General features: G+C 43.6%; 1 protein-coding gene across 1 annotated transcript; it reads left to right on the plus strand.

Moving 5' to 3' along the window:
• The first annotated feature begins 5,201 nt into the window (after positions 1 to 5,201).
• On the plus strand, positions 5,202 to 93,674 carry LOC138565897 (putative leucine-rich repeat-containing protein DDB_G0290503). Its single transcript, XM_069643033.1, has 3 exons — positions 5,202 to 5,305; positions 33,249 to 34,503; positions 91,565 to 93,674. Exons 2-3 carry the CDS (start codon positions 33,973 to 33,975, stop codon positions 92,003 to 92,005), a joined length of 972 nt encoding a protein of 323 aa, XP_069499134.1. The 5' UTR covers positions 5,202 to 5,305; positions 33,249 to 33,972; the 3' UTR covers positions 92,006 to 93,674.
• The last annotated feature ends 50,505 nt before the right edge of the window (positions 93,675 to 144,179 follow it).

A 144,179-nucleotide genomic window follows, 5' to 3' on the forward strand; every position in this document is an offset into this window, starting at 1 on the left:
ATCGATTTCAGTAGTGGTAAAGGAGGTGTACATAGACAAATGACATGTTGATCTAATAGGGTTTCCGGAAAAAACGGTAGGGAGACTCCGCCAGGGGAACGGGACAATGCGTCTGCCTTTCCATGGGACAAGCCCGACCTATGTTTGATCTGGAAGTCGAAGGCCCCAAAGAATAGATGCCACCGCACCCGCCGGCTATTGATACACTTGAGTGAAGCTAAGTCCTGGATATTACGGTGGTCTGTGAATACCGTGATTGGATGTTTTGCTCCTAATAGATGATGTCGCCAAACTTGAAAGGCATCCTTGATGGCTAATAATTCTTTTTCCGTAACAGTGTAATGTCTTTCGGTAGGGGAAAACTTTCGAGAATGAAAAGCCACTGGATGTAATTGACCTGAATAAGGGCAATGCTGGGATAACATTGTGCCAAGGGCAAATGAGAATGCGTCTGCTTCCACTATGAAAGGGAGTTCTGGATCGGGATGTTTCAAAACGGGGGCAGTGGTAAACGCTGTCTTTAATGTGTCAAAAGCTGTTTGGTGTTCTTCTAACCACACAAAAGGCACCTTTGGATTGGTTAATGCAGTAAGGGGTGTTACAATGGAGGAAAAATCCTGAATAAAACGCCTGTAGTAATTTGAGAAGCCCAGAAATGATTGTAATGCCTTAAGGTAACTGGGCTTCGGCCAATCCAACACAGCACGAACTTTGGAATGATTCATGGATAGACCCCCAGGCGTAATATGGAACCCCAGGAATTCCACACTGTCAGTATGAAACTGACACTTCTCAGGTTTAGCGAAGAGTGAATTTTGGCGAAGACGGGACAAAACCTTGCGGACGTGTGTCATATGTTCTTTTAAGTTTTGTGAAAAAATGAGAATATCATCAAGATATATCGCCACACATACATCCAGCAAGTCATGGAATACCTCGTTCATGAAGCATGGAAATGTGGCTGGGGCATTACAAAGCCCTAAGGGCATAACCACATATTCAAACAGCCCATACCGAGTACAAAAAGCAGTTTTCCACTCGTCTCCGGGACGAATTCTAAGCAAGTTATATGCTCCACGGAGATTGAGTTTCGTAAAGACAGTGGCGTGACTTAATCTATCCAACAATGGAGTGAACAAAGGGATAGGATACCGATTTTTTATAGTAATGGAATTCAAGCGGCGGTAATCCACACAGGGACGTAAGTCGCCCTCTTTTTTGGGAACAAAAAAAATAGGGCTGGCCGCCGGAGAGGTAGAAGGGCGTATGTGACCAATTTTTAGGGCCTTTTGGATGTAATCCTTGAGAGATCGTTCCTCTGAGGGAGACAGTGAATAAATGCATCCCGAAGGAATGATGGAATCAGAAATTATGTCAAAAGGACAATCATAAGGGCGATGTGGAGGAAGGATTTCAGAAGAGCCCTTATCGAAAACCTCCTGAAAATCTTGGTATTCTGAAGGAATGCCAGTTGCAACCGCCCCCACCAAGTGTTGCAACGGCCCCCACCAAGTGTGACTCTGATGAATTAGGAAGGTCATCGTTCAATGTAAGCTTTGTGATGGCCCCCAAAGCACGTGGGGTGAATCAATACCTTCGGGTGCGGTGAGGCAATCATTTGACATATTTCCGACTCAAAATAAACACGCCCAGACTTCCAGTCAATCAATGGATTATGTTGTTTCAACCATGGGATACCCAATGTAAACTCAAACTGTGGCATCAAGATTAGATCAAAGGAAATCACTTCCTAATGGGTGTTTTGTATATTCATGGTGATTGGGGCAGTTTGTTGTCTGATTGGACCGGAAATCAATGCCGTGCCTTCAACTGCATGTACAGGTTTTGGGTGTTGTTTGGTAACCAGGGGTAGAGTCAATGACTTGGCCAACATTATATCGACATAATTGCCTGTGGCACCTGAATCAATAACAGTAGAAACTGTGTGAATGACATCTGATGTGGGTTTCAAAGTAGCTTGTACCACCACTGGCCTAACCCTCCCAAAAGCAGGTACCATTTGCGAGGGAGTGGATGAACTACTCGATCCGGCCCTCGAATCTAGGGTCGAGCAGTCTGAAAAACTGAATTTTTAATCTTGGGACGCCGAGGACAGGTCTTTACAAAATGACCGTTTAAGCCACAATAATAACAGGCGTTGTCCGTTCTACGGCGTTCTCGCCCGATTTGGGAAATCGTACTGCGGATTCCGCCTATTTGCATGGGTTCCCCACCTGTATCTGTGGAAGGGGAGGTCTGAACTGTATTAGGAAACCCTGCTTCGGATTTACGTTCAGAACGCTGTGCGTCTATCTGTAGGGCGAGGTCAACTAATTCAACAAGTTGTGTGGCAGAGAAGGAATGACGGCCATAGCGTCCTTCATGGAGTTGCTGAGTCCTCTATAAAACACCACTGCCTTCTTTGTTTCGGGCCAAGAGGTCTCAGCGGCCAATTGATTGAATCGGGCAATGTATTCTATGAGTGAATCCTTTCCTTGAAATAGTTCCAATAACTCAAGATCCCGGGACTGGGCCTTGTGGCGTGTGTCAAATACCTGAGACATTTCTGTGACTAGTAAGTCAAAATCATAAAGAACGGGACTGTTGTTTTCCAGTAACGGGTTTGCCCAAGCGGCAGCTGTACCAACTAGATGGGATAAGGTAAATGCCGCCTTTGTGGTGGAATCAGGAAAAGCTTGAGGTCTACAGAGAAAATGCAATTTGCATTGGTTTATGAATGTACGAAACTTTCTGGGATCCCAATGAAATCTTTCTGGAGCAGCCAAAGGAAAGGGCGTGGGCACCAGTATGGGAACTTGAGGTGCCGCCGTGGGAATGACAGGTGGCGCTACTTGTGGTTGGTCTGCCAAATCACCAAACTCTGCATCAGCGGGTAAGGGATTGTGAGCACTTTGAATGAGATCTAACCGCTGATGTATAGCGGTATTGGCTGCTGTCATATCCGCCCTCAACACTGTGATTGCCTGTACCAATGCAGCTACGGAGTCGTCGGCTGCGGCCTCCATATTCAACACAACCCGCGGCTTCACAGTCTGTCTTGACTTGACTCGTCGTGAAGAATATATGGGCCTCTGTCCCCAAGTTCCACACAGAAAGAAAGAAAAACTACTCCCTGTGCGACCCTTGAGGCCACAGGTGGTTGTTGTTTCGCAGGACCAGATGCCACCGAGGACCCTAGAGCTGTGGAATGAATTAGGTATTAGTACAAACAAACACAGTACTGTCAACAATGTAACTGTTATTGAAAAAGGACTTACCCAAGGGTGATTTTACAACTGCCAGGAACTCTGAGGCTGTGGTGCAGGGAAGCGTCAGCAATCCTTAAAGCCAGACACCAAAAAACTGAGCGCTGGCTACCACCTGATGATTCTTGGATGTATTCTTAATGCTGTGGTAACGTAGCAGTTCAAGGAACCCTGAAGACCGTAGAACACTTGACAAGGCAGAGAAGGGTGATCCAAAACAATCTGTTAAATGTTAGCCAAAGTCCAAAAGTCTGTAAATCCAAGCAGAAACCAAACACCAAATCCAAGGAGCAAGAATAACCAGTCCGTAATCTGTAAACTTGAGGTCTGTATTCAGATTAATCCAACGTGAATCGAAAACGCCAAACAGTGTTGGGAAACAGCTGTGACGCGGCGAGTTGTTCAAAGTGCGCCACTTTTATCCCTGCCGACTCCTAATCATGTGAGTGGAGCTCAGGGCACGTGACCGGGAATTCGGCACGGAACCAGGAAGTGGTTGCCGCCGACTGCTCCTGCTCCAGCCCTCTCGCAATCTCCATGGCAGTTGCCACTGGAAACGAGGGAACAAATAATATCGCCCTCTGACAGAGCCTGGAAGCTGGTGACGCTTCCCTCGCACCACAGGTAGCGTGACCATGTGAAGGGCTGACTGTGATTTGGAGAGTCTCGCTGTGTTATGTGTCAGGGAGTCCCGGGGGGTGTGAGTGTTCTGTAAGGTGGTGTCCCTGACCTTCCTACTGCGCATGACAGTTTGATCCCTCTCGTGTCCTATGTTCTCAATTTCTCTTAGCAGTTCCTCAACCACCTTGTGCCCAGTCACGGTTCTGCTGCTTTTCATTGCTTTCCCCATACAATTGGAACTCTCTTCTGCTCTCTCTTCGCTCTATTAATTCTTATTCTTTATTTCGCACTTCTCTTAAAAACGACTTTCTCCAGTGTTAAGTTGAAATTTTGTTTAGTCTGTTATCTGTCTTTGATCGTACTGTTTTTGTTCAGCACTTCGAAGTAAAGCGCTAAATAAATTACTAATACAATACAAATACATTAGCCTTGCACTGTGTGCATCACTCAGATATTGCATGTACGCAGAATGCTAGCTAGCTCCTCTCCTCACTTACACCAAAAACGGTGTGTCCCAAATTTCAAAGGCACGCACTCGGATTCCCTGTTCTAGCCCTTTTGCACAATTATGCAAATAAGGGGGAGTTTCCAAACATTTGAAAGCACATACCGAATCCACAAATGTGATGCGCATTCAAATGTTTTAACAGGTGCAGGAGAAAGCGCACTTCACAGAGAGTGCTTTCTGAGCCTTCCATGAATATTTGTTTAGGTGGAGCAGCATGGGTATTTTATTTTTCACACATTTCACAGCGATCAGAACTTCAAGGGCATGTCGCTTTGGGTGCCAGGGGGCCTTTCTTCCATTAGCGTCAGTTGTGCTGCCTCAATACTAATGTATTTAAGGGGCTGGCAAGTGCATCATTTCTGCTGCCGCCCAGCCCCCTAGAAATTAACCAGCAACCTTTGTGAATAATTTGACCTGCACATTTCACAAAGCACCGCCAATAAAAAAGAAACTGCACCCTCTACACATTTTTTATTTGCATTTCTTTTTTAGAATGTGGCACATGATGTGGGTAATGTCAGTACTTATTGTCAGTTCTTGAACACAAGCAGTATACGTGCTGAGCTCTCGCGAGTACAGCTAAATAGCAAATGCAGCACCACGAACCGCCGGCTGATATCTGGAAAATTGATTGTGTAACCTGACAAGCTCCTGCGAACACAAGAGCAAAGACATCTGCTGGGTGCAGCTTCCTGAATTCAGCGGAGCACGAGTAACTTGAACCCTCTCTTCAGGGATTGTTGTCATCAGAACACAGAGTCAGGCAGCACCCTTCGAAACCACAACAGAGCAAAATGTAGGGGGCACAGGAGACCCTGCGAGCCTGATGCCAAGCAAGGAAAAACAGTTGCGGATGTGCGCCCGCAGCTCAACAAGTGGAGAGAATGGCAAAGAAAGAGCTCACCTGCAGGTAAATAACTCAAATTATGTGTGCTTCTGAAAGTGAGCAGTGCAGGCAGATTCCATACAAACTGGTTGCACGACTGTCTTTTCTACTCACATCTAGAAAACATATCGTTCGGAATGAAATGACTCACAATTAATTAAATACAGATCCGAATCCATTGGCTCAGCAGCTCTGACAGTATGGGGATACATACATGACTAGGACTCATTCATTAGGCACCAGTTATCTTCATAATTAGGAATGTTTTGATCACAGCTAAGGAGGGTCCAGGGAAGCAGCCTGATAATGTGCTGAATAGTTCCTTCCCGGCAGCTTCCAATGGAAACATAAAGATAGAGCGGTGCATTTTCTTAAGCCTTGAATGTACAGGTTTTTGGCTTCCTCACTTTTCTTTTGTCGCCATTCCATTGTCTTTTGTGCATCCCGTGTGTACCTCCAGACAAAGCACCCACACAACATCAGTTCATAAAGCACAACATTCTATTAACATTGACACTATTGGCATTTCTGAGGGAAGTATTCATAATAATAGAAAAAGAGGGTGAAACAATATTTGGAAGTTCAAAATATTTTAAGATTGTGCTTTTCTTTTTCTCTTTTCTGTTTTTTTCTTCTTTAAATGATAATGAAGGGGGCGTTGTCCCCTGAGAAGATGAGGTATCATTTCATTGTATTTTACTCTTATTAGGATCATGTGGTATATTGGTTTGTGATGTACAGCAATAAGGTTTAATTTTTAAAAACAAATGCTAATAAAAAAATATAAAAAAAATTAACATAACACATTAAAAACAATTAAAAAAAGAGGCTCAGTTAAGGGTTCAGCAATGGTGCTTTTAATGTTGCTTTTATTTGCAATCTGCTTCAGTTTTAATGTTGGTTGTATGTTTAAGGATAGGTTAAACCTTACCAATGGCACGTTTAAAGATTTCAACTTTATATAGCTAGTAACTTTAAGTGAAACTTTTGTTTTCACTGTACATATATATGAATACACCTAAATAGACACAGACACAGAAACACAGACAGACACACGCGTACATGTCGGAATTAACCCAATTGCAACTAGTGAATACATGCACATACTACAAAAGAATGCAGGTCCAAAGCAAGCAATATTATATTCATTTTTATTTCTCTCAAGGCTTAGTTAATTTGTCAGTGCAGCATTCCTTTTTAGTTCTTAAATATTGTGATCCCGCAGGATTTTCATATAAATGCTGTCTTCACCACTGCAGCCTGACTAGCCCAGTCAGTTCTCCTAGTTAACGCTGTAGCTATCAAGGGTCTCTGGGTGCCGGTGACACACAGCCTTAACCCGTTCAGTTCATACCTGGGAACCTCTCTGGCATATTTATTCTAGCCAGGACACACAGGAGAGCTCATTTATATTAATTTGGCAATAGAAGTTTCAAGCTTTCAGGTCCCCCTCCTACCTTGGTATGACCTATCAATCACCTAGGTAGGGTGGTGTGCAGCAATAAAATCGCGGCAAAAAAGTCGCCTGTATAAATGATCGCGGCAAAAATGCTGTAGTTTGACCAGGTAAAGGTGTACCCACTATACCGTTTGATGGGGGCGGAGGATTGCAGGGATGTCCCCTGCACATCTTAAATGGTATAATGGCTGCAGGGGTTGCTGGGGTGTCCCCCGCATCCATCAAATGGATTGCGACGGCAAATCCACAGCCTTTTTGCGTGATTCTTTGCGTAAACAGACACTTTTGCCACGATTTTAACACATTGAAACAGTAGAATTTACCAGCTGTGATGCAAACCTCGGGTGGAGGAATGATGCTTGACTAGTATAGATTCAAAGGCTGTCCAGCTGATCATAGGCACTTATTATGAATGGCGTATGGCGTCTCTCTCTCTCTCTCTCTCTCTCTCTCTCTCTCTCTCTCTCTCTCTCTCTCTCTCTCCATGGCAGTACATATTTAAAGCAGAACAGGGGACTTCTCTCTGCGCTGTCACAGTGCAAATCTGCGCCTGGTCAGTCGCATAGCCAGAGAGTGGACGAGAGAGTGGTCACCCCCCCTTGGGCCCATTCAGTCCCAGTTCTACCCCTGAGTCCCAGTGGGTTGCCACTCGATGGAGCTTCTGAGCTACCGCTTGATGGAGCACTTCTTCTGTAATAAGAAAATATGAATGCAGAAAGTGTGAGACATGCATGTTCTTTTTCTGCGGGGATGGGCACACCATGAACATTAGTTACAATGAGAAAATGGCAGCAAACATTATGTACACAACATAATCAAAGTGATAGGGACCATGCTCTCATACATTGTGAGCAGAAATTCTAGGTGTGAGTGGGCAACGCTATAGGCGGGTTCGTTATTCAAATTGTTTATTGGTTATTCTGGTTAATGTCAAAGTGAGGGGTGCATACCCATTGGAAAATGCCTCTGCACAGGGCATTCAAGATAATGGCACAACTGTGGACCTTGGCTAGTGAAAGCTAGTGGTGTGGGTTGCACACCCTTAGCCTAGCTAAAGAGCCAGAGCAATGTACGTTAATGGTGTCAGTGATCTTGTTGTATTCATAGGTTGAAAAAAGTACATGACTACAGATTCATGTTGAGACAAAACAATGCTGTATTCAATGTGTTGATCACTATACTATGGTCAATGGCAGAAATATACAACGCCTATGCATTACGGACTAGTGGTCCATAGGTGAGTCGAATGAACACCCCCCCCCAGCTTTCACAGCAGTGGAAGCAGTTGGTCACGACATGCACCTTGATTGACTTTTTGCTTTCCTTGGCAATCACACAGCACCGGGTGCGCAGGAAGATGGGCAGTTGATGATTATGACACGTAGGAACACCCTTATCACCATGCGCGTTCTATAAGCCAGCAGTATGCCCTGATGATGGACCACTGGTTCGCAATGCATAGGCGCTGTCGCTTTTTGTCTTTGGCTGCAGTATAGTGGTGCTGTGCTACAATACACGCCAGCATTGCTATTGCAAATCACTTTCATGAAGATACACCCACACTATACAGCAGTGTTGCCACTGTATATCATTTTCATGGAGCTGTGCTCACAATATATGAGGGCAGAACTGTGGACCTTGGAAAGTGACTTACAGTGATAATAATGGCATATCTTGTGTGTGAAGGTTCATAAAAATATGCATTGTCGGTGGAACATCAAAGTGGTTTACAAATATAAAGGTATTACCCAATTTGACCATAGCTGATTTGCTCGTGGAGGATTTGATCGAACATTTGGGTGAACATTTTTGCTGCAAATATATGTGGGGGGGTGTTCAGGGTAATAATTAATATGGGGCTTTGGGGGGTGCTGCGGGGGGTCTCCAACGGCATATATTTGCAGCAAAAACTACCAAAAAAGAAAAACCTTTTTGATAATTTCCACCACAATCAAATTAACTCGAACAAATCACACAGATGCAATATGTATGCTGACATTTTGTGGGTGCGGTATCATACAAGTGATATACATTGGCAATGCCAACACATGCTGGCACATCTTCATGAATCCATCAGGACATCTAATTACGTGCTGGTTACTAGGGACCAGGGGTACGGTACAACTAGGAAGGTTGCCCTGCGTGGGCCCATTGACTCTTGGCTTTGCCTTCCGCCAGCTCCTGTGGCACCATCTATGCCAGTAACAGTGGATATGGAGCCAAACAATAAGAGCCATACACAAAACCATCTTATATCTTATATCTGTACCTTAGGATCCTCCCACTGCAACGTCTGGTCCATTGCAGCGATTGGACGCACCAACGCCTCCATTTCCCGGGCCGAATCCGGCTTTACCATCTATTGCCTGAGACTCTTGCCATAGTGATTGTGGCACTGAACTTCACCTTGAATTGAGGAAATGAGCCCGAAAGCAGAGAGCCCATTCTTAAATAGGTCCTTTCTGTTGGCTTTATGGAGATGGATCCCGGGCCTTGTGGCCATTACTAATGCCAACATACTGTGTGTCGAGCTTCCAAACTGGTCTAGCCCTACAAATTGGGTCTTCATTGAGTTAGCAACACCTTTGGTGGCCACTATATTATATCTGTGCTTATGTATGCTGTATAAGTTGGGCTTTCAGGTAACAGTATGTCACAAACAAACAGCCAAGATCCATGATGAAGTCAGTTTAAGAGACACTATGTATACCTCACTGGTGTCTAATTTCATTGCGGTCCATCCCCTTGAGAGGCTTAGTTTGCTGAGTCTAGGTGTATGTTCCTCTAATGAAGTAAGTAGGACCCGAGAGACTACATCTGGGGCCGTAAACTTTGTGAATTTGAATAACCAATGACATGGCTTCTGGTGTAACACTGACCAATGGTTCTGGGTGTGATTTTAAGTTTGTACAATTATCTTCAGCCTCCTTGCCTAGGCCATTGGAATCAATGCGGGTGATATCATGGAACATAGCAGGCATTCAGAAGTACATGGTGGACCCTGCGTAGCTGGGTCTGGTACATTCTTATGATATAGCCCTGCAAGAGACATGGTCATTGGTGGCCCACGATATCCAGGGCTTTGTATCATTTAACCTACCAGCTTTAAAGGGAAAGAAAGGGTGCCCACGTGGTGGGTTTAAACTGTCGGTTAATATACAAATATTTTCAACAATATGTATGTCTTCCTGGTGATTACATAAAAATTCAAATACGTTTTCTTGATGGGTTTATCTTGTTGTTTATTAACTTCTATAATCACCATGATGCCGCCACAAGTAATCCCCTGCTATAATTTTTGGAAGAAAGAGTGACTAAATGGAGGGAAAGTCACGCTGGTTCGATAAAAAATATTATTTGTGGTGATTTAAATCTCCAATTGGAACCACTTGATATAATGGAAGGGATCATGGACTAGGAGGACTAAAGATGGGGTTTGGGGGACCTGGTGGCAGAACATTCAAAAAGAGTGTATAGACCTGCCAAGGAAATTGTTCTTGCAGCTGGGTCTCAGGGCCTGCAATGGCAGATTCCCAAGCGATTGCCCGGCTAGTATAACATATAGTATGTACCCAAATGTAGTCTGATTGATTACATCCTGGTGAATGTGGAATCTTGGGGTTACCTGCAAGATTTGTGTGGGCTAAAGAGGCCAGAAAGTGACCACAATCCCATTGTACTAGGGAAATTGTTTGGTGCAGGGAGAGAGGCTCATGGGCATAAAACGATTCTAACTGAGCCTAACTGAGCCTAGGGGTAGTGCCAGGTGTCCCATAAAGTGGCACTTACTAGACCAAGAATCGAAATTACCAGGTATATACGCAAGCATCATGCCTCTCCTTGAGCTTTTTTGTAGCATTGCAGTTAACAACGCTGATCAACTCATTCAAGTGCATGAAGGGATTGTGAGTGCTGTAGGGCAATGCATGAGTAGAAGGGCTGTTCGTACCACTTTATGGTGTGACGGTGAGAGCTGCGCCGCTAAAAGGGCATTGATCAAGCAGGCTAAGGGCCGTGGGGAGCTGGTCACTACAAGGGCCCTATACCACAAAACTACTTAAGGTTAAGAAGGTGGCATACTCGGATCAACTCTGGGACAATCTTCTTCAGGCATCTAAGTCTGGCAACTCTAGAAGTTCCTGGCACCTCCTTGAAGTAGGGAAGAGCAGCAGTCGGAATCTACCAGTGGGAAGTATCCCAGAGGCAGTCTGGGTTGACCACTTTGAAAGCCTCTACAAGGCAGCAAGCCAGGCCCCTCTGCTGGACCCTGGTGCAGTCTCTGGAGCGGCTGGGTTGGGGGACACTGCTCCCCACGTGCTGACCATATGTGACATTAAGGTTGCCCTATTATCGCAGAAACTGGGGAAAGTGGTGGGTCCGGATATGGTCCCGGCAGAGTAATATAGACAGGAGGTGACCATATGGCTTCTGTATTTGCACAAGTTCTTTAATGTTTATATTGCAGACAATAGGGTGCCCTACTCATGGACCCAAGCAATCATGGTCCCCATTTTCAAGAAATGGGATAGGGGATGTCCAGCTAACTACAGACCCATCTCCCTCCTGGATGCAGCTGACAAGGTGTTTGCCAGGGCGGTCTTTGGGCCTTTAATGGCATGCAGCATTGAGGTGGGGGCTTTGCATCATCTGCAGGCTGGCTTACAGTGCGGTATCAGCCCAGTAGATCAAGTACTGAGGCTCCAGCTGATTTTGGACAAGTATGTGGCATTAAAAGCAATTAACATATATGCAGTTTTTGTGGATTTGAAGACTGCATTTGATAGTGGACCCAATGCGAGACTGGAGAGCGCTGATTAATAAGGGTCTTCCTAACGGTATTCTAAGAGGCATACAGTCACTTTATAATAATAACGGGGCTATAATGAGGTACTCACCAAATGGCCAGACATCTTCAAGAATTAAAATGGATGTGGGCATCAGACAGGTCTGTGCCCTTGCACTCATCTTGTTTTGCCTCTTTATTAATGTGGTTATTGATCACCTGGTGGGCAAGAAGAACAATGCCCCATCGCTTGCATGCAAGCCAATACCTATTCTCCTATTTGCAGATGAAGCGGTTCTCTTCTCACTGACTCATAGGGGTCTCCAAACACAACTGCCAACCTTTGAAAGTTTTTGCGAGGAAAATGGGCTCACAATAAACATGCAGAAAACACAGTCAATGGTGTTCAGTAATAAGCGGACCAGGATCATCCCCAGGCTCAGTCCGGTCAGTGTAATACTACAGATTTATATGAGCCAGGTACGGGAGGCAGCACTATGGGTCCGAGCACTAGAGCATGTGTAATTTATGCATGCTCCAGGTGGCGGAATTGACATTTATTAAGTCCATATTAGGGTAGGCGGCCAATGCGCCCAATATCCCGTTGTTTGTGGGAATTGGGTTTACAGGGCATTGGCTTTGTCTGTCGAACAAGGCCAGTATCCCTATGGGCTAGTGTATGGTTAAATGGTCATCTGGATCACTATAGAAGTGCTGTTAGGGATGTTCTGACTCATCCGGGAGGGCGTGATCTACCCTGGGTTTGAGCCATAAGAAAAGAGGTGGTTGCCATGGGGATGGAAGGCTACTGGCTGGAGCCCAAATCGGGCCCAACTAATTTCAAAGTGTTATTCAAAAAGGTCAATGTAGTTAGATGGGAGAGAGATTCCAGGGTGAAACCTATACGCTCAGCTAGTTTGGCCCCCTTTCTATCCAGGAAAATTGCCCCTGGCTTTAAAGGTTATCTGGATGGTATGCAGGGGATGTTAATGAAGGCCCTATATGTGAAGTTGCGTATGGGTACATTACCCTTGCTAGTCTAAAGTACATCTGGGACCCAAGTAATCAAGTAGTTTGTCCCTTTTGTCTTAAGGAAGAAGAGAGCACTGTGCACTTTATCCTGTTCTGTCCAGCCTATGTCAACATCAGGAGAAACTTGTTTTGTGGGAGAAAGTGAACTATCACATTTTTGTTGCAGGCTTGGAAAAAGAGATCTTCATTTTTAGCTTTACCATTGAGAGATCCATTGGTACCGGACCCTTAGTAGGGCCTTTTTATAGTTTAATGTTTTAACACATTTTAAATTGTACTGTTTCCTTTTGTGTAGATACAAATGATACATCTCTTATGTCTATGATGTAATTTTTGTATGTGATGTTTATGACCTATTTGGGTTGAAATAAAGGAAATAAAGTAAAGAAAACGAATTATATTGGCATTGCTGGAATATTGTGCAAAGCTTCATAAAAGTGAGTTACAATGGCAATGCTGGCATATATTATGGGTGCAGCTATGTGAATGCAATTTATAGGGGAAATGCTACCGTTAACTGTGGATGTAACATCATGAAAAGGATTTACAGTGACAATCCTGGCATATATTGTGGACACAGGTGTCATGAAAATATTGTAAAATACACCCATGTACTGTGGGTGACTTGCATTTATTGGATTATTTAATGTGTTAGCCTAGAGAACCAATTGCAAACTGTATATCTTTTGACCTCATTTTTCTAAAAATAAATGGGCAGTAAAATGCACAATCTTAACCAATTTTATCAAATATAGTCTTGGGTTCAGAATCAACCCAAATACCTTACATTTCGTATCGCTCCCTATCTATGCTTAGTCACTCACACTCATTTGAGAGGGGAGAAATGTCTCTTAAGTGAACTTAATCACTGGCCACCACTAATCCTGAACTACTTAGAATGCTGGTTCCCACTTCAGAGCCACCTGTTGGCCCAGCAAAAAAAGATGCCTGTGACACTGTGGCCAGCTCACCTGAATGTGTGCTTACCAGGTGAGAGTTCATAGACGAAATGGTGCATGAAAATCCTTTGTCCACTCTGATGGCTGTAACACTCCAAGATGGCAGCTTGCCATACAGGGCCTGCCAAAGAAATAGCCTCTCACTCTCTTTGCTGAGCTCACCCTCTGCTCCATGAGGCCACCCTTCTACCAACTAAGACTGCAATCCACCCACCTATGCTTGCGCTATGTAAATCTAATTCTTCTCTCCCACTACCACTTACTGCCTATTCCTACCCTTGCTCCAAATTTCCTTTCCGCTTTGGTTTCCTTGCTCCTCCACCCCTATTTCCCAGCATGCCCCCACATCCTTTGAATCCGCTACCTTCCACCCCATAATCTCTGATGACCTTCAATGGGCATCCATCCATCTACACCTTCGTAGCTCCCACCGTTATCCCTCATCTGTGCCTTCTATGCCACCCATCCTGAGGCCTCTCCTTTTGTTTGAATCCACCCTCCTGGACCAACTTTGCATCCACCCACATCCACTCATAGTCCTCTTTAGCCATTGGCCCTCCCCTAGCTGAAGACCCTCTGCAACCCACTCTCTCCCTTCTATAAATCTCTCTCCCTGCACTGCATCCCCAGGCTACTAACATGCATGCATGGAGCTTGGGAAAACCTAATTCCTGCAAGAATCCATGGCCTCCAACTCTCATTCAGGGATCCCCACAGCACAACCTATCATACCCAGCATCTTCTTTTTGGGATGCCACTCTCTGGTCACCATGTTTGTTCTGTGATTTTCGTTCCGCCTTAAGCTTCCCGGCAAATATGCCTAATTCTGGCTATTTACACAGGACATTAACTGTGGTTGGATTCCACGTTGCCTACAGCCTCAGATATAATACTGCTATATGTTTTTGATGTAAAGAGGATAGCAGTAGTTAGCTCACCTGCATTTTGCTGATGTACGGTTACCTGCATCATTGATTTGTGAATGTTAAAGGTCACTCTTAAATGTCATGATTGCAGGTGTTCCTCTCAACTTCCTCCAGTACTGATTTCAACCAGGGTGCCCATTCTTTTAGCTCCCCTGACATTGCCTGAAAACACTACCTAATATCTTTCCTTAAAACCACTCATGATGGAAGGGGCCCCTGTTATTAATTCCACTGAGCACTGTGCCTCATACTGCCTGAAATGTATATGTCCTAGATTAGTCCTTAGGCATACTAGCTGTTCTTAATATCCTCTTAAACACCTTACGTGTCCAATAATGAGTTAGATCAGGTGGCCTTCTCCTTTCATTGATAACACAGTTCCTCCTTATAGGGAAATTGATACAACACGTATGATTTCTTGTCTCAATCTATTCTCCTATCATTCTACATTCTTGAGTTGACTTAACCTCGTTGTATTTCTGTTGACGGTTTCTGTCAAATTATAATCTGCTGTAAATCCTGTCCTAAGCGGCTTCCTGAGTGACTGCCTTTGGAATGTGAAAGACTAGTAACACCTTACTAGCTGCTGCGCTCTATCTGCAAATAACCCATGTTCTAGGGATTAGCCCTCTTTAATTGATCAAACACATTACTCTTGACCGTATGGCCCTGTTTATTCTGGCATTAACAGACCCGGTGGGACCAGTTACAGCTGTGTCTCTGTGGTGTGTTCATACTATAGAGAGATACAGGGTTTGACAAGTTTCCATATACAGTAAGCCAGTTCTGTTTTGTATGACCCCATGTACATGCAATCTAAATTAGCGGGCCATTGCTAAATCTCTACTACTTTGTTCTTTTACTCATGTAACCAATCTTCTGCAGCTGCTCTTGCCTGTCCATTATCTATTGTCTACCACTCTGGCCACCCACTCTCCCTCTTCCCCCCTAACCAACCCGATCCTTAACAATCAAGATCGTATTCAGATACCTGTTACCTGTGGCTCTCCTGTTACAACAAAATGTGTACAATGATGGCATCCATCAGTTCATCTTGCCTGGAGGTCAGGATGTAACCCCAGTACATTGTGGCGAAAGAAAGTAAGAAGAAATCCTAGGCCTAAACTTTAAGAGAACATTCTGCAAGCATCCTTGCAGACCGGTACTGACGCTGACGACCGATACTGACACCTTTAAACTGGCGCTATGACAACAGATCTATTATTCTTCACATGCACTGCATTTAAATGACTATTACTCTCCACGGTAGTATTATGCATTGAATCCTCTAACGAGATTAACAGAGGCCTCAAGCATCAAGGGGCCAATGAATGGCCAGCATTGCGCTTTGGACACCGTCAACCCAGGCACTTATGGTTCTGTAGTTTGTATCCGCGTTGGTGTCCCTCCCTCCTTCCAGGGAATGGGGATACAGGGCAGGGTGCCGCAGCCGTCACATGAAATATGGCAAGATGGCAGGGTTATGGGGGGCTATCAAGTCATGGGTGCCTGCCATCTGGAAGGGAATACACAGAGGACCAGTGCCATGCTTTACATATCCCAGTTTGGGAAGCATTCTCCGTCTTCTTGCCGACACACCAAAGAATGATGCGCCTCCCTTTCCGTAAGGGATGGGACTTAAGCCTGTTACAACCAGACGATAACACATCTTAACACATTCTGCTTGGTCTGTTTTTTTTTGTCACTCCTGTAAGGATATTTGGCGTGTTACAGTACAGAGTACAGTAATACTGCACAAGTAGCACATTTTTTTGCAGCACCACCACAAGGGTGCGGTGCATTGCTATATGGGTTGCCAGATTAACAAGGAAAGACAGGCTATTCAGTCAAAAACGATTTTAACATATAAGATGCAAATCTATTTTTACAGTTAAAAGCACACGTGCTCATTTAAAAATGCACACTATTTTTCACCTGAAATGCCTATATTGCTAGAGACACATTTGAAAATTAACAGCTAACCTATTAACAATTAACCTGACTAATAAAACCTTATTTAACATAACCCACTAATAAAATGTGTTCTCCACTGCAGAATTAGGCATACTCTGAAAACCATTTAAATGCGTGTGCAGATTTTTTTTTCTTCTCTTCTCTGCCTGATTCTCTGTGTTTTTGTGCACAGTAACTGCAGGAGAAGGAAGTCAGATTTGCAACAATTGCAAATGTATAAGCGAAGCTATTGTTGAAGAGTAGGAGGATGAGAGATGATGGATTTCATTGGGACACGTCATACAGAGGGCTGAGAGGAAAGTTTTAGTGGGCAGTATCAGGGAAAAAGACAGGCAGACATCTTTCTGCACTACTGGGGAGAAGACCTGGCTGTGGGGTCCTGACTGAATGCAGATTCCTGTGTCCTGCTGCAGTCGAGATTGGGGGGAGCTGAAAGAAAAACCTTTCCACTGGCTGAGGCATTCCTAGCTGAAAAAGCTGAGAATTCCAGGCAATGACCCCGGCTTGAGAAGGCAAGCGTTCCTTTTTGTTGGAGTTAATCCAAGAGAGCCACATTCACAAAGAGAACAACTAAAAAGATAAGGTAATGAGAAGTGTGGGAGCTGAGTGTGTACGGTAATATGCAGTCAGTGTAGGATTCCTGTGCGTGTCTTAATCAAATACCAATGTTGCAATTTGAGTTCTGTTCTCCGCCACGCTCTTTGCAGTGTGTCATAGACAATGCTTTGACTGTACCATTTTATTTATTTCTGTAAAGAATGAGATCGTGTCTAAATGCAGCTTTTATAATACAGAAAATATTTGAAAACAGACGGGTGTTTTATTTTCTATTTACCATTACAATGCCGATGATGTGGGGAGATTTTTAAACAGTGCAATGGTCATTTTAAGACAGATGTGTGCATGTCAGAATCAGTATGAATAATTGTGAGTGACTGTAGCATAGCTTGTTGGAGGTACATGAGCCAACGGGAAGAGAGACTCTCTGAACATAGCTCCCTACCGTATATAAGGTAGTGGAAATTACCACAAGACTACCACATATAGCTCTCTGTCGTAAATAAGTCAGTGAGTTCGCCCATGGTGGCACACCAACACTATCACTGGAAATGTGGTATTCCTAGAATGCAGGTCTGCGGTCTCTCTAGTGATCACACGAAAAATCTAAGCAAAGATAAGGGATTCTGGACATTGGGGCCACAAATAAAACAAGGGAATTAGGCTCACCAAAATACCACCAACCACGTATACCAAATATGCAGGTCTGGGTGCTGAAATAATGCATGTCCATTGTATTATTGTTGCACATGGCCAAATCTGAATACAAAGAGTGATTATTGCTAAGTTATTTTTCGGCGGTAATAAAATACCGTCAGGCCCCAAATCTCCACAAAATACCCTACATATTTATGGTGCGTTGGCCGGGAAAGTGATCATAGAGTACCTACTGGGCGTGGCAAGCGTGTCTCACACTGCCATTTGCACATTAAAGGGAACCCATTTTATAATAGCAGTGTGCCACTAAAAACGAATTTCAGAATGTCACAAAGGGAAACCACATTCTCAGATCTAGTGCAATATTTAGAGGCAAAGTTATTTGCACATGGGAATTGGTCTTCGAATAGCACGTTAGACTGGAGTAACCGCATTCAGGGTGAGGTGCAGAAAGAAAAACTAGACAATATTTTTGCAGAAGGCAGCATAATTCAGGTCTGCCTTACAAGATTATTGAATGCAGCCGATAAAAGTGCAGAGAAAGACTGTTTAATACGGCTATGCGGCAAAATATGGTTTATTTTAAACAAGTCCCTGCGAATGCAAGAGAATGATACTCAGCTAATTAACAGGTTAAAGACTGAATTAGAGGGGGCAAGTAAAAATCAGGAAATGTTGAGAGCAGAATTGGATGTATGCCAAAAAGACATGCAATTAAAATGCAGAGACTTTGATACTCAGTTATCCAAAAGCAAGAAACAATTTGAAGATAGTGAGCAAGAATTGACACACTTAAAAGCCTTAGTGGATCACATTAGGCAGGATAAAGATGAGGTTGTTTCAGAAATGCAGATTTTACAAAAAGAACATTGTGAAAAAGAAGGTGATCTCCAGAGTGCAGAACAAGAAATGATTAAAATGATTCAAGAAAGAGACAAAAGAAATAAAGAGTTCAATGAATGCCAAATGCAAATGTGCGACATGCAGGAGGCGATTAATAAAATGAGCGATGAAAATAATTATTTGCAGAATGAAGCAACTAGACTCCTTAAAAAGTGTAAGGACTTAGAACAGCAAATGTGCATTCCCAGGTCCCAGGAGAGGCGGCAGGGTACCACATTCAATGGAGTGGAGGTGAATTCTAGCTCTGCCCAAAGAGCTAGTGCCCCAGTGACTGGGCCGGTGACTGAACTTGGTTGCAGCGCCCTTGGGGGATTTGATACTCCCATTGGGGGCAGCCACCAATCTCATACACCTGAAAACAGGATTGAATCACAAAATAGTGCAATTCCATGCATTGCAACAAGTAGCCCCATAAAAATAATGAAATCCATTAAAGCCCTGATCAAACCATTTAAAAAGGGAGGTGAATGCTGCATTGAGGATCACTTAGAAGCGGTACATGACATTTTTAAAGCACTCCAGATACCTAAGGAACAGTACAGACAATATTTTCATTTAACTTTAGATGCCCCGACGGCCAGCATCATAAGGGGATTAAATGAACAGCAGAATATGACATGGCTGGAGTTTGAAAAAGAAATTAGGCGTCATTTTTCTCCTTTTCAGTCATTGCAGGAGGCAAAGAAAGTCGCGTACACTATTACTGCTGGACCTAATACATCCCCTCGCCAATTTTTACAAGACTTAAAAAGAGCATTCTCTCGCTTTGATGTATCTTTTGACTCAAATTCCAATGAGTTTAAAACCGCATACTTCTATGGGCTACAGAAAGACATCATATCCCAATTGGTCCGTGAATTTGACCGTGACAAGTCCCTTGAATGGATTGTACATCAAAGCACCAAGCTATATGAGGTACTCTATTGTCAGGGTAGAGAAAGTGATAAAATGAAAGATACTAGACCTAAATCTAAAGAACCCTCAGCCACAGTAATGGAAATCAGGTCAGCCAAAATGTCCCTTGAGTCTGCTCAAAGCCAAGGTAAAAATAATGTGACACCTGAACAAAGGGGTAATCAACAAAGATCGCCATTTCCTGTACCAATGTTCCAAACACATGATCCTAGTAATAGAGAGAGCTACATCAGCCCTAGATATTTAGGGGATAGACCCCGGGTAAGATATCGGCCTGATATGGCAGGTATGAACAATAACCAGAGACAAAATCAAGATCAAAGAAATGATGGTCCCTACCAGTCATTGGGGACACAGAGTAGGTTTGATCCCAACACCATGATATATGGTAATCAGGATAGGCCCCGATATGTGGATCGATTTAATGATAATGGAAATCAACATAGGGGCCAGTACCCACAATCTGAGAGACAGGACATGAGGCAAAACGTGAACTACAATCCACGCCAGTACAATGATTCCCCACCAGGGGACTATAATCAAAGGATGGGTGCAACCCGCTCCCCTCCACAAATGAATCAAGAGTTCAGAAACCATCCCAACCGACGTCAATCACCTGAGAGGTATCAGAATAGATCCAATCAGGGGGAAAACAACCAATATCGACCTAGGCCACAGAAAGAGGATCCTAGAGAGATGGAAAGGTTCCAGTGCCTTGAGGCCCAAGTGAAAATGTTAGCTGAGCAAATAGGAAAGCTCTATACAGCGCAAAAACAACCTTCCAAAGAGGGGGCTGATGGCCATAGCAATGACCGGGGGGCTTCCGAAAAGTGACTAAGTACTCATGATAATCGCAGTGCCAAAATGACAGATTGCTCTGATATAATTTTGCATGACAACTCTGAGGTGACTAATGGATTAAAAATAAAAGTACCAGTAAATGAAATTGTGATAGAAAGTGCAAATACTTCTAAAAAAGAGGTACGGTTTAACTTAGAGCTAAATAAAACAGTAAAGATTTGCACAAATGAAAAAGAAACATTAGGAATTCCAAAAGAACAAAGGGACAGATTTAAGAAAAATGACTCATGCATGGGGAGTACCAGTGAACAGGGAGTAAGTGGGGATGCCATAGCTCCTTCCCTGGGCAATCAAAACAATGACCAAACACAGACAGAAAAAGGAAATACTCACAAGGAGGGTACAAGTCAATCACCTGAAGAATTCTTTGAGCCACATATTTTTGAAGAGGCTGAAAGGGCTGGTATTACACTAAATGATCACAAATGCACAGAATTAAAAAATGACAAATTGCTGAATGATGTTGTTACACATGTTCAGTTGGAAGGTTGTAATGTGGTCTCTGATGTTACCCAGATGGATGGGCGAACAGTGGCCACACTCCAAAAAACTTCTGATCATGGAGAAATGAATAAAATATCTCGCACAGAAATGGGTAAAAAGGAGGGAAAAATGTCTTTTCATTTACCAATGTGCTTAGCCAAAAGTGAAAAAGACCTGAGAAAGGTGAGCCCTGAAATCAGTAAGAATTCACATTTCTTATGTGTATTAGAGGAAGTTGAGGACAGATATTATGCACCCATCACTGTAGAAGAAAAATGCCACACCTTCGCTACGATTGACACTGGCGCACAGGCCACAATTATGTCCAAGGAGCTGGTAAAGAGTATCAATGAAGGGAGGCCTCCACAGAGTCAGATCACAGTGAAGGCAAATCAAGGCCCAGTGCATAACTTTAATGGGGAGGAGGTGCCCATCATAGGTGTAACTGAGGTTGACATAAAAATAGGAAAGCACAGAATGAAACAAGAGGTATTGATCACATCTATTTGTGAAATTCCATTTCTGATGGGGACAGATTGCCTGAAAAGATTGTCTCCTCTCATAGATGGGGTGAATGGAGTGCTGTGGTCCTTAACCAAAAAACCATTGAGGCCTAAGAAACTAAAATCACAAAACAGCAATATAAAAGAATGTCACACCGTTGCCAAAACAAATGATGCTGTGGAGGTATATCTCCAGAATAGCTGCATACCTAGTGTCACTGTTATATTAATGTGTCAAGACAAAGATCAGAGCGACAATGAAAAACTACCTGTACAAATATATTTGGACCCAAGGAAAGATTGGCAGACTGCTATAGATGAGCACACATTACGTTTTTACTTAAAAGAGAATACATGCAAACAGAATATTGTTCCTAAAACAGATTCAGAAAAACACATTACCACTCTGGCAGAAATACACATGGAAGATGAGCAACCATGGGTTCACGTTGGTATAAATGATTATCTTAAAACAATAAAAGCCACTTTAGCGCTTGAACATGAAAGGAGTTTCATTAATGAGAAATTGTTGCAAAAAATTATGGAGAGGGAAGAAATCCCGAAATTTAGGATTAAAAACCAATATGTTTCTGGGTTGGACAGTCCAGACTTTGAAAACCGAATTGCAGGCAGATGCATGCTTAAAATTAGCATTGGGCAGAAAATAATTTACCATAATGTATGGATAGTGAGTGGAGCACAAAATGAATTTTACATGGGCAATGACATCATGCACAGAATGTGTATGGTGTTAGATTTCCTTAATCAAAAAATATGGTCACGCCTAGGTGGGCCGGCACCTGAATTTGAAGACAAAAGAAAGGCTTATCATTGTGCACAACTGGTTCCTTATGCAGTCGAATTACAAATGAGGAAAAATACTATTATTCCTGCATTTACAAAACAGTTTGCAATAACACTGAAATGCAAAAATGGGCAGCAGATGAAAGGCTCTGATGCATTTGTATGCCTGAATGAATCCATAAAACAGCAAGGCCTGGATTATGAATACATTCCATTGGTAGACATTGGTGAGGGATCTGTAAAAATCATGGTAAATAATAAAGGTTGTCAGGATATTCATTTAGAGGAAAACTCCCCATTAGGAATGGCCATACAAAAATCACATTATACGGCAGATTTAAATAACATGGTGATTGGGAATATTCCTGAAAAATATGTAGATGCCAAGGGCGAGTTGCCAGAACACCTGGACTCTCAGCCCAAAGGAATATTTAAAATTCATTCTGTGTATCCTTATGATTCAAATGAGACAGTGTGCTGTCATCAAGAGGATTGCATAATATTTAATTTAAATGAAAATGAAACAGGAAATCAGCCCATTGAAGTGGAAGCTGATATGCCAAAATATTTAAAAGTGGCAGCTCTACAAAAAGACACAGCCACACAGTTAGAGGAAAGCGCTGAGATTCCTTTACCAGAAGAGTTTCCAGAATTTTCCAGAATGGTAGAAGAGCAGATCTCCTTAGCGGATGCATGTGACAGCGATGGGGATCGAAACGACCTGAGGGAAATATTTATGGAGTTTAAGGATGTATTTGCAAAAGATGCTTATGATTGTGGTTTAACTGATTTACATGTGGCCACACTACCAGAAGGTTGTAGCAGAAATCCAGTGTTTGTACGCCAGTATAGACTACCGCTGGCATGTTTAGAATCATTGGCAGAGATTATTAAAAATTTGGAATCACGGGGAATAATTAGGCCCATTCATAGCACATCCAATACGCCTATTTTAGGTGTGTTAAAGCCAAATGGTCAATGGCGGCTGTGTGCAGACTTAAGAGAGTTAAATAAAAGAGTACCAGTATCTAGATGGCCACTACCATTCATTGATCAGGGCCTAGCTCAGATACATGGTTCAAATGTATTTACCACATTAGATCTCACATCTGGATATTGGTGTGTGCCATTGGCAGAGGAGATACAACACCTATTTTCCTTTACATTTGACAGGACTCAATATGCCTGGCTTAGAGCTCCGTTCGGGTACATCAATAGTGGGAGTGAATTTGGCATATTTTTGAGAAAGGCCATGCCAGATGCAGCGGAAAGAGGAACAATAGTTTATGTGGATGATGTCCTGATAAAAAATGAAAACCTTAAAAGTCATTTTGATGAAATAAGACATGTGCTTGGCCAATTGCAGAAAGCAGGCGCCAAAGTATCTTTGCAAAAAGCACAATGGTGCAAGAAAAAAGTGAACTTTCTAGGGCATGAAGTGACTGAACATGGGCTAAATCCACAAAGGAAGAACATAGAGGCCATACAAAGATTAAAAGATCCTAAAAATGTGAAAGGAGTAAAAAGTTTATTAGGGATGACAGGCTATAACAGAAAGTTCATTGAGAATTATGCAGAAATCACTCAACCATTGACTAAACTGCTTAAACTAAATACTCCCTGGAGATGGGAAAGAGAGCAGTCTGATGCAGTGGCTAGATTGAAGGAATGTATTGTAAAGGCACCATGTTTAGCATACCCCATAAAGGACAGGGATTTCTTTATAGAAATAGGCTTTTCTGAACATTGTATGTCAGCAGTGTTATCACAAAAACACGATTTGAATCACAAAACCATTGCATATGCAAGTAAGGCATTTTCCCAAGTTGAAATTAAATTTAATGAATGTGAGAAGGCCCTATTAACCACTGTGTGGGCGCTACAACATTTCCGCCCCATTGTTCAGGGAGAAAAGGTGATTATTGAAACAAATCATCAACCTTTGCAATTTTTAGAGAGTAAAAGAATTAGATCAGGCAATCTAGCGCAATCCAGAATCACTTCATGGACGCTGGCATTACAAGGTTTTCCCGTAGAAGTGAGATATGGACAAAATAAAAAGAGCCCAATTGCTCAAGGGTTAGCTGACTTACATGACTGTGCAGCTGAACAAATACCAAATGAAATGGAAGTGGAAGCTAGTTTACAGGAATTTGAACAATCACTACACAAAGCTTTTGATGAAAAAACATGCAAGGATTTGCCAACTGTATATGTGGATGGTTGTGCTTTTCACATTGAAAATGACAGTAATAAACAATTAGTGGCAGGAATAGGAAATGTCTGGTTGAAATGTGAAGGCGTTCCTAGTATAGGGATGAGGATTGGAGATAGGAGCAGTCAGGTGGCGGAATTGGCAGCCATCTATAAAGCAATTGCTACTGCAGTTGATAAAAAGTTCAGTGAAATTGTCCTGGTGACTGATTCTGACTATGCACGGAATAGCTTTGTGGAGTATTTGCCTGGTTGGAAAGCAAGAGGCATGGTTACATACAACAAAAAGCCACTTAAACATGGAAAAATGATACAAGCCATAGACAAATTGGTGTCAGAAAATAATTTAACAATATACTGGAGAAAAATTCGTGGGCATTTAAAAACACCAGGAGAGGATAAGGAGGGAAATGATAAGGCAGACCATCTGGCTAAGATTGGGGCTGTGATGGGAGAATTGCTACCTATTGATTATTTAATGGGTGAAATACAAATTGATGCAGTCACACGTTCTAAAGCACCAAAGGAGGTAGATCAACCGGTGGTGCAGTGGAGTCATGACACGCCAGACCAAGATTTGATTGAGGCACAAAAGAATGATCAAATTTTGGGAATCTATTATAATCATTTGATAGATCCTGAACAAAATCCTGTAACAGAAAAAGATTGTATGGGAAAAGAAGAGTTGAGGGTGTTATTAAAGAACAAAACACGAATTAGATTACAGGATGGGCTCATGATTAGAGAGTCCATAACAGGGCAAATACAGTGGGTAGTACCCCTTTCATTCAGAGGACTAATGCTACACCATGCACATGATGCCATAACTGCAGGCCATAGAGGTTCACAAAAAACATTAGAAATACTAAAAGATTATGCTTACTGGCCTCATATGTCCCAAGATGTGGAATTATATACTAGAGGATGTCTAGTATGCGCCCAATTTAAACCTGCTTCACCAATGCATAGAGCACCATTGATGAAAAGAGGCCTAACTCTCCCATGGTCAGATTTGCAAATAGACTATGTAGGTCCTTTAAAAAGGTCGAGCAGGGGACACCGTTATATTTTGAGTGTGGTATGTTTGATGTCAAAGTGGATTGAGTGCATTCCTGCACCAGATTGTAGTGCGCAAACAGCAGCCACATTGCTGGTGAACCATGTGTTCTCAAGGTTTGGGTTGCCGCAAAGAATTGAGTCAGACAGAGGAAGTCATTTCACAAGTACTCTAATGAGCAAGGTATGGCAAATACTAGGTGTGAAAAGGAAACTACATATCGCATATCGGGCGGCGTCTTCAGGTACAGTTGAAAGAAGCAATAGGTCTGTTGTGGATATTTTAAAGAAATTTGTGGCAGAAGCAGGTTCCAGCTGGGATTTACGTTTACCGTTGGTTCTGATGGCAATCAGGTCGACTCCTGCCAAAGCAACGGGTGTTAGCCCCCATGAGGTCTTAACAGGTAGGAAAATGGTGATACCACAACACCTACTATACAGAACACATGAGCAAACTCTAGTGAGTGCATCCACAGTTCATGAATATATTGATGAACTGAGGAGGCATTTGCAACATGCATTTGCTTTTGTGCAGAGAAATCTGGAAAGAGCTGCTGACAGTGCTAAGTCATATTATGACAAAAAGACATCAGTAAAGGAATACAATGTAGGGGATCAGGTGTACAAGTTTCATTTTGGAAAAAGTAAACAGAAAAATTCTAAATTTCTAGCAGCCTGGCAGGGGCCATTTCGAATTATAGATAAGGTTTCTCCTGTAGTGTATAAAATTTTGAAAAATGAAGGTGAAACAGCAATAGAGCAGTTTGTCCATGTAAATCAAATCAAACCATGCCATCCCAGACATGAGATCAGGCAGCTTGAGCATGTAGAAACAGATAGAGTCCCTTGAGAAAATAAATGGGTGTAATCAGGAGGCAGTGACAAAGAAGTTAAAAAAAGTTGATTGTTATGATGGCACATAAACACTGTAATATATGTAAAAATATATAATATAAATAAATAAATAAATAAATGCACATATAACGGAAGCTCGTGGTTGGTGTGCAGAGAGAAAGTGTATTAAATATTGAATGCTGTTTTATATATGCTTGTTTTCTTTTAACTTGTATTTGATTTCAGAAAAAAAAAAACAGAAAAAAATATAAACGAAATATTTTTACCAAGCATGTTTTATTTTTGGCAAAAGGTGGAAGTTAGTATTGTGCTATGTACTTAATCTGTTTATTTTCTATTTTGATTTAGACAATTAACATTATTTGGTCGGAGGTTCCGGGATCAGAGGCCACGGGAGACGATGGAGTCCTGGAGTCCCCTGGATGAAGACCAAAAGATGCCTGCCTCCAGGTGGAGGTGAAGACAAAATAACCGGAATGCCAAAAGAGATGACTACTGTGGATTCAAGATTGCCAAGATGAAAGAGTACTCGAATGAACCGAATAACATCGCTGGTCGGGACATACCAAAAGAGACAAAACAAAAGTTCCGGCATATGAAGTTCCACGTATTTATTATTTTAATTATTTATTTTAACTTGTTATATTACTTATTTGTTTTAGTTAGTTGTTTTATTTCATTGTTTTTAATTGACTTGGAAAATTTAAACTTAAAGTAATGCCACTTCCACTGAGAAGGCAAATGTGGAACATTTTATGAACTGATGGACTCAGATGAAATGTTGATTGCAAATTTTCATTGATGCACATGAATATTCATTTTGTTGGATTGCTATATTGTAAAAAAAAATAGAACAAGTTGTTTTTAGGAATTGGCTTGGATTATAGCCAAGTTCTAAAAACAAAAGGAGGGTATATGTAAGGATATTTGGCGTGTTACAGTACAGAGTACAGTAATACTGCACAAGTAGCACATTTTTTTGCAGCACCACCACAAGGGTGCGGTGCATTGCTATATGGGTTGCCAGATTAACAAGGAAAGACAGGCTATTCAGTCAAAAACGATTTTAACATATAAGATGCAAATCTATTTTTACAGTTAAAAGCACACGTGCTCATTTAAAAATGCACACTATTTTTCACCTGAAATGCCTATATTGCTAGAGACACATTTGAAAATTAACAGCTAACCTATTAACAATTAACCTGACTAATAAAACCTTATTTAACATAACCCACTAATAAAATGTGTTCTCCACTGCAGAATTAGGCATACTCTGAAAACCATTTAAATGCGTGTGCAGATTTTTTTTTCTTCTCTTCTCTGCCTGATTCTCTGTGTTTTTGTGCACAGTAACTGCAGGAGAAGGAAGTCAGATTTGCAACAATTGCAAATGTATAAGCGAAGCTATTGTTGAAGAGTAGGAGGATGAGAGATGATGGATTTCATTGGGACACGTCATACAGAGGGCTGAGAGGAAAGTTTTAGTGGGCAGTATCAGGGAAAAAGACAGGCAGACATCTTTCTGCACTACTGGGGAGAAGACCTGGCTGTGGGGTCCTGACTGAATGCAGATTCCTGTGTCCTGCTGCAGTCGAGATTGGGGGGAGCTGAAAGAAAAACCTTTCCACTGGCTGAGGCATTCCTAGCTGAAAAAGCTGAGAATTCCAGGCAATGACCCCGGCTTGAGAAGGCAAGCGTTCCTTTTTGTTGGAGTTAATCCAAGAGAGCCACATTCACAAAGAGAACAACTAAAAAGATAAGGTAATGAGAAGTGTGGGAGCTGAGTGTGTACGGTAATATGCAGTCAGTGTAGGATTCCTGTGCGTGTCTTAATCAAATACCAATGTTGCAATTTGAGTTCTGTTCTCCGCCACGCTCTTTGCAGTGTGTCATAGACAATGCTTTGACTGTACCATTTTATTTATTTCTGTAAAGAATGAGATCGTGTCTAAATGCAGCTTTTATAATACAGAAAATATTTGAAAACAGACGGGTGTTTTATTTTCTATTTACCATTACAATGCCGATGATGTGGGGAGATTTTTAAACAGTGCAATGGTCATTTTAAGACAGATGTGTGCATGTCAGAATCAGTATGAATAATTGTGAGTGACTGTAGCATAGCTTGTTGGAGGTACATGAGCCAACGGGAAGAGAGACTCTCTGAACATAGCTCCCTACCGTATATAAGGTAGTGGAAATTACCACAAGACTACCACATATAGCTCTCTGTCGTAAATAAGTCAGTGAGTTCGCCCATGGTGGCACACCAACACTATCACTGGAAATGTGGTATTCCTAGAATGCAGGTCTGAGGTCTCTCTAGTGATCACACGAAAAATCTAAGCAAAGATAAGGGATTCTGGACATTGGGGCCACAAATAAAACAAGGGAATTAGGCTCACCAAAATACCACCAACCACGTATACCAAATATGCAGGTCTGGGTGCTGAAATAATGCATGTCCATTGTATTATTGTTGCACATGGCCAAATCTGAATACAAAGAGTGATTATTGCTAAGTTATTTTTCGGCGGTAATAAAATACCGTCAGGCCCCAAATCTCCACAAAATACCCTACACTCCCCAGCCAAGGCTGACGCTTGCTCTTTCTTGCTGCCTTACACTGACCATCCTTCCAGCCTGCCTTTTGCCACTTGTCTGCCTACCTTGGCCTGTCCTTTTACCAACTTCCTTCCTGCATTTTTGTCTGAATGTCTTGACCTTCCGGTCAGCCATCTTCTATCTGTTGGTTGCCAGCCCTGCCCTTCCAGCCGCCCTGCCTGTGTTCTTCTGTCTTGCCTGCCTGCCACTTCTCCTAATGCTATCTTCCAGCTATAATCCCTTTGTTTTCCTCATGGATTGGCCTGTGGGTTATCATCCTTAATGCCCACTGTCTCATACTGGCTAAACCATCAACCATTGCATCTCTCCTGTACAGCACATGGGGCTGTCCTTGCACCACGTACATCAGGGGAATCTTACTCCTGATAGTTCCGGAGCGACCTCACATGTGTCTCAAGGAGGGTGCTCTAAGGCCCATTCTGGTACCACCAATATTCCACTCAGCACACCCTGATAGCCAGAAGGAGGAATGCGTCACACTCTCAAGACAAGTTAAGATGCCCACATTCTGACCCTGACATGGATGCCCTACATAAGGTCAGAGATGAAATACAGGCCTTAAGACTAGAAGTGGCCACCTTGAAACAAGAGAACACTATATTAAGGGGTTATGAAAGGAAAAGTGGCTGTCTCCTCAGCCAAGAATACTGTGGACTGTACATCCTCCATAAAATATAACATGAATCTCTGGAATTTCATGGAATCCGTAATCACAGTAACATACAGTTCCATGTCCAAGCCTGCACAGCCCCGTATGTATCAGCCAAATGTCCAATACTGGAATACTTAAGTGACTTTGAGAAAGCCTTTCTGAAGGTATTCCAATCACCTAGGTTGGTTGCTACTGCACAAAATCAGTTCATTGATTGGAAACAAGACCATTCAGAGCATGTGTTGTAGGAGTGTTTATCATTACAGTGTGTGTTCTAAGAGTGAGTGTGGTAAGCGTGTGTCATAAGAGTGTGTGTGATAGAAGCATTTGTGGTAGGAGCATGTGGGGCACATGTCGTAGGTGCATGTGTTATAGGTGCATGTGTCCTAGGTGCATGTAAGAGCACTTGTCATACGTCTACATGTTATGTGTAGTAAGTGCATGTGTATTAGGTGCGAGTGTTGTAGAAGCATGTTATAAGTGTTCATATACACAATGTTAATATCACAATTGTACGATTAGGGTTTTAATGTAAAATGTACCTTCTTTCTGTTCATGATTTGTATGCCTTCTAAAGTGAACATTTTCATATGAAAAGTGTACATTTATTCCATCACTTTTAAACTGACATCAAAGTCACATGTCACTTGCCTTTGAATTAAGTTTTTAGATGTTAAATGTGTAATGTATGAAATGTAAAACTCATACGCTCTGTGTGCAGTTCGCATGAAAAGTGTACATTTATTCCATCACATTAAAATGACATCAAAGTCAACTGAGATTTGCCTTTGATGAGAGTTTTTAGGAGATATTAATTGTGTAATGTACAAACTGTTAATTGTGTATTGTACGAACTGTGTAAATCATAAGCTTTGTGTAGTTTGTATGAAATATGTACATTCAATACCTGTATGCCTCATATATAGATACATTTCTCAAGTTAATATCTAGAAATGGTCCTAATCGATTTAAAACATTTTTTTTCAGTGCACCAATTCCAGATAAAATCTAGGTGTCTGCACAACATTAGGAAATTCACAGTGGCCAATTTTAGATATTTGGACCAATTTTTTTTATTAGATGCTATGGTTTCTATTTTAAACCTTTCATCCTTCCATGTTTGACCAGTGCTTATATTTACATACACAATTTACAGTTATTCAATGTCTTTTAGTACTGAGTTTAAAAAGAGAACAATATAAAAATTTCATTTTTAGTGCCACCTTGAAGAAACTTTGTCCATCAATCTTCAGAATCTAATTGCTTTGTCAAATTCATATACATGTCTCTAATTTGAATCCTTCTGTCTGTCAGAGCTGGACAGGAAATTATAATGTGGTTTCAAGTTCATTTTTTTGCTTGCAGAAACGGCAGATCTCCAGTTCCTTGGGTAAAAGGTTCAGCCGGAATCTCATGAAAGTATCTCTGATCTGATGTTATGGAAAACGTTGCAGATAAAGTGGAGGGCAGTTGATTGGATGATTATCAAATTTACATTCTAGATTGAGTTTGCTTTCATCTCAATTGTCGCAATCCAATCATTTTGCGCAATTCATTTTTTTTTTTTGCTTTTTCAGGACGCTTGCATAGCATTTCTGTCGAGATGTTTGCAGTGATTCCGATATTTTCCATATGTGTTTTCCATGCTTCCAGAGGTGAAGCTTGTACTGTTGTTTTTTTTCCTCAAAATATTTGTAATGCTGGAATTTGAGAGTCTGTGATTATTTTCCTATATAGTTCAAGGGTTTTCCATATATTGAGCGATTTCAGCGATTGAAATGACAATTTGTATCTAAGTCAGACCATTGGGAGTGCAGGAGGCAAGGATAGCACTTTCCTCCAGAAGAGTCCTTCTAGGCGCTGCCGAATCGTACCATCTATATTAATCAAAATGTCAACTCCGTAAAGGAGAATTTCCACAAATTTTTGTCTATTGAATGTTATGATTGGTTGTGTCGAGCATTTCCTGTATTTTCGGTGTAAGTACCGGCCTTGACGTGCTAGCGACATGGCTTTTGCTTGAAGATGCTTGATCCAGTCTTTTTCTGTAGGGGATTGATTCGGCCAGATACCAAGATATTTCACAGTTGTCACTTGTGCTAGTTTTTGATTATACAAGAACATTGCTTTCATGGGGTTGCAGTAAAAAGGTTAAATGGCAATGCTGCCAACTGGCAGCCCTGCTTAAGTCAGTTAAATGTTGGTAGTGACCATACCATCTTTTATAAGTCTAACTCTTATTGTCGTGTTGTTATAGAGTTGCTTTATTGGCTCAATTATGTTATCCGGACAGCCCCATAACCGTAGTTTACTCCATAATCGATTTCTATCCACTAGATCAATTGCAAATTGGAGGTCGATAAATGCTGCATAGATTTGTCTTTTATTTCTAATTGCCTCCTGCTTAAGTAGATTTAGTAGTATTAAGTTAATGTTTGTGCCTATGTGTTTCACAAAGTCTGTATGTCTAGTTGCATATATCTGGTTTTCATTGGCCCAGGTGTTTAGTTTATCTAGCAACAGGGTTGCAAATATCTTCCCCTAAGGCAATTGGCCTATAATTACAAGGATCTTTTGTGTCACTCTGCTTGAAAATAGGAATCAATACTGCTTTTTTCCATGATGATGGAATGGTCTTAGTTTTATCAATAGCTCTAAAGATTTGGATACAGATCTTTGTCCAAATTGCTTTGTTGGCCTTAATTATTTTATTTGAAAGGCTATCCGGGCCAGGAGCCCGTGAAGGGTTCAGTTTGGTAATCACCCTTTCTATGTCCTCGGTTTCACAGATGACTGACCAGTGATTTCGTTGGTTTTCTGTGTGTTGGTTATAATCAGCTTGGCTGGCTTTATACAAGTTGGTAAAGTGTGTTTTCCATCTCTGTTCCTCTACATCTGTTGTCATTTTCTGTGAAGCAGCTGTTTGGGGATTTAGTAATTTCCACAGATCTCTTGTATTACGCTTGTTTAAAGCTTGCAACATTTTTTCGGCATCTGTTTGGCTTTGTAGAGCTCTGCTGCTCTTTATCCAGTTTGCATAGTATTGTCTCAATTTTCTTATTTTTTCGTAGTTTACCGGTGACATTTGTCGCATTTGTTTTATTGCTCATCTCAATTCCTTCTTTTTCTTTACAATGACTATTGAGTACCCATGTATAAAGTTACATTTCTTATGTGGTACTGTTGTTGAAAAAAAGTTTGAAAGGATTTAATAACTTTGGGTAGTTCAAGCGCTGTGCATCTGTCAGAACGGTACTATCAATGAGTCCGGATAGTTTCTCTAGTTCGCACCCAATGTTAAAAGCTATTCAAAATATGATCAAAGTAAAAACATTTTAAACTATGAAGTCGTTAATGTCAAAATCAAAAATGTTGCCGCTGCCTCGAAATATTACTTTGAAATCCAAGTGTTTGAAAGTTATTTAAAAAGAGACATTTTCTGAAGTGCCATATAGACTTCCTGTCACACAAAGGCCTTATGTATGTATATAAATGTATATATAAATGTATGTATATATGTATTGCAAAGGATATATCACTGTCTCAAAATGGCTACATGAAATTGGTTGGTTGAATAATTATATATATAAGGTTATAGATAGCATTAAGATGAATACAAACTATATGACGACATTACATTTTATTGCTCACAGAGGCTTAGAATGTAAGCACATGGTATAGGACGTTTCATGTTATGCATCTTTTAATGTGATTTATTTGATCAGTCTTCTTTTTACACATGCAGGTACCCTTCTTAAAGGGCAACATTAAAATGAGTTTCTGATTCCCACTTCAAAGATTAAAAATAAGACACTCTGTATGTTACACACATGGTCTAATGGATAAAAGGGGCCAAGTTACACAGGAATTCACCTGACACTACAACATGGACAGAATTGTGCAGTAAGCAAATGCATCCCTTCTAAATCAACAATCATTCAAGTGGCTTAAACATGGAGATGGCGCCCGGAGAGTAGAAGGACAAAGAATCCGGGACACCCTCAATGCAAACCTAAGGGCAAAGCCCAACTATATGTACTTCTGAAAGGTCCTACAGAGTTGTTCACACAGGCACTGGACTGAGATTTGACTATGTGTGGGGTAGCGACAGAGGAACTCTTCATAAGGGCCACTCTTCTTATTCAGTGGGATTCTAACTACCTGAAACGGGTGCTGTTCAACCAGCGTTCTGAAATAATCGTAACGTGATGTGTGGTGCCCAGCAAAGCTCCTTACTAAAGGAATATGTCTAAGACAGCAGTTGGGTTCTGAAGTCCAGGAAACAATGAAATTACAATTCTCTACTTGTTCTCATATAACAAGGGAGACTGTTGAGAATAACCTATCCCACATTTCATGGGAAAACAATTAATGAAAGACATATCGCAGGTGATTCACACCAAGAGACTACAAATGTCAAAGGCTTGTCAACCATATCGGAAAATTAAAAGCAAGATATAAAGCGGAGGATGGAAAACATTTCTGAGGGACCCATGACAAGCAAGCAGTGGAATAAGGGAGATGTCACCAACAGAATTGAAATTACTAACACAGAGAAGAATCAAAATATATTTGGCTCACCAACTAATCAGTTACTTTGGTCCCAATGCAAAGGGGTGGAAGAGGACCTGATAGAGGATGTGATAACGCAGGATAATCAACTTTATAAGATCTCAACTGAAACTAATGTTAAACACCATTTTCCAATTAACAAAACATTGGTTAATCTTAAACTGCTCAATCTGAAATTAATGCACTGTAATTACCAAGACAGTGTACTTAACCAAGCCGCTGAGAACTTCAGTGTTTCTGCTGCTGATGATGAGGACAGTGACACCGAGCACCAAGGCGGGGTGAACGAGAGAGCTGTGGTTTCCAGGAAGGAAGCCACGAGTGAACAGGAGCATGACCTGTCTGTAATGAAGCTTCTGGCACAGTGCCACATTAAGCTGGAAGAGCTGGAGGAGCTGAAGCACACCTCAAAGGAACTAGCAAGGAATGTAAGTACTGTTTCCTGTAAATGTACACCTCTGATATATACTACTGGAAATTGAACAATCAGTCATGCTCCCATCCTATTGAACTGTTTTAATTTGTTATTTATTTTTATTCCAAGAGATGTGTGGCTCTTTGGAGGAAAAAGCCTTGCATACTTTGCACTTGCATGCTTTGAAGAAGGTTATGTGTAACCACAAGGTGTCTCCAAGCCCATGGCATTAGGTTTTGAGGATAACTACTGATTACGTGTACAATTCCCATTGAGATTTGTTGGGTCCAGTTCACAAAGCATTGTTTGCAGCGGATCTATGTGCTCATTGCACATTTTCTACTGCGCATCCCAAAATGTTGAATTATCTTTTTTTTATTTCACTGCATATATAATGCATTCATTCCCACACCACTCACATAATGGGGTAATACCTTTGCAGCCGCACAAAAATGCAGAAATTGAAGGTGCTGCAAATCAAGCTGATTCACAAACAGTGCATCAGGGCTTTTGTCACTGGCCACATAAATATGCATGCATGGATGGATATTGCCCTGCACGCGTGGGATGGGCGTGTACCTTCATTAACTCCCACTTTACATATGCAAAATGGATGTGTCTGGAGGAGTGACAATATCCGGGCAATTCAAATAGGGGCCCATCTATACACACAGTGTCCTCCTGTGGCAAACTTTACGAGCTGGCGTAAGCCTGATTTGGGACATTGAGGCATGTGCATGGGCAAATTCCCAGGTACAATTACATTTTTTTTCCTGAAAGTGGTTCACTTTCCCAAGAGTATTATACGATTTATCCTCAGCTAACTTCTTTTTTTCACTCCAGTGCTCTGAGACGATCATCAGAATGCATTGTGAATTACAAGAAACCTAAATGAATAAGTACAAATGAAAAGCGCATGCACTTGAATACATCCATTCTTTAAGCACATCGTTTTAGATTATACATCAATTTTTGTATGGTCAGTTTGCCTTTATTTTGTTCTAGTGTTGGATCCGTAGATCTCTGTTTTCACATTAACTTCAATCTAACGAAGGTGGACGCATAGTCAATAAATGACGTTTCTCGTAAATTATTAAATCTCCACCGGTCCTTGGCATACATTGGATAGAATTAACTTCATCTTGCTAAATTCCTATTTGTTTCCTGACCTGCATACATTTCAATGTGTTTTCAGAGATGGATATTCTGCTGTTATGTTGTAACGACCCAGACCCTAAACATCTCAAGTAGGACACACTTTGCTAAATTCAGTAGCTATCATGATCGTCCATCTGTCCTTGTCCTCTGATTACTTACTTGGTGATAACACTTCGTATGACATTTTGAATGTCAGGTTAGGGCACAGATGCAGAAGAGTTAAGCGGATGCTATTGTAGGGCTTCTTGTATTTGTTTTCCATATTGTGGTAGTACTTGCTCCAGATAGTATTGGAATGAGCTATATTGCTGACAATGGCCCTCATTACGACCTTGGCGGAGAACCATGGTGCTATTAGCACCATGGTCCATGGCGCTAAGTTGCCAACTCCGCCATGGTGGTTGGCGGACTTACCGCCCCATTCCGACCTTGGCGGGGCGGTAAGTCCCCAATCCCCATTTACCCTTCCCCATTCCCATTTTTGCCCCATAGGGCATAATGGGAGTGGGGAAGGCGTTAATTACGCCACCGTAAATTACGGTGGCGTAATTAACAACAAGGTCCCTTAGCGCCATGGATTTTAACACCTGCTAAAAGCAGGTGTTAAATCCGCCATGGCGCTACGGGAACTCGTACTCAGGCGGTAAGGGTCGGCGAAGTTTACGCCGGCGTAAACCCCTTACCGCCTGGGTCGTAATGAGGGCCAATGGGTTTCACATATTTTATTAATGTATGGTGTATATTTTCTGCAGACACACAGTTCCATACAGTTGTGTTATCTTGAACTAGAGCTTAAAATATTGTGAACATGTTCAGAGAAGAGGGCTATTACTAGCTATCAGCCAGATATCATGGTACGTTCAAGAATGTGCTTATTTCTCCCCAGGAGTTGTGATAGTACACTAGTCTTACACCTGTGAAGTGCATTGCATTGATATCCTGGTATATGGCTTATGAGTAGGTATTTCTAGTCAATTTAAGGTGTTGATATTTGAGTAGTCAACATTTTCCAATATGCCGTGAAACTCCATGCTACACATCAATGATGATTCCCAATGAGGCTGAAACATTGCTAGTGGTCTCATGTAGAAGGGCTGTGACCTAGCAGTTTGGACGGCAGTGCCCCTTTTGTGTAATGGTGTGGTAGGCTGAATAATTATTGGCTTGATGGTTGCCCAGACCAATTCTAGACGTTTCAGTTTAACATTTTCCATTAAGGCAGATGAATGTATGTATGTATATATTTTTATATAGTGTTAACCTAGCTGGGAATTAACTGACCTCTGTTGAGTTGTGAAGGTACCAAGTGAATGTTGACAAAGTGGGCTCCACCTGAGGCTCTTGCAGACAAGATAGCTGGTGCTGTAATTGGTTTCTAGAGCTAGCTGAGGAACTGTCTGTTGAGTAAAGTATTCACTTTTTCTTTTAACAGAAGTAGGGTTGGAGCCATGTGGATGCCTAGTGGAATGTTGTTCCATAATTCAGACATGTAGCATTAGAACATCTATTTCTTGATCTTCCCTTTTTCCAATCTGGTGATGGTGTGACTTCTGGAATTGTGCTTACCTCTCGAAATCACAAGCGAATTCACTAGATAAGGTAGTGCTTGTATCAATATTAACATGGATGTTATACATGCCATTTTTAAGATGATCCGGGTTTTTATTAGGAGTCCTTTCAAACATGTTATCCAGTAATTACTTTGAAGGTTTGATAGAACCCATTCTCATTTCAATTTGCTTCCAATTAATGAGAGGGGATCTAACAAAGTAATCTCTGCATTGCTAAAATCCTACTTTTTATCCATGTAATTTTTCCCACTATAATTGCATTTACGCTTTCTCTTGTTTGTAACTCTTACTAAGTTTTAGCATTAGTGCTATAGATTTAGCTTAACAATAGTACTGAATGTTTTATGTGTTTAAATACTTAAGTATCTACATTGATTTGCCACATTTCAAGGTCATTGCAGGTCCACATTATACAATACAGGTCGATGTTTCAGTAAATTTTTTGCCCATATTATTTTGTTTTCTGATAATATCTATTTCGTAAATGTTCCATTCTTGATATAATTTTTGAAAGTATATGTATATTTTAGTAAAAAATAAAATGAAACATTGCTGAATAGGTTTCTCTTATGAATCCCTTTTAATACTATTTTCTGTGTTAGTGACTCAATAACTATGGCAACACGTGCTGAAATGAACAAAATCCTAATCTTTCTATGTAATAGCATGTTTTTGTAAGATCCTATGATCCAGTCACATTTCTTAATTTCAAATTATAAAAATTGTTTTTTATTTTAAATCTTTCAATCCTTCATAGTGAAAACTCATTTTGGGGGAAGATTATTTGCACATGGATGTGTTCTATATACATTATCATGTCGTCTTTATTTTTGACAAATGCATTTTCAAACATTTTGAGAATTTCACCATTAAATGTTGTTGGTTGTATAAATATTTGACTCTGGAGAAGTTATTTTTTGCATTTTAAAAGTGTGTCAATAGAGCCAGTGAATTCAATCTTCAAGTGCTAACTTCTTAGTGTATGTGTCTTTTATGATTACATTGTTTTTCTACAGTCTAATATTGAGTAAATGTGTGCTGCGTGTGTGCCAGAAGTTTAAGATGTTGATGGTGAGATTCCAGTGATTACGCCTGCTTCTTCAATATCTTTGTAAGATTTACTTACTTACATGTGTCGAGGCAAAAAAAATAGGACAATAGCACATAGAAAGAAATACTTCTTCTACTCCCCTATAGAAAACAGCTGTTGTTATTGTGATGAATCAGTATTACCCAAATTGTTCTTTTACAATTGTTCGAATGAACAATTGACCACATTTAAAGGGTCACAATTGACCTTTTCACAATTGACTGCATATATATATATATATATATATATATATATATATATATATATATATATATATATATATATATATATATGTATGGGGTTTTGTGCGGGTTTGGGTTGGGTGCTGGGTTTCGGGGGGTTTCCCCCCGCATATATGTTACAATTGACCTTCACAATTCAGTCAATTGTGAAAAGGTCAATTGTCATTCGAACAGTTGTAATACGAAGAATTTGTATACAACCAATGAATCCTGTGGAGTCAGCACTGATCCCCAGCCTAAAATCTCCTCCCATGTGTCGGGGGACGGCAGCTGTTACCTGATCCAGCGGGTGGTGTTATGAAGGAGGATCACATGGGAGGAGATGGCTGTCGTGGAGATGTGATCAATTCCTCAGGAGGGATGCAGTATTCTTCTCCACAATGTAAGGAAGACACTAAAATACCAAGATCTCTGATGGCCTATTGCTATTATAATTTGTTGTAGGTAACTTTTTTGGGTAAATCACTCTTAGACCTCCGCGACTTAAGATCTATGCACCAAATTCGGTGGTGTCGCAATGGTGTGTGCAGAAAAACCGGAGACAAAGAGTTCCCCCACTCCGATTGTAAAAAAGACTCGGGGACTGCACACATCTCTTAATTGCGCCTGCTCTGGTGTCATCTTCTGATCCAAGTGGTTCTCCTTCCGATACTTCTTCCACATCCGAGCTTGCAGGTGATGTATTAGGTGTACTTTCCTTGGACGATGAGGTAGAAATAGAAAACTTGTTATATTTCTCCTGAAAAGTATATATCCTGTCTTCCTTATAGTCTCTCTCATCCCTGAAAAATTTTCGTAATTTCCGTAATTTAATCTCGTCTTGGTAGTCTTTTAGTACCTCATACATCTTCAAGTAATTTTTTTCCTTAGTTGCCTCCAATGCTTTAGCATCTACAATTTCTTTTTTTATTATGTCTATTTGTTCAATAGCTCTCTTCTGTTCCCGAGTGGCATGTTCCACCAACATCTCCAGCATTCTTGTGGAGCAGGATTCCAAATTCTTTTCCCAATCTTCTGCAAGGTCTTTGTCATCATCTTTGTTAAAGTCAGGGAAGATCAGGATTCTTAAGCCTCGAGGAATTTGTTTCTTGCTTAGGTAATTCTTCAGTGAAATAATTTCCCAGTACTTGTCTATCTCTTTCCGCGAGACCCGTTCCAATTTAATGAATTTGTATCTCAGATCTTCCCGTTTGGGTGTACTTGTCCCAAATGCATGGGCATTGTTCCCTCTTGGTGTGAACAGGTTATTGGCTTCCTCCTCTCGATTTTCTAGGTATTCCGCCATTAGATTCTATGAAATTGGTTCCGTAGTCAGCGTGGTGAGTGATTAATGGAAGTGTAATTTGTTGTAGGGAACTTTTTTGGGTAAATCACTCTTAGACCTCCGCAACTTAAGATCTATGCACCAAATTCGGTGGTGTCGCAATGGTGTGTGCAGAAAAACCGGAGACAAAGAGTTCCCCCACTCCGATTGTAAAAAAGACTCGGGGACTGCACACATCTCTTAATTGCGCCACAATTGAATTTCACAGTTTTGGACACTTGGTCGTAAAATAGAAAAAAAAAATTTTATTTGTTGATGGCCCTTATTGATTACACGTGTTTCGGCACACTCCTAGTGCCTTCCTCAGATCAGGGCAATGTCTATTTACTAGATATTAATGATACAACATAGAATTAGAAATTTAGCAAATAGAAAATTATAAACGTTACAATTACAGAGAAACACAAAACATATTGGATTCATATGTTTCGCAAATTCCCCAAAACAAAAATTAAAAAATAAAAAATAAAGATGCATGACAAATTGAGACATTAATTTATAACCATAAGCAACATTAATTGAATGCACAGACCCATTTGTAAACAAAACCAAAAATAGTTGACACATACCAGTCAGAAGTCGAAAAATCAATTGGAGGAGTGTGGAGGTGGGGGTGAGGGGTAGTTGAAAATATAGGGAAAAAAAGGGAAAAAAAGAAGAAATGAGAGTATTTGAGTCCATGGTCGAAATCACGGAGTTGCATTGATTCACTTATTCGAAAAATCCCAAATGGGTAAATCTCGCTTACCCATCCACTGATTTAACCGCTACAAATAACGTGATTGGTGGCTGAGTCCCATCAGACTCCAAACGATTTCTAAGGGAACCGAAGTGAAACATCCGAGTCACTGCGCTGTATTCATACATTATTATTCTATTCAAACATGCATTCATGTGTACAAATTCCTCTAGTACGTATTTCGCCTAACATTAACATTGGTTTCCCTTCAAGATATCTAAACTGGCTCCCATTCAACGTAGCGTTTCCGCACGGCAGTGCGATCTGAACGGTCTTCATGTTGTTACCCAAGTAATATCACATTTTATCATTGTGTGCATTAACGATAAAGAGCTTATACGGGTGAAAATATCAACCGAAGTTTGGAACGCGGACCCTTTGTTTATTGGTGCGTTATTATGTGGGCTGAGCAGACCCCTAGGGCTTACCTTACAAGTTCAATTTTACTGCATCACGCGTTTCTATTTCTATTTTACGACCAAGTGTCCAAAACTGTGAAATTCAATTGTGGCGCAATTAAGAGATGTGTGCAGTCCCCGAGTCTATTGCTATTATACACATCACGTTAATTGCAAAATCCATAAACCCCTTCTTTTCACATATCCTCAACAGTATATTATTCATACCTTACAAATACCTGAAACACAGCTCAAATATCCTATCATGATGATATTATAATAAGCAAGAATCCGAAACAGAATCTCCTTAAAACCTCTGTTAATACTATGGTATCCAACCCCAATAGTGCCTCAGGCAAGGAAGTATACCAGCTAATCCCTAAAGCCGATGACAAATAAGAGGGACAAGGATTTAATGTATATTGAGAGAAGCCCTAAACACAATGTGCAGTCTAGTTGTTTTAGAAGGAACCAGCTCCGTGGGATATTTAAAGATGACTTCCACTGACAATCAGTGGAAGTTGTGTGTAGAGTCAGAGAGAGAAGACGCAGTCCAGGCGAAGGGAAGGGCAAAGCAGCATGGAATGGCAGACATGCTGGAGCAAATCGCATGGGAGCAGGCAGGTTCTCCTGGGCTGCTGTTCCTCAGCCTGTGGTGCTGGCATAGCAAGAGACTCAGAGGAGCAAGGCAGGTTCCAGGGAGAAGCCACAAGGAAACCAGCAGCAGCAGTGAAGCTGTACTGGCCGAGGTGAAGGCAGGAAGCAGCCATGTTACCCACGAGTGAACGGCAGAGTGGGGAGAATGCTGGAAACAGGTCCGCCAAGTGGGAGAAGCCATTCTCGCCTTGAAACTTTACTGTAGCAGGGTGCAAGAGGTCGGGACGCAAGGAAACATAAGTGAGTTATCCCAAAGACAGTGGGAATCCTGGGGCGTGCCGGCGAGCACACAGATAGTTAAGGGTGCCGTTTGAATACTGACCAAGCATATTTGAAAGACTATATTTGCACAACTCCTCATGCCTGAAATCTCAATATGAGGAAAGCTGGAGCAAATGTAATCATAAGCAAGTGAATGATAACAAAGAAGCTGAAAAGCAAGATTTGCATAAGTGTCCATACATGAAGAATTAATATGGGGAAAGTTGGAGCAAGCATTGTCCTAAGCAAATAAGTGTTGTTGAAGAAGTTGAGAAGTGGAACTTGAACAAGTCTTCATATGTGAGAGGTCCATATGTGGAAGCTTGGGACAAGTAAAACAAAAATGGATACACAAGTTTTCAATGTGAAAGGTCCAAAAGGGGGAGCTTGAGGCAAATGAAATCCAAAGTCAATGAGGTATAGACAGTATAAGAGTGTTACTGTGCTATACTGGAAGATAAAGACAGTGAACATTGTGGAAAGACCTAGTTAGCAAAACACACCAGGCAAACAACTCCGTTTGGAGGAAGATACCTGGCAGGGGAGTATGCCAGATGATCTGCAATAACCAGAAGAGGGGATTCCTGGCAAGGGAGTATACCAGGTAATCCCTAAAGCATATGACAATGAGAGATACAGTGAAAGATACCTGGCAGGAGAGCACACCAGGAGATCTAAAGAGTAAATTGAAGAATTCCTGGCAGGGGAATACACCAGGAAACCATTCTTGGAATAGTAATATGAAAGACACATCTTACCATCCTGTCATTTGTGAAGTAGTTGGGACAAATAGACATTCTTAAATCCTTTAAAGCTGAATAGGCTTCTTTTACCACCTTCCAAACAGTGTCACAGGAAAAGGCATTTCTTCTACTTCTGATGATTCATTGTTTGGAAAAAGACACTGTTTGCCATTTCTTAAGAGACTGCTTTCGTGACAGAAATATCTCAGCCATCCTTTAAACTCAGACTTTAAGAAAGACACTTTGGTTGACTTACCTGATATAATCCAAGGGAAGGGAACCACTCCTAGATTCAAGGATTATATTTTGAACTTTTATCTTGGTTTCTACACCCTTTTCATTAAGTAAAATCAGAACATTTACCTTGCAACTTTTGATTGTTTAAGTGTGAGGATTATATATAGTTTGGACACATGGACTGTTTATTAGTTTTGACAACGAGACATAGACTGATCTTAGTTTTAGTTACCTAGATAGGGAAACTTTGGTTAGGACAGGCACAGATAGGCTTTTATACACACCCTTTTCTTTAATAAAAATGTCTCATGTTGAAAATATTACCTCTTTGTTTCCACCTCTCATTTCTAACCCCTCACATAACTCACACTAAGCTATAACGTACCCAACCTCATTATGTACATCAGTATAACAACCAATGCAGAGACCTTAACATGGAAGTGAAACATAATATCCCATCCTTTACTTAATCTTCAACATGTTAAAAAATCACAGAGAGGATTCAACTCGGAATATTGCCAAACGGCTTGCTGCCACTGTAGCTTAATCATGAACATCAAAACTGAATTTCTCTTCTTTTTAATACTAAGAGATTTAAGGCTACTCATTTCAGGATTTTAGAACATTTTCAAAATCATCCTGATAATTCAAAACAGTTTCACACTTAATGTTTTTTCTATTTATTTTGCTATACAAAAATGCAATAATGCTAAATGCATTCTGCTAGACCTCTTGTGTACATTAAGAAATCCTGTGCTATTACCCACAAGAAGCTTAACTTCACATCTAAAGATAATAAATTCCTCCCTTACTGGAACTCAGCAACCCTTTCATAATTCCAATTCCAAATCATGTATGTACTCCATTGCAAATTCCTTCAATTGTCAATAATAATTATTAAGTGACTACATAATCTATATTGTCTTCTCTCACTGGTACCCAAACAATTAAGAACTTTTGAGACGCCTTTCATAATCAAGCACAATTGAACTTGCTTCAAAATCACCTCCCTATTTTCTTTTCTTTCCTGGAACATACATTATGCAAGCAGTATTGGAGACCATTAGGATAGTTATGGTGAGAAGACATAAATACTGCAGGCTAATTTTAATTCCAGTTATTAATTCCTATAATATTTTGCACACACATAATATGTATTTGTAACTATGTTGCAAATATACACTTTAATATGTATTTGTAAGTATGCTGCAAATATACACTTTGAACAAAAAACTCCACACGGTTGTCTCTAATGTAATTATCCCAAGAGTTACCTGGTATATTAAACACTTTCTTGTTATTCCATATTTCGTTTTCAGTGAACCAAACAATGCAGAATTGCCGCTAATTCTGGTTTCTGGTTTTCAATTTGTTTTTACATTAGTTATAATATCACCAATATTACTAGGTTGCTTCTAGGAAATGTGTGGTCTCCTGCCACATGCTTCTCCTAGGACCTCACAAAGAAAGATTTCTTTTCAACATACTACTGTAGGTGAGGCATGGTATCACAAATATGACATTGACACAAGAGGTACAAGTTTCCAAAACCTTTATTACATTTTCTGGGTTTGGAAAAATGTCTGTTTGCCCTACAGCTATGATGGGAGTAGTCTCTACCATCAAATAATAAAGTAAACACAGTCCTAGTCAGTCTTTGTCAAATCAAAATGGCCTATACTAACAAAACCTTATGCCTGCCCTATCTCTTATACACAAAGTGTGTAATGGAGAATATGTATGCAAAGGAAAATCAGTGTCATAACATAAAGGATCAAGATAGCTGAGTCAGCTCTCCTCCCCACATTGGACAGCACAGAGTAAGGCGGCCCCCATAGACAGGATGCCACACTCTGGCTCCGGTTCTCAAAACAAAGGCAGTTCAAAACGTGGATTGAGGACCGTCTGGCCTTCCACGTTAAAGTCACTTATTCCAGCATTCCAAAAGTAATTTCACAGTTCAACAAAAAGTTCACATAGGTCTCCCTGCATTGGGCCAGACCTCTTAAAGCTTTAGCAGTTTACATAGGTCTCCCTCAGCCGGTCTCGGACCTTATAATCAACAAGTACTTGATTCAACGCAGATCTCCCTCATGCGGTGCTCGGACCTCGCAATCACAGCACTTGCAGGGGTTCCCTTCCCCAAGCTTAATTCACATTTGTTAAGGGGTTCCCTTCCCCTAACCTATTACAATTACAATATCCCTCAGTCAGGCTCTGAACTTTTACTGATGTAGAAGACTTTAGAATGTGCAAGGCTTTTACAGGACCACTTTGACTTTCTCTTCAGCTCACACTCTTATGTTATTTGCCCCAGTGTCGCTTGGTCTTGTTAGTTCAGCACCATAAGCACAAAAGTTCAAAGAAATCTTTCTCTTCAAGCATTCACCTTTTCACTTCCCCTTTTGCCGGTGTTAATCTTGACCATTACGCATTTCAGAGTTTGTTCACTTTGCTGCTTTATAACAAAACATTTCACATTTCTCATAGACTTTCGAGTGGGCTACTTCCTTTCGGTAGACCACTTTGCTACTCTGTATCACTGGCTTCACAGTTATCAGCTTCTTAAAAGTTTGTCACTGGTTAGCTTTCTTTCACGTCTCATCAGCATGTGCGCAACCTTCACTTGTGAGATATACTGTTGCAGCTTCAATCTTTTCTTGACACAAACTGGCCTTCCATGTCTTTCACTAACTCGCCGGTTGTGTGCATTATTTTCTTGTCTCAGCAGCTTTGATTCCCTCACCAAGGTGCTCTTCCCACAATGGTCCACCCCCAGGGTCTGGATCCAAAGGCGATGCCCGTGCCCTGGCCACCTGAGAGAGAGATCCCCCAGTAATAGTAGGCGAGACACTCTTTGGTTTATCACACTACACAATTACCACACAATTTCTGTCTGTCCTGCATAGGTAATTACAAATCTTACCGTGCAGTCATATACACCCCCTGTTTTCTTTGGAAAAGCACACTCTCCCTATTATTCTGTGATACTCTTATTTTCAGCAATGAGATTGCCTTGTTAGAGAAACAAGGAAACAATGGGAAACTGATTACCCCTACGCCTTGATTGCTATTTCTGGTGACCAACCTCAAAAGACCATTTTACTTAGAAGAGGCATTTTTTTGGGATGATTTTTTCAGCATTTGGTAATTTTTTCATGAACCACAACCACGTGATAAAAGAACAACCACCTTCAATATATAGTAAAAATATATAAAGTTTATGTTAGATTTTCACCATTTCTAAAAAACAATCATCACTTGTTCTATTAAACAAACACACAAAACACAAATCAATGCTAATGGTTCAACACAAAATGGGGTGGTAGTATCGCTGTTATGTTGATTGTGCTAATGTACTCTAATCACATTAGCTTCTTAGAAGTGTTCGTATAAAAGTTGATATAAACTTAATTGTTTCAGAGATTATCATGTCTTCAACACATAACAAACAGACTTTTTCCAGAGAGTCGTCACTTAAACTCTGGTCAGGGTGACTGATTTCCACCATTATCAATCACATGGAGAGTCGACATGTTTCGGCCACAGACAATACATTAGATACTATCTCTAGCATCTGTTCACAATTAATAGATGCCTTCTTCAGGACTAAATAATTTCTTGAATTTCTGCGTTAGTCTTGACTACCCCTCTGGTACAAATGCATGATAACACTGGTTGTATCCGATGTGTTATCTATTGGCAAGATTCATCACGGTCCTCAAAACTCTTGGCCGTGTTGGTTAAATAACCGTTCAGATCGAGTACTTAGGCATCTCCTTTAGATGCTATAAAGTTCACTATCTTCTGGGTGCCCCGATCATTTCAAGATGTGCTAACCATTTTTTGTTTATTATTTTTGTCGCCCCTTGTTAACGCACAGGACTGCTACGTGTTTCCCGACTCGTTCAACAATAAGTCTGGATTGCGATGATCCATAGGCCAAACTCGATTGGTATGGCTTCCTGATTAGAGAAACGCCATTAATAGGAATTTGAGCGATACCGTTTTATTCTTCCAAAGATCCTCGTTTATTAAGCAGTTTCTTTTTGCTCTTAACAATTCCCCTATACTCCCTACATTACTAAGGTGTGTGCAGATGCCACGAGAAAATAATTCCCTTTGGTTTGCTTCCTCTACATTTTAGTTACACGTTTATGGTTAACAACCATAATTTGTAAATCCATGAACTCACTCAATCATTTTCAATTGTGTATGGAAAATGTGAGTTATAATAATTTCTATTCAAATATTCCAATTGTTTATGTTTGCCAGGTGCTCATACACTGAGACAAATCCTGAGATTCATCACCCTCCTCAAGGGGGAGCCACCCACTAAGGGACTAGTAGAGAACAGGCAACCCGAAGATAGGGATATTTGTTGCTCCCCCTTATATGAAAAAGATAATAGTTGTATTGGTTATATGGGAATTGAATGTTGTATTGATTCACAACTTCATACGGTTCCATGTGTTAATATCCCTGCAAAAATATCGGCATACAAAAATTTTGCCATATTTTTCCAGTGATATTAAACCATGGAACCTGCCGGGGCACCCCCGCAACCGCATCATTTTTTTCATGGAACTGCCGGGGGCACCCCCGCAACCCCCGCTCCCAATAACCCCATAAATTATCCCCACTAATAATATCGCCTATGGTCTATGGTCCATATCTATGGTGATATTATTGTTGGGGATAATATTACCTGTTACCCTTCATACACAAGTGGCTGACTTGTCTACTGACCCCTTTCAGACACTGTCCGTGCCTGAACTGAGTGAGCGAAGAACAACCCTGCCCCTTTCCTGGGTTGGAAATTAAGACACGGCTCGCATTAGTGAAGGGATAATGAGTCGCCTGTGGACAGACAAAAAGACCTCCACCTGTGAGGTATGTTCAGAGGAGGCAGGCCTACGTCAGGCATGGGGAATATATGCGCGGACAAGCCTGCCGAACGCCATGACATTGACCAAGGAATAACCCAGGAAACACAGGAGGTCTCAAGAGAAGAGACTGGTGGTGGATTGAGGGAGGAGAGCCACCGAGTGTGAAGGGGCAGAGAGAGACAGGCAGCAACGCTAACCATGGCAAGTACGAGAAAAAACACTGAAAGCTGGCGCCACCTATCACACAGCTCCCTGTCTGCCTGAGGCGGACCTCAACAAACAAAAGGTAGGTGGTGGCTCCAGGAGACGTGGGTGGGGAAGGCTAAGAAGACCCCAAGTCAGGATGTGAAAAACCAAACATCAAGGTGGGGTGAGAATGAGTACAGCCCAAGGTGGGGCAGGAGAAGCTGAAGCCCAAAGCAGGCTACGAGCAACCATACCCCAAGTGAGGGTACTATGCAACATACCTCTTGGTGGGGCAAGAGAAGCCATAGCTCGAGGTGGTTATCAGAAATCATATCCCAGAGCAGGGCATCACAAAATAGACCCCAAGGCGGGGTGAGAGCGATCATACCCCACCCCATGGACACAAGAAGCCAGAACCCAAGATGGGTACCAGAAACCAAACCCCTGAGAAAAGCAAACATCATGCCGGGATAGTAGGATAATGAGCATTGTAGGGCCTTCAATAAGATTCCTTGGTGGGGAATCCAGGAAACATACCTTGTATGGACTAACGAATCAGGATGTAAACCAGGCTGGTTCATGAACCAAAAACGGAGACAAACTACCTGATACATATATGGGAGGAAGAGACTCGTCAGAGAATATAATACAAGGGGGAGAAAGATAAAAGAGACTTGTGATACAGAGTGAAACTCTGAAAAGTGCAAGAAGTCCCATTCTGCCTGTGATTAGGAGATATAAAGGCAGGGACTTAAGACATTCACCACCCTACTGTTTGGGGGAGGAAAGCTTATTGGGTTTCTTTTTCGCTTGTGTTCAAAATGGTAGGGAGATAATCCACACTAGATTGGACTTTCTGGATGGCAGACTTCACTTATTTTGTGGGACATCGTGATGAGCACCCTTTTAGTCTTTTATTAGGATAGGGCTCAAAACATTAGGGAGAGATTAGTGTTTGAATAATAATAATTAGGGTTTGAATAATAATAATAAAGAACACTTGAACCAAAATGTCAGAGCATCCGTCCCCTGATTCTGACTTACCACAACACCCAAAGGCTTCAGGACACTGACATTGAAAATGAGGTTTATGCAGAACAAAGATAAGTGTTTACCACCTGTGTGAAACCTGAGAGCGTCCTGACAAATTTCTCCATCCGGATCCTTTGCTCAGGTGGCCAGGGAAGGGCCATCGCTGTTGGATACCGACCCTGGGGGTGGACAAGTGGGGGAGGATCACCTGGGTGGGAGATCCTTGGGAGTGGAAAGAGGATGCCGTCAGGCGAGGCGCGGTATTTCCAACCCCACAGAGAACACCTACACTCCATCTTTGTAGGTTATTGCCATCATGTAGCACCACGGCTCATTCTACCATGCATCATGAGGGATTGTCAACCCAACAGACTAACGTGGGTTTCCCTGGGGTGCTGACCAAGCCAAAAAGAAAAGGCTTGAGAGGGGCAACACAAAGTAAAAAGAGAAATCTAGACTCTTATTGTAAACCATATCCCTGTGAAGTAATAAAAGGTAAAACCGAGACATGCTATCCCCCTTTTCCTAACCTCGACCTCCCATACAACCCCTCCACCTTTCTGGGCTATTGCCAGGAAAACCCATCAAAACCCCTGGAATACCCTTCAATGTTGTAAGGCAGAAAAGGCAAGGAAGGTAAAGATACACTCCCCCTTTAAGATTGAACTCCCTCAGAGCTAAAGGACAGGCATGTCCAGATAATTGGGTAATGGAAGGTCAGGCAGGTTCTACACTGACCACACACCTGGAGTCTGTTAAACTTTGGCAGGTGTGTAAAAGGTGGTGCAGGGAGCAGCAGTTGGAGACACAGCAACAGGGAGACTGTGTGGCTGAGTCCAGCAGGGCATCCCTGACTTGCAAGGAACTGGCGGTCTGGAGTCGAGAAGCAAGGAGGCGGAGAGAAAACGAGCTGAAGGAGACTGATGAGCTGACATGCGACCCTGTGACAGAGCAGAGGCTCTGGAGTGAAGAGGCAAGGGAGCCATGTCTCCATGGAGCCAGTGCTGTTAAAAAGGGAAGGCTGTGGACAGGGCCGACCTCCCCTTATGTAAGCCGGGTGTGCTTGTTCTCCTGCCATGGCCAGGAATGTCTGAGGGGGAGATGGTGAGACCCTGACCTCAGCTGCAGTGCTCTGGAAGCAGCTAGCCCGAAAAGCGAGCAAAATCACTGCCCGTGAGTCTGAAGTACAGGGAGACTCCCAATGTGATGCGCGTGGCTAAAAACTATGTAGCAAGAGTAAACGGAAAGAAAGGAAATCCATTATTACAGTCCTCCATGATTGTGAGACAATCGTGTAATACGGGTTGGGAAAGAAGAAACACAGAGTATTTGAATGAATGCGGGGGAATGGAATGCCCATTGTTCAGGCATTCAGAGTGAAAGTGCTGTATGCGGCAAACAAACAAATATAACCTTATGTGATACAAAGTTACAGAGTGGTCACGTAAGGAAGGTTACGCTGTCGAAACTCTCGGTGAACTGAAAGAAGGAAAGTGACAGCCGAGGGAAGCTGTGTGAGGTGCGAAGTGCGAGCGAAATGGCGCTGGCAATCGGGAAACACAGTGAAAGCTGGCAGAAGGCTGTACACAAGGAAGGAACACTTTTAAAGGGCCAGAACAAGTAACTCCCAGCCAAACCGAGTAAATTAAGTGAACTGACAAGGAAGGGGCAGGGCTAGAAGACCCAGGGTCCGGGTTGCGCGCCTTGTAATGAGTGGATCGTGCAGTCCGACAACTGCACCCAGAATAGGGGCAGCCTGAAAGTGGAACACGAAGTTGGGAATGGAACGCCAGAAGTGTTTGTGAATAACTACAACAGCTACACCTAAGAGCTGAGACTTGGGGAAGGGAACCCCAAGTCTAAAAGGTAGTGTGGACCTTAAGGGAAAAGACAAAGTCTAAGAAACTAGCTGGACATTTGTTGTTTGTGCATCTAAGAAAACCTAACAGGAAGATTGTGAAGATGAGCATAACAAGAACCGTGAGCTGTTAAGGTACTGTGACATTTACTTGAAGTGAATCCTGAAACCTTGTGGAACTTTACTCCCTGAGTGTCTGGAACTCAGTGAAGGGAGTTGCCGGAGAAGCTCCTGAAATACATTGTCATATGATTTTGGGACACTTATTTAGTTTGAAAATTCCAGCACATTGTTAGTATTAGAAGTAAGGGCAAGTCTCGGTTGTGACACAGACCGCATTTTACTTTGGACTTTTAGACACATGCTGGCCTTCGTTGAGGATAGTCCCCTCTTCAAGTTAGGGAAAGTTAGGCGTTACTCACATCCTGAAGTTTAAAAAAAAAAGGTATTCCAATGGCATCTCTTGCCTCTGTGTCTCACTGTTGATACCATGTCTGTCTCACACACCTTCCATAACATAATTTGTTTTTATGTAATCCAAATACGAATTCTTTCACTATACACTGTACACTGTACACTGCCAAGTCACCTTTTTTCCAATGTTATAAGAACAGGCCTGTATAGATCGGGTGAAATTTGCATTGCTGTTCCTTAATCGGATGCAAGTACCCTTCTTTCAACTGGAAATAATTATTGCTTTGGCATCACCCTTTGGCCTAACTACCTGGCAGCATCATCCTTCTGCCGCACATCACACACATCACATGGAGGAGGCAGTCTGCCATTACACTGCTGGACGAAAGGGCCTTTCTTGATGGCCGCCATCCGAAGTGGATTCAACAGCTGATCCTAGCTGCCTCTGCAGGCCCTTTACTGATTGGCTGGCCATTTGTTTTTGTTGTGGAAGCCCCTGGAGCCAGCAGGCGATGACCGCCCCCCTCAAGGGCGGCACTATAAAGAGGTGGGTTAGTGAACCTCTGCTCCTCTTTGGCCTAATAACCTGGCAGCGTCATCCTTCTGCCCCACATCACGGGGAGGAGGCAGTCTGCCATTACACTGCTGGCCGTGACAGCCTTCCATCATGGCCATTGCCTGATTGGCTGGCCATTTATTTTTGGTCAAGAAGCCCAGAGGCTGGTAGGCGATGGCTGGCCCCCTCAAAGGGCCTCATCTATGGGCAAGGTCCGTTCCTGTCTGGGCCTGGAGGAGCCAGAGGATGCCTCACTACGCCACTTAGCTGCAACTACTGGTAAGCACCCTACACCTTTGACTTACTATTGCTGCTCCGGCAGCCTGCTACCCATTATCACTGACATGGGGTCACCTGGCCCTGCCAGAAACATCCCACTACTCGTGTACTTTGTCCACATTCCTGATTTGACTTGTGTGCAGTGCTTCTCTTCACAAATGTGTGCCTCTATTGCAGCCCTCCACCAAGTGGCAAGCATATATGCGGGAGTTGATTGACTGCCTCCTTCCCCCCTCTATGGCGACCACCTGGGCCATGCCACCCCTCATCAGAAGACACCACAGTCAAGCTCTCTTCTAACTTTCCTGCTTTGTCATTTTCCACTGCAACTGTCCTTACATGCTTATTCTATCTGCTATCTATGAGCCACCTTGTATGTCCAGCCAAATGCTGCCTCTCACATGTGGGCTTGTTACTTATATGTAGATGCCTTTCTCTTTCTTTTCATTGCTGATCTGCTGTATTCTCTGTCTCTTAGGTGTGCCTCACATCTGTGCATCCTCCATTTTGTGCTGCTTTTTAGTGCTTTTGCGAATATTCAAATGTGGCTGTGCCTACATCTGTGCATTCTCCACTGTGTGGTGCTTTTTATGTTTTGCAGAAAATTTTAATTTAGGTGTGCCTCCTCCTGCCTCCCTCGGCTGCTAGACGGCCTGGTGAGTTTGCCCGTGCATTGTGCAGCCTCTCCAATCTGTCCCTTCCCTTCCTCCACCTCAATGGCACTCTCAATCCCTCTCATCTATTCTATCACCTATCCCTCCTAAAGAAAGATCTTTTGGCCTCTAATCCTGGCCTACCTATTGCTTACACCTATGTTAGTGCTACTTCCAGACAGACTATCACTGATATCCTCACTTTGTGCCCCAGCCAGACCTATGGACCTCCCAGCAGATCTTTACCCTCTCCCCTTTTTCCTCTTCACCCATTACTGGCAGCACTAAATGGAAAGTACTCTTGGTGCACTTCACATCTTCTAGGTGCATCATTAACATCTAATTTACGACATCGCAGTAGAAGCGAATATTCAAGGAATTCATCTGAGATTCAATGCCAGGATGGTCACTCAAGTAAACCAAAATATAGCTGAAGCTATTAAAAAATCCAACAGTGACAAACCAACAGTGATGGTGTACTACACAAACCTCCTGACTCTCTACCGGACCAAGAAGAATCATAAGCATGGTTCTCAAAAGCCAACATATCCGCATACATTTGACCACATTTTGGCCCAGAAACGTAAGGAAATGCAAAAATCTACAAGATATACAATGACTCATCTGTTCACGTCACAGGATGCAGAAGTTAAACGTATTAAATCGTACCATAGATCCTGGTGCATAAATCATAGAAATGAAATTCTTCAAAAAGATGCTGAAGCTATGATGAATGCCATAAAAGGGAAACGTACAGCTCAGATGTGGTCACTAATAATTGCCCTTAACCGACCTCAACATTGTCTTCAATCCTCGGGGGTGACTGAAACTGCTTGAAGAGCCTTCTATCTAAAGCTATTTGCAGCCCTTAACCAGGACACACCCTACTATGGAGACGACCTTGGCACAATGGCATCTGCCTTATGATCAAGAGGACGTGATTCACATGATAAAATGTCTCAATCCCTCCAAAGCGCCAGGCCCTGATGGGATTTCGAATCAAATGATCAAATATCACCAGGAACATTAGGCCAAGCTTCTGGACACAGTATTTCAGGGCCTCCTCATCAAAAAGTAGACTCTGATGTCTTGGAAGAACGGCCATATAATCCCTATATTTAAACACGGCCAAAAATCTAAGCCTTCAAATTATAGGTCCATAGTCGTCCTCGACATCATGGGCAAACTGTACACCTCACTACTTTTGAAAAGACTGACCAGGTGGCTAGAAATCAACGCCCTCCAGGACAAATTCCAGGACACATTTGAATCAGGATTTGTAAAAGGATTAGGGGTGGCCCCTACGGCCTTTGTAATTTCTCTACTGAAATCCAAAACCATGGCATCAAACAACAAATTACATCTGGCCTTCATGGATTTCACTAAGGCTTTCGATAGCCTTAATCGAAATCGACTCTCGAACCAACTGGCAGAGAAAGACTGTCCCTCGGATCTACTGGAACAAATAAATGGCCTCTACTTGAACACTTCTATCAGAGTTCGACTTAACACGGCAGGCCTTTTGATTGAAGAAATTCAAACTTACAGAGGAGTAAAGCAGGGCTGTGCTTTGACCCCGGCCCTCTATAATTTCTATATTGCAGACCTAGGAGATCAATTGGCTTCAATCCGCTGTTTCCCACCGAGCTTGGGAAGAATGCAAATATCCCATCTATTATTTGCGGATGACCTTGGCCTCTTGGACTTCACTGAAATTGGTCTGCAGCGTCAACTAGAGGGTCTTCAGAGCTACGCTAAGATAAACAACTTAGAAGTTAACATTAAATTAGCAAAAATCTTGGTTCTGAAAAAGGGCTCGGTAGGTAAAAATAAAAATTTCAAATGGGATCTGAACAATGAAGAGATAACAAAGATAACCTTGTTCAGATACCTAGGAATAATAGCATGGTCGAAACAGAAGCAGTGGATTCAATAAAACGCAAGGTCAGGTCATTGGCGAGTCAGGCACTGATCCTTAAAAGGAAATACTGTAAATACTCAATGTTCCCGATCATAGACTTCTATATAACAAAGGTAATCCCAACGCTAACCTATAGATCATAAGTATCTCTGAACATGCCAACAAAATGGTGACCCCTAATAGAAGGCCGATTCTTGAAAAGTGTTTTGGGGCTGCCTCGCTCAACACCCATCCAACTGATAAGGAAGGAACTAGGCCTGAGCTTGCTGCTGATGGTAGTGCAACGGAAAAAACACTTTATGCAAAATGTCAGACCAAACCGACAGCCCCAATGATCAAAGGGATTCACCAAGTACTTTTATATTGAACAAATCCCTTAATCATTGCGTGGGGAAAGGAATCTGTAGCATTACTCGAGACCCTGGAAAGCCAAATGCAAGACATTTTTCTTACTCCAGCCACAATCAAGAAAAGAATAATTCTGAAAGAATGGATAAACACCATGGAGGAAGTGACCCAACTAAAACTCCATCAGGACCTGGCAGCAGAAACAAAAAAAAGGGGCACGACACACCAATACCCAGGGGAGTTGCTAGGTCTGGAAAAGACCCGGGGCTAAGCAGATGTCGGAACTGTTGGGACTGGGGGCTAGGTAGCCTTTTGGCTGTAGCTCCTGAGATTCTATCGGGGGCTACACCCAAAAGATCAGGGGCTATAGCCCCCCTAGCAACGCCCCTGCCAATACCTAAGAAGATGCCCGGACCCAGGAATTTGAGCATCTTTCATGAGAATTTGTTTCTTCGCAATACTGGTGAAATCATTGCAGTCTGTGACTCCACTCATTGTGTGAGTTTCACATGCAGATATTCTAAAAAGGAGGATAGGAAAGAAACTCTCAGACACCTTTTCACGTTGTGCACCTATTTTTAGAGCAAAGGACATGCTCTCTTAATCATTTTTTCATGCAGTATACTACAATAAGGGCTGACGCGTGGTGGACCCATATGCTAAGCAGATCTACAATATCAATAACATTGGCTATGGTCGATTTCTACAGATCGATGTTGGAAAAAGCTCTTGCTACAAAGAATCAGTGAAGACTTATTTGGACCTTGAGGATGATGTGCTGGATGCGATGACCTGGGAAATTCCTCAATAGAATACATGAGAACCGGTCGCTTCCATAACTATGACAATATCCTGGTTTTGCTAATAGTTTAACTGTAAACTATAAAGCAATCTTAATTTTTAAAAAAATTGAAAAATTAACATCTATCATAATGCCACTTTTAATGGCACTTTCATGGCCCAGGGTCCTCAAACCAATCTGTTTCTCTTTGACTGGTGCCTGATAGCCCTCATCAACTTTCCACCTTCTCCTGCTTCTCCTCCTCCCTCTGTCTCTGCACCTCCTTCACCTTAGATGGTTGTACTACCCCCTCGTATCCCTCCTCAGAAAATCTTCAAAGGTGGTGACAAGCTACACTTAGCCACTCTAAACGTTCGAACTGCTGTCGAACATTCTTCTAACATCTGCCTCCTTCTTGAAGACTTTGATGTCTACGTCCTTGCTCTCACCGAGACGTGGTTCAATGCCAGGTCTGTCACTGCTATTGACTCCCTCCTCCCTGATGGCAACAAGATCCTCTCCTAGACTCGGCCCAACCGACCTGGTGTTGGAGTAGCCCTGATCTTCCCTGAGTTGGTCCCTACCTCTCTCATACACACCCAGCACTCCTCCTCCTTTGAAAGTGTTGTCTGCAAGCTTGGTGATTCTCCGACTCTCTCTCTCTCACCCATGCCACTATCTACAGGCCCTTGGGCCCTGTGTCTGTCTTCCTTTCTGAATGGGCAGAAATTACACCCTCTCTTCTGACTTCTGACGTCTCCTCCTTAGAGACTTCAACATCACCCTTGACTCCACTGTTCCTGCCTCTTCACTCTTCTGTGATCTCTGTACCTCTCTCTACCTCACTATTCTCCCTTCCGGCCGTACCCTTTCTGCCGGACACACTCTTGATGCCTTCATCCCTGCTAATCTCCCGCTTTCCAAACCTCTCACTACCCCTCTCTCCTGGTCTGATCACTCTCTCCTCTATTCTCATCTGGGACCTCTCAGCCCCCTGACTGAGCCTCCACCATAACTGCCAGCCTCATTCGCGGTCATTCAACCGATGAAACAAGTGCCAGCTTCTGCATTTGCCTCCACCTTCATCCCTCCTCCTTCCCCTCCCCTTGATTATCCCACTGACTCTGTACTTGCCAATCTTCATTTTGCGGTCACGAACACTCTTGACATTCTTGCCCCTTTCATGAGGATCCGCCTGAAACCTGCCTCCAAGCGTAACAGCTGGTATGTGTGAGAAACCTGAAGGTGTCTCACCCGCTAGTCCCCGGGGATCTGTCATCCAGGTGCCCAGGACACGGTCATCGCTTTTGGATCATGTTCCTGGGGGTGGACCAGTGTGGAAGTATCACCTGGATGAGGGCTCTTCGGGGAGTGGAAGTGGGGCACCGGATGATGAGACGCGGTATCCCCTCCCCTGTAACACTTTTCCCCCATCCTACCAGTTAGGATACCTAGGAACTCAAACCCCCCCCCCTTTCCCGACACAACCACTTTCTCAAGGACAGTTTGCTGTGAGCGATAATGGACTAAAACAAGAGCTGTATACCTGACATGTCCCAATACAATGGTCAGGCAAGGTCAGGCAATTACTGATCATTAAACACACCTGACTTCCATCACACTTCCCCACACGGATAAAAGGTGCAGCACGAAAGCACACTCTGAGCGAGGAAAAGTGCAGGAGGAAAAAGCAGTTCCAAGATGGCAGTAAGTGCTCTTGACCCTTAAAGACTGTTACTTTCGCAAACCATTGATAGTAAGAAGCATAAGACCAGGAACTAAAGCTGAACAAACCTACACTGTGCATTGAAGGTGCCCGGGGCTCTCCTGCGTCAATAACCAAGGCAGAGAGGAGCAATTGCCGCCATGGCACTGTCATTGGCTCATCCAACAAAGCAGCACCAGTAAAGACAGCACAACCGGTGAGTCGAAGAGGCTGATGTCAAACCAGCTTGTGCTTGAATCAAGGTTGCAAGCAGCAACATTGTATGAAGAAATCCAATGAGGACAGGGTGTGAAACGCATGTGATGAGCGATGCAAATATAATTGGAAACCAAAGGAGTGAATTAACGGAGCTCAAGTGAGATACCGCATACAGAGTGGTCTGGCTCCATGTGGGTGCTCATTCAGAGGTCTCTGTTAGGTATCCAACTGAATGGCAACTGTATTGTAAAAGTGTTAGGGAGAATTCTCATAAATGGTTGATTTCCCTTACCTAAAGAGTCCCCCAGAAGCTTTTCTGGATCTCTAGGATTTCTTTTTTCACCTGGTAGGAGTGTGAGCCTTTCTTTCCACTCTTACATGTGTTTTGCTATGTGCATTTCTACTTTCTGTGTGATCTTGGGCACTGGAGCCTCACCTACTCCAGGTGCACCACTTTTTGTGTGTGTTACACAGCACCTTCAGAGCAGTGACACAGGGTTGTCTTTAAGACTTCCCACTGACTCCATTTTTCTGAGGCTGACTACTGTCCCCCAGAAACAGGTAAAGTTGCCAGTAACTTTATATAGTCACTTTAAACCACAGACCCAGTACACCCCATCTTACATGGAGTATTGGAAAGGGTTAACTCTTACCCCTTTTTGTCTGTGCCTCTCGGAGCCTTGTTTCGCTCCGTTAACATTAAGACTTAGCTGGTGGCAGTGGTATCTACTCTAACTTTTCTACCGCGATTATCTTATATAACGTGGTAATGTTTTAGGCTATTATATTAGCCTTGAACATAAACCCGCTTGACCAAATACATTTTATGTTTGTTCCGGCTGGGCTTATTCGCCATTTCTTTTTGTTAAAGTCTTTCTCAGGTTTTTCTCTGCGTGCCAAACCAGGGATGACTCCTTTGCTCGCTATCTTTTCGCGGGCTTCTGCACAGAAGCCCTCCTTAAGGCGCCTGATAGTCTAGGTAGGCAGGAAGTGAAGGAGGGATCTTCGGACCCCTGCCATGGGTTCCCTTGGTAACCCAAGTCGCACTCTTGTCTGATTGGCTAAGTGGACTGGCCTTGCCAGGCCAGCCACCCTGCTGTGTGATTGACAGCCAGGCTGTATGAATGGGGGAAAACTGCATAAAAAGCAGGTCTCTGGGACTGGAAGAGCAGAGTAGCCACTGGAACGAAAGAACCAACGAGGAACTGGAAGAAGAGGACCCCTACAACAACTTAACCGCCCGGTGAAGCCCTGCTGCAGGTCCAAATCTCCAAATCCGACAACAGAGAAAATCCTCCAGGAAACTTCTTCGCTTATGTTGGTGGGACCAACCAGTTCACCCAAACTACAAGCCAGGACCCCTCCTCTGGTGGAATTCGCTGTACAGATCTACAGTGGGCCTGAAAGCCAGGAAGGTCGGACCCTGCTTGGGTTTTAACGAGCGCACCTTTTATTTGTTGTTTGGCGCTGCTGTTGGTTTCTTCCCTGGGTAGTGCATGACCCTCCAGTCTTCCTACTTCTGATCAGTCCGACAGCCGCTTCAGGAACCGTGAGCCTGCAGGAACTACCAGGAACATCTGCCTCAGCTACAGCCCCCTCTCCGTTTTAAGGTACTGTGCAAATCCAGTTGTGCCTTTCGCTCAGCCACAGTGAAAGTGTTTGAAATCTTTCTCCAATCCGAGGGCTTGTCTTTCTCTTCTCTTTGAACTAACTTTTCCACCAAGCAACCTAATCCGTAATCTGTGCCACAAACTTTACCGCAAACTACCCTGAACTGTGTGATCTTGAGCAAAAGACTTTTGGCCAATTGACTTTGGCCCTAAGCCTTTTCTAGCTGATCTCCTCACTGTAGTCTCTCTTGTTCAACTGCTCAGAATACGTACCTGATGGTTTTGCCTACTTTCTAATAACTTTGTCTTTCCCTCCCTTTGAAATTGCTGGAGTGCCATTTTGCTCTCACTTCATTTTGTGAGCTTAACTTGTCTGGAATTTAAGGGAAGTGGTGTGGTGTATTTATGATTGTGATTTTGACCTTGCTTAGAATAGTGAAATGTTATACAACTATTGAGTAAATAAATATATATTCTTTTATTTAGAAACCTTGAGTCAGTGTTTGCCTGAATCATAGTAATTGCTGTCCTTTGTGTAACTATTTGTACTGCTCACTTACTCTTGAGATAAGTCTGGCTTCTCTGCTACTGCTACCACTATAACTGTGTAGTACAGGCTTGTACCAAAGGTGAAATTGTACTGTCACTTGTAGTCTTAATTGTGTGTAGTGTTCCCAAAGGGTACTGCATATAATTCTGCCTAACAAAAACATCTATCACAGTGGCCCTGCAATCGGTCAAGCTAAATCCTCTGCACATTCGAAAGTCTTGATAAACCGAAGTGAACTACAATTGGTCTGAGCCCGGCTGAGGGAGACCAATTGAAAGAGGACGATCTGAGTCCGGCTGAGGGGTGAACCGTGAGCCACCCGAGAAAACAAATATTCTCCGAACCTTGTCAAAAGTAGGATCTGAGCCCAGAAGAGGGAGATCTACAGTAACGATCGTAAAATAACAGTAATCTGAGCCTGGCTGAAGGGGATCCAGGGTAAAGTACCCGTGCTGAATACTTGTAAGAAGAAAAGAACTATGTATCTTATTTTTGTACATCAGGCCCTCTGAATCAAGAGACTTTAATAAGAAAAAAGACTTGGGCACAGAAGGCCCTGTTGCTGGAAATAGAACTGTATCCTTGTGTCAGCATCTGTGCTTTGCTCGAGTGAACGCCTTGACCCGTGCTGCAAACGTGGGGGAGGCCAACGACCCGATCATCCTGACATATCATTTTGTGAACACTTCTTTCTTTTTTTTTAACATTACCCCACAATATTTGTAAATGAACGGTAAGAATGGGCAATAGGTTTTTTAGTATAGGCCCTTTTATTTTAAACTCCACTATGACTGCTGTTAGGCGGAAACCTGTGCAGTTCCCTCTGGGACCACTGCAAAAGATTTAGGACTACAGGTGTTTGGCGGTGAACCCACTTGGTAGCAGTCTGTACCACACAGATTCACTTGGTAGCTGTGGCTGAGCAGTCAGACCTCTCTCAAGAAAAGTTGAGCAGTATGTGGAGTATACAAAATAGGGCAATTCTTCACAGCAAAACAAGCAAACACGCAACGAAGCTTAGTTTAAAGATATTAAGGTATTTATTTATAACAGAACATCTATAGAAAACACTATGGCACTATCACGGCAAACAAATGAAACACAATTACTCTACGAAGCAGAAAACGATCAATCCCCCTAGCAATATTTCGACAACTCTAGGTTCTACTGGTACCACTTATTTTCAGACAGAGGTGTATACCTCAACCTAGATGACACTCTAATATTGGTTAGGACGGGATAGAAAAATAAGCAGGTTACAAAATCAACACAGTTCAATCCTTCGCGGATAAAATGCAAGGCAGGAAGGCAAGAATCACAATAGATCATAAAGTTCAGAGGCCAGGCCCACTCGGAGAGAGGTAAGGCGCGATGTCCCAAAAAGTCTCTAGTGGAGATGCATTCAAGTCTGTGTAGCAAATTGTTATCGGCAGATTGAACCAGTTCAGAACAATAAATGAGAAAAGCTTGAAGGTGACCCAACGGAAAGGAGAGGATTAAGACACCTCACTCGAACCGATCGAAAGGGAAGCCAGGCGGACACGGTACCTTGTTGTGGAGGGCAGCTCCGGCGGGGGCAGTTGTTCCTGGTGGTGGCTGCACGTCGGGTCTTTGCCAAGAGTAGAGAAGATCTCGTCGTCGAAGAAAAGTGAAGTCCGGTGCACCACCAGGGAAGAGACCAGCCGCGGAGTGCTCCGTCACAAGGCACCACCTTTTGGTCGCGGTACAGGGGTAGTGGCTATCCGGTTGCGGAGGTGCTCTGCACGGGCAATTCGACCACTGCGTCCTGAGGCGAATAAAAAAGCAAAGGGGACTGGTTGTTCCCACTAGCCAGGGGAAGAGACTCTCCGGCAGGGAGATCTCCTCTGTCGTCGGGAAGTGGTGAGTCGGTTCCGCAGGGCTCCACCGGAGGTGTCATCGTGCAGGTCGGCTCAGCGTTACCCTCGTCGGATTCTTAGGTCCTGTGGCGACTTCTGAAGATCCAGTCCCAAAAGCCCTGCTTTTATGCAGAAAACCCCCATTCATTCAGCCTAGCTGTCAATCAACACATGCTAAGTGGTGAGTGGGAAGGCTCACCACTTGGGCCAATCACTCCAGAGTGCGACCGGAGTTGGCAAGGCAACTCGGTCCAGGGTGCCTAAACCCCCTCCCACACCCTTGTGGTAACCCAGACAGAATGGCACCACTTTGGAGGGTCTCTGTCCAGAGGCCCGCCAAAAGTGGAACAAAGGGCTCAACCTTTGGTTTAGGAGTCACAGAGACGAACACAGACGCCATTTTAAAAACCGAGTTCTGGCAGAAAATACCATCCGATAAACTTATTTAAGATAAGGAGACCGGTGGTACGTTAGAGATTAACGAGAAAAAGGGTCAATCTCCAACAATGGGACGAATCCCATAGGGTTATGTTCGGGGTCGAACATAACAAGTAGTTTCCACTGCCACCAGCCAAAACTCGACGAGGGGGGACGGGACAGTGCCCCCTCGAGTAACAGACCTAGGAGTAATCGAATTACCCCTACTAGTACGTCCACAATAAGATGGTTTGTACTAGTTCTGTTAATAAATTTAGGTCTAGTAAAGCCAATGGTGACTTTACATGCCCGGGGAGACAGTAGTCAGTCCCCGGGTATGGAGTCTATGGTGGGGGTCTTCTAGGACGCCCCAGTGTTACGGCACGTAGGGTGCGGTGTAACACACATAGAAAAACATATGAGACCCTAGGAGTAAAAGACCCCATAGCCCATCGAACACATTGACATTTCAAAGGAATTACACACATACATGTCCAAGAGTGGGAGAAAAGAGTCTCACTCTTGGCAGGATGGAAAAAAACAAACTCCAGAAATCCAGCAAAGCTGCTGGGGGACTCACTAGGTTAGGAAATTCAGCCTAAACAGAGAATTCTCTCTAACACTCGCCCCCCCCAGACTAAGGGACAGGAGGATTTAATCCACTCCTGGATGAATCTCATACCTCTAGTCGATGACATACATCCTAGAGAGACCATCAGCATTTTGGTGGTGACACCCTGACCTGTGCTCAATGGTGAAATCAAACCCTTGCAGGCAGATCGACCATCTCAATAGTTTTGGGTTTTCACCTTTCATTTGCATTAACCATCTCAAGGGTTGGTGGTCAGTCTGAATGACAAAAGTAGAACCATACAAGTACGGCCTAAACTTCTTCAGAGCCCACACGATAGCAAAGCACTCTCTTTCGATTGTTGCCCACCTTGTTTCAGGATCCTTCAGCTTGCGGCTGATGAAGCAAACGGGGTGCTCCCTACCTTTCCCATCCAGTTGACTGAGTACGGCACCTATTCCTACATTTGAAGCATCTGTCTGCACAATGAAGTGTTGGCGATAATCAGGAGCTCTGAGTACTGGGGCTTGGCAAAGAGCCTTTTTCAGGTTTTCAAAAACCTGATTGCACTCCTCGTTCCATTTAACCTTTTTAGGAAATTTGGGCGAGGAGATGACATTCAGTGGAGAATCTATGGTCCCATAGTTCTCTATGAAATTCCTGTAATACTCAGTGAGGCCTAGGAAGGCTCTCACCTGGGTTTGAGTAGTCGGTGTTGTCCAATTTTGCACAGCTTCAATTTTACTGAGCAAAGGCCTTATTTCTCCACCGCCTACCTCATGCCCAAGATAGACTACCTTACTCTGTCCAATTTGGCATTTGCTCGCCTTTATGGTCAGATTGGCTCGTCCAAGAGCCTGCAAAACATCTCTCAGGTGGGTTACATGTTCTTCCCAGGAATTGCTGAACACTGCGATGTCATCCAAGTATGCCATGCAGAAGTCCTCCATCCCATTCAGAACCTGGTTTACCATTCGTTGAAACGTAGCAGGTGCATTCTTCAATCTGAAAGGCATTACCTTAAACTGGTATAAGCCAACGGGGGTATAAAATGCAGTTTTCTCCTTGGCATGGTCTGTCAGGGCTATTTGCCAATAGCCTGACGTCAAGTCAAATGTGCTGAGGAACTGGGCGGCGCCAAGTTTATCCACCAACTCATCTGTTCTTGGCAAAGGGTGGGCATCAGTCTTGGTGACTGCATTGAGAGCTCTATAATCCACACAGAATCTAAGTTCTTTAGATCTGGCCTTTGGTACTAACACAACTGGGCTAGACCATGGACTAGTAGAGGGCTCTATTACCCCGAGATCAAGCATCTTGCTGACATCACCTTTGATGTGGGTTCGTACGTTTTCTGACATGCGGTATCCTCTGCTTTTGACTGGCAGACAGTCACCAGTGAGTATGTTGTGCTGGCCCCAAGGGGTCAAGCCTGGTGAAAGCGAGAACAGCGAGGCAAACTGATTCAACATAGATTTGCACTCGTCTTGTTGCTCGGGTGTCAGATTGGAGGAGAGATTTACTCCTTCAATTTTTTCGTCTAAAGGTAAGCCTCTGAGGAGATCCGGAAGAGCTTCACTCTCTTCTTCTTCCTCGGATGATGCTAGAAGCAACGCTCCTACATCAGGTCGTGAGACATACGCTTTAAGTCGGTTGGTGTGAAAGACTGTCGGAGCCTCCTTGGGATTGCCCAAGTCCACCAGATAGTTAACCTCTCCGAGTTTACCTACTACTCGGAAGGGTCCCATCCACTTATCTTGCAAGGCCCTCTGCCTTGTTGGGATCATAACGAGAACGAGCTGGTCTTGAGCGAACTCAACCATGTTAGCCTTTTGATCGTGCCAGTGCTTGACCAATGCTTGTCCAGCTTTCAAGTTATCGCTTGCTTCCGTCATCATGTGTGACATTCTCCTCCAGAGACCTATCACGTCGTCAGTCACTCTGACTGGCTTGGGGGAAGGAGCATTCTCCAACCTCTCCTTAATCAGGGCCAATGGACCTCTGACGGGATGACCATAGAGGAGTTCGAAGGGCGAGTAACCTACGCCTTCCTGAGGGACTTCTCTATAAGCAAAGAGAAGGCATGGCAGTAGAAGGTCCCACTTACGCTTAAGGGGTTCCTCTAAAGCACCTATCATGCTCTTCATGGTTCGGTTGAACCGTTCTACCAACCCATTGGTTTGTGGGTGGTAAGCCGTTGAGAACTTGTAAGTAACTCTGCAGGTTTTCCACATGGCTTTCATGTAGTGGGACATAAAGTTTGACCCCCTGTCAGAGATTACTTCCTTAGGAAACCCGACCCTAGTAAAAATACCAAGGGGGGCCTTAGCCACAGCCGTAGCTGTAACAGTCCTCATAGGAATTGCCTCAGGATACCTAGTAGCATGGTCTACTACAACAAGTATAAACCTGTTGCCTGAGGAGGTTGGAGGATCAAGGGGACCAACAATGTCAACCCCTACTCTCTCAAATGGGACTCCCACAACTGGGAGAGGCACTAAAGGTGCCACATTCTTGGAGCCAACCTTACCAGAGATCTGGCAGGTGTGGCAGCTCCTGCAGTGTTTTTCTACTTCGGCCCCCATCTTCGGCCAATAGAAGTAGAGAGAGAGCCTTTCCTTAGTCTTCTTGAAACTCAAGTGACCAGCCAAAGGAATCTCGTGGGCTAACTGCAAGAACTGTGGTCTGTTCTCTTGGGGTACTACGAGTCGTTTGTAGTCTCCAGGTGCAGACTCGGTCGGTTCACTGTAGAAGAGGCCATCTTCCCAGTGCAACCTGTATTTCCCAGGCTCTTGCCCTTCAGCCTGAGCTTCTGCCTGGTGGCGAAGACCTTCCAGAGTTGGACATTCTCTCTGTCCCTTACTGAAGTCTGCCCTGCTGGGTCCACCTTCTGCCTGTAAAGACTGCAGTTCAGGATGGTCAACAGGATCCAGATCTCCAATGAGTTCCTGGCCTTCCATTAGCTCTTCCTCAGAGTCTAATTCTACCACACAGGGTTGTACCTCCCTCTCAGCCTCGGCTGGAGGTGGAGTTACGGGTGTAACTGTGGACAACCGCGGGGAAGTCCGTGTTGGCTGCACTGGAATGCGGGCTGCTGGTTTCGGGATAGAAGTCTTAGGTTTCCCTTTTGCTTCGGATTTCTTGGAGACAGCGGCCGACAATTCCAGTGGAGCAGGAGTGATATCTTTCTTCATCATCTCCTGGAGAGTACCGCGCATGGTCCTCTCTCTTGCAGGTCTGGTTAGCTCCTGTAACCGTTTACTATGAGGTCTGGGAGTATGCGATACAACTCCGAGAGTTTTCAAATCGTTACCCAACAGTACGCGTCCTGGTACCTCACTCTGTATGCTGACAGGTATCTTCACAGTCATGTCGTTACACTGGATGAGAACTGGTAATTGGGGAAGCATCTGCACAGGCCCTCCAGCTAACTTGGTGAGGCGTTTGGGTGCCTTAGCAACATCCTCAGCCTGAAAAAACGATTTATCCACCACAGTTATGCTGGCCCCAGTGTCCCTAATGGCAGGAGTCTCCTGACCATTCACCTGGACACTGTCCTTATAATACTCTTTAGTATTATCGGGGATAGAATTATAGACATCTAAATTCTGTTGTTCCCACAACCCCAGAGATACTAAAGAAACGCTGGCTGAGACTCCAATGGGTTCGTCAGCTAGCAGTAGAAAGTTTCCACTTGCCATTTGGACTTCCTCCTCTGGAGCGAAGGCTAAGGAGACAAGCTGGACCCCTGAAGGTTTACCCTTACATCTGGGATCTCCTTTCACGTGGTCAGTCGAGCCACAAACAAAGCATTTACCGAATGCTTTCTGGAATGGTGGCTTGTTCTGACCTCCTTCCGGTTTGGCACCAGAAGACACACTATTCTGCTGTGGTTTTCCCGGTGGCTTACCCTTCTGGTTTTGCTTGGGGCCCTCTTTGGAATGTGAGTTATTCGAATTCTCTTTTGAGTCTTTTTTAGGCTGTTTTCCCTCATCCTTTTTCTGAGTTGCCCCAGAATCCTTATGAGTAGCCCTGTTGGCAACCCACAAGTCAGCAGCCTTAGCTAGCTCCCTGGAATCCCATTCCTTCGAATCAGCCAAGTGCTGTCTGAGCTCAGGAGAACAGGCATCATAAATAGACTCCAACATAAAAAGATTTCTCATACCCTCATAAGTGTTCACTTTGTAACCCTTAATCCATCCCTCTAAGTTTTTCAACCCTTCACTCACCCAGGTAGCCCAAGGGGTACCATCATGCTTTTTGAGGGTTCTAAACCTCTTAAGATACTGGGAAGGGGTCTTCCCGAATCTAGCTATTAAAGCTAGTTTCACACTTTCGTAATCCGTCTTATCCGCCTCCCCCAACTCCATTACCACATCAGTCGCAACAGGAGGGAGCCTAGAGAACAACCAGGGAAGCAACGCATTCCAGGTGATGTCCTGGAGCCCATGATTGTATTCGAACAGTTTCAACCAATCCAACACATCCAAACTCGGTTCATACATACCCACTAATTCCTTCGGCATCCGGGGTCTTTTGGGACTGGAGCTCCTAGAGGAACCAAAGGAGAGAGAAGCATTTTCCATAGACAACTTTTTCATCTCTAACTCGTGATTAAGTTCTATTTCTCTGAGTCTTAACTCAGCTTGCTTCTGCTCAGCCTGGGCATTCATCCGTCTGAACTCGAGCTCTTGGTTTTGTTCAGATTGAGCCAAGAACCGTTTGTATTCTAGTTCGAGCTTCATTTTTTCAAGTTCAGAATAAGCAGGGTTACTTGTGGGACCTGGTATGGGCCCCGTAGGCACAGCTGGTAAGGCAGGTAGAGGAGCAGGGGAGACAGTTTCGTTAGCCTCTCCGTCCTCGTCAGCCTCTTCATCGCTATCATCAGAATTACGATTCAGATCAACACCGTTACTGTTATCTACATTCGCTGGAGAGATTGGTTCCTCTGAACCAGTACCCAGACTTTGGTTCGCCAGCAATCTCTCTATCAGTTCTAACTTCTTGCCTCTTACAGGAAGATTCTCTTGCCTACAGAGAGCTTGCAGACTCTCAGTATTTTCACCTGACAAGGACTCTTGACTGTAAGTTTCCATCGTAGACATGTTTTTTGAAAGTTGCTTTTTGTGCAAAGTTTTGTGGTTAGTTATCCTACAGTGTCGAAAAGCACTCTAAACTGTATACTCGATACAAATCCCACTGCTGTACACCAGTGTTAGGCGGAAACCTGTGCAGTTCCCTCTGGGACCACTGCAAAAGATTTAGGACTACAGGTGTTTGGCGGTGAACCCACTTGGTAGCAGTCTGTACCACACAGATTCACTTGGTAGCTGTGGCTGAGCAGTCAGACCTCTCTCAAGAAAAGTTGAGCAGTATGTGGAGTATACAAAATAGGGCAATTCTTCACAGCAAGACAAGCAAACACGCAACGAAGCTTAGTGTAAAGATATTAAGGTATTTATTTATAACAGAACATCTATAGAAAACACTATGGCACTATCACGGCAAACAAATCAAACACAATTACTCTACGAAGCAGAAAATGATCAATCCCCCTAGCAATATTTCGACAACTCTAGGTTCTACTGGTACCACTTATTTTCAGATAGAGGTGTATACCTCAACCTAGATGACACTCTAATATTGGTTAGGACGGGAGAGAAAAATAAGCAGGTTATGAAATCAACACAGTCCAATCCTTCGCGGATAAAATGCAAGGCAGGAAGGCAAGAATCACAATAGATCATAAAGTTCAGAGGCCAGGCCCACTCGGAGAGGGGCAAGGCGCGATGTCCCAAAAAGTCTCTAGTGGAGATGCATTCAAGTCTTTGTAGCAAATTGTTATCGGCAGATTGAACCAGTTCAGAACAATAAATGAGAAAAGCTTGAAGGTGACCCAACGGAAAGGAGAGGATTAAGACACCTCACTCAAACCGATCGAAAGGGAAGCCAGGCGGACACGGTACCTTGTTGTGGAGGGCAGCTCCGGCGGGGGCAGTTGTTCCTGGTGGTGGCTGCACGTCGGGTCTTTGCCAAGAGTAGAGATGATCTCGTCGTCGAAGAAAAGTGAAGTCCGGTGCACCACCAGGGAAGAGACCAGCCGCGGAGTGCTCCGTCACAAGGCACCACCTTTTGGTCGCGGTACAGGGGTAGTGGCTATCCGGTTGCCGAGGTGCTCTGCACGGGCAATTTGACCACTGCGTCCTGAGGCGAATAAAAAAGCAAAGGGGACTGGTTGTTCCCACCAGCCAGGGGAAGAGACTCTCCGGCAGGGAGATCTCCTCTGTCGTAGGGAAGTGGTGAGTCGGTTCCGCAGGGCTCCACCGGAGGTGTCGTCGTGCAGGTCGGCTCAGCGTTACCCTCGTCGGATTCTTAGGTCCTGTGGCGACTTCTGAAGATCCAGTCCCAAAAGCCCTGCTTTTATGCAGAAAACCCCCATTCATTCAGCCTAGCTGTCAATCAACACATGCTAAGTGGTGAGCAGGAAGGCTCACCACTTGGGCCAATCACTCCAGAGTGCGACCGGAGTTGGCAAGGCAACTCGGTCCAGGGTGCCTAAACCCCCTCCCACACCCCTGTGGTAACCCAGACGGAATGGCACCACTTTGGAGGGTCTCTGTCCAGAGGCCCGCCAAAAGTGGAACAAAGGGCTCAACCTTTGGTTTAGGAGTCACAGAGACGAACACAGACGCCATTTTAAAAACCGAGTTCTGGCAGAAAATACCATCCGATAAACTTATTTAAGATAAGGAGACCGGTGGTACGTTAGAGATTAACGAAAAAAAGGGTCAATCTCCAACAATGGGACGAATCTCATAGGGTTATGTTCGTGGTCGAACATAACAAGTAGTTTCCACTGCCACCAGCCAAAACTCGACGAGGGGGGATGGGACAGTGCCCCCTCGAATAACAGACCTAGGAGTAATCGAATTACCCCTACTAGTACGTCCACAATAAGATGGTTTGTACTAGTTCTGTTAATAAATTTAGGTCTAGTAAAGCCAATGGTGACTTTACATGCCCGGGGAGACAGTAGTCAGTCCCCGGGTATGGAGTCTATGGTGGGGGTCCGCTAGGATGCCCCAGTGTTACGGCACGTAGGGTGCGGTGTAACACACATAGAAAAACATATGAGACCCTATGGAGTAAAAGACCCCATAGCCCATCGAACACATTGACATTTCAAAGGAATTACACACATACATGTCCAAGAGTGGGAGAAAAGAGTCTCACTCTTGGCAGGATGGAAAAAAACAAACTCCAGAAATCCAGCAAAGCTGCTGGGGGACTCACTAGGTTAGGAAATTCAGCCTAAACAGAGAATTCTCCCTAACAACTGCATTATTATTATTTGATGGTCCTAGCTTGCTCCCATCTGTAGATTTAGGTTTAGGTAGGCGTTTATCACACCCTTGTGAAAGTTCAATAAAAACCCTTGAACTGTGGTCACTTGTGTCTGTTTTACTGTTTATACCATGACTTCCTTATGTATGTCAGGAGTGGGATTTGATTCAACTGATACAAATTGAAAATCCATTCTGATATTGCTGTACCACCAATAGGGGAAAATAGAATAATTGAACTCCTTGACTCTGGCCATGTATCCAGTCTGAAAGAGGTTTTGCCTCTCAACTATGAATCCTGACTGGTCAAAAAGACCTGTTTTTTAAAATTCAAATATTATTAGATACCCTCCCGCTCTCTAATTATAACATCCAACAGTGGGATCGACTAATATTGAAAATCTGATTAGCCTTTACTTTCATTAGACCCCCACATTCATGAACCTTTTTTTTTTTTTGGCACTCAATTACCGTCAGTTGCGGGGCCATCAGGGTTGGAGACCAACCTACCAAAATCATTCCCTCTGGTGGAATCAGACTCACAAGGATTAGACGACTTCGAAACTTTATCTGAAGGAGTCAAAACCTGTTTTGTTCCGATTCAAAATAAAACACTGAAGGGACCCTTACCCCACCAGAGGAAATGGCTGACATAACAGCCTTCGTAGCCCAGTTGGCAGCCCATCAAATGGAGGCCGAAGCTAGGCTTCAAGAAAACTTGGCGAAATTGGTTGAGTTGCAAGCCAGACCCTTACTGCCACAGGGAATACATCAACCGTACCTAGAAGGCGAAGATCTAGGGAATTTCTTTCTGAATTTCAAACGGTTAGCCGAACAGTTAGGATGGGAAGAAAACCTAAAAAGATGCTATTTGGGGCCCCTATTGAAAGGTGGAATTTAGACCGCCATCCAACTACTCAATCTTGCCCAGGGAGCCACCTTTGTATCCATCAAAGAAGGGCTATTGAAGAGAGTGGGTCAAACTTGTAATTTCTATAGGCAAAAATGAAGAACCATTAGATTAAATCCTGGGGAAACCCCACTTGAAATCGGTGAACGTAACAAAAAGACTGTAACCGTTCTGATCAATAACAAATCCCTATAAGAATGAATAAAAATTATTAGATTAGAACAATTCACCAATTGCTTACCCCCTTTTCTGCAAAAAGCTGGATTACAATTAAGTAGACCTACCTTAGCCATGATCACTGAAATGACGCAAAACCACTCCAATGCAGAAAAACACTTCCACTCGGTACATTCAGTAGAGGAACGGAAAGATAATAAACCTACCCACCGACCCCTATCTCAGGGAATAGACAAACAAGGAGGGTCACATAAAAGTAAATGATGGATACCAAAGGAAAGAAAAGAAGTCAAAAGATCTGACCCTAAAAGCAGAGACGAAAGTAGAAGGGAGGAACCTAAAGAAAGCAAACCAACCCCCTTATCTGCTTTTCATGTAGAGAAACTAGGCATTTGGACAGGCACTCTGAGAAAGATTTAAAAGATGATCCTGTGGAAATAGGCTGTTTAAAAGGAGAAGAGGGGGAAGAACTGAAGAAGATCTAGAGACCTTTAGCATATGTTTATGTCAGTCCTCTGCTGACTTTCCATTTGAAAAGGCTTGGGTGAATGGGAAACAAGAGAAAGCGTTAATGGACTCATCTAGCAAGCAAACCGCCATAAGAGCTGACTTGGTCACAACAACAGACCTCGAGAATGCACCCTACTTAGAGTTACTTGTGTACATGGGGACAATGAAGTATACCCCAAAACACCTGTGTAAATTAACCTCAGGGGCGAGTCCTATTTAATATCGTCAGCATTCATTCCTGGACTACCCTAGGAAGTCATTGTGAGCCGGGAGTTCCCTACATTTTCCACTCTTTTGCAGGAACCCCCACCTCCATATAGAGAGTTTTCAACCCAGGACTGCTGGCACTCTAATTACTATTCCCAAAACTCTCCAATATGGGACTGGGAAAAGACGGGATCCCTTGAACCCCCTTCAAGATACAAAGAACCCATAAAACTAGAGTCAAACCCCAGAGACCAGTTTATTGGTTGTTTTCACAAGACAGATAAAACCACCTTGCCTCTACCTATACAGTTAACAAAACAAATAAGTGGAATATGCGAGAGTCCCCGGATATATCTTATCCCTGTTCTTTCCCAGGTCTTAACAATACAAACCTGGACAAAGACCAGTCATATCCACCTCGCATAGGGGAAGGGTATGTGAGAAACCTGAAGGTGTCTCACCCGCTAGTCCCCGGGGATCTGTCATCCAGGTGGCCAGGACAAAGCCATCACTTTTGGATCCAGTTCCTGGGGGTGGACCAGTGTGGGAGCATCACCTGGATGAGTGGTCTTCGGGGAGTGGAAGTTGGGCACCGGATGGTGAGATGTGGTATCCCCTTCCCTGCAACACCTTTTCCCCATCCTACATAAGAACCTTAAGACTAGTAACTAAAGCTGAACAAACCTACACTGTGCACCAAAGGTGTCCGGGGCACTCCTGCATCGATAACCAAGGCGGGAGGAGTGATTGCCGCTGTGGGACTGGCCTCGGCTCCCACAACAAAGCAGTACCAGTAAGGACAGCACAGCCAGTGAGTCAAAGAGACTGATACCAAACCAGCTTGTGTTTGAACCATGGTTCTAACTGGCAACATTGTATGAAGAAATCCAAAGAGGACAGTGTGTGAAACGCATGTGATGAGCGATGCAAATATAATTGGAAACCAAAGGAGTTAATGAAATTTGGGAGCTCAAGTGAGATACTGCATACAGAGTTGTCTGGTGCCACGTGGGTGCTCATTCGAAGCTCTCTGTTAGGTATCCAACTGTATGGCAACTGTATTGTAAAGCAGAGGTTTTGTATCGAAGAGGTCCTGCAACGGGTCAAGCTAAAGCCTGTGCACATTCTTAAGTGTTTGATAAACCAAAGTGAACTATAATTGGTCTGATCCCAGCTGAGGGAGACTAATTGAAAGAGAAAGGATTTGAGCCCGACTGAGGGGGTTCCGGGTTGAACCGTGAGTCACCTGAGAAAACACATATTCTCTGAACTTTGTAAAAAGTAGGACGTGAGCCCGGAAGAGGGAGATCTGCTGTAACGATCGTACAATAACAGCAATCTGAGCCTGGCTGAGTGGCATACAGGGTGAAGTACCTGTGTTGAATGCTCGTGTTGAAGAAGCCAGAGTGTGTGCTTTGCGCGAGTAAGCCACCGAGCTATGTGCTGAAAACATAGAGAAGGGAGGCGAACGGCCCAATAATCCTGACATATAATTTTGTGAACACTTCTTTCTTTTTCATTAACATTACCCCACACTATTTGTAAATTAATAGTAAGTATTGGCACCGGGATTTTTAGTATGGGCCCTTTTATTTTTAGAAGACTCCACTAGGAATGCATTATTATTATTTGATGGCCGTAGCTTGCTCCCATCTGTAGATTTAGGTTTAGATAGGCATTTACCACACCCTTCTGAAACTTCAATAAACACCCTTGAACTGTGGTCACTTGTGCCTGTCTTACTGTTGATACCCTGCCTTTCTTACATATGACTCTGATCTAACTGCTCTGAAACACATGTGCAGAGTTGCTGAATGGAAGTGGCAGACCTTTTGCTCATCCTCTGACAAACTAGCCTGTCGCATACTCAAAGGCAATACTGTCTCTCTATCCATTCCAAAAAGAGGGCCCACATTCAGGCTCATATATGTGGAGCCTCTAACAACACAGCTGAACTCTTCACAATCTGCAAGGAACTAGCCAATCCATCTGCAGTCTCCACCTCGTCTCTTCCTTCCCAGGCCCTATGCACTGCACTGACCACCCATTTCACATCTAAAACTCATGACATTCTGACCTCTCCCCCCTTCCTCCACTCCTCCCCCTGTGCCCCTGCCTCCCATGGCCTCTCTTAAACTCCCACCCACTCTCTACTCCTTCTCACCTATCACAATGGATGAGAGTAGTCCGCTCTATGAAGGCCTCATCCAAACAGGTATCTCCCTGTTCTTCCAGAACCATTAAGGACAACATATCCTCCCTTGCTCCGGCTCTTGATGACTTTCTTCAACCACTCCTTAACATCTGGATCTTTCCCTTCTTCTCTCAAGCACTCCATTGTGCACCCCCTCCTAAAAAAGCCTTCAGCCGACCCCTTGTGTCCTGCCAACTACCACCCTACCTCTACTACACCCTTCCTTGGGAAACTCCTGGAGAAGTTGGTCTTCCCCCAACTGAGCCAACACACTAAGCTTGTTGGTTGTTTAAATCACCATCAATCTGGATTCCGAGCATCCAGAGGCATGGAGACTGCTCTAATGAATACCCATGAAGAATGTATTGCACATCTTGACTCCAACTCTCCAGCTGTTCTCATTCTCTTGACCTCTCTTCTGCCTTTGACACAGTGGTCAACCATTCTATCCTCATAAAGCGGCTCCAAGATCCTTTTGATATCTCAGACCGGGGAATAGATTGGTTGACCTCCTTCCTTACTGACCGCCCTTCCCAGGTGCTCCTGGGCTCCTTCTCCTCCACCACCACTCTCTCTACATGTGGTGTTCCCCAGGGCTATATCCTCTCGCCTAGGCTTTTCAACATCTACCTTGCACCTCTTGCTCACCTGAATCCTGCCTTCTCTCCTCATTTCCAGTGTTATGCAGATGGCACACAACTCTTCTTCAAGCACCCCTCTTCCTCTTCTCCTTCCTCCTCTATCAACCCTGACTGCCTGTCTATTCAGTGTTGGTGCACCTCCAATGGTCTCTTGTCTTAATGCCAGTGAGTACCGAGATTCTTCCTATCGGGACACCTGCTCCCCATTTCCCTCCTGCAGCCTGGCTGCCCTTTATGGGCTCACCACCGTCTCCTTCCACTGAGGCCAGAAACTTTGGGGTTATCTTTGACTCCTCTCTCTCCTTTGCGCCTAACATCTTGGACCTTACCAAGAAGGCCCACTTTCAACTTCATCTCCTTAGAGGCATTCTCCCTTTCCTCACCTTCCCCCAGAAGCTCAACGCCTCTAGAGCTCTGGTCCTCTCCAGGATGGATTACTGTTACAGCCTCATCCTCAACCTGCCTCTTTCTTCACTCCGTCTTCTTCAACTAATCCAGAATAGGGCTGCAAGACTTATCCTTGGCTTCAAGCCCTGGGATCATATCTCTCCAGCTGTAAAATCTCTTCACTGGCTCCCGGTTGCTGCAAGGATAAAACTCAAGACCCTTTGCATCATCCACAACTCTGTCTGCGGACCACACTACCTTCAGCTCTCTCTTACTAAATAGTCTCCTTCCAGATCCCTTCGATCGTCGTGCTCCAACTCTCTGCTGATCAAATGCTTTTCCAAGCAGAGCGCAGGGGGCAGATCTCTCGCCTCAGCTGGCTCCCTCCTATGTAACAGTCTCCCTCTCTACCTCTCTGTCTTGAACCGGATCACCTCAAGTGCCGCAAACAAATCAAGAACTTTCTCTTCTCCTCCAACTTCACTCTCCCCCTCGCATGCGAACCAACACATCTGTTGCTGAGATTGAGTCATGGTCCCTGAAGAGCCCAATAGGGTCCTGGCCTTCTGCACTTACCTGTTGGGTGGTAGACCTTCCTCTTTGACTGGAATGTCTCTGTCCATGCACTTACCTGTCTCCTCCCCAATGGGCATACCTCTGGCACTTCCTCCCCTAGGGAACCCTTATTGCACTTACCTACCCACTCCGACCACTTTTTTCCTTTTTCTATTCACTGCACTTGCACAATTTGAATTTCACAAGGCCTAGAAGGGCCACTATTCCTTTCTATTTATTTACTGTCATTTTCATTGTTTATTTGCTCCTTTGCAAATAAACCTCTCCTCTTGCCTTGTGGCGTTTTGAAACACTGACTTGTTGTATAAGTGCCTTATAAATATCCAATAAATAAATAAATTACTAACACTGAACTCTAACATGGAAATGAACATAGTGTGTTCCACTAAGCAGAAATATTAGACCCTTTGAAATAATGTAGCTGCCTCCAAACTGTACTCATGCCATATGCATGTAAACAGGGAGGACAAATCTGTCCCCAAGTGGAAATCCTCCTCCCATAGAATTACTTTGGTTCACAGTATATTGTGTGTGTTTGACATAGGAGGACCTTCTCTTTACACATGAGGACAAAGGGAAGTCTACACAGCTCAAGTTCTGTTGTAGAGCATATTAATAGCACAATTATTCTCTGCAAGGGCAGTTGTTGTTTGAAATTTCATCAACCCATATAATATTGGAATCACTGCAACTTTGATAATAAGGTGATTACTTGGAAAATACTGCTTTTATATCAACAAAATTGGGGAACAACAAAATCTGTTGGCTCACTTATGCAGACGACATGATCTTGCTAGATCACACCCAAATACGACTGCAAAGATTAATTAATGCCTTTTATGATTTTACTGTTGCTAATGATCTTCTCATAGATACTAAAAAAACAGTAGAATATCGTACATATTTAGAATTCATATTGAGATCATTCCCCCCAAAAAAAGCGCTTACTGGTGACATAGCTTACAAAGTAAAAAGATACATTTGCCAAGTGAGGCAGATTAAACTATGGCAGGTTTTCTACAAAAGTGAAATTATACCAGCTCTTAAGTATAGTCTTGCGATAAATCATCAGATGGAAAAAATGTATTTAAACAAAACTGAAGGCATCATTTGGAGGGGATCGCTAATATTACCTAATTGTGTCCCTATAGCAGTTATTAGTCACACAAACTGGGACTGATTTCTTTGAGAGGTTGGTACTCTATACACAGATAATGGTCCCCTAAAAAATACACTATATGAATATATTCAGATCCGAATGCTAAATGACAAACTGGACCCTTGCAACCCTTAAAAACAGTTTGTGAGAAGATCTTAAAAAACATAGACTCCACCACAAACATGCTTGTTATAACACCAAACAAGGTAAAGAAAAAAATGTTCATAAATGACTGGTGTGAAACCAGAGAAGTGATCTTAAAATATAAAATGTACACCCATTTATCTATGGACATAAGAGGTATTGATGAAATACCAAAATACCTAACAAGATTTCCTGATGCATATTGGCGTGATGAATTTATGCATTTACGATTGTACGTATTCCCTACTGGTGAGAACTGTAGCCTAAGAGGTCAGCATGCAGAAGAAAATGACTTACTGTACAGTAGAAAACGGTGATCTGGTGCTTGGCCTTAAATCAATTAAGATGCACTTTATGTCAGAGCTTCGTACATTCCGAAGAATAGATAACAACTGATTATTTTTGGTATTGTATTGTATCAGAAAAAGAAGTTCCTGTTAAGATTGCCCTGACTAGATTTTTACATAGCATTAATCCATGTAATAAAATGACATCAACTAATTTACAATGTAATAGATAACTGGACAAATTAGTGATATAAACATCTAAACATTGGTAGGAATGGACCAAATTTGTAAGAAGAAGATTTTAAAGATACAGTGAAATAGTTGTATATCTTACTTTATATTGGTGTTTTTCTTTCTTCTTTGTATTTTACATTATGAACTTTTATATGTATTATATGTTTATAACTGTATGCAAATGTATTTGCACTTGTTCTGTGAGTGTGAAAAGCGTATGTAAAACTGAAACACACTATAAAAATAAATACATTAAAAACAGGTACTTCAAGTCATCGTGGTGTAGTGGACATTGTAAGTATCATTCTTCCAAATGTCTGAACAGCTGTTCATTCAGAGTGATAGTGGGATCAAAATCGAACTTTCAATATCTATTAACATTTGGCAACTGTTTGTATCTTCCTTTGAATAGATATGCTACAAAGGATCCTGTGCAACAGTTTTGATTTTTTGTTAGACATTAAATAAATCCTTTCTTTCAGTGCCATTACTCTGAAAGCACCAGACTGTTTACCATTCACCTAGGTAGTGTGGTATTTTATTGTTTTCTCCTCTTTGTTACTCCTTCCAAAGCCAAGAAGTCACTCCATGAGTACAGAAGTCCTCATCAAACAATAATAGAGAAATCAAATGTGTGGCTGACCCAGACTTTATCTTGCCACTAACATACTAGCCTGGATAGCTTTGGGTTATCACAAATGATAAAAAAATACCCACAAATATACTAAGGCATACTCTTAAATTTGTCCTTGTAACAAAGGAGGGAATTACTATTTTGCAAATTCTTCCTGTGATTTGGTTTGACCATTGCTCCATAGGATTTCATCATCTGCTTGAGGCAAGTAACCAACACCCTCAAAATATGTTTAGAAAAGCCATTGTCGCAGGTGAGGTAAGGGTCCACTGTTACCCTACATGCACCCATTTCTATGTCCGTTAACTGTAGATAGTTGTTGACAAAATGTGATGCCCATATGGACACTATGATTCCATGGCTTGTTCTAACCAAAAAAATACTACATTCAGAGAGACTCTGCTTCATTCAAAATATCATAGTTGAAGTATATAAAATAAGAAGTGTGAACGAGTGAGGGAAAATAAGGAAATCTGCAGATCAGATATGACAAAATCTATCTGTTTGATAATGAAACCAGATTTATGTCCCAAAAGATTTCTATCTCCAAAATAGTGAAAGACAAGCTCTATTTCATGATCTAAATATATTTTACAGTGAAACAGTTAAGATGAGGCAGGAAATGTTCAGTGATTGAATAGCAGAAAATCATGTCCAAATTATCCACTGCACCACACCTAATACCCCTTACCACCACCAAATTATACTACTCCACTACCTTCTGAACAGGAAGCAGCGAAGGCTCTGCTCTGTTTCTTCCCAAATACCATACTTCAGCATTGAAAGCTACCCTTCACGCCACCGCCCATCTAATTAAAGGCCACTCTTTAACTGCTTTCTGTAATTTGAGTGCACATGTCTTTATTTAAGATACAATTGAGAAATAAGTAAAGTAATGTTGGTGAGATTGGATACTGTAAGATATGTAATACTGTTTAAATGTATCGAAGTGAAGCATACATTGATATAACAACAATGTTTATAGAGATAGGAAGAAGAGGAAAGATGAAACAGAATCTAATAATGAACAGAAATAATAAATGTATTTTTAGTGTAGTGTGTGGACTAAGGTCAAGGATTCAGAGGGCTCTCTTTAAAAGTTTGACAATAGAAATTCAAGGGATCCATCAGCTTGAAACTTGGTATGGTTTATTTAAAACCACACATTAGTAAATTTGGACAAAAAACATATTGTTTGCACCATGAGTATTTTAAAGTTTTTAAGTTTAGTGTGTAGTGTAGTGTGTACTGTGGTAGGTCAGAATCAGGACTTGGAAAATAAGGAATTGTTAAAGAGTTTTATTTTTCTGTCAAAGTTGAAACTCTTTTCCTAAACCTACACAATTCAAGCCCTATTCTATAAAAGAAGAAAGTCAAAAGGGTGCTCGTCGGGAGGTCTAAATAAATATAATACAGTCCTCTGCCCGGAATTCTACTGTAACCTAACCATTTTCCCTATCAACAAAAAAACAATAACACAAAAAATGGAGGAACTTTGTATTAACTGGTAGGGATGGCTGCTGGCTTCTGACCCTCAACCCTCCCTCCCTTCCAGTGAAGTTTTTTGCCCATAATTCCAGTACAAAATAGCAAGTTCTTGAGGTGCTGGAATGCTATCCAGCTGTTCCAGTCCAGGGCTCTCTCTCTCTTTGGGGAATCTTTCAATCTTTCTACCTCCCTACCCTGGGCTCCTCCTTTCCTCCATCCACAACTCCGGGGTTAACTCTAACTTTCTGCACTATGGGTTCTTTCCTAGATTCCTCCCCTATCTGGAGTTCTCTCAGACTCTCCCCACTCTGGGGCTTTTAACCTCATTGCCCACTCTAAGCCTTTCTTTGTCTCCTAACACTCAGTTTTTTCCTGCTTCTTTGCCACTCTGGGGTTTTCTCACTGTCTAGTGACTGCGGGTTCTTCCCTTTCTCCTCTCCTCCTCAGGGGTATTCTTAGTGTTTCCAAACTCTGGATTCTTTTCCCTCTTTCTCTCAGTTTCGCTGCCTCCCTTTCTACTTGAGCCACCTTGTACCTGACTGCCTTGACCGTAGTTCCTCTGGAGGAGAGTTGAGTCTGGTCAGCTCTCCTGTCATTGCGGAGCTGCTCATGCAAGTTTTCAGCCACGCTCTACGTCTGCCATCCGGGACTCATCTCCTTCGGTCTTGCAACTCGGTCTGTGCAGAGTCGCTTACACAATGTTTCCGCTTGGCTCTGCGTCAGTCTTCTGAGGGTCTTCTCCTTGTGTCTTGAAGTACAGTCTTTAAGGATTTGGTTATGCAATATTTCAGCTAGACTCCGCATTGGCCTTCCTAGAATCTTCTTCTGCATTCTCATGGCTTCTCTGGGCTGCTCCGGCTGTCCGTCAGCTGCGCCTTGCTGCACTCTCCTTGTGTGCATCTCGGGTGTAAATCTCGGTCCTGCCCACCGACACTGGCGTTCTCCCTCTCTCGCTGTGTTGTGACTCACCAGACACAAATCCCCACCAAGAACCTAGACCGATATGTCTAGGTCTCCTCAACAGGAGGGTGTTCTTTCTATCAATGCAACCCTCTGTCAAGTTAAAATTACTAAAAGAGGGGTTTATTTATTGGAAGACCAGTGCGCAAACACAACACAAATGACACCCGCTGTGAATCAGAAAAGAACAGCAATTAGGGACCTCAATATGTGGCATGAATTAGTCCTTTAGATTGAGGAACGTATCCCTTGGAGTGGTGTTTTCATCAGCAAAGGTTTTTTTGGAAGATGGATGTAAACCAAGTGTTTCCTAATGACAGAACAGAATAGGGTAGGTACCAATGATATGCACAATCTAAGGTAACCCTGATTTAATAGAACCTTACCAGTGTTTGGGATGTCGGAAGTCCAGGACAGCAGCAGTAGATCCAAGAAATCTAGTCAAGGAAACGTAAGCGAAAGGAATGAGGGAATGTTAGTGGGACCTCATTCCCAAAGCCATGAGGATGCTCTATCGATCGGGAAGGTGCACAATTAATCAGGAAGTGTCTCTAGTCCGTGCACTGTGTCCACAATGAGCCGCAAAGACGTCCAGTAAACAAAGGTGAGATAGCAGCTGTTGGGGGCTGCTCCGGTCCACCGGGCAGCCCCATACTCGTGTCGGGTAGCGCCCGACACCACACACTGAAGTGCGGCGATCACGCCGCGGGATGAAGGGTGGGGGTTCATCCCACCGGCTCCGGGGACACCGGAGCTCCACACAGGGGGGCAGGTCCACCTGGCCACCTCAGCCCCGGCTCTGGGGGCACCAAGGCCGGGGTCGCATTCCCAACCCGCCTCACATGGTTGGGGACCCACTGGGACGGCGTTGCCCGGCAGGAGCACCGTCCGGACGGCGTTGCCCGGCAGGGGCACCGTCCTCAAGCTGGGCCCCGTCCATGGGCCCAGCACACGTGGCGAGGCGCCATCCTGGCGCCAGCACAACACACACACGCGGAGTCAGGGTCACTCTTGACTGCCGAGCCGGAAGCGGCTCGGACCTTTTATTGGGTTGGTCACATGGGTAACCATGTGACCACACAACCCCGTGGAAAGTACCATGGCCCCTCACAGGGGTGCCATGCAACAGCAGCGTGCGGGCAGTAACGGAATCCAAACAGTTAGAAAAGGCAGTTCCAGGGACATGCAATTGGTCTGTGATTATTGGGCCAAGGAGGTACAAAACGTGAGGCAGAACAAGTCTGTGAGCAAGGCCGGGTCGATCATTGGAAAGGCAGTTGAAGGGCAGGACGGGGAACAAATCCAGAAAGCAGAGCCAGGTCAATAAACAGGAATCCAAGATAACATAGCAAAAAACAAGGAGCAAAAACAGGAACACAACTTAAAGTAGAAGCATTTGGTCCCGGGTAAATGCAGTATTTATTCAAAAGGAAAGGTGGAGCGTGCTACGTGACACGTGACAGCATGAACAGCCATTCCCCTTGGCAACAGCGGACACCGCCGAGCGACGGCTTGAATACAAGGGCTTCTAACATTGCCAAGGCAACCTTCACCGTCAGAGGGACGTGGCAATGTTTCTGTGTGTGAAACGGCTCTTTAAAGCACCTTGAAAGGACACCTTGGGTAGATTATGCCGAACACTTGTGGATTCCTAACACTCTGGCCACATCTCCTTTGGCCTCTTTGACAGGGTTAAACTCCATGGGGCCTGCTGAGAGTCTTTCGGGTGGTTCACTCGTCCTTCCTGCAGGAGATTGGGCACATCTAAGGTCAGAAGACAAGTCAGACATTAGAAAGGGTGTATAGTGTTATTGTAAAACCTAGCCCCAGCAAAGGTATTAGTAACTGGGGGATGAGGGGGGGACGTATCCCTAGGAGGGAGTCACCTATAGGGGGATACCATTTACCCTGTTCCCTAGGGGGTGACTCCCTCTTGGGGAGAGGTGACGATCTCCCTCGAATCATCACAGTACACAAGTAAGTGGTAGTTATGGCAAGTATATAACAGAATAGAGTTTCCCTGTGCGGTATCATGTAGCATTACAGTCAAAACCTAATGGTTGTGTGTGCTAAAACATATCTGATAATTTGTTCTTGTTTGTCAATATGTCATATATTCATCAAATTGAACCATGATTAAAACATTATAAGGTAAGCAAGCCCATTTTTAGGTGATCCAGACATTTAAGAATCACTGTAATATGGATAGCACTAAATTCTACAACAAAAACTATGTTACTGGTTTTAGAGCTGACAAAAAGAAGAATTAGTGGATAATAATGGAAACTGGAGATACAAAATCGCAGTGAAATATAATTTTAAAAAACTGATGTAAGCTAGCATATACTTTAACTAATTAGAAATAAAGTATGTGACAGGATATAATACTAAATATAATTTAAAAAATATTGCAGATAACCAATTGATGGAAGCTTGAAAATAAAGCACACCATTTAACTATTGACATATACAAATTGTGAAATCTCAAATTAGTAAAACCTTCAGGCATTTCACAGCTTATGACTAAAACAAGAACCTGACAATATAAATGGAGTGCATATGAATACGTATACATGATTTTCCATGTACATTTCAATATCACCTCCTCAGTACAATTTTAAATTGTATTTTAAGCAACATTATTAGAATTTTTTAAGACGTGACGTTTTGAGATTAAACACTGTAATTAGAGAATGTAACACAACTCAATAATAAGTGAAATTTCAAAGGAGAAAGATATTTGGGAAAATGAGCATTCAATCAAATGTACAAAACTACACAGTATAATGAAAAAAAGTTGAACACTGGAATAAATGTACATGCTACACAGTGTAATGAGATAGCTTTTTAAGTCTGCCAAAATAAGCCCTGAAAAAGACCTCTTGGATCAAAACGCATGTTGGCTTGGTTCTTTAGTGCTATAGAAAAAGATCTGATCTAATATATTATGGCTTGGATCTTTGCCTAAATAACGACATAGATTTGATTAAACCATGTTCCAAACTAATGATATTTACTTTGTCAAGTTGAATGTTGGGTTCATATGAAAGATGGATTGATTATTTGTTGTAAGATTTATGAAGTATTGATATATGAGAACAAATTATCAGATATTTTTTAGGGTAAGCAAACGTTAGGTTATAACTGTAATACTGCGATAGTGTACAAGTAAACTGTATTCTTTTATTTAAAACCATACCAAAGTAGCCATCTCAACCCAACACACAGTGAAGAACTCATGGAGACAACAAGTAAGACAGACACAAGTGATCACAGTTCAAGGGTGTTTATTGAACAATGAAAGTGGTATGCGGGTAGAAAAAATACTTAATCTAAACCTAAATCTAAGATGGGGACAGGTGTCAACCATCAAATGAAAAATAAGGCAGTCCTACTGGCGTCAAGTCAAATTAAAGGGCCTATACTAAGAAAACCTATTGCCAATTCCTTACTCTAAATACAAGGGTGTAGGGTTAAGTTTCAAGAAAGAAGTATTCTCAAATAATAAGTCAGAAGGCGGTAGCCTGGGTCTCACTCCCCCATGTTTTAAGCACGGGGTAAGGTTGGAGCTTGGAGCTTATAGCACACTTTGATCTCAGGCTTCTACAGGCACGAGGCGACAGTTCCAATGGCAGTTCTCAGGACTGTCGATGGCCAATTCTGGTTTCCTTAGAAAGTCTCGTGCCTTTGCGACCTGACGTATTCAAACAACAAAATAAAAGTTCCTTTAACAAACGAAAGTTCGTTAGGGTGATAACCGTTCACCCTTGGGTCTCCCTCTTCTAGGTTGACCCTTCTCAACTGTATTCCAAAGTTCAAATAGGGTGATGACTTCACCCCTGGTTCCCCCTCTTCTGGGCTGACCCTTCACGTATAGTTTTCCACTATCGCTTTCTGTTAGATGAGAGCTCCTCCCCTGGATCTCCCTCAGTCGAGCTCGGACCCCTTTCTTGAATGCGTGTCCTTGGGTGATAGCTCCCTCTTTTTCAATAATATTTATGTGCCTCTCTTATTCTTTTCTCATATACTTTGGGTGATAGCCTTACTCCTTGGATCTCCCTCTTTCGGGGTCAGACCTCTCTTGACTGCCAGCCCTGGGGTGACGGCTTCACCCCTGGATCTCCCTCGGTCGGGCTCGGACCTCTCACGACTGTCAGTGCTGAGTTTACCTTCACCCCGGATCTTCCTCATATGGGCTCGGATCCTCCTCATATATTCACGGGATTCGCATCCCTTTCTTTCATTCACAATACGGGATTCACTTCCCTTACTTTTAGCCAACTTGTGGATCAAAGTCTTTCGATTGTACAGGTATTTTACTCGACCCACACGTTAGACCACTTTGAGTTCCTTTGGCGGCCTTCCCATGGCCTTCTGGTTTATGTAGTTCTTTTCTAACGGGCAGTCACTAGCGTTTCTCGAGTTAGCACCCACATGATGCTGGTTTCCCTCTTCATCTGGTCTCCCCTTAACCACCTTTTACAGTTCATTCACAGTTCAATGTCTTGCGTTCAAACTTGGCACTTTGCGATTCTCACTCAACACATCCCGGCTTTTATCGAGTCTCCCCTTGACTCACCGGCTATGCTTAATCACCTGGGTTTCTGCTTCTTTGGAGTCAAGGCCGGTACCACAGGCGCAGGCGCCTCCTCTGCTCCACCTTATTGGCATAAACTTGCCCTGTGTACCGTTCAAATCTGCTGCAGGGCACTTTGCTATTGTTCACAATCTTAGGTTCGCGTCAGTGAAGGTTCAGTGGGTCTGTGACGAAAAGGGCAAGGTGACTTTCGGCCTTGCCACCCTTTTGCTTCCTGATGCCTTTCTCCTTGTGTTGAACTGCTGCTTGGTAGCCGTCTCGTCGTGATCTATGCTATGCTATGCTATGCCCTCCTTTCTCGCCTTGTGCTTTCTTGCTCCACCTTTTATTCCTGTGGGGAAAAGGAAGGGCCATCAGGTGTGTGTGATTAAAATTAACTGCCTGGCTTTGCCTGACCTTCGTGTCGGGACATGTCAGGTAAACAGCTTTATTACCAGTCCGTAAAACAGTATGCATATCGGAATGTCCTACGGGATAGAATTGGGGAATTGGTGCGATTGTAAGAAGGGGGTTGAGTTGTAGACTAAGAAGAACAAAATGGGTAGGGTTTGTGAAATGGGCGAGAATGAAGGGATGGAGGACAGAACATAGGGGATCATGGGAATTGTATTTTATCTGAGCAGATTGGGGGTTCTGAAGATTAGAAACAAAGGTATGAGATTGATAGGGTTCACAAAATAAACAAGGGGAGTTGTGGGAACAGTAGTGTTTCTTCTACACAAATGAGAAGCTTGGGAAATACTGAGTAGAGGGGCGTGGAAAAGAATGGCCGGAAGAGTGCAGGTAGGGAACAGGGAAACCGGGGTTCTGGGAGATGCTGCTTTGAGATGCCACAGGGTTTGGACTTCTAGTTGGTTTATCAGCGGTGTAGGGTTGATAGGACTTTAATAAGGGATCTTCTATGGGTGGAAGGGAGGTAGAAATGGAATAACCAAAGAAACCCCCAGCAAAAAGTCTCAAAATGACCTCTCTTGAGTTCAGGATGATACAGTTTTAACCAGTACTCGGGTTCCCCTTCCCCAAGTTCCAAGTAACACAGTTCCAAGTACAAAAAAACCTTGGGACTCCGGTCTCAAGTCAATAAATGGTTCAAGTCTCAGGGTTCCCTTCCTCAAGACTTAACTTCAACAGCACAAAAATGATCCTTTGTCTTTTTAAAGTTCTTTGTCACGCTTTTGCCTTGTTTTTATGGGTTTTTTTTGTGTACAAATTGTAGCTGTGTTGGAATAAACTTCCAAGTTTTAATTAACTCTGCTTTTAATGTAATTTTCTGTTATATGCAGTTTTCACGTCATTCATTTTAGAATACAGAATACACTGGTTTCACTTGGATTTAAAGTTTCATTTAGAATTCAGCATCTAATGGTTTTACTCAAATTTAAAGTTCTGTTTTACTTCGGAACTTGATATGTAACAGCTCTGCTCTTATGTAAAGCTTTCACTCAGTTTGGCATCCAATAGATATTGCTTGTACTTGTTAAGGTTTTCATTTAGTTCAGTATTTAATAGGCACGGGTTGCCCTCAGAACACACTTTCCATTCAACCTGCCGTGTAATATTTATTTAATTCACTTCAAACGAAATGTCCAGCATTCTGTGATTTTTTTTTTGAGAATGTGTTTCCTTCAACACGCGACCACTCCGATATAAAGTATTCCCAATATTTCAATATTTGACAATGGATTGAATCAGAGGCCTTCTAAAATGTGTTTCCTCAAACACACGACCACAACGATACAAAGTGTTCCTCGAACAGACAAGTTCAAACGCTCAAGCACCAGGTTTCTCAATTGATAGAAACTCACTGGTCGCGTTCACAGGCTTCCAAGCAGAGTGGATCATACAACCTTCTGCTCTTCACGTCAGTGGTCCAACTCCTGCCCCTCAGGCGCTCCTGTGGTGACCTCCTGATGCAGGGAAACAAGCACCTTCACCACAGGGAAAGGGACAGCCTCTCCACATGGCTCCATTCGCAATGTTCGGTCTGTTCCATGGAGCCCCAGCTCCTACGCCACGTTTCCATAGACCACCTCTCTCTGCAGACCTCTGCGTTTCAGTGTGGTTTCTAATTAAAGTTCCCTGCTACTTACACTGGCCTTCCTGCTGCTTATCCTGTCACTCTCTTTGATGGTGGTCTAGTCTCTTTTTATACACCTGCACACCCTTGACAGGTTGCAGGTGTGGATGCCAAATCAGCCCTGCCTGATCACAATTAAAGGGACATGCCTGACCTTCACTGTTCTCAACAGGCATCTTCCTCGTCCCAATACCAGAGTGGTAAACGAGTTTAGTCTTCATTACTCTTAGTTGCCTCTTCTTCGTCTCAGTACTGTCAGGGTTTACATGTGGGGAAACAAGGGTAGATGAATTACAATAACCTATAAAGGTCACGGAAGTGTTGGGTTGGTCATCAGTAGGGAAAGGGGTCTGGCCCAAGGGCCACCCATACCCAGTCCCCAAGGACCCTCCACCCAGGTGATCCTCCCTCACTTCTCCACCCCCATGGTCGGAATCCAAGAGCGATGGCCTTACCCTGGCCACCTGCACAGAGGATCCAAAGGGTTTAGGAATGAGAATACCCATAGATTTCTCACATATAAAAAATAAAATAGGCAAATAAATTTGAAAAAGCAACTTTCAAATAATTACGTGTCACTATGTATTACAGATACAAAAAGAGTTTGAATCCCTAAATGTACATGTTTCACGTGAGTCGTGTGTGGTATGTAAAAATACTATTGTGATGGAAACTATTGACATAGGGTTCGCAAAACCATGGAAATTCTCTGATTTAACTAACTGTGATAGCAGTTTGTAGTTCTCCTTTGTAGATGATGTTGCTATCCATTGTTCCAAAGGGTAGGAGGTAGACTTAATTCGATACCTCACTAGTTCTGGACTTACTGTATATGTTTGCATTTGATTTTGATAAAACTATGAATCTTACAAATAATCGTGAAAGTCTCCACAATATGCATTAATGAGTATGTATCTGTCTCCAAAAGCATATCAATCTAATTGTTTAGGTTTCAAATCTCTATTGCATTTAAGATGTATTCAATTCTTCATCACTGCATTATTCTCTTTTATTCTAGTAATAATCAACAGTCATTTAAGCTTTATCTTCTGGAAACAATGTGAACAGCAGACCCAGATATACCTGAAAACTACGTTCCCATTTCTAACTTTCCTTTCATTGTGAAAGATAACTGTCAACTAACTGATCCTTAACAATGAAGTACAGGGGTACAGAAAAAACTCACCTTTTTATGAAAGAGGAAATTCTTGAAGCACTTGACAACAATACATTAACAGCCCCAATACTCCCAGGTCTATCGGTTTCCTGTGAAACAGTCAATCATGAGACACTAACACAAAGGTTAAAAGATTGAATGGGACTATATGGTACTGCTTTAAAGTGATTACCAACTATTATTATTATTATTATTATTAGTACACTGTGAGGGGAGCAGAGATACAAGGGAGAGGGAGCCAGCAATAGGGGAGGTAGAGAATGTATGATGTGACAAATCCAGACTATTCTTCCCTTCTCCCCCGAGGAGAGAAAACCCCTTTTGAGGCTAGGTAGGTGAGCCCGCTCAGTAAGACCCTTCCTAGGGGTATTGGCAAGTGTGACTTCACTGGGAGTGACTCCCCACTCAGGGACATGGACTCCCCTTCCACGATGGAACTCCCAGTCCAAACCACCTTGTCTGCTTATATGGATGTTGGAAAGACTTTGACATCTCCTGTAATTACTATATTCAATAAAGATCCTTCTTTGTCTGTATTGACTGCAGGTACTGCAGGATCTTACCTGAATGCCACAGTCAACGAAGAAGGACACACCCTTGTGTTTGTGATGATGTATATAAAAACATGACAAACTTTGATTGAAGAGAGATTCCTACGGTTGGAGGAGAGCAACCGCTCCGCAGAGGCGAGCATCTGTAGCAGCAACGTGCTGGAGGGGCAGAGCCACGCCAAAGCCATGCCCCCACCAGTGGCATGAACAAACTGAGACCCACTAGCTGGAGACTGGACGGCGGGTGACTTGATGATGGGAAGACAACTGTCTTCTCTGGTAGCGCGATCACTGAAGAGCAGCAGTGGGATGGGTGCCCAGCAACTGACACCAAGACCAGAGACAGGAGAGGTGCCTGGGACTCCGAGCTCCACCCAGCAAGTGCCAGTTCCACTGAAGGAAATACCGTCAGGAACACAGACGCTATCGATTTCTGTGGAGACAAGTGAGGCCCATAGCAGTTGGTTTCACAGAGTACCGAGACAGATATGAAAAACAGAGTGAAAGAGATACAAAGACTGTATGTTATGGCTGGAATAGCTACCAAAAGCACAAGAACTTCAGAGAAGCTAACAGCCACAAGGCCCGCTAAATAAGAGGGAAAGAGATACAAACATTGTATATCAAGGCTGGAACAGCCTCCAAAAGCATGAGAACGTAAAAGAAGCTAACGGGCACACTGCCTGCTAAAACAGAGTGAAAGAGATACGAACATTGTATATCAAGACTGGAATAGCCAACAAGACTACTAAAGACAGACACACAGACGTCCTACTGGGAACAGAGTGAAAGAAAGACGTATGCTCTGCAGCAAGGCCAGCTAAGTCTATGAGGCCACAGAAACCTACACTACCTGAATGAGCAGACACCCTAAAAGTTAAATACTATAATTGTGATACAAGGCACATATCAGAGAACCACGGGACTTTGGGGAGTCCCAGTGCCACAAAAGTGGGAGAAAGAGAAGTGTCTTGTTGACTAATCCTGCTGGGATTTAGACATTTTAAATCAAACTTGAAAAAAGCTAAATAAGCAACAGTTTTTTTGTCAAGGTGGAGAGTGAAAACCATACAGAAGTTATTTAGAATTGTTACCAACAGACTCTATGTGAAGATTGTGAAGACTGTACCATTGTTTTCTAAAGGAAGTTTAAGATTGAAAACAAGTCCATTCCAAGTTCGGCCAAACAGAAGCCCATACCGAGACTATTATGGAAGCCCCCCCTTTTTCCTTTAAGCTAGGTATTTTTCTAAAGTGGTAGGGCCGGTTAGTTGTTTAGGATTTAGACAGAAGAGTTTTATTTTGGACTTTGACAAGCACCCTTAGTTTTAGTTTTAATAGGTAGGGAACTTCCCTCTTGAAATAGGGCAAGTTAGGAGTTTTCCTTTTTATTTGAATAAAACCATATTGAACATGTCACTAAGGGCCTCATTACAAGTGAGTATAAATGCTGGAAATAATGCTGGTACGACCAGCTCTGGCATTGTTACTGGACATTAACAATTGTGCCAGCCCTTCAGTGGTTTCCGTAGGATTCCATGGGAATGGGAACTTATCGTTGCTCTACCACCCGTAATTACCCAGTAATACTGGGATATCGGGCGGCAGAAACGGTAAAACGAGATTGCCGGTAAGCCACCGATACTACCAGGGACTTACCAGCAATCTCGTAATGAGGCCGTAAGTCATCCGACTACTTCTTCTGGTTCACCACATATGGTTTGAGAGGTGGGATGTGTACAACCTGACACAGAGTTGGCCCACGTAGGAGAGTCTATCCACCCGCCATCCCCATTAACAACTGAGATGGAGTCAGCCCACTTCCCAGTAGAGTTAGGAGCTGAAAAACCCCCTGGGCCAGAGACCCGGTGTCACCATACTAACCAGGGAAATAGGTTGGGCCTTGCATTCCACCCCTTAACTCCCAATGCCATTTTACCCCTCAGGAAAAATGTAAAGGGAAATAATTATCAACTCTTTAGTCCCCAATAAGGCTATAATTTCTTTAGACCTTCAGGCAGCTGTCCCCACTGGTTCGGTAATATATGTGACCCGCCTGCAAAACTTGGCGGAAGAACGGTGTAATGGTGTTACCCATTTTGTCTTGTGTGGGAGAGTTGAAATGTCTCCTCCTGAACTACTCTTTCAAACCAACTAAAGAAAAAACAACTAAACCAACTGCATCAGGCCCAGAATAAAGCAGCTGGACTTATTTCAGTGCTCGCCCTGGGACCAGGTCTCCCAAGGCTTGAAAAACTAAACTACAGATGTGAATCTCTTAGTCCCACCTTAGCCATATAGAACATTTTTAAACTTCACAAGGTGGACCTGAGTCAACTAAATCTTGGAAATGTGTGTTATGTTATGAGGGATTTACAAACATGCACCTTTTTCATGTACTTGATTGTGTGGCACGGATGATTGAAGAGAGAAGTCATGGCAAGGTGTTGAATATGTTCAACCCCTATCTATCTACTTCCTGTGTGTGTATGTTACATTATCCTTGTCATAGAATATCCCTTTCTTCTTTTACAGCTTCGTGATGCCAAGGAGTCAATTGCATACCTGAGCCAAAAGGTGGCAGAGCTGGTAACCGAGAATTCCCAGAAAGAGGCTGAAATCAATGTCCTGTCGGTGGAGCTGACAGAGTCCAAGAGCCTGCTGCGTGAAAAAAACAACGACATGGCGCATGTGAAAATACTGGTCAGGAACTTAAGCAAACAGCTTCAGAAGAAGCAACAGGAACTGGCACTCAAGTCCTACACTGAAGCGAATTCTCATGAGCCAGATTGTCCTGATTCACACAATGTGATCCACCATCACATTGAGGGGAGCTCCAAGCCGCACAGAGCAACAAACTGTTTTTCCAGGGATTATCCCGGATCTCAAATTGAGATTTGTGATCATGTCACAGAGGATCCCAAAAGGCCCCAGGCTAAGAACTCAAGGAATTCCACAGTATGTTTACTTCTCTGATTACAGTAGGAATCAAATAACAAGTTTGATGGTTAGATTTAAGGTGATGCGGATAGCATTGTGGATGTCTCTTTTGAATAAATAACATGGAACTGAATTTAAATTATAATATTTGTATAGCACTTAAGCCTGATGAATCCAGGCACCCGTGACCACCCTGACAGTGATCCAGGGCAAGATCTTTCCCCATCCTCGGCCATTATGAAAGCATAACCACAAAGGTGGTTCCATCCCTGATGATGGAGGTTTTTAAGACAGAGACTCAAGTGACCTTGAGGCATAAACCGAGGCCATTCGAAAAGATATTAATATTGCGATAAAGTTGAATTACATATATTGCTCTATTCTGCACCTCTTCATGTCAGTTCTCAGAGACAACTGCTACCAATATGAAATCGTTCTTGTGAGTAAGCTGTCACCATTAAGAAAGACCCAGATAAATTAATCATAAAATATGTCCTTCCTGCACTTTCACAGTCTAGCAGTTAATTATGCTGAGTAGGTGTATGACAATGCAATAATTATGCCTGACGTATATTATGGAATCATTGTCAGAGTCTACACTTAAGACTTCATTTATAAACTAATTCTCTTTTAAACAAAAACTGCACACAAATAATGGGACTGGATTCTACATTTGTCAGCCATGTTTTCTCATTCAAGACATTCACATTGAATTCTACTTGAAACCCCTACTCAAGTTAAAAGGCTTACTATTGGTTGGAATAGGGCACCTCTATGTGTCCGGCTGGCCACATTCAAGTTAAGGGAAGGTACAAGGGTGGCCAGTTGTTAATGTAAGAACTGCATATCTGATAATGTATTAATGATGTTAATGCTGTACTGATATTGAAAGATGTGCACAGTCAGTTTGGATGTTTTTACACTGTTTGCAGATAACAGTGGGGTTGTCCAGAGGTGATGTCTGATGCTGGTTTCATCTGTATGACTGGACGTGTGAAGGTGGAGGTCAATCATTGGTTGCTGATGCTTACCTTGTAAAAGGTACATCACCAGTCTAAGTTAAGATATGTTCTGATTGAATGCAATGTTAGAGGCCACCCCTGCAGAACTCCAAATCGTGGACAAATGGTAAAATTCCTATGCTGAATTTCAGAGCTAAGATGTCTGTGGTTGCTTCTGTTATCAGTAAGACGGAAACAAGGATTACTGTTATTCCATGTGTGTTTTTGCTTAAAACTATCATAGAAGGATTTCACTAAGGGAACAATTTTAGGAATTTTATTTCAAGTACTTTAATTTGAAACACCGGAGGGAAGTTTCGTGGCTAGTGGATGCACTATTGGATCCAACATCACCCTACATTTTTTACAAATACTGGAAGGGCTACATCTGACCTTACCGGTTATCGTGATCTGCATATCATAAGAATTTATTATGAGAGTGCAGAGACTAATTATTGTTTTCGATTTTCTAAAGCATGCAGATAGTTTGATCCGGAACCAAATCTTATGGGATGTTCTCCTAGTCCCATCCATCGAGTGACATAAACCTCATGGAGGCTTCCATCAGTGGGTTTGGTATCCATTTCTATGTCCTAGAGTTCTCACAACGGTTGCTTCAATTAAGTTAATTACTTTGTGGTAATTTACTTTGTTGCAAACACTTTGAATTACTTTGAATTTGGTACATGCATTTGAGGGTTAATGGGTCAAACAGGGTATTTGGGGACTTTGGGTAGGGGTGCAGTGAAGGAGGGACCCCCAAATAAAATTTTAAAAATAAATATTTCAAAAGAAGAAATGTTGAAATGATTGCATACAAGTAATTGACTTTGTTGTAATAACCACCATAACTGGATATTCATATCTGTTTGATGTCATGTCATCTAATGTAAATAATACTTACGTTGTGTATGGTTTAGCAACTATTTACCTTTTTGAACACTGTATACTCGTACTGCAACATCATGGCAGAGGATTTTGGTATTTTCAACCCACTGCTGTGACATCCCAGCACTTATATAGATCATTTTCTCTGCAGGCAATTGTTTTTCATTTCCTTTTGGGATTTTTAAAGTTGTGTATAGTTCTCTCATGCCTCCACTGTGTTCCCCCTGCATTTCTGGTCCCTAAGAGGGCCAACAGTGCAGAGGGTGAAAAAGGGACACCAGTGGCACATGCACAACCTACAATTGCAAATGGAGGAGGACAGGATAGAACAATCAGCAGCATGTGCTCCTCCAATGAGGAGAAGTGGCTGCACAAATGGAAGTTCGATTCCCCTCTGGACCAACTCATGCCTTCAATGGGAAATGAGTACCACAGTGTGGGCAATAATAGCTGTTAATTGTACCATCTGTTATCAAATGCTTGGAAACAGCTTTCCTCATGAGGTGGTGGTATATAGAACAGCAAATATTATTATTATATTAGAGAAGGTTAGTCTTGAACTACAGAGTGTATTTTACTTTGGGAATCTGAGTGACACGTTTCTGAGTAAAACCTTTATGCATGCTTTTTATGGGCTAAGGTATGTTCATTGATTTGTATGGCAGAGCGGGACACGGAGTGTAATGACTGCTTTCCCCACCTCGTTCCCTCTGTAATACAAATCCACTAGCGTCTGATTTTCATGCTGGTGGTAATTCTTTGGATTCCTATGGAACATTCCTGCAATTTGCACCTCCTAAAGGAAGTCAAATTAAATAGGATTCCTTTATAATTGCTGCCTGCCATGCAGAAATGGCAGACAGCATTTTCATAATTTACACTACAAAGTTTTTTATGTTTGTCATTTACGTGCTACTGGTTAATTAAAACCTTATGCATGAAGTAAACGATTATGATTAACATATAAGATACATTGGGGGTCATTCCGAGTAGGCACCGTTAAGGACATCAGTGTCGGTAAACCCTTTGCGCCCTACTACGAAGTCCCTTTGCAGCCCCGTTCTTAACGCCTGCTTTTACCAGGCGTTATGGACGGGATCTTCAGAGCTAATAACGGTACCGTAATTTACGGTACTGTTACTAGCACCCTCCCCATTCCCATTGAGCCCTCTGGGGGCTCAAATGGGAATGGGGATTGACATTTTCAATAGGGATTTACCGGTCCCGCAAAGGTCAGACTAGACCGGTAAGTCCCCATTGCACGAGGACGGACACGGTACCGGTAATGGTGCTAGTCATGGCGCTAACAGCGCCATGACTAGCACCAACCTCGGAATGAGGGCCATTGACATACACTAAAATAGAACAGGAAATTGATTAAACAAACAATTACATAATCATATAAAACATTATACAAAGTTAATCATAAAATCAACCTTATCTAAAATTCGTATCAACCTTAATAATAACCACTTAATTTAAAATCTATTTTCTAAACATAATATGCAGCCTCTAGGTACATCAATGAATCAGCAGCATAAATAGCAGTCCAAATTTGATCTGAAGCAACCATGATTAAATCACTAAGTTCTTGTAACCCCTATAATAATACCACAAAGAAGTACATGTGGTAAGTATGTGCCTAGCTGTTTCAATTTCATACTTACAAAATCGAACTTGTCTGTCTTCATATGGGATTGATGTCCATGCCCCAGTATACTCATAGCAAGGTAAAATAATAAAACAATGATACATTGGCCCTCATTCCAAGGTTGGTGGTAGTCATGGCGCTATTTGTGATGGAGTTTGCACCCTGGTCCATTCCTCCCCTACTAACACACTCTTCTCACCTGAGCTGCTGGAGTTGTCGGTCTCTTGTAGGCGCCGCCGTGCAAGGTAGTCTCTCCCCTTCTTCAGATGGACATGCTTGTCAGTGAGAGAAGCAACAGTGACCGCTGGTAAACAGCTGTCCCGTGACTCCCCTTCCGGAATCAAGCCGGAATAAGGGAAAAACCCAAATCGGGAAAAAACCCTTGGCGGAGTGTTGACTCTTTTCCAATCTGGATGACAAGACGGACCGCTGGCTGGAGAGCAATGTTTGAGATGTAATCAAAAAGGCAGGTAGCCAAGTAGAATGTTCAAAAGAGCGGATACGTAGGAGCCGCAGTCTTTGTAGGAAGTCGAACAGCTTTGCAAGTGGAGACGAGGCAATACATAGGCGGGTGTTGAATCCAAGGCGGGCCGACCAGCAGGAGGCAGAAGGTAAGAAGGGTGCATGGTCCCAGAGGATAAAGAGGGAAAAATATGAGGAGGAAGATGAGAGAGAGACAGAAAGAGAGAAGCGGTGTCCGAAGTAACGAAACCGCCAAGAGAGCAGAAACTGAAGCGAACCGCTCAGGGCAGCGGTCGGGAAAAATAATGAGAAAAGGTGGGCTTCGTATGAGATACGAACACAGGAGCACAAGGAACCTCTGACAGATCCAAAGAGGGAAGGCAGAAGTCAGGAGCGAGGAAACCCGGAACAGGAAACATCCAAGAGGGGTTGCAATGCAACATCCAGCCGGGGGGAAGACGATTAAATACTCCCAGCGGCGCTGCGCTACGTCAATGGAGCCGCATGCAAGAACACAGAGAAGGGACAAAAACACCCTACCTCTGCGTCGCCAACTCCAGCGCGGAAGTATCTGCCAATCTTGGCTACTGCCGTAGCTGCGGATGACACTATTAGCGCCATGACTACCACCAATAACGGGACCGTGTCCTGTCCCGTTCAATGGGGACTTACTGGTCCAGTCCGACCTTGGCGGGACCAGTAAGTCCCCATTGAAAGAGCCATTCCCCATTTCCATCTGAGCCCCCATAGGGGTCAATGGGAAGGGGGAAGGTGCTAATAACGGTACCGCAAATTGCGGTACCATTATTAGCTCTGAAGTCCCTTAACGGGCCCCGTCCATAGCGCCTGGTAAAACCAGGCATTAAGGAAGGGACCCGCTAAGGGACCTCGGAATAGGGCGCAAAGGGATTACCGGCACCGATGTCCTTAACGGTGCCCGGTATCTCTCTGCGCCCACCTCGTAATGAGGCCCATTATAAATATTTTAAAATCCTGACAACATTTCAATAAATATCCACTATGTTTTCTTAAGACCATGCCTAGTATAAAGTGCATACTGTTTCTTAGTATATCAAATCCCCTAAGTATTAATCATGTCCCACTGTGAGGCTTTTCTTTTCAGTTGTATATAAAAGCTAGGAATATCTGCATTATCCTGTGGAATAGTCAAATAGATATCCTTCAAAAAAGACTGCACAGTTGTCGACATCAAGCGATTTTGCTGTCCACCACAGATAGCAGTAGCTATAGTACCAAAGAAACTTTCCTGGTTCACTTGGGTGTACATTTTCTTAATGTACAATTTAGTACATTGGATCTTCCACAAAGTGGTAAGAGAGACAAGGCCCAATTTGCTTCTAATAGCTTCAATGAGGAGAGACTTGGGTAATCTTAAAGCAGATCTCCATAATGTCCCTTCAGGCTAATCAAACCATGTCACATATTTTCCCTCTTATGTTTCCAAGGCATATAAAACACCAGTTATAATACTACTTGTATAGATCTCAAGGAAACCTTCAATAGAGTAACCACCTCTTTTTGCAAGATACCTCTTAATCACATAGGGCCTCATTACGACCTTGGCGGAGGACCATGGCGCTATTAGCACCATGGTCCATGGCGCTAAGTTCCCAACTCCGCCATGGTGGATGGCGGACTTACCGCCCCATTCCGACCTTGGCGGGGCGGTAAGTCCCCAATCCCCATTTACCCTTCCCCATTCCCATTTTTGCCCCATAGGGGATAATGGGAGTGGGGAAGGCGTTAATTACGCCACCGTAAATTACGGTGGCGTAATTAACTCCATGGTCCCTTAGCGCCATGGATTTTAACACCTGCTAAAAGCAGGTGTTAAATCCGCCATGGCGCTAAGGGATCTCGTACTCAGGCGGTAAGGGTCGGCGCTGTTTACGCTGCCGTAAACCCCTTACCGCCTGGGTCGTAATGAGGCCCATTCCATTTTACCAGACAATGGCCCTCATTCCGATTATGGTGGTAGTCATGGCACTATTTGCACCATGATTGCCTCCCATACCGGTACTGACTCCGGTTTGGTTCAATGGGGACTTACCGGTCCATTCCGACCTTGGAAGGACCGGTAAGTCCCCATTTACCAAACCATTCCCCATTCCCATTTGAGCCCCCATAGGGCTCAATGGGAATGGGGAGGGCGCAAATAATGGGCCGGCGTATGCCAAGCCCGTTATTTGTGCCTAGGTTCCTTAACGGGTCCCATCCTTAACACCTGGTCAGACTAGGCGTTAAGGAAGGGACCCGCTAAGGGACCTCGTAGTAGGGTGGTAAGGGATTACTAGCACCGGTCTCCTTACCGGTGCCGGTATCCCTTACCGCCCTACTTGGAATGAGGGCCAATGTGTAAGGATAGATGTCAAAACACCTCCAATAACTCATTATTATTCCTCCAGATGAAGAGAGATTTTCTTTTTTCTCCGAGCCTGCACATCAAATATGTATTACCTTTGTTTTTTTTAATACTAATGATAAGATTATTTTCGGTAGCAAATGTATGCAGGGCCTCTAAAAGCATCTGCAAACCGATACAGGTCTTGTCCATTATGACAGTATCGTCTGGGTATGCGAACCATGTAATATCTCTATGTCCAATCTTAGGAGGAAAGCTGCATATATCACTCAAAATGGCATTTAATTCAGCTACATAAAGATTATGCAATGCAGGAAAAATCACACATCCCTGTTTTAAACCTTTATTGGTGGTAACCAGCAGTGTAAGAGATCCACCCCTATCCGGACGGATAGACACTGTAGTCTGTGTACATGGATTTAATGAAATGCAGAACTTTGATGGAAAATACCCCAGCTCTGCAATTTGCCTCAGAGCCTATCACGGTCAACACAATCAAAGACTCCGGAGTGATAAATATAGCACAAAAACAAACTACGCTCCGTACAACGAAGTTCATCAGATGTAATGTAATTTAATGTAAATATGTTGTCCAGTGTGTTAAAACCTGGCCTAAACCCAGTCTGCTGCAAAGAAAGAAGATTATTATCCCTAATCCATCTATTAAGGATATTCAATTAAAGTGTACAAATATCTTACAGCACGAGTCCAACATGGCCAGTAGCAGGTAATTAGAAGAAAAGCGAAAACCTTTGTTAAAAATAGGTATTAATATAGAATTCATCCGCTATCAGGTATTTCACTGCTTACCAAGATAGAGGTAAAAAATGTTATTAGTAATATTGACAATTTTCAGGATTACGTTTAATAACTGCATTTGAGAACCCATCGGGGCCAGGGGCTCTAGAGGCTTTCAAGCTGGTTGTGATATAGCATTTTTTTTCAAAGTTGAATGGGGGTGTAATTAAATAGTCCCTCACAAAAGTTGTGGGGGATTGTTGTACATTACATTCTACAGCAGAAATACCATTTACATCTGTATGATCATCATTCGCTAAGTACTGTCTGTAAACTTACCAACATTCCTTAGAATCATTGATCCTAAACCGATAAAAAATCATTCTCCAGTTGGAGTTATTAGTATCATGTCTATACGCCCGATACCAATTCTTAAACTTCATAAGTAAAGTGGAAATCATACTAGATCCCTCCATCCAGCTCAATGTTTTTGTACGCTTTATTATCGAATTTCCTTACCCAAAATCTTTTTCCTGGCTTGTACCACTCTGTCATAAATATGTTCATGCTTTTTCCCCATGTGTTGCATAATCCTACACCTAGTTAAAGCCATTAAAACAGAATTAAGCATATCAGTGCTCATGTGGGCCAGATTCTGTGCTTCCAAAGGTAATAACGCAAGCATTCGATCGAATGTGGCAAGATTGATATCAGTCCAAAGTATCCTATTTCCACCTGCAATAACTTAGCAATATTTAGAAACTTCATGTAGTGTGAATTTCAGGTCCTAAGTGAAGATGTCGTTTACTAAAAAATGCCATTGAAAAAATCAGTTTAGAAAGACCGCTCCTTGACCACACAGTGCAGTATTTCTAAATCGAACTGTCACGTCCCTGCCGCCAGCACACGATTGTGCGCAGGGGCTGACAGGCTCAGCGGGACCCAGAAGCGCAGGACGAGGAGAATGGGTAAGTGTGCAGGTGCATGTGTGTTGCGTGTATGTATGTGTTTTTGATTAGGGGAGTCTTGGGTGGGGAGCGATGGGGCAGGGGCTGAGAGAGAGGTTCTGGGGCAAAACCCTACATTTTAAGCTAATAGCAGGGTACAGTGGGGGGCGGGGAGAGCAAATAGGGGCTCAGGAACAATAAAAATTGGTCTTTTATCTCATGAGACCTTTAGAAATTAGGTCTTTTGACATAGAACCGAGTTTTAATACTGTATGGTTACCTAGGGGGGTGCAAACCTGTTCAAACTGTTTCATACTCTTACGTATAGCACAACTAACAAATACATACTCAACAAGGGATGCCATCACCCCATTTGTCCAAGTATTACATTGTTGGAAAATATCCAAATGAATGGGTTTATGGAAGTCCAATCCAAAACTTCAAAACATCCTAAGCCATTTTATGCCATTAGCTAGTTGAATCGATGTAGTACTGGTAGCTGCCATTTTTGTCAATTCAATAGGAAGGGGTACCACACAAATCCCACATACTTCATTCCAATCATTCATCGTATCAGAGGCAAGCTGGCAATACGAATTAGAGTTGCCCACGTCCATTAGCTCTGACCTAGGGGACTCCTCCATCCATCCTTTTATAGTATTTTCAACTAATTTGAGTATAGACTCTATATGAGTCCCACCAGGGGGAGAGTATGTATTAATAAAAAGAAACTCCACAAAATTACCCAGCCCAGATGCAATGACACTTAAGACAAATGTTGAGGTGCCAAATTTATCATACTCTCTAATCATGAGGGAACTCTTGGCTCCAATACAGAGTCCACCAGAAGAGCACCTCACCCCTGTACAAACAGCTGTGCAGGAAAGAATGTTGAATCTATCAATCAACATTTTTCTTCTAACCCAGGTTTCCTGAAGGGTAAAAATATCACAGTAAAATTCTATATTACTACCTTCTGGGCTAAGTACCGCCTTGGCGGAAAGGGGATTTACCGCCCCATTCCAAGGTTGGTGGGGCGGTAAATCCCCCTTCCGCCATTGCCCTTCCCCATTCCCATTTCTGCCCCATAGGGCTCTATGGGAATGGGGAAGGCGCTAATTACGGCACCGCAATTTTGCGGTGCCGTAATTAGCTCCGAGGTCCCAAAAAGCAGGCGTTAAAGCACCAACCCGCTAAGGGACCTCGTAGTAAGGCGGTAATGGTTAACGGTCACTGTTACCATTAACGGTGGCCGTTAACCATTACCGCCTTCCGTGTAATGAGGCCCTTAGTATTAACAGTGGCAAGTCGTTCCATTTTCCTTTGGTAAGCATTCTTAGACATTGGGCCTCATTACAACTCAGGCGTTAAGGGTTAACGCCGTCGTTAACCCTTAACGCCTGATTCCGATTTTAACGGCTGCTTATAGCAGCCGTTAAAATCCATGGCGCTAAACCGCCTTGGTGCTAATTACACCACTGTAATTTACGGTGGCGTAATTAGCGCCTTCCCCACTCCCATTATGCCCTATGGGCCAAAAATGGGAATGGGGAAGGGTAAAATGGGAAATGGGGATTTACCGCCCCACTCACGTAGTTTACACCATGGTGGTAAAGTTGGCGTACTTACCGCCTGGGTTGTAATGACCCCCATAGACAGCAAAGACTCAAACACTTTATTTGTCACTGTATTTATAGAACTAACTTGCTGAATAAGAGCAAACTCATCAGAGGGATTATTTCCTAAATTAGACATGGGTGTAATCGTACAGGGTCTACTTTGTTTATCCTTTAACTACATATGCAAAGGGCCACAGTACTTATCTACAGGTGGATCCCTTTCAATAATTTGTTTGGATGCAGTTGTCAATTCATACCTATTACCCATACTAACACATATAACATCCTTCGATTTCAATTCCGCCAGAGACCCACTATTCTTTTTGGGAGGTTTCAAGATACAACCACTACAATTATTAGTTCTCTTTTTAACCCATGTTTTATTATTACATTTCCTCTGGAGCCGCTTTCTTTTCCCATAAGAGGAATCATCCTCTGGCACTGGTATTGTATTAAAATCTAATATGGGCTGTGCATTATCTATATACGAACTGTTAGTTATATCCTGATCCTCAACCAAAGTGGAGGCTTGTAATTCACCCACTGCATCCTCTTTAATTACTGTACATAGGTCACTTATAGAGCCATCAGATTGAAATTCACATCTATTATTCAATAGACTAGGGTTCTCCAAGCCACCACTATTACTCATAATTATATCCACACTTTTAGCCACCACCGCATTAAGGTCTCTGTGTTCCTTCATAATAGAGGAGCATATTCCAAAAACCGCATCCAGGGTAGCTGCAATAGCCTCCAATTGATTAGATAAATGTATTGTCTCCTCTTGGGCAGTATAAGAGCTTTCCAATGAAGAAGTATCACAATCCGAAGGTATAGACTCAGCAATGATACATGCCAAATCAGGAGTGGCAGATAAATGAGATCTGATTACATTATCAAAACCCTTAGCGCTACGACCCATGGGAACAAACTCTGAAGGTGGAAAAGTACTCAAAGATTTCTGCCTTAAGTCATAACACATATTGAGTAAGGCGTTATTATCTACCATGGAATTCGATAGACTATTATATAATGCTGTGATTCCTAAAACATCAGGGCTACTAGTTGCCAGTTCACTGTGCACAGGGGGTCGGGGGCTAGTAACTAAGAAGTCCGTCATTTTGCATTTGTCACTATCATGTTTCTCCATAATTTACTTTTGTGCAGATGAGGATTTTGATGTAGGATAACCCTTGTCCTTTTTTCTGTTGCACACAAGCAGGAGGTGAGTGAGAATCCGCAGATTCCAGACTGTGGGTTCTCTTCTTAGCCGAAAATTGTGAGAGCAGAGTTTGGGAGGCATAATTATTCAAACCGAGCTGTAAGCCAAGGTACCACAAATATACCACAGTATCAGAAACTGTAAAGTGGGGAAGTGCAAGGCTCAAAGTATCTTCAAACAAAGCTGGAAAGTCGATAAACAGCAGACAAACTAGGGGAACAGTGCCTTGCAGCAGAGGTCCTAGGGGAGGGGTTCAGCCGTGGGACAGATTCACCGGCACACCGACTCCCGAACTGCCAAACTTCTTTCACCACTTAGCCTCCCACTTAAACTTGCGCACGGATTCGTGCTACAAAGGTGATTTTTAATGTCCTCCAGCAGGCTTCATTTGCCTAGCACGAGCTCCCAGGCAAATCAATCGATGTTAGGTATAGCGAGTCGAACGGTGTGCAGAGCTCCAATTCAAAGTACAAGATCCTCCTGCCAAACTGCTTTCATAAGCGCACATGCTGGCAGTTCCCCTACACGTACTTAAGTAATGCTTGGAAATGGTATCAAATGGTAAGCAGTAGTGACCATTTCTTGATATCTTCAAGAAGAAGCAGAGAAATCATTTGTGTCCAAAAGACCAGAGGGCTGATCTAGAGTGTTGCGGAATCTAAATCGGGTTTACTTTTCACCAATGGAAACCCTTTGGAAAGGATGGCATTGAAAGTGTGGACTTTCTGCCAGAAACCCACAGATGGGGTGCTTGCAGAAAACTAGCGGAATGTATGCCAGTGGCCCTTACATCCTAGTGGATTGGCCACCAGCAGAACAGCTGGTGGCGGACAGTCTGCCAACTTTCCAACCGATATTCGTGGTTGAATTCCTTTTGAAAAGCCAGAAAGTCCATTATTTAAAAGTGGCCCTTCCTGCCAGGTTTCCACCACCAGGAGAAAATCGCCAGATTGTAATTACGTCAAACTTTAAATCAGATTTAGTCATATTTCTGTGTTATTATGTATTATGTAAGGTACTTGCAAGAGTAATAGGGTATGAACAGAAACGGTTCAAATTGTGTTCAGGTTTTTTTAATTTTAGTGCAAGGGTGGTGTGTGGAACGGTTTGCTGTCCCTGATTATTGAACTTCAGTCAGATATGTGGGAGTTAGACCTAAAGGAGAACTCTCTAATAAAATGCCCACGCTTGATGACTTCCAACAGAGGTGCATTGTGGCACCCATCCTTATTTTAGGTCGTGCAAGAGTGAGCTTTAGCTAATTCAAGATCTCTTGAATATGCATATTAGAGAAGGCGCCTGGTGCAGGTCAGCTGCTCCATGACACAAAATGGGTGCCTTTTTGTTAGATATCTGTTATAGTGGTGGTATTTTTGAAGGAAAAAGTAGAGCTGTCCAAGTTGCGGAGAGGTTTGTGAATGATCTTTTAAGCCCATATTTTTCCCCCCTGCTGCTAGGTACATGTATATTATTTTCACTTTTGTGCAGCATTACAATATTGTAGTTGTTTTTGTTGCATTAAGGCTGCTTGGCAAGCCATATTTAAAATACTGAATCCCCATCCAAAGACTACAAGGAAAAATGTTAAACAAACGGCCCAGATTCAAGTAATTGCAGACAATTTCATCGTAAAATGATAGCAGCTATTACAACATTTTCGTTGTTAACATATTTGATCATTATAAATGTTTGGAATGAAAGAGACAGAGCTATTAACTGTGCATGATTCTTCCAAAAATGGTTGGCTTGGGTTAAGGGCTAGTTGGAGTGAATGGAAAGCAAAAGCTTCCGTGGCAAAATGGAAGCCCACATGACTTAAGTCTTTACAATGCATTGGTATTCTTGTCCTTTGCACGTTAAAGGTGCAGTGGGACCACGGACAATGCAATGAGAAGTGCAATCAATGGGCGCTATGGCCCTAGCAAGCCTTCAGTGGCACTGTGAGGAGAGGGAGAAAGCAAGAGGCACTGCGAGGAGAAAGGTGAAGCCTTGGGCACTGCGGATAAGGGGACAACCATCACCGCCGCCGTGAAGGGAAATGACAGCTTGTGGCATGGCACATGCAATGAGCAAACAGGTGGTAATGCGCCCAAAATTAGCAATGAGTGTTGAAAAGTTGAGCACCACATCGCGAGAAAGCAACCAGGCACAGTGAAAGGAGTGGGAGCAACTGGTTACAGTACTTGCGCTGCAATGAGAGGGGATGCACGCTGACACTGTAAAATAGAGGGGTACGCCACACAAGAGAGAGGTATCATGAGGCATCGTCTCCAGAGAGACTTTGCAGATGAGGCAACGGGAAGGCACAGCAGCCTGAGGATGCATGTGCAGGAGCCCAGTTATGCAATGTTAGAGCCAGAGAGGCAGCAGGCATAGCACTACAGCCATAGATGTAGTGTAGAGGGCACTGTGGTGAAAGGAGTGCTGTAAACTCTATTTTTAGATCTGCCCATCGAGTGCTTAAGATCACTGCCAGAGCTCTTAAAGATGCATATTAGAGTATGGTGTTGATGCCAGTCAGGTTCTCTGTGAGGCAGAATGAGTGCATCATGGGAGAGGTCTGTTATAGTGGTGGCCATTGTGTGAGTCGATCTAAGTTATGCACTGCATTACTTTGTTATTTTTTCCTTTTCTAAAGTGTGACATGCACCACAGGACAATACAAATGTACATTTATGGGAGCACAGTGAGAGCTGTCATGTTTATAATCTCTATATTGTCAACATTACAGTACAAACAATTTCCCCTCAAAATTACACTGCTCCCCTTCTCACTACTGTTATGCAGACACAAGCTGAATGGATCCGAACCTAATTAGTAGCCATTACTGGCTTCATTATGTTCTCAAAATGCAAAACAAATTAATCTAAACAATACAAATTAAATCGTTTTTTTAGATTAAAGGTGCAAATATAAAATGTATTCTGATGGTCCTAAATTTCACGTAATCGACACATACGTTTTCTTGGAAGTATAGTTTCCTTCTATGTTAAGGTGGTCTGTGCTTACCGAACATACTATCAGACAGCCTCCATGACTATGAGTTTGTGTGTGTTTGATAGAGAATCTGCAAGTCTGTCACTCAGCCCTGTTACTGAAGCATTTTAAGAAATAGTTTTTTTGGTCACAGGGATGTGGGTGCCCTTTTCCGAATTTTCATTCGGATAAGGTTGAAGAGGAAAAGGAAATCCATCCTGACAGTTAATTAGATTAGAGGTAGCTTTTCTGCTCGCTTCTGTGGCACCTATTCAATCCTATATTTTAATCCAGCACAAATTATTTTCTTTCAGATGGGAATTCATTCATGTGTATTCTGTGAAAATGTATCTTTCAACCAGTGTTTCAAAACTGAGAATCTAATCATCAGATGTCCTTTAGGTTTCTGTTCATTTGTGGATTTGAAGGGTGGTCTGATACAAAATATCTCGGAGGGTTGTCATAGCAATTATAAAGAAGAAATGGATGGCCAATGCTGACCCATGAAATGGCTTTGGGCAATAAAGTGACAGCTTTGTTAAGGATTCATTCGGACCTTTTCTAATGCAGAGTTATGTTATAGCAATGTTTTAAACTTGGCTCCAAGCACCCTACGTATTGAAGGGTTAGTTACGCAGGACTCACAGATATGGAAAGGGAAGCGGGAAGGGTATGCTACGGTGCAGGGCACACTCTGCCAACTACGCGCCCTAAGAAAGACCGCTGTGCATATGACCAAGAACCACAAAACTGAACTTGTACAATCACTGATCTTATCCAAACTTGATTATTGTAAGTCTTAAAGTGGGCAGCCCAAAAAAGGCCGCCAGTCAATTGCAACTGCCAGTGATTATTGGTCTTTAACCCAGGAATCACATCATGCCAGCTATGGAAATCCATGGATTTTTTTTTTTTTTTAAATTTTTATTAAATCCAACCAAACAATACAAACCAAACAAACGAAACATAGGTCGTCAAAAACAACATACACTTAACATCAATATACTGCTTCCCCCGCCCCTCCCCCCGGTCCGAGCCTAACCATCTTCGATTTCCATTACTGCATCCTGTGGGAGATGCTCCCTCCCTGGGGAGTTATCTGGGTCCCGAATTGGCCCGAACAGTTCCGCTATCAGTGACTTCCAGGCCATCAGGGACTCCGTTCCCTCCAATCCCCCGACATTACTAGCCTCCTGCCACACCATAGTTTCTGCCTCCGCCCATTTCTGCAAGTCCTGCCACCACACCTCCACCCGCGGTCTATGACATGTCTTCCATCCCATGGCTATTCTTCTTTTTGCCAGAACATATGCTAAGTCTTTCAGTTTGCTCACGTGTTTTAGTTTATCAGACCTCGGGAACACCCCTAACAAACAAGCCCACACCGTGTCCACTACCATCTTGACCCCCTTCCCTGCCAGTTTACTTTCCACTTCCCACCAAAATCGTGCAATGACCGGGCACGACCAGAACATGTGTACCATGCCCGCATTCTCCTCGTCGCACTTGGGGCATGCCTGTCGACCTGTATTCGCAAACCTCGATATCCTCTGAGGTGTCATATATGCCCTATGCGTGACATACAGTTGTATCTGTTTTAATCTAGCATTTCTGGACACCTTCTTATGATACCCCTGCACCCGTTCCCACATTCTATCTTCCATCGGAGTCCCCACATCAGTTTCCCAGTCCAATCTCAGTTGGGTGATCTCTTTCCCCACTTTGAGCATCAACATCTCGTATAGTCTAGATATCTCATGTCCCCCTTCCGCTATGTCATAGATCATATCCACTGTGGCATCCGGCTCACCCTCTAGCACGGTTTCAGGCCATATTTCCTTCACTTTCTGTACCAGTCTATAGTATGTAATATACTGACCCGCATGCAACCCGGACACGTCTCGCAACTCCTCAAAGGCAACAATTGAGCCCTCCTGCCAAATGTCTCCCATGGTCACAAGCCCCACCGGCTCCCAGTGGTTCCTGATTATCTTCCTTAGCTGTACATCCACCCCCGTCAATGCAACCAGTGGTATCTGCAGGGAGCATGGAGTTGCATTGTCTAACATCTTACACGCTCTACGCCACACTTGCCATCCCAGCAACATCATCGCCGGACGCCCTTTCAGTTCAGCTCTGGGTACCCACATCATTTCCTTCAAGTAAAAAGGTGTGCAATCCCGCCCAAGCAGCCTGTGTTCAGAGGTTTCCTCATCAGAAAGCCATTTAGCGACATACTGCAGTTGGCTTGCCACATAATACACCTCATAGTTGGGTAATTTTATCCCTCCTCTTTCGTGGAAGTTCTGTAGCTTCCACAAAGCCACTCTGTTCCGTGTGCCATGCCACAAAAAATCCCTACAAATACTGTTCAGTCTGGTGAAGAACTTCTTAGGTATCAGATATGGAATGTTCGCAAAATAGTGCAGGAGTCTAGGCAGGACCACCATCTTGAGCATCGCTGCCCTCCCCATCATAGCTAAGGGCAACCGCGCCCAAAACCGCATGCAGTTCTCAATTTTCCCCAGCGCCATCTCAGTGTTGCGCCTATGCGCTTCTTCCACAGTGTGGTAGATATCTAACCCTAAGTATCGGAACGTATCAACTGCCCATGGCACCGGCAATACAGGTAACCTCTCCGCCGGGATCCCCATATACCCTCCCAACGGGAACATGCTTGACTTCTGGGGGTTCACTGCTATACCGGAAAGACCCGCATATCTATCCATTACCTCCAGGATATATTGAAGATTCTCTTCCGGGTACCTCAGGTACAGCAATATGTCATCTGCATATAGAGAGATCAAATGATTTTCCCCTTCTACCTCAATGCCTATTGTATCGTACTGTTGTCTCAGGTATATCGCTAGAGGTTCCAGGGCGAGTATGTAGAGCATTGGGGACCACGGACAACCCTGTCTGGTGCCCCGACCTAGTTGCCACCTTTCCGATACCACCGAGCCTGTCTTGACCCTGGCCAGCGGTTCCTTATACAAAATCTGCGCCCATCGTACATATCTTGGCCCCAGCCCATACCCTTCTAGGGTCGCCAACAACCATGGCCACTTAACCGAATCAAAGGCCTTTATTGCGTCCAGGGACACTATCGCCATTTCCCCGGTGTGTTTGCTGCTGCCTTCAATGATTCGCTGTAGTCGCCTGTGATTATTCGAAATATTCCTGTGTGGGACATATCCCGTCTGATCAGGGTGTATTAATCTACCAATCACCCTCTGCAACCTGTTTTCCAATACGGCCGTCAATATCTTACTGTCTTGATTAAGCATTGACAAGGGGCGATACGAGCTACAGCTGTGCCCAGGCTTATTGGGCTTGGGAAGCGGTATTATGACTGCTTCCCTCAATGACTCTGGCAGACATCCTGTCTCAAATGCTTCATTCAACATTGCCAGCAGCGGAGGGAGAATCTCTTCTGCATATATTTTATAAAATTCACTGGGGAGTCCATCCGTCCCTGGCGTCTTACTGGTGGGTAACTGCCTCACTACCTCCCCCAGTTCCTCCAGGGTGATTGGTGCGTCCAACTCTTCTCTTTCCTCCTCACTTATCTTGGGCAGCCCGATATCCTGCACTGTCTCCACTATTGTATCTCGGCAGTTGTCCCCCTGGTCTGCATATAATATTTTATAATAGTCCACAAATTCTTGGTTAACTCCCTCTTGAGTATCTGCTACGCTACCGTCCTCCCTTGTAATAGTTCTAATCATAACTCTGGGGTTCTCACTCTTATATAGCCATGCTAAAAGTCGACCTGGTTTATCCCCCCCCGCGTGCTGCCTCTCTACATATTTCCGATAATTCAGGTTACACAGTCTGTCCCAGTGCTCCGCACATTTCTGCTGCAGCATAATCACTAACTCCAATTTCTCTTTAGTATCGTCCTCACCTCTCAGGGCCTCCTCTAGTCTCTCTTCCGTCTCCCGTAGGTCAGCCAAAATGCCACCTTGCAACCCTTTAGATTTAGCAATAGCTGCCCCTCTTGTCACAACTTTAAAGGCCTCCCACAGTGTTCCCGCCGAGTCTACGCTACCTGTATTCTCCTCAAAAAAATTCCCAATCTCCTCCCTCATGTCTTCTCTAAAGATGGGGTCTTTCAGTGCCTCAGCTCGCAGGCGCCACGTCGGAATCCTTGCTCTCAAGGGGCTAAATCGCCAAGCGAGGATCAGGGGCGAGTGGTCCGAAAGGACCCGTGCTTTATATTCTATTTGTACCAGCTCTGCTGTTACTTCAGACGTAGTAAAGAAATAATCCAGCCTAGTGTGCAGCTGCTGCGGGGCAGAATAATGAGAGTACTGCCTCTCTAGGGGGTGACACGCTCTCCATGCATCCACTAGCCCAAAATCATTCAACAATACTTGCAACGCTTTGGCCGCAGGAGCTGGTCTATCCATCTTCCCGTCTGACCTATCTACCCTTGGGTCCAACACGCAGTTGAAATCCCCTCCCCAAATCACGGCACTCCCCACGCACTTGCTCACGTTGGTACACAACGTCCTAATGTACGCTGCCGTATTCTGGTTCGGGGCATATGTATTTATTATGCTTATTTCCCTATTTTCCACTAGCCCCCTCAGAATGACCATTCTCCCGTCCACCTCTGCCACCTCTTGTAACCGCTGGAAAGGGACATGTGGAGCCACCCAAATGATCACACCCCTGGCATAAGCAGAGTAAGCTGAGCCCACCACCACTCCCTTCCACTTCCCGGCGATCATGTCCATCTTTTCACGTGTCAGGTGAGTCTCTTGCAGCAATGCAATGTCTATTTTATGCCTGCGCAGGTAAAGCATAACCTTATTCCTTTTCAAATAACTGTTCAGCCCCCTCACATTCCATGATATTATTTTAAGGTCCCCCATAACTTCCTCCGAGTGCCTTCCGCCTCCCACAGGCGCTGTACGATTCCGAGGTCTCTACACGTCTTACATAGGCTCTTTCCCAAATACCGACTCCCTTTAACCCAAAAAAACACCCAACTCCCCGCTCCTCCCGAAACTATATACACGTCAAACTTCACACCTCCTTCCCCTCCCCCCATCCACCCCTTCCCCAACAACTCCCTCCTCAACTGTTGCCCAGCTCCATCCCTGGATCTCAGGCACCCCCACATCTAGCCCTGCCTGATACACACAGAGCTCAGTAGGGTGAAGCGCCCTAATGGCCACTTAACTATTAATACTAAATGGGGGTGTGAGGACGAGCCCTGCCAGGCCCCTTATGAAAGCTAATGTCACAGTGCGCATCATACCATATCTGTTCTAATCTTGTCCCGTCTACTAACGGGCCACATCAATGACTATAATCAACTCCCATAGTCCAGAGCCGCACCAACTGCCAGCGCTCCCGTAACACTTTACTTATCTCGTCTGCCTCCTTCGTCCGCCTGGATGTCGGGCTCCTGGGGGCCTCCCTGCATATCAAGCCATCCCATGGCCTCCTCCGGGGTGTCAAAAAACACAGTTCTGTTTTTGTGAAAGACCTTTAATTTCGCAGGATAAAGTAACATGTATTTCTGGCCCGCTTCCCTCAATCTCCTTTTAACAGCCCCGAAGTTCATTCGACTCCGCTGCACCATCAGGGTGTAGTCTGGGTAGGCTGTTATGTTTGCCTCCCCCCGCTTAATTGTTCCACCTTTACGGAAGAATTCCAAAATCCTTTCCCGGTCTCGATAGTTGAGGATCTTGGCGATAACTGGCCTAGGCGGATTGCCCGGCGGCGGCCTCCTCGTCAGGGCCCTATGTGCCCGCTCCACAGCAAATCCTTGAGACAAAACTCCTCCGGTTATCTCCTGCAGCAACATGCTTTCGACAAACTCCATGGGGTTATGGCCCTCCATTCCCTCCGGTATACCCACAATGCGGATGTTATTCCTTCGGGCGCGTCCTTCCGCCTCCTCTGCCCTGCTCTCCAAGTTGCCCACTCTCTGCACCAAGGCGTGCAGTGCCGACTTGTGTGAGGCGCAGTCCGCTGTGTTCAAACTCCCTTCTTTCTCCAGACTCTCTGTACGCTCCGACAGGGCCCTCACGTCCTGTCGGAGTAGGTTCACTTCCTCCTGCACTTCACCAACCTTAAGGTCCAGCGCTGTTTTGAATTCAGCCACAACTATTTCGATCTTGGCCTCCCAGTCCGCTTTCAAGTCTGCTTTCAAGTCCGCGATTGCAGCCAGGACCTCATGATTAGTACCCGCAGCGGCCATCTTGCCTGCAGGAGGCTTGTCCTTGCTACTGGCACCTTCCGGGCCAGGCGGCGTCCTGGCGAATTCATCCAGAGTGGGCTGCTTCACTTTCTGCCTTGAAGGCTTAGTAGACATGACTTAGCAGCCACACGTTGTGGGTCAGCCCACCCCTTATGCTCCACGGTTAGGGGGGGAAGGGCACGCCCTCCGTTCCAGTGCACTAGGCCTTACCCAAGCGTGGGGGCCTCAGGATCTCGAAGGCTCTGCCAGCCGTCAATTGCTGCAATGGGTTGTGCCCTCCCTCGTAATAATAGCCCGCCTCAGGCCATCCGCCTCTTATCGGGGGATCAGGCCAATGTCCGCAGCAGCTGTTTGGGGCGCCGATGCTGCGCCGCCTGTTTGGCCAAAACGGACACGTCGCAGAGACTCGTGACCTCAACTGCAACGACAGTTCCCAGTCTGGGCACCTACTCTCTCCTGGCAATCGTCCAAAGCCCCTCAATGCCACTGCTTCGCATATTAATTCCCACCACAGCAAGCGATCCTACAGTGGGCGTCTGCTACTGGTTTGTTTTCATTATGGGTCGCAGACCAGGGGGGGCATTGTCTCAAGCACCACCATACCCTCGAGTGAAGTCCTGTATCTCGCAGTTTGTTAGGGGGTTCACGCCGGTCTTATTCTGCCCCAGCGTTGCCTTTATTATTTCTCAATTTTGCCGACTACTTGCCACATGCATTGCTGAATGTGTATGCTGTGCACCCTTATGATGTATTACGGTTGCTGAGGGTGTTTTGCACTGCTCTTCCGGGCAGCAGGCTTCTGTCATGTGTTTCAGGTCAAAGCACATTAATGACAACGTGCTTCACGCGCCTTCCTCGTCTGGGCTCGCAGCCTGGATCATCACGCCTAGATCTTGCTGCTGGTCCTGCATATGCCTGCCCCACGCAGCAGTGCTCGCTCACGGCCGTAATCCGGTTTCCAGTCACTGAGGGCACCTGATCGTCTCGCCTCCGCAGCCTCCCTCTCCACGTTGTATGTGTGCCAGCAGCCTGCACTTCCTGTGTTGCTGCATGCGGCACCAGTTACCGATGCTTTCCCCAAGGGCTCTTCTGCCCACTCGGAGCACTGTGAGAGATGCGGTCCGTGCCGCATACAGTGACTACGTCTATGGCAGCCCTCCAATGCACTCCTCTGGGTTCTCGGCTGTTTCGAAATGTCCGTGCCTTGCGCTCCGCGTTGTGTACATAACCGCGGCTGCTTATTATGAGCGCTGGCCGCTCCTGAGCTGCCGGCAGTGCATATTTAAATAATTATCCCAGGGCCCGTCAGCTGCTCCTTCTTCAACGGCGGGGCGCCCAGTGGTTTCAAGGGTCTCCGGAGGTTCCTTTGTTCCCGGCCGCCGCCATCTTCATATTCATTCCTCTCTCCAAGTCCGAGATACAAAGTAGCGCAGCTATCGCTACAATGCTCCTAGCGTTCCATCAGCCGGCTCCTTCGCTCTCCAGCGTGTTCATGTGCTTTTAGTGTGCTTTTGGGACTCGAAACAGCCATGAAAAGACACGCGCTGAACGGATCAGGGTTACGGATCTCGGAGCTCACAGGAACTGCAGCCTACACCATGGCTGCCTAGCCACGCCCCCTCTGGAAATCCATGGATGGCTCACATGGGCACAAAAGACTGAGCTCAAAGTTCACTGCCTGACTCAGAAGGCCTTTTGGAACAAGTGCTCCACAAAACTAGGCAGGCAGACTCTTAGGGAGGTAATTAGAACTACATACTACCAGGCCCTGGCTTTTGACATAGGACACTTATGACCTGTTTGCATCATGCCGGGGGTGCCTAATCGTGCAACCTTTGACCCGGGTTATTTCATGGGAGTGACCTTACCGGACCTGACAGTGTACTTACCTTTGGGTGACGCACTGTCAAGGCCTTCATTCCGTAGGAGCCAGAAATAAACCCACAACTGAGCATGCCCTCGCTCCATTGGTGAGACAATCTGAAGCCAAAACGTGGCATTTGGAAGGTTTTCAATTATTCAGAACCAATGTCATTGCTCGGTGCAGCCTTCTATATCATTTTAGTGATAACCTACGAGGACAAAACATGGCTGGGGCTGCTTGTGTTCAGCGAGCACATGGCTTAGCAGTTCACACTGGGTGACTTTGTCAAGACTTTAGAGCTGGTCTCCACCTGTAATGGCACAGGCGGGTTAGAAATGGATGGTGTGGAAGGCAGCCCAGATCAATGGTAAGTGTTAAGAATAATTTAAAGCATTGCATTCTTTACGTTTTGATTTCACGCCGTTTCCCCTCCAGAATTACTTTACTCATGTGCCAGTGCCACACGTTATTTCTCACCTATCCTTAACTAAGAAAGATCATTTGTAAGGGACCTCAGCTGGTATGTACCTGCGCAGAAATCGGTGTGCAAATTGGAGGCCACATGTTTGTATGCTGGATGAGTCAGCAACACTTTTCATCCTTTTGAGGCTGATAAAATGGGTAACCTTGAGTCGGTGCATGCTTCCCTGTCTAGGGAAGGGAGAGCGAGAGAGCAGCAAACAAAGCTGCTAGCAGTCTTCAGCATTGTGGGAGCCGGCACAAGCGGAAGCAGGAAATGGCACCCACATGTGGTGGCAAGATGGAGGGAGACAATATAAAGCAAGGTTTGCCAGGTGACAAGCCTCAGGTCTAGGAGGGTATTGCTCATGCCGAAAACCAGCTCCCCGCCCCACCCACTGCACTCAAAAACTAGGTTGCAGATGGAGCCTGTGTCTGTGCTAGGGGCACGTAAAATAAATTATGTTGGTGGACTTCTTGCAAATGTTGCAGAACTTGATATTTCACTTTTGTGTTAGAAGAGAACCATGGCTCACAAGCAACGTGCAATGAGCAAGCAAAGGGTGTTTCACAGCCTGCATAATTACCATTATGATTATATGTGGCGCAGACTCTGTGGTCTAATAAACAATTTGCTTTAATTTCTTGGGTGTGGAGTCTGCATGACACGTGGTTTTCTATGTCGTGGTGGAGTGAAATGGTACAGACCAACAGTAACTCCCTGAGGCTTTACAGGGACATCTTGAAATTAAGGGGTTGTATAAGGAATTGTGTAAGGCCACATGACGGAAATCCAGAGGGGAGCACTAGGGCAGTGTATGGCAAGGACAACTATATGAGTGCCTTTTCCATGCACCTATTGGCATTTTGAGGGAAAATGAGATTACATTATCTGCACAGTATCACACCATGCTTTGGGGAACTGCAGGCCTGAAGGCTCCAGTGCAAGGAGCCTAGTCACTAGAAAACACTTCTAAGGTATGAATACATTTGTCCTTTTATTTGTTCATTTAATGATTTTCTTTCTCATGCATGTGCCAGTACAGCACTTTACAGTAAACAAGCACATGTGGATGAGTAGATGGCACCTCAAGAGACCTGACAATAGGTAGGTGCCCAATTTTCTCCTTTGACTCGCACGAGTTGCTGCTCCTAGCACCAGCCCTGATTTGTCATTTGTAATTCTTTTAAATGGTGCATGTGTCAGCTTGTACACGGTTTCTAGCAGGCTGCTAAGCAACCACTTTGATTCCCGGCACACCCTGCATGCTCTAGTCCAACCTGGGTGTGTCGGCGCTACCTTGTTTTCCCACATGGTCCCTTTGCCAGGCCCTGAAGCGATGATCCAATGGTACGTGTGTAATGTATGCTTGGGTGATTGTGTGCATGTTTGAATGTAATGCATGCAATGTGTCTCTGCGTGTATGACTCGTTTAATGAGTATGTGTAGTGTGTTTATGTATGTGTATGTTAGCGTCAAAGTATGTGTGTGTGTCTGCGTGTGTTTCTTGGCATGAGAGTGAGAATTAATGCAATGTGTGCATGTGTTGGTATAGTCAGAGAACGCCATATATTTCAGCATTGTTCTCCCTCCCCATAGTAGATAGGTTGTGCCTGCAGCATCATGCATATGATTTGAAGTGACCATTAATGTCAAAGAGGGATTGGGGCCACAGCTTCATGCATAGATATGTTTTGACCGCAGCCTCAAGGATGTGAGTTGCAGAGACCATTACTGGCATAGTTAGATTGTGGGCTCAGCCGCATGCAAGTAATTTTCAGTGATCGTTACTGGCATAGTCAGATTATGACTGCAACCTCATGAAAATGGTGTAAAGTGCACCAAAATACTGTTGGTGATATAGCATTTACTGTATTTTTTCATGTGTTACCATATAGAGAACCAATGGTATATTGTAGGGCCTTTCGCCTAATTCTTCTCAAAAATTGTGCATTTAAAATGCACCATTTCAAAACATTACTTTAAACATGTTCTCATGGGTGAACCCTCCAAACCTCCTACATAGTTGGGACTCACTATGCTCGGGCGATTGCACTAATGCAAGCGACGAGCCAGTCACTCAAGTGGCTTAGCTGGCAGGCCGGAAGTAATGTCAAAGCCTCTGTGGTGGGCCGAACTACGCAAGGGGATATTGCAGGCTTTTTTTACACCCAAAAAAATGTCAAAATGAAGCGAGAGAAATGGTAATTCTGAAATGCACTATTAACTATATTGTTCTATTTCTTTATTTTCTGGGAAAATCCTATTATATTTCATAAGAGCGTAACGAAACTCTAAACTGTTTGTTAGAGGAAAGTACTTGAGGCCTGCCGTTAACAGAAAAGGATGCTTGCAAAGTAACCCCCATGCCTAAGGTGTACTCTTCACCTAACACTGATTAAAGGAATGGTTCGGTCAACATTTTTTATTGTCCCTACGGGTCGGCCATGTGTTTTTAAGCCTAAGTCGTTCGATTTTCTAAAAATTTCCTATGGACCTTACCCGAGTTTTCGTGCATTAAACGCACGCGAAAACAGGCACCAGGGAGCTGCCATTTTGTGATAATCCTATCATTTCCCCCATCGCCCTGGCTGACCTGCTTTTGCGGCACTAAATCATATCCCCCGCCCGTGAGCCTGACATTATCAAAACATTAATATTCCCCGCCTCTCTCCATGACGTTTCTGTGCTGCGTAGGCAAACGCGCCCAGTCGTCTTCTACGCGACTTCACACAGAACCCGAAAAACAACACAGATCAGCTCACAACACAGCGCGCCACAATTCGGAATATGAAACTTTACTTTAAAATCAAACAGCAACACGGTAAATTTGGTAAAGTACATTTATTTGACATTAAATGTTTATAGAATATTCTGCAATTGCCATATGAACTCCGAAAGTCATTTATTTTCTTTTATCTGTGTCCGCAAATCCTTAAAATGTTATTGTGAGTCACGCGCTGTTCCTTTATGGTACACAGGGTGTTGGTTTTCATTCAAAGAGGCACTTTTGTCGCACGTTGAACCGCAAGGCTGTTCCATCAAGTAGGCACTAGGCCAGCGTAAAGGTTGATATGTTGCTTCTAGCCGCTAGTACCGCATAAGGGCATATGGACCCTTGGGGATCGTCCCATAAGATCATCAGAATGGTGCAGTTGTTTACATTAAGCTGCAGCTGGCGGCTGAAGAAACCGTCTGCCGGTGTCTGAAACTGGTGACAGTGGCAAAATGGGAGTATATACCTATTTTGAAAACATAAAATGTATAATTAGTCTCACCAGCCGATCTTTATTAATATTATTCATTTTATTTATTACGGCCGAGCTGAAACTATTTGCTTTCAAGTATAGTGCATTGGAGTATGTTCGGCTCTAATATCAATGCGAAAACTAACTAAATAAATTGAGGTTGGTACACAATGAGAAACGACGTGTCTACATGCGTGTGGAATGTGGACCTGCATGCCCATGTGCCTGCTACAAGGACGATCCCACAAATCTTTTCAAAGCTCTTCATTCATTCATTTATTCATGCATCCATTCATTAATTCTTCATTCCGGTATAAAAGCGTCTAAAGAGTTACTTACATTATATTTGCAATTTCCATTGTGTCTCTGCGTAATGCAGTCCGTAAATCCCACTGTGCTCTCGACAACGATTTTTCGTATACTGAAGTAACATGAAACTCGGTCTAGTTGAAGAATTTTCTGCCTTATCGTCTCAAACGTTATTGCACCCCCCAACCCCCTTTCAAATGAAGTTCTTTCTGCATGGTCCCTGTCTCTCAAGGTCAAAAAACAATAGAACCTTATACTGCCAGTGCGAGTTGTGGGCCTCTTCAGGGCACGAGGTGAAAATCAAAGCCGCTGACCTTCACAAGAAATTAGCATACATTCTTTCTTTGCAACATCCCGTAGTAAAGCCATCTGTGAGAACTTGAAGTTTCGAATCCATCTATGTAGTGCGCCTCAATGTGCAAATGCAAACTGGCTTCTCTCCCACCTGCAACGGCTCGCTAGGCGCGTTCTAAGGCCCCAATTTTGTCCTCTTTGTCTGCGAGCTTTGAAGCCCCAAAGAACCATAACTATTGAGAATTTTAATTTTTTGGGGAAGGTCAGGTGAAGGTATAAAGTACCCGAGCAGTTGATTTGAAAGTGAGATTTATTGTTTGTTTGTTTTATTATTTGCAATACGCAAGCCTCCCCTCGGTTAACAGTGCCCAGCATTTATAAGAGATTGTGAAAATTAGTTACATCAACAAAAATATATGCATACACATATAGACAAGGTCAGCAATATGAGGTGAATAGAGAGAGAATTCAAAGATGACACCCAGGTAGTTTGGCACCCAGGATGGTGAAGGTAGGGGTAAGGGTTGGCGTACTATGTATGCACACTGTACAATAAAATGTATTTAAAAAAAGACAATCGTATTACAATTATTTAAACCGGGATTTGTACTTCACAACCAGCTCTCCTTTGGGTGGACATGGCACAGTGGCAATGTTGGGTGGCAATGGATCAGTGCTCTGCACAGAAACGTTCAAAATTCCATATCTGTGCTTCTCTAATACAGCAACAATTATGCTTTTGACAAAGTCGAACTCCATTTCCTGATAGACTGGTTTGATCACCCATTGCTTACTTCTTTTTGAAAAGGCCTTAGTGTAGCGAGGCATCCTTACATTAAACTTAGTCCTAGATTGTTCACGGCCGAGATTCTCGTTATGGGCCAAGACGGCAAGTAGAGTCCTATGTCTCATGCCCTGTATGCTGAAATGCAAGCGCTTTGGCCTGTACTTTAGGCACATATTGTGGAACACCTCCAAACCTCCTGTGTGACAGAATTCTGTCAGTCCCCTCAAATCTCTTGATAGAGTTTTATCGAAAACAATCTTCTCAATGGCTTTGTGTGTCGGTGAAGATGGATTCAACCACTTCTTCTTCCGTGCCTCCACTGGGGATAAAGGGCCATGTTCACATTGGTTGAAATGTAGGTTTTCTGACCAGCGGTGCACGTTGGTACAGTGGTGCATCAGTGACCACCATTTTTCAAGTAGTATTTCCACTGACCCTTCACAAGTTTTGGAGCTCCACCAAAGATGGTTGCTGATAGACTGGGACCACTCTGAAATACTTTCCAAACCTTTTTTTTCCCTGCAGCCGAGATTTTCTTATTGATTGATTTAGCAAGATGCCATACGTCAAATTGATGTTTAATATGTGGGAACTGCTCTCTCATTCATTGGCAATTGAAACGTGTCTGTCCGTGTCTATGAGGTCGATGTGCATTGCCCTCGATTGTAGATATTCCACTGATTTTATAAATCCTAGTTTCTCCATGGCCACTGAGGATGTACATTGTGTTACCTGCACGACCACCCCTATCCATGTCCTGAAAGTGGTAGGTGCAGTACTTGGCAGAAAATCCAGGGCTGTCGCACTGTCTATCGCCAGCTAGCCTGAATCGTTTGCCTTCGAATGTACTTGTTAGAGACAATTGTTCAATTTTCCAAGCATCACTAATGGCCGGAAACAGATAATCATGTTGGTATTTGTAGTACTGCGTTTTTGAAATGAAATGGAGTCCCACAAACTGAAAGAAAGACTCCAACTTTCTAAAACTGGAGCCACTAAAAAGTGATGCAGCTGCACACAGTAGATTGCCTGCTGGCAGTTTCCCCAGCATCGGTTGTGCAGACCATGAGAACGTATGATGTAATCTACAGGCGGCATGTATTGTGACGTTACTGCCTTGTTTTTGACGAGTCACATGAATCAATGGCATCCCACATACTTTCCCTCTGAGGGAATGTCCACATTTCAGCATACTTATAATATCCATCAAACAACTGTCAAATACTGTGTGTTTGCCCTCTTTCATTAGACTGTCATCCTGCGTCAAAGTTGATTCGGCCTGTGACGTTGAGGACATATCACCACATTTTAAAGAAATATCGCTGCTATCAAGTTCTGATACATCGGTGAATGCTGCTGCTGGTTCATTCTCTGTCATTTCAACATCTGCTACCTTAACATTGATGGGAGAACACAACAATGTCGACAGCTTTTTTGGTGGCAATTTTTTGGCGGGTGTAGATTGTGTGAATTGATCTGCGACTACTTCAGAGCTATCTTCAATACTTCCAGTATCATGTTTTTGCGGCAGTGCGGTCGTACTGTAGCAATGTTCCAATAAAAATATGCTGGATTCTCCGGACACATTCATTTCATGTTCTGGCTATTGGACATGAGCATCCCAAGTCTCAACATGCCGCGTCTGAATTAATAGTTCCTCCATAGTGTAAATGGTCTGGCAAGCAACATCTCTCATTCGCTTCACTGTCTGTGTATGTATAGTTCGTAGACCCACGGGTAACTAGAGGACAGATTGGAAAAGGGATGTTCAGTTTAAACACAAGATAAAGTATAGTACAATTGACTGGAAAAAAAACCATAAAATAGTCCCCAGCACAAAAGAATTTCTAAAGTTATGAACTGTTTGTACCTAACCTTATTTTGGTTTCTTTGCTTTACAACTTTTTTGACTCGACCTTCAACATCTGCACGCTGTTGCTCTGATATGTATCCGCATGTCTCCCCTTCCTCTTGCGCTGCAGCGACTATATTTTCTGTATCTGCATAGACAGCACGGAATGAGGCTCCATCGACTCCCTGAAACATAGTATTTTCATTACTGTGTATCAAAATATTGTTAGCGTAAAACGCACGTGAGGACGAACACACATGTACATCTCAATAGCCAAACACGATTTAAACATTGTGTGGAACAATCAAACGACAAGTATTCGAGCTCTGATGACCTAGTTCGATGGAGATGTCAGTATCCATACCTCTGGCTCTACATGGACTGCCACGAATGATTGTATTGAAGAGGAGGCATCAGCAACTCCCTGAAACACAGTACTTGCGTTAGCATGGTTTTCAATATCGTAAACATAACACACACTTGGGGTCGACGGCACAGGTACATATAAAGAGATAACCACAAATGTTGCATTATCTAAAAGAATCAAGGAATATTTAAAAATGATCAGACTTAATCGACTTATTTCTCTGATTTCTTTACATCTGGATCATCTAAATGGGATCTTGTGATTGTAGTGGAAGCTCCATCATCTCCCTGAAACACAGTACTTGCGTTAATAGGGAAGAAAGTATAGCAAATGGAATCACGTTATATGATCACGATCGATGGAGCTGTCAGTATCCATACCTCATGCTGCTGAAGAATATCTAGGGCTGTTGTCAATATGGTGCGCACTTCCGAAAGCTGTTGCGCCGATTCGTATCTGCATGGTCCCGCTTCCACCGGAATTACTTGAATGTCAGGCTCTGCATCAAGTGCGTGGGTTGACGATTCAACAACAGCCTGAAACATAGTATTTGCATTAGTAAGGATTACAATATTGAAAACACAACACACGCTTGATATTGACCGCACAGGTACATATCAACGGCTAACCACAAATGAAACATGGTGTAGAACAATCAAACGACAAGTGTTCCAGTCCTGATGATCACGGTCAGTTGAGCTGTCAGTATTCATACCTCCTGCTGCTGAAGAACATCTAGGGCTGTTGTGAATGTGGTGGATGCTTCAGCATCTCCCTGAAAGACAGTACTTGCATTAGTATGGATAACACTAATTATAACTGAAAACAAACACCAGGGGACGACAACTAAGGTGTATATCAATTCGAAAGCACTAACCAAACAATTGGTAAAATAATCACACGATACATACAAACTATTACTTGACATGCATATAACAAGTCTGTAGCGGAATAGCCAAGTATGATTACCTGATACGCGCTAGAAGTGGTTGATAACTGCGAGCACGTGACGGAAGTAGAATGTTCTTGCTTCAGATTAAAGGGATAGTCAAGAAGTTGTAAAGGTAAATTATTGATTGATAATGAAATGCCAATATTTAAAATTGCCATGTAAGGAGACAGAATACTTGAGTAATGCGCAATATAGCACAGTTTCCTGTGCCCATATATAGATTTCGTTTGTGGGTTATGAAATCTAAAAATAATATATTGATAAATGTCATTATTCAAAAAGCTATACACTCATATCAATGTCGAAAGTATTACAAATTTGAAACAACACCTAAAATATCAATGAATCCATTTGGCTACCTACACACTACTGCAAGGCCTAAAGCTAAAAACGGACACTTGACTCACCAGTGGCGGATTGTGGATGAATAGAGTGGGACTAGCGTTTGCGAGCAATTTTCGTGTCGGTCGCCGTTTGTTCTTCTTTGTTACCCAAGATGTGGTGTACATGTTCGAGGGAAAGTGCCTGCTGCAGATGCGGTATCGATCACCCCTCTTGTCCTCAAAAACTTGTTGGACTCTACTTTCCAGCTCATCCAGTGGATATCCGCAATGTCTGACCCATTCTCTTATTCGATCAACAGTTTTTGGGAATACATGCATTGTAGTACCTTCAGATTTAGCATGGTTCTTCGAAGGGCAACCGCTAATCAAACAGGCAGGCATTGTTGAAAATTCTGAAAAGTAAATATCAAGATTATTATAAAACCTTGATGAATAAAAATGTCATAAAAAAGTAAATGAACCATACCATGCTCAATGCAAGGTTTGTTTTGGTCGCCGAAACTATACCAGTTCATCATGTGCGGCTTAGTATTTGCATAAGTTACAGAAATTTCTGTTTTGTCTTGCACGAAAAGGAACCATGCTTACATTATAGACTGGACCCCCGAAGGATGCAATTTGATGACAATTGACACAGATGAAAATAAATAGATCTATTGATAGCATAACAATTGAAACTCAAGTCAATAGCAATGAGACCAATGACCATAGCTCCATTGGGTACTGTAATAGCAAATAGATTGAAATGTAAAAATGACCGAAATATGACTAGGATACATGGCCTTACCTTGACCAACAAACAGTTGGATTCAGCAGGCCGAGCAGTATGTTGCAGGAGAACAGGTAGATGGCCACAGGTAGCACACTGACGAGTTTGCTCGAAGCGGTCACAGAAAGCACGGCGACGAGCAGATTAGCATAGATCTCAGTGCTTCTCAGGTAGAAGGTTCAGGAGTTGACTTGCAAAGCACAAAGATGTTCTCATGAGACATATCAAGTGGTTTATAAAGTATTAGAAACAGGGGTGTGTTTGTGAATGAATGACGTATGTATGTCGTGATATTATGTTTATTGCAGGGGGCGGCCTGCCTCAGGGTAGGCCTGCCTGGAGACACAGGGTCTGAGGAGGCCATGTGAGCGATGGCCCCTGGGTGTGGGATACCTTTTGAAGTGTACATGCTGTTTGGCACCTTGGCCGTTTGCGCCCGTCACAGCCCCCCATGCCAGCGCTCATCCCCGGGGGCGAACCGCCTTTGATAGAGGGGGTGGGATGGATGGGCCTGAGGCATGCAGATAAGGCACAGGAAGACTGCTGAATGGAGACACACTTATGTGGATTGCAGGGGGGCGGTCTGCCTCAGGGGAGGCCTGTCTGGAGACACGGGGTCTGAGGAGGCCATGTGAACGATGGCCCCTGGGCGTGGGAAACCTTTTGAAGTGTACATGCTTTTTGACACCTTGGCCGTTTGCGCCCGTCGCAGACCCCCATGCCAGCGCTCATCCCCGGATGCGAACCGCCTTTGATAGAGGGGGTGGGATGGATGGGCCTGGGGCGTGCAGATAAGGCACAGGAAGACTGCTGAATGGAGACACACTTATGTGGATTGCAGGGGGGGCGGCCTGCCTCAGGGGAGGCCTGCCTGGAGACACGGGGTCTGAGGAGGCCATGTGAGCGATGGCCCCTGGGCGTGGGATACCTTTTGAAGTGTACATGCTGTTTGGCACCTTGGCCGTTTGCGCCCGTCACAGCCCCCCATGCCAGCGCTCATCCCCGGGTGCGAACCGCCTTTGATAGAGGGGGTGGGATGGATGGGCCTGGGGCATGCAGATAAGGCACAGGAAGACTGCTGAATGGAGACACACTTATGTGGATTGCAGGGGGGTGGCCTGCCTCAGAGGAGGCCTGCCTGGAGACACGGGGTCTCAGGAGGCCATGTGAGCGATGGCCCCTGGGCGTGGGAAACCTTTCGAAGTGTACATGCTGTTTGGCACCTTGGCCGTTTGCGCCCGTTACAGCCCCCCATGCCAGCGCTCATCCCCGGGTACGAACCGTCTTTGATAGGGGGGGTGGGATGGATGGGCCTGGGGCGTGCAGATAAGGCACAGGAAGACTGCTGAATGGAGACACACTTATGTGGATTGCAGGGGGGCGGCCTGCCTCAGGGGAGGCCTGCCTGGAGACACGGGGTCTGAGGAGGCCATGTGAGCGATGGCCCCTGGGCGTGGGATACCTTTTGAAGTGTACATGCTGTTTGGCACCTTGGCCGTTTGCGCCCGTCACAGCCCCCCATGCCAGCGCTCATCCCCGGGTGCGAACCGCCTTTGATAGAGGGGGTGGGATGGATGGGCCTGGGGTGTGCAGATAAGGCACAGGAAGACTGCTGAATGGAGACACACTTATGTGGATTGCAGGGGGGCGGCCTGCCTCAGGGGAGGCCTGCCTGGAGACACGGGGTCAAAGGAGGCCAGGTGAGCGATGGCCGCCTGGCGTGGGATACCTTTTGAAGTGTACATGCTGTTTGGCACCTTGGCCGTTTGTGCCCGTCCCTTGCCCTTATGTGATGTTAAAGTTCACGGGGCATCCATTTTTGTACCCCCTTTCCACTCCATTTTGGTGACCAGGCCTCACTGCGATAGTACAGCGCGCAGAGCACATGGCCCACAGCCTCGTTCCCACTCTGACTGGAAAACTCCAGAGGTATTTGCAACAGCTAATAAATGTAACACATCACTCTCTGAGATCACGGTCCTGCATGTGAACCGACTTGAACCATGCACATGGCTCGTTCATCTCCACAAACGTGTCCTTGCCCACGCACCCTCGCCTGTGGAAAGTAACTGCCATTCTGACCCTTGTCCCTGCAAGGTATTCTCTTCATGTGCCCGACTACTGACCATGCCAGGATGGCCACTTAGCAGATCCCCAACTAACATTAGACCCCTACTGCAGTATATCGTTGCCTATCAATAACAAATGCCACATATCAGAGATTCTTGTGAGCACAGACCCACACTTCAAACACTCTATTATAGTGGTCAAGACCCTTGACCTAAGGCCTGTATAATCCAATGTTCATTGATAGTATTGATATATGTGTGACTTTTATAGAGATATAACCGACTGAAAGACTTTGAACAAGTGTTATTTAGTGCATGCATTATTGATAATATATTTGGTTAGCTTAGATAGTAACCACCCCGCTTCACAGCGACCTGAACTTCACCCATTCCGAGCACAGGTGTCTGACGTCCATCCTTGAATAGAGACACACTTGATTGATTTAAAAAATCGAATCAACCGTTGTTAAAATATATGTGGTGTTTTATTTTGTAGCTTATTTTGATGACACAAAAATACAAAAGTTTACACATTGTACAGTTCAGGTTGCAGCACAGGGAGAGAAAATCCCCTGTACTGACCGCCGTCACTCGGGAATGTTTCTCTTATGGCACGAACGGCACAGGCGGGTATCACTCTTCGAACGCGGTGTCCAAGCCTACCGTGAAGCCACCATGTAAAGGAACGATAGGCCACCAGCCTGTACCACCTGTGAAAAGGAATGAAACAAACTGTTTTTAAATGACCAAGATAATTTTAATAAACATTTGTTGTCAATGACAATTCTTGTAACTAATGGCATTCTACTCGGACAAATGCTATCTAGACACTGCACACTGTTGAGCGACTTTCATGCGTTACAATGATATGTATATGTAATTTTGGATATAGTAGAAGACCTTGAAATAGTAGTAGCATGACAAGCAGAGTATACTTACTCGTTACTCGGATTACGAGGACGAACAGTTGCGCGAAGTTCGTGCATAAGCACCATCATTATCCTCAACACGGACCGTGTGAGGCAGGCTGCCCTGAAGTCTGGCAGCTCGGTGATGCATTGCGGTCGTGGCTCGCCTTCCGAAATGTAGGCCATGCATCCCGAGTTTTCACAGCAGCAGCAGTTCTCCTCCTCGGTCGACATTAGCTCGCACCGATTGCATGTGCACCAGGTGGAAACACCGTCCAATGCGACTAGGTCCAGTGTCTTCATCCGTTGATTCGTCCTGCCAACTGCTGTCTGAAGCCCCATCGTTTTCGCGTGTTTCCCTTTCCAGTAGTTCCTCCTCGGTATACTCGGGCTCGTACATGTAGGGCATTATTGTATCCATTGTGTGTTGCACAAACTAAAATAATTGATAGCAGTGGTACTGGTATCTGTCCACACGGGCTACAAGCAACGAAGTTAGCTGACCAGAGCACAGAAACGAGTCACAGAATACTCACAGTAACACAGAGAGACGAATGGAATCGAAAATCTGCTGCTGTGTGTTGTGAAACGGTCTGTTTATACTTATTGAGGAAAGAGGCGTCCTGCCATTTCCATGGCGACACGTCATTAGCTGAAGCGCAACGAATGTTGACACGAGACGTGCTTTGGCGTTGTGAAATGGGCAGTACGCGTCTGCTGATGACAGGCTCAGGGGCGGGGGATATGATTTAGTGCCGCAAAAGCAGGTCAGCCAGGGAGATTGGGGAAATGATAGGATTATCACAAAAAGGCAGCTCCCTGGTGCCTGTTTTCGCGTGCGTTTAATGGACGAAAACTCGGGTAAGGTCCATAGGAAATTTTTCTAAAATCGAGCGACTTAGGCTTAAAAACACATGGCCGACCCGTAGGGGCAATAAAAAATGTTGACCGAACCATTCCTTTAAGTGTTTTTTTTTAATTTATTTTATTTTGGGAGACTTTCTAGTTTCACTTATCCAATACCAGGTTCCATGCTATATCTCAACTACAATACCAATAATGAAATACAATCATTAGAGGAATAATACTTTCAAATGTTTTTTTAAAAAGCCACTGCAGCATGAGAAATTGGCAATTTATATGTCAAGTTGGCACCCACTTGCCATTCACCTTTTGTCTAAAATTCGAGGCCTAATTGCTTTTACATGATGCAAATTAAGCAATGGCTGCAATGTTTTTGTTTCAATTGGTTTGGTAATGTTGCTCTCCTACATGTATAGAAATAAACAAGAATTAAATTGTCTGCATCTATTATTTCTGCGTTGCTGAGTTTGCTGTGTAACGTTTAGACAGGAAATGACTAGAAAATGGCTGCACCTTATTCTTAAACTCCTCTGGCCTGCAGGGCCATAAATAATGACGTGAAGGGCCGCATCTGTCCCACGGGCAGTATGTTGTGCACCCTTGACCTAGAGTAAGTTGGCGAGAAAGATCATCAGTTACAGGTTCCAACCCCCAGTCAACTAACCTCTCCCCATCCCTGACGCTGCTAAATAATCGAAGCAGGGCTCAAATATGCACTGGTTCGTGCCGGGAAGCGAGTGGCTTACAAACGTTGTCTTTTTCCTGGAAAGGTCAGTAGAAGAACCGTTAATGTTGTTCGTGCGGTTGTAGCAGGTGGGGAGAGGCGCCGTCGGAAGAGAACGGAGTCAGTGTCTCTTCAAGATCCAGTGACAGGTTTCACATTTCCGATGAACAACTGCCACCGAGTTTAGCGCCATTCTTTCATTTTCAAGTTGTCTTCGGGAACACGCCACAGCGGCGTTTGCTTCACTGGGATATTTTCTACACTCCTTATTAATGCCGCTCTCCCAGCCACACAAATGCATAGTGCAGGAACGTCACATTATAATTGCAACACGTTCACCCACCTGACACCAGCCATACTACCACTATACGACTTCGGATGGGCCTGTCGGTGGGAGAATCTACGTAAATTACCTGAGCAGAGGTCACTGACACCTTTCTGGGGCGAGGCCCGCACTCGAGGGAAGGGGATAGGGTGTCTCTGCTGAACAGCTGACACGAGATTCCAAAGAGGGACCTGGAACAGCCCAGTCAGCGACTAGTGCCGCCTATTAAAAATAACAGTGCTGGTTACAAAAAAGACATCTGCCCTCTCCTGGAATAGCATCTAAAATAATGGTGACAGGGACAGCCGTGCTCCTGCCTTGAGTGGAAGCCCATCACAGCAGACAGTCAAGTCGAGGCTGGACGTGAGGAAGATATTTTTTTAAAACCCTCCACCGGCATGGCACGGGCCTGCTGACCCTTTGTGAAAAGGCGCAGGGTCCGGCATCTAATACAGGCAGCAAATACATTCAACATTGCCCCCAGGGACGCCGACGCACAGCACCAACGTTCTCTTAGGCCTCTCTCCCAGTCATGCGATCCATGTACGTCATCGTGAATTCTGAGTCACGATTGACAAGTAGGCAACTGTGACACAACACTAAATCCTCTTGTGTGTCAGCGTCTTACATTTGAACCAAAAATGCTCAGAAGCCAACTTGGACCTAAACAGCACACTAAACAGAACATGTGGGTAGTAGGTGCATTACCAGAATGTATACAAAAGAATAGGGGAAAGCCTTTTCTCTATACTTAATTTTATATAAAGACGCTCACTAATAAATTCTTAGCGGGTGTATAATTTCTTATCATTTCTAGAGTACTGAGAATCCCAACCGAACCTCACAACATTCAACTGAATATAAATTCTTGCATTTGTGAGCTTTGCCTCCCTGTAATCTCTCTTCACAGATACTTTTTATCCTTAACTGGAAAAGTGTTGGTATTTATTGGGATACAGTCATCATTTACTTACATTTTATTTTAAAACATACTGATTGCGGATTGTGGTATAGTGCGTGGACTAGCAGCACTAATTAATAGCAAACAGGCAATAGAGTTTAGACATTGGGGGTCATTACATGGTAGGAGGTAACATGCTGCTGTTAACCGGCCATAAAGCTGTACGACCCCTGATCGATCAGAAAGATCAGAAAACAAGGCTATCCTGCCTCCACAATTGGGCTACATGATTTGTGCTGCGAGGTGCCAGGGAGGGGTGAAAATATAGCTCAAAGCGAGGATTGAGGACCGTGGAGGCTGCTAGCGCATCTGGGAGTGAGGGAAGTATGCAAGTTGGTATGACCTTGGCTCTCCCCTTGGCCCATCTCTGTTTCTGTCAAGTGCACCATTACAGTGATAGAGTAGCATAATTACTCGTTAGGCCTGTTTTATCGCGGATGGTGAGCCCAGCAGCGCCCACGTGGACGGAAACGGACAAGAAGGCTGGGACCAATGGCCTAGTATCCCCTATGGAGTGGACCGCCCATGAATAGGGTCAGTCCAAACAGCCTCTCAGGTTTTTACTGTATATAATGACAACAGTGATGACGCCAGGTGTCCTCTTAACTTGCTGCACATCCCCAATTTGCCAGAACGTTCGGCGGAAGCACAGTTCTTTGCTGATGCATTTGTATTTTGTAGAAGTAAATACTTGTTACGCTTACAAGCGGTGACCTGGGCCTCTTTTCCCTATTGGGTTGTATTGTTTCTGGTGTGAGCGTGCAGGGGTGTGCCTTCACTACTAAAATTGTTCATTTGTTTAGAGGTACACTTAGGAAAATGTAGTTCAGAATAACACAGTGTGTTCGCCTTTTCAAGAAATATTTATGGGTGAAAACCAATCACCCTTCAATGGCTTTTTACTATCTACACTCAGTTGTCTGCAACCTGTTCTCTACACTTAGGAGTTCTGTAAAATGGACACTTCATCAAGTTACTTTTGACTGAGACTAAAGTACAGCATATTTGATTCTCATAGATCTGTCCCAGTCCCTGTCCGGTTGTTTTGGCTACACTGCTAAAATGTATTAGAACAATATGGCTGATAAACTGAGGCATTATTCCTTTATCTTGTCGGTGTACATATCATACTAATGCATCATTTCTTTCTAAACAACAGCATTTTTGAAGTTTTGGTTCAGAGATTATCGGTAATACGGTTGCACAATGTTGGCCCACTTTCCTCTGTCCTGCCTATTATGAACTGGCCAATTTGGCCTACACTTTAAAGTCATTGGAGATTTAAGTTTAGTACATTAACATACTTTTCTGCTCTTGTCTTAACGAAGAGATACTCCAATAGTTTAGATCTAAGTATGGATCAGTTGCCAGAGTGGTTATGTTATGTTATGTTATGTTATGTTATGTTATGTTATGGGATGCCTGCAAATCTATATTAGGTTCCTGCATATGCAGAGAGGCTGGCATATTGCGCACTGTACGGGCCTGGGTGGATAGACTTGAAGCTCAGTTGGGGGCCAAGGAAAAGCAGTATGCATGCTCCCATTTTGGATCTGAAAGGTGATTTGCACGACACAGACAATATTGAGATGAATTGTATTCTTACAGCTACCATATCTATGCAATATATTGATCTAGACCAGCCAGGACAAATGCATGCATGGCTGCTCCATATAGAGGGTTCTTGTGCATACGTGGATGCAATAAAAACACCAAAGGGATATCTTGACGAGGCTGTGATGCTTGGTTATCCCGTCATTGAAATCAAAGTTAGAGAATGACCTGAACATTTTTCTAAATATATGTGTTAGCTCGATGCGCCATCACTGTTACCTTGTCCTATTTGCAGGAAGGACAGTGATTTTGTCCCATTCCATCTGCCACCCTGCTCCCTGATGGAGTAAAGAAGGAAGCAGGGTCTTGAACCATTCTTTCTGGATCTAGACCAGTGCTGGTTCACGTCTGGGAGATGAACATCCAATAATTGGTTAAGGCTCTTCTCTGTGGTCGATCGCTCCCCACATAGTGACATTGGACACTGAGAACCTTTCACTGGAGATTTAATGTTTGCATGCATGCATAGGTAGGTAGGTACTGGGTATGGATTGTATATGCATCTTGGGATACACATCCCACAGCGAGACTCTCAGTGGTATAACATCTACCTCCATAGAGAAGAAGAGCAGTATCAGGCAAGTGTCACTGTTCCGACTGTTCTTGGAAGTTGTAATAGAGCCACTAGCCAACATCTTAAAAATGTAGCCTAACATAGGGGGTCAGAAGTGAAGAATATGTAAAACATAATCGGCTAATTTTCCAGTCCCCTAGAATTAAAAATAAGGTGCAAAAGTCAGGCATAATACATCAATAACACATGTTTTAACAACTTTTTTTCTGAGACAGGGGTGTGACAGATATCCATGTGCTGGGGGGATTCTCCCAGATCTTTTGGAATGTCAGAATCTGATACATAGGGGCTCATTACGGGTTTGATGGTAAAACCGCTGGCAGGCGGCGGGTTACCGGCAAACCTTTAACACCCTTACCACCGCATGATATCTCGGTGCCACTGGGATATCAAAAGCGGCTGCCGAAAAGGCTAGTCCCCATTTCCATGGAGTCCAATAGGACTTCATGGAAATGGGGGTCACTGAAGCACTGGCACTGTTGCTAATGGTGCCGGTGCTTCAGTGAGAGACATGCCGGTAGGGGTCTGAAAACCCAGCAGGTCATGCCTGCCGGGGGATCCCAGGCCCCTACCAGCATTCTCGTAGTATGGCGGTCCGGAAAGGGTGCCGATACGTTCATACGGGCATCCTTATTTCCAGACCGCGATACTTAGAATGAGGGCCATAGTCTGACTTCCATACAGTGCTCTGTGTTTTAAAGCTGGTGTCTGTAGGTTTGCACCCAGAGGGGCCTATCTGTCATTGGGTGTATTATTGAATTTACCAACATCCACACATAAGACAGCCCATTTATACTTGTTGCTGGGCATCAGTATGTATTACGTTTCTTGAAAGGCGCACTAAATGACTCTCTCTCTCTCTCTCTCTCTCTCTCTCTCTCTCTCTCTCTCTCTTTCTCTTTCTCTTTCTCTCTCTCTCTCTCACTCTCTCTCTTTCTCATCTAGTGAACGCCAAACCCTCCCTAGCCTAGGCATTCCTACTCCCCAGGTTTACCCCTATTATCTAGGTTCTGCCTTGCTATTAACGAGGGCCTAAAGACAACTCCCTTATCTATCTAAATTCCATCTGGGATGTCCTCGGTGTGGCCTACGCTATCTTTGGGCTAAATCTGAAGGAAAGCCTCCATCTATCGTCTTCTTTTCACACCCTAATGTTCCTCTCCATGTGTCTCTTGATTACTGATTACTGTACCCTCCTTGTGATGCTCTCCTCCCTCCAACTCCTCCCACCTTCTCTCTCTCCCCTCCTACGTCTTCCTCCTCTGTCCCTTTGATGTCTCTGATTCCTCAACTCTCTTATGTTACTCCTTTCTACTATCTTCCCTGCTACTCTCCCCTCCACACTCCACTACAACTCTAGCCAATTCCCTTGGCCCTGACAAGGCCGTCCTGCAGGAATTGTAATTGATGATCGGCTAACCATTCAAGGAGGGGGCCAGCCTTAAAAACCTGAAGTTGAAGGAACATGTGGCTCTTAAGATAGAGAAGTGAGGATCAAGGTGACTGGGCATGCAGGATACCCAAGGAAGGAGCCAGGAATGAGAGAGAAGCACATGACCCAAGGAGTCAACCTGCATTGGTGCAGTGGGACATAGCTGAATAGACATACCGGCTGCTTGAGCGGAGCGAGTAGTGGCCCCAAAGAAATTCGGAGCATAGAAGGGCAGAGATCTGAAGGAGGTGAGAAGGAGAGAGGAAATGTAGGATCCCAAGGAAACCACAAGTAATGGAAGAGGATAGAGTGGTGAAAGAGAGGCTATTACAGGAGACAATCTCAGATGTGAGTGAAGAAGAGAAGCAGACAAAGCTGAGGATGCAATCAGTAGAGAAGAACCCCTTTGCTGGGGAAAAGGGTGGTGGTGGAGAGACGTAAAGAATAGACAGACCTTGAAAAGAATGGAGGAACAAAACAAAAAGGAAAAAAGAGAATAGTAGGAGAGGAGTCCCCACAACAGACTAAAGGGTTGATGAAGGAAAGTAAAAAAGGTAAATACAAATCAGAAGAGAGGATACCACATGAGAGGAGACAAACAAGAAGTTCCAGAGAAGCGAGAGAACATTCGAAGGTTGTGAGGAAGATGAAGTGGAACACCCTACATGGAACGTGGAAGGAGGAGAAGTGTAGAAGGGAATATGCAACAAGGCCAACAATGGAAGGGATGGACCTGTACGAAAGAAGAAGGAAGAAAAGACTGGGGGGTGGGGGGTGAAAGAGAGGGACTGGAAGTAATATTGCACGTGCAAGCATGGAGGGAGGAACAGAAAAGTGAGAAGGATGGTCAAGAAGTGAATGTGGTAAGAGAAAAGGTCAGTGCCAGAGAGTACCCAGAGCTTAAGAATAAAGACAACAAAGCCAAGGATACATACCCTAACAGAGAACTAGGGCTGGGGCAAGTGGAATGTGGAAGGAAAGACCCCGGAATGCAATGGCTCAAATGGAAGGTTAAAACGGAAACATGCTGCCATGGAAAAGGAAGTGGGAAAAGACCAGCAGAAAGCAGAAACAGCCCCATGAGAGAAAAAGGGGTGGAGGAACAGGAGGGGAAGAGGAAGAAACGTAGAGAGTATGGAAATGTGGAGAGAAACAGAAAGCCTGGAGTCTGGGCAAAAGTAAAAAGGCAGAGAAGAAGAAGGTCAGTGGAACACCATATCCCCATAAATGAATAACAGAGCAGAGGCTGAAACACATGAAAAATATCAGAAGTGGGGATAAAGGCGAAAGGAAAAAAGAGAAAATGCTAAATATCAGGACAATGAGATAGCAAAAGGAGAAGGAGGGGAGAGAAAATGCAGAGTCTATGGCCAAGGAAAAGGCACTTAATGGAAAAAACGAGATTGCAGATGATTAAAAGGCGTGGAAAGAAAGAGAAGAGTCCCTACCCATATAACAATTTCTTATTGATTTTCTCATAAAGATCTTATCAGATACCTTTAACATCTTACATAATTCCTACTTGATATATAAGATAGTTTATTTGTATAGCGCCTATACACATGTGATTCAAAGTGCTTCAAGGCAGGGGAGGGAGCAAGAGAAAATACAATAACATTCTTACAAGATCTTGAGACATTAAGAATAGGTAATATACTATCGTACTAGGCCTGATGACATTTCTGATAGTGGAAGAGCATTGACAATGATTGAGGGAAGGGGGGGTGTGGGGGGCAAGGAGAGGAACATACAATGAGTTTCATACTAGGCCTGTCGACATTTCTGATTGACAAATGGTGGGGGGAGGATAGAAGGGGGTGCAGGAGAGGAACAAATAGTTACTATCGTGCTAGGCCTGATGACATTTCTGATGGTGCAAGGACAGTGACAATAGGTGGAGTAAGGAGGGAAACGGGGGGCAAGGAGAGGCAAACAGTGACTATCGTACTAGGCCTGACGACATTTCTGATAGTGCAAGGAAATTGACAGTAGGTGAGGGAAAGGAGGGGGGGCAAACCGTGACTATCGTACTAGGCCTGACAACATTTCTGATGTAAGTGCATAGATTATGGTGAGGGGGGGAGAGGAGAGAAGGTAAAGGCATGGGAGAGGATGAAAGACTAAGAAACAGTGAGTAAGGTGAACAGAAGCAAAGCTTGCGTAAAATATTAGATGAAAGAGTAGCCTCAGCATAAAGCCAGGAAGAGGATTACAGGCATTACTTTACAGTAAGAGAAATTGTTATCCATTCTGACACCAAAAATAAAAGACCAACTGTGTTGCACCACATAAATCCACAAAAGTAATAATGAACATACACATCTAAGCTATAAGTAGTGTAACACATTTTTTCGAAAATGCAGTGATGGGGTTGCTATTTTCACTATAAACACAGAGTGTGGGTCAAAACCCTTTAAAAAACAGTGTGCAATAGATCGCTGAAGATACCCCACAACACACCACAATATAAATCTCTTATGCTCCTAGCATTTGTACCATTTATTTATTTATTTTATTTCTTGTTATGCGCAACATGCCCATAGGCCTCAGAACTATCAAGTGACATGGGGAACATTATGAAGGGATTTAAAAAGTACCTTTTTATTTTACAAAAAATAAACAATTGCCCCGTTGTAGATTATCTTCAGGATAATGGACAGAGAGAATTGGCAGGCAAGGTAGTGGAACACAACTCCTGTCAACATGCCTTACTGGATTTGCTATGACTCTATACCTCACAATCAAACAAAAACAAGCAATGCTGTATGGCACAATTTGTTCAGTCATATGTTTGGACCAATCCACCCTATGCATATGTTTGGACCAATCCACCCTATGCTATAAAATTCATCAATAGAATAAAAAAACAGCAAGCCTATAAGGAAGTGCAACAAATACAGGTGAATGGAAAAAGCAAATCCCAACATTCTAAACTAATCGGAAAAAATACAGGAAATTCAGTGAATCAAATGCCTAACAACGAACCCATGTAATCTTTCAGGGATGTATATCTTTTCTTTGCCTGCATTCACTTCACCATATATTCACTCTGAAACTTTTACTTTTCCATGCCTTTACTTCTCCTGTCCTTGACTTATCCTAGCATTCACTTTGTCATTACGAGGGATACCACCTGAACGACCTTCTTTTCTACCCCATATTCTGCCCCTTGGATAAACAGTGTAAAAAATGAAAAAATCCCCAAACAAAAAAAGTCTGCAAAAACAAAATCCTACTCAGAGCACTGCTGTTTAATCTATAGACTCCATGGAACTTTCTTGTTCTGAGTCGCCAGGGCCCTATCATCAATAAGATGTCAAAAAATCCCCAAGTTAAATTACAAATCCATAAAGAAAGGACAAATGTATTAAACTCCATGAAAAAGGTCAACAAGCTATAAAAGTATAGACACCAGGAAACTCTCAGAGCCGAGGGATCTTCAGACACCTGTCAGGAATCAGGCTCTTTTGCTGGTATGTGACCTGGGAACAACAAGTATGGGTCCTCTCCCTTTTGATATAAAAGCTAGCTGTCTGGAGTGATTAACCAGGCTTTCAGTTGTAACCTTTTATCTTCCCATCACTGGATGACATTATTCATGCTGGGCTGTTGCTCTCCCTCCTTTCTCAGGGATTGGCTGATCCTTCCCTTTTTCCACTCTCTGGCCTCCTCACCACCAAGAAACACATTCAGCCTCCTCAAAATGTTTTTTTCTTTTTTCTCCTTGCCCACTCTTCTTTCTCCCTGGTGCGCCATCATGCCTCATTTCTGCCTTTCTTTGGCTTTCTCTGGTCCTTTCTTTTTCTCCATTTTCTACCCTTATCAGTGCACCGCCATGCATCTCACTCATCCTCAAACTTACCGTTCTCGCTCCTCTTCATCTGAAACCTTTGTTTTTTCATTCTGTTTCTCAATTTAGTTTTAATTCACCAGACCACCTCATTTTACGATTTCCTCTCTTTGCCTTTCTCCTCCAACCTTTACTTTCTCTGCCCCTCTTCTTTTGGTCTACTCATTTCTCTTCCTTGTCACCCCTTTTCCTATTTTACATCTTCTGCTCCACTCTCTCCACCTCCGCTTCATGAATCCACTCCATGCTTCTCTTTCAAACGTCTGTTCTTCATTATCCAACCTCTCCTATCCTCACTTCCACCTCTGCCCTCAGTCTCCTTTTTCTCACTTTCACCTCCACTCCTTCCTCTCCCTCATCCTTCCCTCTCTCTCCCTCCTCCACCTCCATTGAACTCTCTCTAAGCTTTCCCTTCTCGCCTTATCACCACTGTCGGTCTCGCACCTGGCCCTCATTACTCCTAAAACCAACACCCTGCAGCATGCCTGCTCCCCTTTTATTTTCCTGATGGTCCAGCACTAAGAAGCATAGTTGTTTAAGGGGAAATGGTGTGCAAAATGTGTGTGAGTGAGGTGATTTGCTATTATTAACCAGAACCTCAACGTTGCTAAGTGCCTCCACTCAGCTGTTGCTTCGCTCCATGGCTCCGCTCACGGACATTATTTCAACTCCACCCGCCATCGGATGGGCCAGCAATCCCGCGGCTAGTACTTTGTGGTTAACTCTGAATCTGACAAGTTAGCATGGACTTATGTTTTTGGCTTCTTTGTGCAAGCAGCCGCATAGGATGAGCAGATGGGCTAGCAAACAGTGCTCGAAGCCTGGGGGTCTTTGTAGAGCACAACACACTTTTCTTGCCCTGAGTTTCCTTGCACCCCGTAATAGCGGGTGTGCGTACCATAGTGTCTATCACTCTATATTTTAGGTCCTAAGTTAAAAGATGTTTGGGTAAAGATCTTTCCACTAAAAGACCGATTTAGAAAGACCGCTCTGTGCTCGCACAGAGCGGTCTTTCTGAATCAAACTGTCATGCCCCTGCTACTCATGAGTGTGCGCAGGGGATGACAGGTTCTGCGGTTCACGGAAGCGGAGGGCGAGGAGAACGGAAGTGTGTGGGTGCGTGTGTATGTATGCATGGGTTTGGGTGGTGGGTTTGGGGTGGGGGACTGGGCTGGAGCTGTAATCCCGCAGGAGAGGGTGGGGACGGGAGGAACAATTGGGGGTTCTTGGGATGAAAACCCCCTATTATAAAAAACATGTGTTTCACTTTTCAGACACGTGTAATGACTTCAGAACTACTCGCCCTATTACACAGACCAAAGGTTCTTGGACTCGGGAAGGCAATAATACACACCTAGACCAACAATTGGAATATAATTGGCTCTTTACAGGCCCTTTATTCCCACGAATTATAAGCATACAAATAATCATTGAAATAAATGCAATTGGTTATACATAAACACACAAACAAGGATAGTTATAAAGGGTCTACAGCACTGTTAGTGCAGTTGTAGGAGAAAACTTCATCTCAGCCACAACGACACTACCCAGTCCCAAGGCAGGTAGGCAGAGAGATCACACATACTAACGAGATCTGGAGTGGAGCATCCTCCCCCTCAGCAAGACTTAATTACCCGGGGTTCCAATTCTCTGTCTCCTCATCAGGATACCTCTCTTCTTATGGGGGACAAATCTCTGCCCCTCATAGGTTGCAAACTGCCCCTGGTCAAAGGACAGACAGCAAGCATAGGAGTCAAAGAGCAGAAAAACCTAGCTTGTCTCCCCCACACGATCGTCCCAAGCACCCCTTATCAATGCACCTGCACATCTCTGACTCCCTTCTCGGCTCGTCCTTTAGTGAAGAATACAACTATCCTTCATAGTGAGCTCCTCTGTTTCATAATATAATATTGCAATCATTGCCAAATTCATGTCTGCCTTCTAACTGATCTCACAGAAACATAGAATTTCATTGTGGTTTGGAAGTGAATATCCAAAATGGCCGCTGTTTTTAGATCATTTGCGGACATGCACTATACTCCACCCTTTGGAAAATCAACTACCATATCCCAATGAAACAAAAGACGCTTTCTGAAATTGACAAAACATACTCACCAAATTGGGAATACAAGAAATGCAACAACAACAAACAACCAAAACAAAAAACACAGCAAAAACACAAATAAAAATATAACGCAATGCCTCCGGAATCCATGAAAACAATTGATCCCACCAGGTTCCGCCATGGCCCTGAGTGACTTGGGAAATCAGGCCCTTAAAACTGCCAATGTGCTTTTCAAAAGAACGGAAATGAACATCCAGATCAAAACAATACATCCCCTTCCACGGCATAGCAACCCAAATTATGTTTCAAAAACAAATAACCAATAGCAGCCCTATTCTGCAAAATAGCCTTTCTAAAATTCCTGTTGTCTAACAACAGCTCAGGCAAAGCTTGAGAGGTTCAATTAAGTCCTTTAACGACCACACAGGCCAATCTAGTCAAGGATTTATAGCCTCCCGCAGCCAAACCCCAAACACCTACTAAGGAAAATGCAAGCGCCAGAACCTCAGGTTCAGACAAAAAATGCACATTAGAATCACAGTCAGGGGACAGGCCAATATGATGAACAGAACGCGTAGAACGATGAATAGCAGGCTGCAAGCGAAACATCATCAGATTAAGGCGCGTCTTGCTTTATTTATATATGGTGAACTTTTTCCAAACAAGAACACAAAGTGCAGTACTGCACTAAAACATAATGATCTTTACAGAACTTTACAAATAAAAAAGGCAGGCCCACGCTTCCTCTAGATAATATATAACACGACTTCCTACAAATATTGCAGAGCAAAATGCGAGAAAACCTAAGGAATTGCTTTCAGTTGCACATCACCTGGAAATGTTGCCATGTAAATTCAATGACAGCACTGCATTGAACATTAAACATGAAGATAATGAACATTTATACAAATCTTACACTTATTATGAAAATAGATATTTAAACATTGGCAGTGTTTTCCACTTCATAAGTGTATCTCATTCAAAAATATCAAACACAAACAGTTGAAGAGAGGATCCCTGGATTGCCCCTCTGGGACCCATAAGCCTGACAGCCCGAAGAGCCACAAATGCAAGATGCCAGTCACTGTTTGGACAGCCTCCATGAGGGCCAGTGACATCCACATATGCAAACAGATAATCTCTCAAACACCCATTCAAACCTTATCCAGCTGATGTCTTCCTGGATACAGGTGCCTCATTGGGTATGGATGGAGATGCCTCACTGGACCTGATCGACTAATGACAAATATTTAACTGTGCTGACATCATTAGAGACAGCACGATATAGTAACGTTAGCCATGAAGCAAACTTGCATCCAGGCACAAAGTTACACACACACATACATGCTCACACAAAGAACATGCTTACACAGTTCTGTAGAGGACAGATACATATAAATACTGTCCAAAGCCTTAATTATTTTCTCTCATTAGCCAAATGCAGAAACGCAAGCCAAGGAAACAAGAGATGCAGCACAAGCTTGCAGACGCTTATTGCAACTAACCATATGGGAGTACAGGATCGTATAAGGAATCTGGAAGAGCCAAAATACTACTAACCTATAAGAAGAATAGCGCAATATAGACATATAGCAATTATAGCATAACTATGGTAGAAATACATGAAGCCACATGCCTCAGAACGAGAGGCGAAGAAAAAGCAGAATTAGGCTGCACGAAGCACAAGGCCAGGGCTCGCAGCCAATGTCAGAGACGAGCAGAACATACCTAAGCCTCAGAGACAAGGAGTCACCTGCAAAATAGCAGAATAAATCCTCACTAATTGCAGACCAGAAAGCTCAGTTTTGCAGTCTTCACCCACGTGGTGCAGCCGAGCCAAACAATGGCCGTTTACTCGCGGTGGGAAGAGGAGCAGTTGCCAGCAAAGCAGACATGAAGTGATACATGTGTTGTTTTACAATTTTGCAACCTGCAGGCTCTCTCAAATGCAAAGTGGTTATACTGATTGCAACAATGGGGACACATAGTCTGCCTCATCACCTTGAGAAGGTGCACGGAGCACTGAGAACAGAGCTGGGTCCCAGGTCTGGGGAGACCAGCTCCAGCCAATCAGGGAACACAAATCCAGAGGTGGATGGCAAAGCGCAAGGGCCAATGGTAATCCTGCGACCCTGCAACAATGTAATAGATAGTTTCTGGGGACAATCCAGGCAAGCAACCTGACATGAGAGGGGAAGTTAGCTAACATCTATAGGTGCTGGCTATAGGTAATACCACCCCAACCACCCAATCATGCATGCTCGTAGGTTTTGGAGTAAGAACCCCGATTTGTGACATCAGACCTCGACAAAAATCCCTGACACGGGCTCAGGAGCTCTGATTGCTGGATAATTCTGATTTTCCTGTATGATCCCTGTCTGTTATGGAAAATAAAGGACAGTTCTAACTTGCCCTTGGCTGAGTCCTCCGTCTGTATACCGGGGGAGGGTTTGTTGGGACCTAGGTGCTCTGAACGGTGAATTTGCAGTGTGAACCCTGGTCCTATCTGGTATACCTAATACAACACAGTATTTCTTTTTCTGTACTGAGATGTACAAAGCGTAATGTTATTTCTATAAATACATATTAGAGAAGTTGCTATGATGTAATTATAAATGAAAACCTACAAGTTACATCACACTAGAAATTTTAACAAATTAGATGGCAAATAACAGTGTCTTACATTTTATTTTGAGTTTGCAATTGATAGTCTTTACTGGTTCTTCAGTGAGTCTGATTCAAGTAAAGTTCTGTTCAATCAACATGAGTTCACAATACTGATGGGGGAAGTTGAAGGCCCCTGAGGATTAGCTCGGCCATCAGTGGAACAACAGACCTGTTTGTCTTTTTTAGAGATATGCATTGGGCCCAGTACTACATAGGGTACCCATGCACAAGGCCTCAGTTTAATGGGCTGCTTCCCCCCACATGGGCTCATTCTAAGAGAAATACTTCTAAAAAACATTGACATACATTCCAGTCGAAACAGAAATATCATCATCCGACTTTATAAAGATTTTAGTTGGTCATATAATTAACAGGCCTGCTTTGTTACCCTGAGGCTTCTATGAAAATGATTGCACTTAAAATATCAACTCTGAACTCAGCTCTCACATCAAAATCACTATCTGGGGTTAAGGGAATACTTCACAAAGGGACATGAAATACACTGATACTAATCATTAGTTTCACAAGCCTCTGAGAACAGCTCACATTTTTTTAATTTGCTGACACAGGTTTTCATGTGCACAGTCCAACAGAAATACAGCTGATCATTTACATCAACATTATTTGGTGCATTCAAAACTATTTTGGCTCTAATGCAGAGGTTTAGAACAAAAGCGACAGGTGTTCTAAAACAGTGCAAGGGTTCCTTCCAAATTGAGACTAGGCATGACATATTCATATTTATAAACAAATAATAAAGTTTATAAATGTCAATCATTCTGTCAAATTTCAGTGCACAATTTCATGCCACATATGTATGATCATGGGAATCTAAAAATATATATTTTATTGATGGTAAAAATTCTGGTCAGAAGAAAATATGATTATGTGTCCAATTTGTTTAAGATACCCCCTGTCACATGCCAACAGTTTGATCAACCTATGAAATGAAGTAGTCCATTCTATGGCATATCATCAACTTGTTAAGCCAGCAGATGCAAAGATTTCACCAATCAGAAATTGTGATGACATAGTGTGGGGAAATTAGAGCCTATTTTAATTTAAACCTACAAAAAAAGGAGATGTCAGATTTTGAAAGCTGCAGAAAGGGAATCGCTGTCCAACTGGATGAGTGATGAGGTGAGATGACGTCTTGAGATGGAAGAGACCATGGGCCTTTTCCAAGAGAAAGCCTAAAGCAGATTTTACCTGAGGTAGACCTGGTTCCCAGAGTTGGACAAAATGGAGAGCGGAGAGGCTGGGCTAGCTGGGGAGAATAACTAGAGGCTACAAGGGTCCATCCTGCCTATGTGCATTAAACGAGACAAACAAAAAGGTTACTGGAAAGGGAACTGGTAGGAAAAGCCATTAGAAGGGAATAGACTCCAAATAGACAGCGTTAGCAATTGTAGCATGAAATGCAACCAGTTTTCCCATTGTATTCAAACCCAAGTGAGATCTGAATCAGTGTAGAACAAATAGCATTTTCATGAATACAATACACAGTGGCTCATAAACTATTACCAATTTGATGCAAGTAGAATGCCATAGCATGTTAACTACTCACCCCTTGTTTTGCAGCGTATCACCACAATGATGACATCAGTGATTATATCACTGGTGACATCAGTGATTGAATCACTAATGGAATCACTAATTACATCGGCCATAACATCATATATGACAACTGATAAAAGTACTGATTATATGAATTACATTTTCAACTTATAGGACTTTTTTCTTTTACATAAAATATATATACATATTTCCACATTACATTTTATTATGCTGTAATTTCTTTAAATGTAGTGTGTTTTCCACAATTTTAAGTACATACAAAAATGAGTACAACGAAAACATTATCTAGTATGCTAAGATTAATTTCCTTTGGCATGTCATCTGTTAGAGTCAAATACAAATTCATAATTAATTTAGAAAAGATGTAACTGAAAGTATCATACACCCAATTGTCTAAAAGTAAATCTTCAATTACTAAGCATCGTTACTTTTGTAATTATGTAATATTAGTAAATTATTTAGGATACCCATGCTAAGAATTCTTATAATATATCACAACAAATAAGTGCATGTGCTTTGTTTCACGTGTATTTGTTTAACACTTCCCATTTGGAAAACAATGGGCCTCATTACGAGTTTGGAGGCAGCCATGGTGCTATTTGCACCATGGCTGCCTCCAAACCGGGCTCCAATACCAGGTTCCTTCAGTGAGGAATAACCGGGTCATTCCAACATTGGAGGACCCGGTAATTCCTCCTTGAAGGAACCATTCCTCATTCCTATTTGAGCCCCCATAGGTCTCAAAGGGAATGGGGAGGGAAGTAATAACGGGCACAGTACGAATGGTCCGTTATTAGCTCCCTCTTCCCCTCGCGGGACCCCGGAATGGATGTCTGGTTTTACCAGACATCTGGTCCGGGTCCCGCAAAGGGAACCTAGTAATCGGCGCTCACGTAATGAAGGGTTCCGGTCCCGTACAGGCACCCTTCATTACGTGAGTGCCAGGGTCGTAATGAGGCCCAATATGTTTATTTACCATTTTGTATAATAAGCACAATAGAGAATGTAAATCTCACATTTAACATTTCCCTAACAATCAGGATTCAACATGTTTCTATTTCTATCTATTCCTATTATCATTTTAGTACTGTACATACATATTAAATTACCTTACAAATATCTAAAGTACAATTGGATGGAATGGACTATTTTAATTGCTTACGATTATACGCAATGAAAGATATTTCTAAAATAATACATAATTATATTTTAAATATCATCCTTTA

Source organism: Ambystoma mexicanum, chromosome 2p, assembly GCF_040938575.1.
Source record: "Ambystoma mexicanum isolate Mex_15411 chromosome 2p, UKY_AmexF1_1, whole genome shotgun sequence".
In the NCBI taxonomy this organism is placed as follows: Eukaryota; Metazoa; Chordata; class Amphibia; order Caudata; family Ambystomatidae; genus Ambystoma; species Ambystoma mexicanum.

Coding starts and splice junctions, on each gene's coding strand:
- LOC138565897 (XM_069643033.1), top strand. CDS start 33,973: ATGGAAAACATTTCTGAGGGACCCATGACAAGCAAGCAGTGGAATAAG. Junction 34,504..91,564: donor CAAAGGAACTAGCAAGGAAT/GTAAGTACTGTT, acceptor CTTCTTTTACAG/CTTCGTGATGCCAAGGAGTC.